General features: G+C 33.6%; 12 protein-coding genes and 1 pseudogene across 13 annotated transcripts; 11 read left to right on the top strand and 2 right to left on the bottom strand.

The window, feature by feature from the left end:
• The first annotated feature begins 24,012 nt into the window (after positions 1–24,012).
• Positions 24,013–25,536, top strand: LOC114746119 (uncharacterized). Its single transcript, XM_028934310.1, has 3 exons — positions 24,013–24,153; positions 24,227–24,331; positions 25,147–25,536. Exons 1-3 carry the CDS (start codon positions 24,013–24,015, stop codon positions 25,534–25,536), a joined length of 636 nt encoding a protein of 211 aa, XP_028790143.1.
• A 2,966-nt stretch (positions 25,537–28,502) lies between these two features.
• LOC114746209 (leghemoglobin-2-like) lies at positions 28,503–29,567 on the top strand. The gene is made up of 4 exons (XM_028934425.1): positions 28,503–28,600; positions 28,727–28,841; positions 29,173–29,289; positions 29,407–29,567. Exons 1-4 carry the CDS (start codon positions 28,503–28,505, stop codon positions 29,533–29,535), a joined length of 459 nt encoding a protein of 152 aa, XP_028790258.1. The 3' UTR covers positions 29,536–29,567.
• A 3,580-nt stretch (positions 29,568–33,147) lies between these two features.
• On the top strand, positions 33,148–34,833 carry LOC114746202 (non-symbiotic hemoglobin 2-like). The gene is made up of 4 exons (XM_028934413.1): positions 33,148–33,245; positions 33,409–33,523; positions 34,172–34,288; positions 34,705–34,833. Exons 1-4 carry the CDS (start codon positions 33,148–33,150, stop codon positions 34,831–34,833), a joined length of 459 nt encoding a protein of 152 aa, XP_028790246.1.
• A 2,798-nt stretch (positions 34,834–37,631) lies between these two features.
• Positions 37,632–47,758, bottom strand: LOC114746164 (UDP-rhamnose/UDP-galactose transporter 6-like). 2 transcript variants are annotated; one of them, XM_028934355.1, is made up of 7 exons: positions 47,747–47,758; positions 40,881–41,081; positions 39,892–40,132; positions 39,557–39,741; positions 39,281–39,481; positions 38,761–38,922; positions 37,632–38,296 (listed from the first exon to the last, which is right to left on the bottom strand). In XM_028934355.1, exons 3-7 carry the CDS (start codon positions 40,019–40,021, stop codon positions 38,009–38,011), a joined length of 966 nt encoding a protein of 321 aa, XP_028790188.1. In that variant the 5' UTR covers positions 40,022–40,132; positions 40,881–41,081; positions 47,747–47,758; the 3' UTR covers positions 37,632–38,008. The 2 variants fall into 2 exon arrangements, with proteins under 2 accessions (XP_028790188.1, XP_028790196.1); XM_028934363.1 differs by having other exon boundaries at positions 40,943–41,081.
• Positions 47,759–54,770: 7,012 nt separating this feature from the next.
• LOC114746111 (uncharacterized) lies at positions 54,771–55,958 on the top strand. The gene is made up of 3 exons (XM_028934302.1): positions 54,771–54,981; positions 55,267–55,490; positions 55,629–55,958. The coding sequence occupies exons 1-3, from the start codon at positions 54,771–54,773 to the stop codon at positions 55,956–55,958; spliced, it is 765 nt and encodes a 254-aa protein (XP_028790135.1).
• Positions 55,959–59,644: 3,686 nt separating this feature from the next.
• On the top strand, positions 59,645–60,136 carry LOC114746103 (uncharacterized). The gene is made up of 2 exons (XM_028934289.1): positions 59,645–59,744; positions 59,868–60,136. Exons 1-2 carry the CDS (start codon positions 59,645–59,647, stop codon positions 60,134–60,136), a joined length of 369 nt encoding a protein of 122 aa, XP_028790122.1.
• Positions 60,137–68,673: 8,537 nt separating this feature from the next.
• LOC114746195 (uncharacterized) lies at positions 68,674–72,696 on the top strand. The gene is made up of 3 exons (XM_028934398.1): positions 68,674–69,077; positions 71,337–71,417; positions 72,051–72,696. The coding sequence occupies exons 1-3, from the start codon at positions 68,919–68,921 to the stop codon at positions 72,417–72,419; spliced, it is 609 nt and encodes a 202-aa protein (XP_028790231.1). The 5' UTR covers positions 68,674–68,918; the 3' UTR covers positions 72,420–72,696.
• A 6,745-nt stretch (positions 72,697–79,441) lies between these two features.
• On the top strand, positions 79,442–79,972 carry LOC114746076 (uncharacterized). The gene has a single exon (XM_028934263.1). It carries the CDS (start codon positions 79,442–79,444, stop codon positions 79,970–79,972), a length of 531 nt encoding a protein of 176 aa, XP_028790096.1.
• Positions 79,973–81,919: 1,947 nt separating this feature from the next.
• LOC114746065 (uncharacterized) lies at positions 81,920–83,047 on the bottom strand. The gene is made up of 2 exons (XM_028934256.1): positions 82,868–83,047; positions 81,920–82,720 (listed from the first exon to the last, which is right to left on the bottom strand). Exons 1-2 carry the CDS (start codon positions 83,045–83,047, stop codon positions 81,920–81,922), a joined length of 981 nt encoding a protein of 326 aa, XP_028790089.1.
• Positions 83,048–91,790: 8,743 nt separating this feature from the next.
• Positions 91,791–93,161, top strand: LOC114746054 (uncharacterized). Its single transcript, XM_028934249.1, has one exon. It carries the CDS (start codon positions 91,791–91,793, stop codon positions 93,159–93,161), a length of 1,371 nt encoding a protein of 456 aa, XP_028790082.1.
• A 3,889-nt stretch (positions 93,162–97,050) lies between these two features.
• LOC114746002 (uncharacterized) lies at positions 97,051–106,000 on the top strand (annotated as a pseudogene).
• Positions 106,001–117,249: 11,249 nt separating this feature from the next.
• Positions 117,250–120,010, top strand: LOC114746188 (light-harvesting complex-like protein OHP2, chloroplastic). Its single transcript, XM_028934385.1, has 2 exons — positions 117,250–117,861; positions 119,624–120,010. Exons 1-2 carry the CDS (start codon positions 117,440–117,442, stop codon positions 119,736–119,738), a joined length of 537 nt encoding a protein of 178 aa, XP_028790218.1. The 5' UTR covers positions 117,250–117,439; the 3' UTR covers positions 119,739–120,010.
• Positions 120,011–126,799: 6,789 nt separating this feature from the next.
• Positions 126,800–130,901, top strand: LOC114746028 (probable serine/threonine-protein kinase At1g54610). Its single transcript, XM_028934216.1, has 7 exons — positions 126,800–127,207; positions 127,775–128,059; positions 128,144–128,461; positions 128,947–129,168; positions 129,639–129,733; positions 130,000–130,102; positions 130,450–130,901. The coding sequence occupies exons 1-7, from the start codon at positions 126,800–126,802 to the stop codon at positions 130,789–130,791; spliced, it is 1,773 nt and encodes a 590-aa protein (XP_028790049.1). The 3' UTR covers positions 130,792–130,901.
• Positions 130,902–134,425: the final 3,524 nt, after the last annotated feature.

The raw sequence follows: 134,425 nt of genomic DNA, 5'->3' as shown, positions 1-134,425 counted from the left end.
ATAAAAACAAATCCCAAACTATATGACATGTTATGGCTTTTCTTTGATTAATTCGAAGTTATATGAGGTTATTCTTATGTGAAACCTCATGTATGACCATATAAATGATTGTTTTAAGAATCCTTTTTCTCCTTTCCTCTTTCTAAGGAAGCCCCCAAGTTACTTCATATAGAGTACATCATCTAGTTTTCATTTAGAAAAATAGTATTTACATCCACTTGACATAATTTTAAACCTAAACTTGGATACTATAACCAAATCTAACCTTGTGGGGTTAAAACTCACAACAGGTGAATGTGTTTTGTCAATCTGCATCTTGTTGTATGTACCTTTCATTTACCAAGTGTGCCTTAGGATTATCAATTGATACTATCATCTTTTATTCAAGAACACATTTGTTCTAATTACCTTTGAGCTAGGTGTTTGATTAGATGATCTATTTTCTCAATTGGAATCAATTTCCTCTTGCATGGCATTCAACCTTTTCTTTAGCATGTCCTTTGAGAGCCTTTTGGATATTTCCTAGGCTTTAAATGTCATCTTTTGGATTGAAAATGAGAGTTGCCTCTTTCTTAAGGGTTTTGATCATTTTACTTTTTCATAATAAGGTTTATTACATAGGACTCTCTTTCTATGTTTGGGTGAGGTCTTCTAATATCTTGTTGTGATTATGACTCATCGTATCTTCTTGTAACATCATACCTTTTCTTACTTACCTCTTGTATCTTCTTGTTGTGAAAATAGCTCAATCCTCCCACTCAGATTAGTGACTTGAGGAATACTTGTTGGTTCCTCTTCACTATTATTCTCCTAAAAAGATTTAGTGTGAATAAAACTTTCTTTGCTAGAAAATTTGGTTCCTAAGAATGTTATGTCTCTTTGAGTTTGTCTTAGTCACTGAGATATTATCATTTTCACTAATGAAGACATACTCTTATTAGATGTTTGGAGTATTTGATGAAGATACATTATTTTATCTTGTAACTCTAGTTCTTTATGCTATGGAAAGAAGAGTTGGGTTTAGAGGAAAAGTCCTCTACCTATATAGATAAGAATGTGGGGCTGTCGAATTTCCTATAATCTAACTTTTTAGTCTCAAGCTTAATGTGGCAAACCATACTATTGAAGATCAAAATCTTTTATTATGAGTAAGGTTTAGTTTTATGTGCTCCCACTTACTAGGAGAAACTTTTTAACAGCATGTACTTGCTAGAGGTGGTAATACGGGCCAGCCCGAGACGGTGTGGGCCCAAAGTGATATAGGCTGAAGTAACCCGCACCTTGGCGGGCTGGCAAAAGCCGCCAAGGCGTTGGCAACCAACTCGCCAACCTGCCTCAATATTCTTTTTTTTAAAATAAAAACTATTATTATTAGTATGGATTGAGCTTAATTTGAAATGTTAAAAGTAGGCTTCGAATCTTGAATTTGAGTAGTGTGTTATAATAAAATAAAGTGAAGATTAATTTATAATTTAAGAAGATATTTTTAAAAAACTAATATATTTTTTATAAATAATTAATTTAACTAGTTTTCTTATTCAAAGTAATTTAGTTTTCTTATCCAAATTAATTAACTAGATATTTTATGTATAAATGTATAAGTATCACATGTTTATTTAATTTTATAAAGGCTTTTATAGTGACACAACAAATAAATGAAAAATAAAAGATGGACGATGATCTTCGTATAACTACACACAGAATCACAAATATATATAAAGTGCTTAATTACTTATGCAATGATATGAAAGAAGTAATGTTTAATTGTTAATGTAGAATTTGAGGGTCAAAATATTTTAACTATATTAGGAATTATATGGAAAAAAAAAGCGGGCCAGCCCGCCAACCCGCGGGCTCAAAACGGTGTGGGTTGGAATAGCCCGTACCTTGTCGAGCTGGCATATTGCCAACCAAAGCCTGCCCTTTTTGGTGGATTGGCGGGCAAGGCCTGCATATTACCAGCTCTACTTGCTATATATTAGAAAGAACATGTTCGTTTGGTATATTTTCCTAGTCTTCTTTGACATTTTACCTCATATAGTGCCTACTCAATATGTTGGTCTTATGAGTGTCAAAATTTGACTAAGTTCTTTATGACAAGAGTGTCAACAATTTTATTTTTCAAGGCCATCCTCATAGCCTTTGTTATATTACTTGGATTGGTATATTGTACTGTCAAACTTTGCACTAACTATGTTGATCCAAGTAATATTGTTCTTTCCTCTTTTAGGTAGCCATGAGCTCCTTATATCCTTTGAAATACTTCAGCTTTTTAGTTCTGAAGAATAGTGGTAAGACATCCTTGATGTCTTATTTCTTAGGAATAAAAGAGATTTTATAGTATCTCAAACCATTGGTAGCTAATGAGTGAAGCTCATTAGCTGAGTTTAGTTAAATGGACTTAGTTATAATAACTCAATCACATAGATGATTATGGATTAGGGTATACAATTTGTACTTGTTTAAGTAAGATAAAAATTAATTAGATGACAAATTCACTAGTTTTGTGTTCAGGAGTCAACTATGTTAGCTCCCATCCCACTCCCACTAGTTAGCTCATCACCTTTTTAACCATAATCTTACTTAAACACATCCCTTTTTGTAGATTTCTAGATATCACAGTTTAGAAACTCCCACTTAGTCAAAGTAATTATAAAAAAAAATAATAACCCAATATTTTATCATGATTTCATAAATGTTCAAAACAGATAGAATTTGTTTAATTCAACTCTAGAGTGGAAATTTAACTTAAAATTCAACCAAAAGAACATTCAAACATAAAAAATAGTGTCTCATTATTGTTTTATTAAGAGTGGAATTGACTTACCTATATCACATTGACCCACGTGCCAATTTTTCATGCCTTATCTCTTGTATTTAGTTCTTCTTGCAGCTTTATCTAGCATGTTGACATAAAACTTAATATCCACTTTATTAGATGTGTTTGCAGCATACCTTCCACTAATTTCTTTTGAGACGATTCGCTTACACCTCTTCTGATTATTTCACTTATCATAATACTTGTGAAAAGGGTTGATGTTCCTTTTCAATCTCGATTTTCTTCAATGTATTTGAAGGTTTGGAAGGATTTATTTACTTAATAAAATTTTCTTATTTAGGTTGCTCTAAAATTAATTATTTCTTATCTCTTAGAATTTTGAGTGTATTTTGTAAAATTTAGACACATCTAAAACACTTTTAATTATGAAAAACTTTTCAGTATGAATGTTAGCCTTTTATTTCATCTTAGAAATTCTCTTAAGCTATCTAAAACCAATTATGAATTTAAATTCAATTATGAAGGTTTTAGGTATTTTTTATGTGTAGAATGACTTTATTTTACTTTAAAATAGGTCCAAACTTACTTCAAATATAGGCCAATTACATATTAAAATGAAGCTCTTGAATTTATGAATTTTCTAGGGACAAACTACACCTCAATTGGAGGTCCTGTGCACCTACAAGTGCTTTTAGAAGGTTTTAAAACCAAAAATTCAAGAAAAATGGACAAAATATTTATTTTGACAATTAGACCTAAGGGTGGGACCCCACTTACCACTAAGGAGAATGAAAGAAAAACAAATTTTTTATTTTTATTTTTAAAAAACATGTTTTTGGCCAAAGTTTGATCGTTGACCGGTCACTAGTCAACTATTGACCACTAACTAGTTAATGTCAGCCTTTAATGACATCAATGTCTTCAACCTCTAGCGGGGTCACCCCAACCAAATTGGAGCTTCAACAAATCTGCTCCACCGACTAACTTTGAACAGCTCTATCTTTCTTGTTTTAGCTTCATTGTTCTTGATGTTGCTAGCATCATCTCTTCAGACTCTACATATTACTACCCTTGTAGTGCACAAAAAATCTAACTTTTAAAGACCCAAATTTAAGCTCCCATGGTCAAAGGTTTCATAATTCCATAGCAGCATTCGGTCATTTCTTTAGCTTTCCAGGAATTAACAATGCTTTTTTTTTTTTAATGTACTCAAATAGCTTCAAAACAAAAGAATGAGGGTCATGGCATATAATATCATATATGATTTTTCTTTAACTCATATCATACAAACACATGTATGTTTATATTTAAACAAAATAGCATGTTGCATAGTGAAAAAAATAAAAAAAGGTAAGATCTTGCTTACAAATAGCATATTATCATAGCCTCAAGATCAACGCGGCTTTGATGCCAATATTGAAAATATTAAATATAAAATAAAGGTGCACTGGGTTAGATCCATGTTCGGATCTGGGTCATTCCTCTAAAGCTCCACGACTTGATCTATCAATACTCACGCAGAGTTTAGAAAACTAGAGTGGCACAATAGAGCACCACACAAGAGAGAATATTAGAGAGAGAGAGAGAGAGAGGATAAGAGAAAGTAGGAAAACTCAACTTTGGGGTGAGTTGAACTGATGGATGGAAGCTTTTATTTATAGCTTTGGTTAGGGGTATTTTGGAAAGGTAAAATATCCACTAAGTCCATCAATTTGAATTTGAATTTGAGTATTCAAAGATCTCTTAATTGATAAGATTATGAATTTGAATTTAAATCCAAAATCAACCTTAATTAATTATAAATATATATCTCTAATATATATATTTAATCTATACAATATAAATTAATTTAACTTATATCATAACCGATTGGATTTGAGTCAAAATATCATAATCTTGGTTGAATATTTGATTGGAATATTCTCTTAATATCCAATCAAATAATTTGGCCCATGAAGGGTGTTACATCCCAAAAATTTTCACTTGGTTATAAGGGATTAAAAATTGGGATAAGGGTCAATGTAGGAATTAGATGGGGAGATAAAATAACTTTTAATGTGAAACCTCGATAAGGTCAAAGCTGGCATTTTCATAATTATCGGTCTATAAAAGGCAAAATAGGAAAATTTGAGAAAAATTCTAGAAAATTCTCAAAAAATGAGAAAAATATAAATTAGAAGTTTTGGAAACTTGGTTGAGGATCAAAAGGTGGAACTATGGTGAAAATAAATTATTACAAAATTTCCCGTAAATAGAGGTTTTTCAGAAAATTATTGGAAATTGAAGGAAAATAATTATTTTAAGTAGTTGGAGGCCTTAATAAATTTGAGAGAAGGATGGATAATTCATTTAAATATTTATTTGAATCTATAAAATTGGTTTTAGGCCTTAGAAATTCAGAAATTTATTTTAGGGAATTTATTTTCCCTCATATTTACCGATAAAGGCCTAATCGGAGAAAATTCAAAATATATACTTAGAGATGATGAGAAATTCTGAAAATTTCCATATCATATTCTCATATTAAAATGTAAATTATCATGGAGAGAAATAAATTTTTGGAGGTCCGTAAAAATTATGGAATGTTACTAGTGAATAGTAATCGATAAAGTTTCAAATTGGTTTGAGATAGTGATTTGGTTTGTGGGCCAGCTTTTTGGATCAGTCCAAACCATTTGTGAGACTCATGTTGAGCCCAATAAAGGCCCAATTTCGTGCAGCTTCCAGTTCCCACTATTTTTATTAAATAAAATATGAAATTAAGGGATAATTTTGTGGGAAAATATAGAGAAAAGGCACTTGTTCAAATCTGATCATTTTCAGCACTTGATGACTACCACATACACCCCTTGAGGTGTCCATTTTTGGCCAAATCAGGAGGGAGAGGGGCCGATGGATTTTTCTATAAATACCCCCTTAGAAAATACAAATAAATGTTGGAAAAATTGAAAAAATAAGGGGAAACTCTGTCACTATAGCTCCAGCCTAACTTCTTTGAAATTTTTGAGTGTTTTAGGCAAGGAATCATCCATCTTACACTGAGGAAACATTAAGGTATGTCTAAGCATTGTTATCCTTGAGTTTTACATTGATTGGATTAGGATTTTGGCTTGAAAATTTATGAGAAAATGATGTAAATTTTGGTCCATCCATGTGATGCTTAGGGAAGGATAGAAACCTTAATAATCAAGTGGAATAAGGAAGGTTAAGTGGTGTATGGATTGATTTTTGGATGAAATCAAAGTTAGGGTTTAAAGGGAGGAATTTCGGTCAGCACTGTTCATGCAGGAGCTGATTGTTTTGGCTTGATTTGATGATTCCAATGGCTTTAAACATGTTTTTGTGTAGGGATATGTTGTGTAAAGTGTTTAAAATCATTGGAATCAAAAATAGAATTTTTGAAAATATATAACCCTTATTCGGCCAGTCATTGTTCATGGGTAAGGAGTTTGAATTTCAAAAATCTGATTGTACCATTAGATTTCTCATGAAAAGCTGTGTAGGAATGGGTCATGAGGTTATTGATTTTAAAAGAGGAATCATATGGTTAAAAATCAAAGAAAAAGGGGGAATTATTGAGTTAAATTTTAAGGGTTGTATTTAAGTGTTTAGTGATTAATATGGCCTATGTTTATGCTTGGTTTAATAGGCATTGTGAGGAGGAACCAAGAGGAAGCTTTGTTCTTAGAGTAACCAATTGGACAAGTATTAAAAAGGTAGCTTTGAATTATAATTTGATTGTTTTTCTTACTTGTTTATTGTAATTTGTTGTTTGTTTGGATGGAGGAACTTGTGTTGTGGCATGGTTTTGTTGAATAACATTGGTTTATGCTTTGGCCTAATGCATTGAATTATGCCATTATGGAAGTGTTGATGTTCCTCTTTTAGCATGGTATTAAGCATGATTTTATGTGGTTGATTATGCCTTGAGGTATAATAACATGTCACATAATAACCTGCTTGATTTGCATGATAATTGTAATTCAAATGCTACTGAGATTTTCATGAAATCTCATTCTCCTATGTTAAATTATGTCTCATTTAGGAAGGGGCTCAACCATGGATTAAGGCAAGTAATTGGTGTTGGGATAGAAGAGTATTATGGAATTGATGTCATGATGCTATGTTATGTGATAATTTTAATAAACTTGATGCTAAGTTGTAACGAACATTGGATAATGATATGATGTAAATTATATGGTCATGACATGCCTTAGTATTGAAATTGAATGGTACAATGGCACAAGGTCAAGGACAAGGAAAAAGGCAATCAAAAATTAAAAGAAATAGAATTAGGGGATAGAAATTCCCTAAAGGAGCCTAAACTTGTGGTACATGAATTAATGAGCAATTGTTAGAATTTGCGTATAAAATTTTACAGGCTTATAGATCTTATTTTTAGCTTTAAATAAAATGGTGAACCATCAAATTTAGAATTTTGTGCTAAGAGTTATGCCCTTTCAAAGCTGGGCAAAAATACTAGAAATTTGAAAATTGATCATATGAACAGTGCATCTTATCAATTTTTTTTGGTGCTATTCTAGGTGGAATTGAGTCCAATGAATATTTTTTTCTATAGAACTCTTAGCAAGCTTCATGTCAAAATTGGAACCACCTCGTTTTGATTTTTTTAGAATTAGTTATGAATTTTTCAAAATCGGCCCAAATTTGGATGAACAGTGTACGGACAGAATTAAAGGTGAAATTTTGAAACTAAAATTTTTCATCTGGAAATGCTAGGAAATATGTTCTAATGGTTCCAATTAACATATAATAGGAGATAAAAGGAGGTGTGACAATGGGCGGATCCAAGCCCAAAAATTCAACAACTGGTTTACAAAGTTATCGGCATTTCCCATTATGGCAACCACTGTATATTATAAATTGATATATATATAATATTATATTATATAAGGATATTTTAGGAAGATTATGTCATGCTTGTTGTATTTGACTAATTTATCTAACTTTTTAAATTTATCTAAATTAGTTAATAGCTTTTGTAATAAGAATTAGATGGAGTATTAATTTATGCAATACATTATGTTATGCAATGCGGTACCAGACACGACAAAGTTTAGACTTTATCTTATCAAGCCTTATCATATAGGGTGTGCCAAACAGATTCTTATTTTGATATTATTCTAAACCTATTGGAAGTATGTGATATGAATGAAATATTGGTTGTGTGAATTTTTTTATTTATTTTATTATAAAATATTTAGTGAAGCAGGAAGCATGTTATGTTTGATTCTTGTAACTTGAACTTGTCATGGATCAATGTATATCTGTTAAATTGTATGGTTTGTACTGTAATGGGTTATGGAGAAATTTTTTTGGGGATGACTTGTTATGTGATGGTGATTCTTGTTAGTTTATGGGAGCCTCTATTACTAACCATAGTGATTGGTACTTTATTAAGTGCTTAGCACTATCCCTTATTTACTGGATGGATTTTGATAAGCTCTTGCATAAGACACCTCCTGAGCCTAGAACTAGGTCAGAGGTCATAGAGGGGACCTTTGGGCTTTTGATTTGAGTGGTATGACCTTTAACTGGGTTACTCAAAATGGAAGGCTTGGGTTCATGTTAAGGAGCCATAAGAAAGAGTAAAGTTGGTGAAAATTATATTGTTGTGTTTGGAAATATAATTGTGAACATGTATATTTATACCATATATTGTTACTACTTAACTAACTTATAGCCCTATATCATGCATGTTATAAATTAACTATGGTTTATTGGGACTTTGCTCCTCAACCCATAGTTACTTATTGTTTTCAAGCAAATGTTTTTGTGTCAATCGTGGGAAGAAGGAACTAGAGGCTTAAACATCTCCTTGCCTTTTTGTATGCCTCCTCGTTGATTAGTTTTTTGTACATTGAGATGTATATTGCCACTATTAGGCTATGCATACTTGGATACTCATATGATATTATGTTGTAGAACACTCTTGTATATGCATTGTTGGGATAGCGTTGTTACTTGGTTGAAAGCCATAGGCTTTGTTACATGTGACTTTTGTGATGTGGATTCACTTATGAAAACTACACATGGTTTATAGTGGAATAATTTCAAGAAACTATTGAGTAATGGCCATGTATCTTGTATCTTAATTTGTAGTCGACTTATGGTGGGATGGGTAATCTACCCATTATTTGATTGTACCCTAAGCCTCAATATATATGCAATGTTGTTGGGTTTGAAGTTGTTGGATATAGATTCATCAAAAAAAAAAAAAATTGTTGGATATAGCCAATATGTGATGATAAAAACTTCTATAATTATGGTAGCATTATTGTCATGGGTTTTACTCTTTTCTATCATGATTGGTTGTATAATTATGGATTATGCAAAGATTTTGTAAATTGTATAAAGTTGAATCCTTTTCTAATTTTGATAGTATTTGTTTATGTTGTTCCTTCAATTCTGTTATACCATGGTTAGCTTTTTTTTTTTTTAGTGCGTGGTTTAATTTTTTTTTATAACCATGATAGTTTTTCTAACTATTAAACTGTGTTTTTTTTTAAAAAAATCCTGCTTAATGTTTTCAAAGGAATAGGTATTTTTTTAATACTACGATAGACCTTCCAAAAGAGTTTTTCCTTTCTTTATATCATAGTCACGTGGTAAATGTTTTGAAAATGGTTAAATATTCAATGTAAGAGGAAGCATATTTGACATAGATTAAGAATTTTGTTGTAACACCTACTATAATTATACCAAAAGAGTTATTTAATTAGCTCTCAAACCACTAAGTCAGGTTTGATCCAGGGATAGAGAAATACTTTCATCAAAACTTCTCCAAAACATAGGGGTTGATCCTATATAGGGATGGAATTGTTTGAAAAATTTTAAATTTTCAAAACAATTTGCAAAATGACCTGTTCAATGGTTTAAACATCCAATTAATTTTTTAGCTCAAATATCAATGAGATACTTCAATATAAATAGTTAATATTGAAGTTACAGTAATAACCAAATCACACAGCCATCTAAGCTGATGGGACTTACCTACTAGCTACAAAAACCATCACTATCCACTTTGTAGAGGTATATACAGCCCATAAGTACCACTACCAAAAAACATTGAATCACTAATGGATTTACTGACAGAAGATGTTTCGTCCCAAAAATCTGTTGAAAATCTGTGGCAAATTCTGTCAGAAAAATCACTAACGGAATTTGCCACGAATTTCTGAAGGAAATTACTGACGAAATTTTTCTGTGGCTAATTTCGTCGGAAAAGGAATTTAGCCACGGAAATATTCCGTCAGGAATTTGTGGCAAATTCTATTGGAAAATTTTCCCACAAAAATTTTGACGGATTTATGACGGAAATTACCGACAAAATATTTGTCATGGCTAATTCCATCAGCAATATTATGTATTTGTTAATTTCTTTTCTCTAAGATACTATGTAATTAGAAATTTCATAACTTTATTCTTATAAAATGCTGTAATTCTATTTTTTTTTCATGAGATAAAATATTATTTTATGTAAGGAAGAAACCAACATAAATCTGGTAAAGGGACATAATGAAATCATGGAAGCATTGGTGAACCACACTAATTCAATCTATGCACTTGATTGACTTAAATATGAAAAAAAATTATTTCTTCACTTATTGGTTGATTATGACTATCTCAAATCAACTAAATATTATTGATCCTAATGTAGAAGAATAAATGAGAGAGACAAAATTGAATTTTACTAATATTTAAAGAACAGACATATGAAGAATATAATGAGTGCAAAGCAAAAGTTTATGTAGAATGGTTTATAACAATATTGCTAATATATTAGCATTGAGTTTGATAGAACTGTAACAAACAACAAAATTCTCCTACCAACTATTTAGCATGGTTATATTTTCAGGATTTGGATTCGAAACTTTAATTAAAGAGAGAATTAGAGAGAAGGACCAATAGAGATTGATATTTATAGAAAAGGATAACAAAAATTAAAAATATTTAAAGGGACCAAATATTCAAATATAAATTTAAAGATACTATACTGTTCTAATTCAAACCTCCTACATTTTCTTCTATATTTCCCCTTGCATTTTATTTTTAAAACTAATGAAAATTAATAAATTTAACTATATTAAACATAGTTTCTCTCAAAATTTACAACCTACATAAAATCAATTAAAAAAATGCAAACATTGTTCAGTCATGTAAACATTAAATTTTTTTTTTGCTTTTTAAAAAATAAAATTATTTAAGATCATCACAAACTTTAATTAAAGACAAAAATTATATAATTTTATTAAAATTTAGATTATTATTAATTCTTTATATAAGAAATATTTAAAATTTGCAAAGAAAATGATTTCTTCAAATTTCTTAACGTTACATGAATTTTTTTATTACATAATTAGGTGGCTTTTGTTAAATGATTTTGAGGAGGGGTCTTATAACATTATAATAAATTAACTGAATTCTTTAAAGGGAAAATTAGGAATAAATCCCTCATTAAAAATTTAACTGACAAATAGGACCTAAGATGATTGATTACACAAGGAAAGATTAGTTGTACACAAAGAAAGATAAGTTACACAAAGCAAAGATAATTTGCACAAAACATTATTTAGATGTGAGGAATTAGTTGCACATAAGAGAATTTCATTTGCACAAAGAGAAATTGAATTGCACATCGCATAAAGGAAGATCGTGGCACAGAAAAGAAGATACATTGCACATAAGGGAAGATAAGTTGCACAAAATCTTTAGGTCCCATTTGCTAATTAAATTTTCAATGGGAAATTTATCCCCAATTTTCTCTTCTTTAAATTTCTTAACATTACATGATATTTTTACTGAAAATCTGATATAAATTTCTTATTAAATAAAGAAAATAAATTATACAGGTTTTTTTTTGAATTTTTTAAAATGCTGCATATAGTAAATTAAATAATAATCTAAATTTTGATAAAAGTATATAACTTTTATTTTCAATTAAAATCTATGATGGTTTTAAGAAGAAAATTTTAAATTGTTTAAAAAAAAAGTAAAACTTTAATTTTATTTTTATGAATAAGCGATATTTGCATAATTTTTAAATTGATTTTTACGCAGGTTGCAAATTTTGAGCGAAATCAGGTTTAATTTAGTGAAATTTAGTAATTTGCATTAGTTTTAATAATAAAATGTAGGAGGGAATATGGGAAAAAAATATAGGAGGTTTGGGGATAAGGGCAATATGGTATTTTTAAATTTATATTTGAATATTTGCTCCTTTTAGATAATTTTAATTTTTATGATATTCTCTCATAAATATTACTGCTTATTGGTCCTTTTCTCTAATTCTCCCTTGATTAAAAAATTACAACTCCTATTAATTAAACAAACTGTTTAATGATTTGATTGTATATTACAGTAATTTACAGTAATAATCATTATAATGTGAGATATGTATAAATTTTAGGAAAAGTTAATTTAGAAGTCTTTATAGTTTTTCTCAATTTTGAATTGGGTCCCTGAACATTTTTTATATTTTTATTGGATCCTTTAACTTTCTACGGCTAGAACCATTGGTCCCTACCGTTAAATAAGTATTAATGTCGTTAAATACTTTTCGTAAGAAGCATTGAACGTCTTAAGCATCTTCTCCACTGACCAACTCGACTTTGTTTGGAACCTCTATTGCTTGACCCGCTTCTTGCCCAGGTGATACTCACATAGCGAGTCATCCACAAAAGTTTTCGAACAACACCACACTGATTGCACCTCAATCCGGTAGAACTTAATTAAAGTACATACACAAGAAAAAAAGAATGTTATTGATTTTCTTGGCAAATCACAAAAAGTTAAGAAACCCATATGAGATTTTAATATAGTTGCTCTTGGGTAACCAAAAGCAAGCTTAGGTCCCCTATATGGAGAACTCTCGTTATATGCATTTAATGATTCGATGAAAATTACAGAGATTCTGCGATCATATATTATAAAACTATATCTATATTGAAGATTCTGCGAAATCTATAATTGATTTTCAAAGGCATGGGGGATTGCAATAGTACTCTAGACCATTAGTGGTAGCCTTTGTTTTGCTAATGAGCACTTTTAGTCTACTCTGTTTTTTTATTACTAAAACAGGGGAAGTTTGAAAAGAATGGGTTGGTGAAATAGTATGCAAATGACATAATATTCTATTTTACTCTCAGATTCCTTTTGTTCAGATTCTCACTGCTTCGAAAGGGTGAAAAGGAAGAAGAAGTCGAAGAAGTCTGGGATGTCTTCCTTTAGAGCATCATCGGATTGAGGGAGAACGGAGAGTTATTGTCAAGAAACTCAAGGCGAAGAAGAATTGGTGAAGCTAATGTCCTATTGGATGACAATGGTGACAGTTTTTGGGCGGCTACGTTCTGGAGTGCGATGGCAACAGAGGTTCCAAACAAGGTCAAACTTGTCATTGGAGGAGATATTTCAGACGTTCAGTGCTTCTCAATAAAAGCATTTAACAGTGTTAATGTTTATTTAACGGCAAGGATCAACAGATCTAAGGTAAAAAAAAAAGCTCATAAACCTAATTCAAAATTGAAAAAAATTATAAGGATTTCTAAATTAATTTTTCCTAAATTTTAAGTATCATCTCTTGTAATTTATTTATGACAACATTATTTTCCTTTTTTAGTCCATATCTTTATGTAATTTGATGTTGTCAATGTTATATTATGTATATATATTTTATCTTTTTTTAAATGGATATGGATAATTTTTAAACTGAAAAATATCAAATTATTTCAAATTAGACTGAAAAAATTAAAATGATATTTAATAGATCATATAATAATATATTAATTTGAAAAGCTGATTCTTATTTTTCTTTTTTTAAAAATTAAATACAAATTAATATAAATCAAATTATTTCAACAAAATATATCAGCATTAATATCAAGTTGTCTAGATATTGATTAAAAAAAAAGAGCTGCCAAACACTATAATATTATTCTAAATATAATATAATTACTCTTGTGTGAAAAATAGTAAAACTTAAATTTAAAATTATCATTTATAAAAGCAAATTTTGACATATGATTTTTTTTGTGAAAAATCATTTCCCTCCAAAAATTTTGACCTTCCCTCCATTGAGCCCTAATCTCTCTCCTCTCTGCCTTCGCATACGCAAGCTGCTGCCCCCGGTTTTGCCTTCTCATATGTCACAAGAAAGCTTCCTCTTCTTCTAGCCGCCAGTGGCCTTGCATCACTCCTCTACTCTGGTGATCTTGTCTCTCACTTCACCTTTAAATCATCGTCTTTCCATCCTTCGTCTACCTCTGTTGCTTTCATCTGGCGTCGTCTCTCCATCGTTAGTCATTCAAAGCTTTCTTCTCTAGCTTCACACACAGCCACCACATCTCCTTTACGTCTTCGCTTCACCATCGTCATCTCCACTGTGCTTCACGAGCTTGTGTTCTTGCATGGGTCAATTGTGCATCCTGATGGTTTGAGCTTCTTCCTGAGCCATTTTTGGTTGTTGTGACTTGTCTTGTTAACACTCTGCTTCGTGGTTTTGCCTTCAAGTAAGGTTTCATTTTCCTGCTTTTAAGAATCAAAGCTGATACTTTATAATAATTCTGACAGGAATAATACTGTGAAAACTACATGTTTAATTTCTTGCACCTTTCATTGGACTACAATAGCGTGCTAACCACTAAGAAAATGGTATAAGAAACAGACCCATCTTGTTCAAAATGGTATAAGAATTTGGGCTTGGCTTTTCGTATATGCAGCGATCTTTTGCTTCATAATCTGTTGTTGATTTAGGCGAGATAACTGCTTCATATAATTAAAACTGCTTCATATAACTGCTTCCTCGAATGTTTTATTATGAATGCCCTGTTGACTCAACTCTCAACAAAGAAGTGAGTAATGATTAAAACGCTGAGTAATTTTGCATTATTCCCCAAGAAGACGAGGATATCACAGTGTATCTTACCTGAAAAGAATAGGCGTAAAGGGTTTTTTCCCCTTCTTGCTTTTTTGCTTTCAACAACCTTTGATTAACTAAGGTGCTATGTCAACTTTTTGTTCAAGGGGAAAAAACAGAAGAAGATAATAATTAAATGGTTCTTGTTCTAAATGTCCAATTTCTTTTGTCACGTGGAAATAATTAAATTGAACCAGCTTATGACCTAATACTGAGCCTTCCAAAGGATCCCTTAAGCCTGGCTTACTTAGAATTGCTTCATGATGTGGCCTTTACTCATACATAGATAACAAACTTAGAATGGTTTTTGTTGTAGTTACTTTTACACTGACTAGCTAAGAGCCTCTTACATTATTCGAAGTTGAAGAAATTGTGTGATATATAGTATTCATGGTTTATGATTAACACAACTTATTAAAGTTTTTATATTTCATATTGTTGTTAATAAATAATTTAAAAAATTGTCAACTGAGTGTTGCCGGGTATCCTTGGCTTTGTACTACCATGCATCCTCTTGTTTTTTGGGTAGATATATCAAGTATTTTGTACTCTCTCTCTCTCTCTCTCTCACACCCCCCCACACACACACACACTATCCCGGGGGGGATACTATTGTACTTGTGAAGCAGGGGTAAGCAAAGTCACGGAAAAGGGATCTAAAATTCTAAATCCAAGTCAAACAGGGCCTGTTTTCAAATGTTCAAGTGGAATACCGTTGACTCAACCTTTATTAGTAGTTAGCCCCTCTCTTCTTTGGTTCTGAAATTGAGGTTGTTTTTTTTTTTTTTGAAATTTCACAAAGAAGTTACTTACTTAAAGATTTTGAATCATGAGTTATAAAATTTAAATCTTACTTCCTTACTAGGTAGTCTTCCCCTTCTTTCTTGTGGCTTTGTTATTTTTCATTTCCTCCTGAAAATTTTTTGGGGTTGGTTTAGTTTATTTTTCCCTCTAACATCAATTAACATCATGTGTGTAGGAGGAGTTCCATGTAGTATTATTCAAGACAAACAAAAAAGAGAGTTTATTTTCTGATTGGGTATTCTCATATACTCTATTGGATTGTTGAAATTGGTAGGAGCAACACTCAAATCTATTGTGGTTTCAAAAATTGTACCTCGTGCCTTTTTAATTTTATGTGCATAAATCTATTATGTGCAATTGAAATGTTGTACTAAAATCTATAATGTAAATAATGTATCCTCTCTTGATTATCAATGAAGACTTGTGTGAAGACTATGCACTTTTTTTATAAGTTATAGTACTTTGTTCTTTCTATTATAGTTATTTTGATGCTTTGAAAGGTATGTGATTTTGAAAAAATTGATTTTATAATAGTTTCTCAAAATCAATATTGAATATTTTATTTATGGTTTTTGGTTTCCTAATCTTGCTTCTTCACTGGATCTATAATAATTTTGAATCTTGCTCTCTTTTACTATATTGGGTCGTTGAGAGTTGAGGACAAATTTTCAACTTTGCTGTTGCGGTGCTGCATGAGGGTGAGCAAGGACCTTTCCTTCCTCCTGTGGCCAGTGTTTCTCTTCTCACCACAACGTCCATCACTTTGACGTCATAAGTTATATATATGATTTAGAATAGTTCTCAACTCGTGCTTTTTAACAAATCACTGTATCTATAAACTCATGTTTTCTAAAAGACATTTTCTAGCTCTACAATATTAATCACACAACTTTAAAAGAAATATTTTTTTTCCATATTTGATCATGGTTTATTTGTGTAAATTTGATTATGGCTACTTGAAGGAAAATCCTTCTTTAATGGATTAGATTTTTGTCTACCAAATATTGATATTAGGATATATCCTACATAATTTATGAGAATTAATTATATTACCATGACATATATGATAAAGTTGTTTCAGATCACATTATTTTGATTGATTTTAAATAACTATAAATAATTTAAAGTACTAATATATTGCAAAATTTAAAAGGAAAGAATTATTCCAAAAAAATCAAGCTATGGTCTTATTCCCATGCATAAAGCTTGACATATCTTAATCTAATAATAAACATCATATGGATTAATAATGGATTTATATTTAGGTTGATAGTTTTGTTTTGCTTTATGTATAGTTTGTTCTAATTCTTACAATTCGCATAGGATTCGCCCCTTTTAGAATGGTTGTTCTAGAAAATCGAAGATGGATGTATAATAGAATCGATCCAAGTACTAAATGGGTTACAGCAGATTTTGAGCAAGGTGTGGAGCAGTTTCTTGTTTATGTATTTCAGTCACTTTATTTTCAAATATCAAGGGAGCTTGGGTGTTTGTGTAAAATGTAAATGTAGGTCATCTTTAAGTTTTGATGAGGTGAAGACACACCTTTATAAAAAAAGATTTATGTTGGACTATTATATATGGACTAGTCATGGTGAAAGACAAACAGAATATCCTTCACCCATTTGTCCAATGCCCAGCGGGTGGCCTACATGTTGAGTATGGTCCACTTGATAACCAACAAAGTCAATGAGACCGTGGTCATAGATGCAGTTGGGCCGAGCTTTTGAGATAACTATAACAATACAGTAGAACAGATGTCAAATCCTAATGCAAGAGCATTTTATGACTTGTTGCATGTTGCACAACAATCTTTGAGGGAAGTGTGCAAAAAAGAATCTCAATTTTTAGTAACTTTGCAATTATTAAGTATTAAAACAACAACTAACATGTCATAACAAATTTACAATTTAGTCTTCCAACTCATATGAAGGACACAACTAAAAGACACTCATATGCTTACAGACTTGTGCCAAACAAAGAAGTTATTATCAAAGCTAGGTCTTGATTATAAGAAGATTGATTGTTGTGTGAATGGGTGTATGTTGTATTACAAACCTGATGATAGTGCAACCCAATGTAAGTTTTGTTATGAAGTGAGATATTTGTCCCAAAAAACATCATGAAAGAAAAAAGCATATTACAAGGAAGCAATTGTGGTTCTTACCTCTTGTTCTTAGATTGCAAAGGATGTTTGCTTTTGAAAAAGTTACAAAAGAAATGAGATGGGACTATGAGAATCGTCAAGGTTCTAATGTCCTTTCTCACTCTTCTGATGGTCAAGCATGGAAGGTCTTAGATAGTACATATCCGGACTTTGCATATGATCTAAGAAATGTAAGGCTTGGGTTATGTGTTGATGGATTTACATTAATTGGGCGATCTGGGAAACAATATTCTTGTTGGCCTGTTATTATTACTCCATATAATCTACCACCTGAGATGTGTATGACATGAGAATACATGTTCTTGACATTGATCATTCTTGGTCCTAATAATCCTAAAGGAAAAATAGATGTGTATTTGCAACCTTTAATAGATGAATTAAAATTATTATGGGATGAGGGAGTGCCAACATGCGATGCTTTAGTGAAACAAAACTTTTGTATGCGTGTTGCATTTCTATGGACAATCAATGACTTTCCTGTATATGGTATGTTGTCTGGTTGGACAACAATGAGAAGATTATCATGTCTAATTTGTATGGAGAAGTCAAAGGTGTTCTATTAAAGCATGGATGAAAATTATCTTTCTTTGACTTTCATCGTCAATTCCTTCCCAATGATCATCAGTCCAGGAGAAATAAAATTTCTTTTTACAAGAACAGGGTTGAGAAGTCACTGCCTTTGCCCTGGTTAAGTGGATAGGTAGTTTGGGAAAGAGTACAAAATTTGTTAAAGGTCACTGAATATGAAAAAATTGTACCGATTGAAGGTTACAAGTACACTCATCATTGGATAAAACAAAGCATATTTTGGGAATTGCCATATTGGAAAAGTAACCTTATTCGACATAATCTTGATATCATGCACATTAAAAAATGTTTCTAACAATTTGTTTTACACTATGATGGAGACAAAGGGCAAAACAAAAGATAATACATAAGCTCGAATGGATGTGAATGAATATTGTCGACGAAAGGATGATGAACTTATTGAAAGAGGAGGAAAACTAGTAAAACCTATTGCAAAATATACATTGAATTTAGAACAAAAATGAATGATTTGTCAGTGGGTAAAAAATTTAAAGCTTCCTGATGGATATGTATCTAATCTTGCCAGATATGTGGACATGAAGGAAGCAAAATTGTATGGAATGAAAAGTCATGATTGTCATGCGTTCATGGAATACTTCCTTCTAATTACTTTTACCTGTTTGTCTGAAGTTGTTTTGAATCCTATAGTGGAGCTTAGTCAATTTTTCACACAACTTTTTTCCACTACTTTGATGATAGATCAATTAGAAATATCAGAGAAAATTATTATTTTGACATTATGCAAGTTAGAGAAAGTCTTTCCCCCTAGATTCGTTGACTCAATAGAGCATTTGTCTATCCACCTTCCTTATGAAGCTAAGGTTGGAGGACTTGTTCAATATCGATAGATGTATCCATTTGAAATGTAACTGTTCCTATTTTTTCAGTGATGCATGAAATATATGATAAGTTGAATAATTAATCTTAGTTCTCACTTTTCTATACATGGCTTTCTCTATACCTCGAAACAAAAGGTGAGGAATAAATCTCAAGTTGAGACATCTATATGTAAGGCTTACATAATTGAGGAGATAATAATGTTTTGCTGGCATTACTTTAAGCCAGGTGTTCCTCCAAGAATAACAGGACCTACAAGAAATGATGATGGTGGAAAATCAGATTTTCCAGCAATTTCTATATTTAACTATCGAGGAAGACCTTCTGGGGAATGTAACTCCCATTTCATGGAGCATGAAGAAGTCAAAGCTACCACAAGATATGTGTTAATGAATTGTGATGAGGTGCAACCTTATATGAAGTAAGTGATGTTAAAATAAATGAAACCTTATATAAAATATATGGACGAGTAACATATCACTTTTTATATACAATTTTTTTCATTCAAACATTAAAGGAAGAGAACTCTCAAATTATGAACAATGAGATAGACTCCCAAATCAATGACAGATTTTTAGCATGGTTTAAACATCACGTAAGTATTAAATTCTTTTACAACCTACAACAAACATTATTTGACATAGTATTGATTGTTAATATTATGTAGGTTCAAAACCCTACTAAAATATTGTGGATTTATTTTTGCATGACATTGCTTAAGGTTCAAAGAGAAGCATGAGAACATGACTTGTGTACTTTATTAATGGGTATAAGTTTCATATAGCTTCCTTAGCCCATCAAAAATCAATGATAAATAGTAGGGTGTGTATTAAGGGAACCGATTATGTAGAATCAGAATATGAATTTTATGACATTCTTCAAGAGATTATATCGATTGAATATATGGGTTGCCCTATGAAGAGATTAGTGTTATTTAAATGTGAGTGGTTTGATCCAATACCAAATCGTGGTACAAGGGTCTATCAACAATATGGGATTGTTGAAGTTCATGAATCACGAAGATACCACAAGTATGATCCATTTATTTTTGCCCAACAAGCAAAACAAGTGGACTACATACCTTATCCTTGTTGTTGTAAAGCTAATTGGTTAGTTGTTATTAATACTAAGGCATGTAGTATAATTGAGACTCTTACATCTGAAATAATTGCAAGAGTATTTCAAGTGGATGGACTAGAAGTTATACTACCACTAATTGTTCTTGATGATGATGAATTGAATAACCAAATAGTCTTTGAGGTTTGTTATGAAGAAGTAGATGTATCAACTGATAATATGATTTATAAAGAAGAAAAATAAGATGAAGAAGAGGAGGAGGAGGAGGATATAGCATATAGTAAGGAAGATTCTTATATGGCTGAAGATGATACACACATTATAGTGATATTCCATTCTTATTGAATTGCGTATGATTTTGATTGCATTGAATTTAATTGATTTACCTTATATTGAGATTTATTTTATGATTATTTATTATTACCAACTCAAGGTTCTTGAATATGTAGATGACAAGTCGTGGTTTAAAGCGTGATAGAGCAAACTTATCACGTCATCTCCAATTATAAATGAAGAATGTAGCAGACCCTTATTGTCACCTTCATTATCTCCAATGATGACTCAATCTGATAATAGACTCTCATTATCACCTCAAGCATCATCTCCTTAGATCTCATTTTCTGGAATTGAAAACTTACGTCCCCCTACTCCACAGGCCCCTCCTACTAGTTTTTTACGATTGGGTTATGATTTGTCAAATAGTCGAACATGGATATATCCTGAAAAGAAAACGCAAGTTGTTATCAAGGTTATATTATTTCACATCTTCATTTAGTTTATTAAAGCCATTCTAACAACATTTATAATAACTTTTTTTATGAAATTGTAATTAGGTTTAATTTTGTTGCTACTATACGAAATATTTTTCTTGTTATTCAAAAAAAATTTGACCATCCATGTTTTAGTTGGAAAGCAACACCCCTTAAGTTAAGTATAGTACAATGTGGTTTGATGAATGTGTAGTAAATCTTATATCCAATTATTTATGTTTTCAATTTTTTTCTCATTATGTTTACTTTATGTTTTTTTTGTTACTTATTTATGCAACAAAAATATAAATGGTTGCCACAGTATGATGATGCCATTAAGAAAATTTGGAAGACAAAGTGTATAGAAATTTTAAGAAATACAATGCATACTATCAGGCAAGACTTGTATCAAAAACAAGTTAGGGCTAAAAGAATTCCACGTCAAGTTGTCACATCTAGTAATATGACATTTAGGAATAAAAATATTCTTAAATATTTAAGGGCCAAAACGGATAAGGAGAAATAAAAGATTTATAGTAGAAAATAATTATTATAATGTTTTAAGTCAATTATGAAAAGTTTAACTAATTAAGAAAAATTGGTCCAGAATAATTATGGAAAAATATTTTCAAGTCTCAAAAAATTAAGAAAAATAAGGATAATGTTCTTTGAGAATTATATGAGGTTATATAATTGGTTTTATGATCAAATTATCCTTAGAGAAATTACAAAGGAATTTCAGGGTGATTTAGGCTAATTTAAGGTTTTTTATTTAAAAAATTCCAAATAAATTTTTGGAAGGAGAATAAAATTTTAAAAAAATTTCTATGAAGTCCTAAGGAATTATAAGAAATTATTGGATTAAAAAGAGACCCTTCGATATCCAAGATTTTTCCTAATTATTTGGAAAAGTGAAAAAATTAATAATGAGAAGAAAAATAGTTTTATTTTTTATTTAATTAATGAAAAATTGAGTTTGAGCTAAAGAGGGAATTTTGGGAAGAGAAAAATGAGGAGGATAATTTATGGATTTGATAAAAAATAATTACAAAGGTAAGAGTACTGTAATTATAAAAAAAATTAAATTTGGAGTAAAAGTGCACCGATAAAGTGAAGATTAGAGTATTGCACTTTACTTGGCCTATAAGTTGTCACTTGTCAAGCCCTTATTAAAGAGTAATTAAATTTTCTAAGTGTCAAGCCTCAAGTGGAGGAAAGTTTGACCTTTGAAAATTAATTACAATTGGATTTATTTAATTAAGAGAGAAGTTTCAAGACTAAATAAAGAGATGACACATGACATAACAATTAATTGTGGTAGTTGAGAGGTTGAGATATTTGTTGGAGCTTTTAATGAGCTCTTCCTACCCCATTTTTGCTGATTATGGTTTAGCCAAGAGAGAGCAAGAGAGGAAAAGAGTGATCTTGAAGTGCAACCAAGGAGAAAACAATCATCTTGGATCAAGTAAGTTTGGAGTTAAAGTTAGTAATTGATTTTATGTTATTCTTTGCTTGATTCTATTGAGTTTGATGGTTGAAATTTCTGGTTCTTCCTTTTTTTATTGTGTTGGCCGAAATGAGAATGAGAAGGGAGGGAAGTTTTGGTTGCTAGATATAGTTAGAACACTTTAAATCATGATAGTTTCAAGTGGTTTGGTGTTGTTTTTGAAATATTTCATGGTTGAACTTTTTAAGGGGTATGTTTCGGCCACTTCAAGAACCCTAACCTAAGATGAGATTTTCAGTGTTTTGATACTTCCATTGTGTTCAAAATGAAAAATAGTGTAAGAAAAATATAAAAAACAAAGGTTTGAAGCATTAAAACCAAAGTTGTAATTTTTAGATATTAAACCCTATTGATTCGGTTTGTCCAAAACTGGAAGAAGGAGTTTTCTTTTTTTAAATCCAAATATATTTTGGAATCTATATAAAAAAAATTATGTAGGAATGGGTCAAGAGAGAATTTTTAAGGTTAAGGAAACAAACTCTAAAATTTAAAGAATAAAGATGAAAGCTTTAAGGGGTTAAGAGTTACTTGAGCTATGTTGTAAAATTGTTATGTGAAATGGTTGGTAATCTTGCTGCCCTTTTTGTGATTTATCATGATTAAGGTTTGTTAATTGTGGAGAAAAGGAAGAAGGTCAAAGAATCAAAGAGCACTGGATTAAGGTAGTAAGATTTAGTTAACCTTAATGTTGAGTGTTGCATTGATTGCTATGCAATTTCATGTGTTATTATGTGGTTGAGCTAAATGATGATGATGATTGTGTAGCTATACTCCTTGTTTTAAGTGTCTTGGCTATTGTATGTTAGAGTGTTACATGTATGAGATAAAGTAGTTCCTTATTAATAGTAAAAGGTTGGAATGCTTGTAATTGATGCATGTTGATGTTTTGGTTGATTGATCTTGCTATTGGGATTTTATTGGAATCTCATCCCCCATATGTAACCTAACATTTTAGGGACTGAATCATCAAAAGGGAGACTGCAAATCCAAGGATAAATATGGTAATGAACCAAGAGGAAACAATTATATTTGGTTATGTATAAGTATGTATGGTTAGTGTTGTAATCCCTAAGTAGGACACCAACTTGGAGCCACCTTTTTATTAAGTTCCCAAATGAATTTCTTCATGAAATTTTATATGCTTAAATTTCACATCATGAGCTTCAAATCAATAGGTAGCACATTGAAAATGGCCAACTATACAATTTTTAATGATTTTTCAAAGTTAAGGTCCAGAATCTAAAAAAAGAGTTTTTACCAAAAGGATAGAGATGACTTCCACAAAAACCTGATACTTTTTCAAATAGAATTGTGTTCACAAGATTATTTTTTCTTAAAAGAGAATTTAAAGAGCTTTCTATATAATTTTTAATCACTCCATTTCGATTTTTCTAGATTAAGTTATGATTTTCGAAAGTGGACCAGAAAACTGGATTTTTACCACATGAACAGTAAAAATCTAAAAATCAGCATTTTTTGAATATTTTTGAGCTCAAGACTATTCAATGTGGTCTAAAATGTCTCAAAATAAATTCTGAACCATATTAGAAGTAAGGTGTAAGACAAGTAATGAATGAGTTAGAGAGAATATGGGCATCAGAAGATTATAAGGCCAAGCGCGAGATTGCTAAAGCCAATCGAGCCTCAACCACAGGAGGCACTCAACACAAAGGTGGGAGTATTCCTAATACTGAGCATAAGAGGGGGCTGGCAAGAATTTATTTTCAAATTAAATTATTATTTATTTAATGCATGTGTAATACATACTTGTAAATAATTTCAGGCTCTAGAGTTAGGAAGAAACCCTACTGTGTTTGAACTATTCAAGAGGATGCATTTAAATGATAAAACTAGAAAATTTGTAGATCAGCAAGTGGAATTAGCTCATGTGAGTATATGTTTCTAATGTTTGTCATATTGGATCTGAACTTGTGCTGACAGTCGGAGGCCTGAGTAGTTGCAGTGTGTGTCTTGTTGAATGTTAGTCACATTAAATCATTTGGATTGTGTTGATTGTCGAAAGCTAACTAGTGCTAGGCGAAAATCTATTGCTTCTGACTTGTTGGAAGTTATAGAACTTATACACATGCTATTCTCCAATCTACTTTGCTTTGTTGCTGAACTTGGGTTACATTTGCATACTGTTCAATTTAATAGAATTGGTAAATGTCATCATTTGCTATAGAAATTAGCGAATTATGGTATCCTTTCTTATTCTTAGTGCAATTTTATTTTTGAAAATTGGTTTTTCTAAATATCACTCTTATTCCTTTAGATTTAACTTGTTCTGGATTTATTTTTTTGAAGTTGGGATTAAGTTGAAAAGGATCTTGCCTTAAATATAAATAAAGAAAAAAAAGCACATGAGGCATTCATATTTTGCTGCACCAATTTGCTAGAAGAAAAATTCATAGTTTTAAATTGAATAGGTCCTAAAATTCATTACTAGATCAACATGTGTTCTGGGATAACCTTCAACATGTATCATGGCATCAGATTCATTTTTTTTCCCCTTCCATCATACAAAAGTGGGATATTTTCATTTCTTTTTTTTTATTTATTATGGTTTTGCTTAACATAACTACTAAATTTTTATTATGTCATGATGAATTATTTCTTTTTTTAGTGATGCATGATTGTGAATTCTTATTTAAATAAAACATACACTTATCTCATATACTCCTATTACCTTTTGTTTTATAGGATGAGTTCATAAGGAGAAAGGCAGAATTAAGTTTTGAAAGAGGCTCTCCAAGTGTGCAATCTAATCAGGAAGAATTTAATATATGGTTAGAGATTATAGGTGGCATAAACAAGAAGGGCCGCATCTATGGATTTGGATATGAGGCAAATGATGATATTTGTGCTCCTCAGGGATCTTCTCCTTCCATTAACAGCACTAGCATCAATCCTAATGTTGAAATTGAATTACATACGAGGATAACAGAGCTTACACAGGAGAATCAACAAATTAAACAAGACTATGAAGAGATGAAAGAAAATTACAGCAAAATCAAGTCTACATTGGAGGGAATGGGAATTAGATTATCAGAGCCATCTAGCAGCAATATAAATTTAGAAAATGACAGTTGAGGGTCATTATTATTAGACAATTTGGGTTATTATTTATGCCTTTTAGTTGTTGACATTTGACATTTCATGTATCTAGGATTTGTGAAAGACTACATATTTTTAATTACAATATGCTTGATTTTCAACAAATTCAATTGCCTTTTGCTTCCTCTTGATAAACTAAATAATTAATCGAAATAAAACAGTATAATATAAGAAAACCAATAAAAAACAGAATTACTGGTGCAACATGGGAAATTAGTCACATAATTACTCAAGGAATGATCAGCCACGGATTTTCCCACAGAATTTTCCGTGGCTGATCTACCATGGAATATTCTGTCACAAATCTGTCAAAAATTACTGACAGAATTTTTATCAAAAATCTGTTAGAAATTACTGACGGAATTTCGGATTCCATTGCAAACGAAATTAGTGACGAAAAAATTTCTCATAGAATGAATTGCATCAAAAATACCGTCAGTAATCTCGTTCCGTCACAAATCTGTTAGAAATTCTGTTAGTAATTTTGTATTCTATTACTAATTCTGTGAGTAATTGGGTTTTTTTTTTTTGTGTAGTGTACTTTACGGAATTGCATATAACCAAAATATAACTAAAACATCAAATAAGACTCGATCACCAACTTTTTTATTACTTTAGCTTTTAACCTACTACACTCCTTTGATAACTACTCCCTTGCCCTTAGAGCCTCTTGCCCTAGCTATGTGTCACAAAAGAAAAGGGTGAAATTCTAAGAATCTTAATGATAACGTCAGTCTATCATACAATTATACAAAGCTCATAAACACATATAAAATAAGCCATGTTAATAGCACTTGCAACCAGGCATAAATAGCAATGCTCAAACAACATAGGCTTTGTAAACAAATACAGTTAGCGTTACTCATGCATCACATGCTTTGTAATGCTCATGATCATGACAATTAAATCAGCACAAGAAAACATTACATACTCATAACTGAATACAGCTCTACAAGCTTAATGCAAAGCAAATTTCACATACTTTTACCTGAGTACAACTCTATAAGCTACCAATTGTTCAACATAGAACATAGCAACTCTATATTCATTAAAAAATTTAGGCACTGTGACACAAACAGACATGTAAAACCATTGTGTAGGTATATGAAAGGGTACAAGTCACTACCTAAAGTCCTTTCTTCCAATTTACCTTCTCCAAATTTGTTATTTACTTGCTTTCTTGGTGAGCCTGGGTAAATATTAAATACTCAATTAGAAAACACTATTGCATATAAACTTCTCCCCTTCGATCACCACTTCGCCAACAACATACTTTTCTCTGCCTCCCGCATTTTCTCAAAGTCTCTCTTTGATTTCCTCTCAATTTACAGATGAAGAATATAAGGGTGAGGGGTGAGGAAAGTACCATTTTGGCCTTCTACATTTTTTTGTTTTCATTTTCATCTGTTTTCTATTTTTCTGAAATTCTAAAATAAATACAGAATTTATTAATGCTTTATATGGATTTTCCTTCTCCATTAGCTACTTTGACCCATAAAATAATTTCTCTAAAAATTTGGGTCAAAAATCAACTCCCAACTATTTTTCTTGAATTTCCCAAGAAAGTAGGTCCTATATCCCCAAAATTATCTTTATAATTATGTGGACTGTATTTTGAGGGATTTAAATCTTAGAAATTTTTCCAAAATATTTTCTCAATCATGCCTTGATTAAATGCACAAAATTTGGGATATTACATATGTCATGTATACAAAATTTTCTTAAATTTTAGGCCAGTTACATAACTCCCCAACATTTTGAAATGTAAATTTAAACCCTTTTTAACTATTAACATTAAACCTCAAACGGCTACTTTTTTAAATGCCTATTAAAGCAAGTTCTTTAGTTCCACATGATTGGATGATACTATTATCTTCTTCATATATTATGTCAATTTTTTTTATTTTTTCCTTATATAAAAGATAATATTTTTAAAGTTCTAAACTAAAATGAGTTTATTTACTAATTTTTTTTTTTTTACAATCTTATTAAATTCATTAGACTTTTGGCAAAGCATCAAGCACTTCTAAATGAAATCTTAATGAATTTAGTAAGACTATAGAAAATCAGAAAAGAAATTAGTAAATAAACACATTTTAGTTTAAAAACAAAAAATACTATTTTTTATCCAAGTAGAAAAATATTACTAATGAAATAATATATAAAGACAATAGGATCATCTAATCATGTGAAAGTAATGGATTCATTTTGATAGGCATTGGATGGGGGAAAAAGTATTGCTGGCCCAAAAAAAAAAAAAGATAGGGGAAAAAGTACTAGTAAGGGGTTTAATGTTGAGCATTAAAACTTTAAGGAGCTTAAATTTAAATTTTGAAATATCTGTAAAATTATATGCAACTATCCTAAAGTTCCAAGGGATTATTTTTTGGATTTTAGCATAAAAGTAAATGGGAAGTGTTTTTCACAATACTTTATACTTTGGTAGTTTTGCGTATATTTTTTTAAAGATAGGGAGATTTTTTTAGTAAATGTTATACAAAATGGAAGTCGGTGTATTTTACCTTTTTTTATTTGATTTACCCACATATACATTGTTATTCCAAATCTTGACCAATGGATAATATACAAAGCCAATGTTTGCTCTTTGTTTGGTTGTTACTCTTAACTCGTATCAGCCCTGCTTTCAAAATCATCAATCCTCACATAAACAAGCCATTCGAATCCAAAGTTGTCACCTTTGAGAATATCATTTGGAAAATATCTTTTCATTCCCAAAGTTTGAACATTGCATGCTCTAAAAAGCCAATCTTGGCTCTTCAGGAGTCACTAATGCACACAAACGTCATTTTATTTAAAATATATTTTAAAATTTCTTTTCACAGCTTAGATTCACATCCTCTATATATAGAATTACTCTTCCAAACCAGCTATGTGTGCTTTGTGAATATCTACATATAACTAAAGCAAATTAAAGATCATCAATGTCTGGCTTCAGTGAGAAGGAAGAGGTTTTGGTCAAAAGCTCATGGGAGGATTTAAACAAAAATTTTCCCGAATATAGTTTTTATTTCTTCACCCAGTAATTCTTTACCGCCATTCACAAGTCCCTTTAATTTCTTTTGATTTACTCAATATTTCTCCTTGATCTACATATATTGTTCTTTTTCATCATTTTTTGTTTTTGTTTTGGTTTGTTTAAATATAGGTTAGTGCAATCTGCACCAGCGGTGAAAGACTTGTTCCCTTTTTTGAAGGGTTCAAGTGAAGTTCCTAAAAATAATCCTCAGCTAGAAGCCCAAGCCTTGAAGGTTTTTAAGCTGGTAAGTTCATAAAAATGTCAAATCATTCAAGTGAAGCAAAGTTCTTCTTGGTAGAGAGAAATTTACTTCTTTTTGTTGCTTATATGCTTTGTCACTGAGAAAACTTTTTTGAATTCCGCAATATATAAAGCAAGGAAAAAAATTATACTTCTTCCGGTCCTTCATATAAAACTCATTTTTTAGTGTACACTATAAAATGGGTCTTTACAAAATGGTTCTTGCATTTAGAACCAGATAAGTACAACTATATAAATTGAATTTTCAATATTGATGAGCAAGAACAAACCTCCTTAGCTAATTTAACACAATGTTTGTGATTTGGAAATTACAGACTTTTGACTCAGCAATTCAACTGAAAGAGAAGGGACAAGTGGTGATAGCAGATCCAACATTAAAGCAATTGAGTTCTGTACATGTCCAGAAAGGAGTCGCTGAGCCCCATTTTGAGGTAACACAAACCAGTTAGAAATATTACTCTTTGACACAAAATATAGTTGAAAATTTTTTTTGTTTGTTTGTTCTGTTAGCTCAATGAATTAAATGAAGGTGATTTGAATTTCATTAGGTGGTGAAAGAGGCACTGCTTAAAACAGTGAAGGAAGCAGCAGGAGCAAAATGGAGTGAGGATTTGAACAATGCATGGGTTAAAGCATATGATGGGGTGGCAGCTTTAATTAAGAAGGGAATGAAATAAATATAGTGTTTCACACAATCCTCAAATAAGCTTTCATCTTATATGCGTATACCTCTTCAACCTTATACAAAAAAAAAAAAAATTATAAGTTATTGTCCCTATTATATGTTATGTATGAGCTCTTATATGAGCCAAGTATGAGAAGAAAATATACGAGAAAGAAACGTATGTGATCTTTATTTATGTGTGATATATATACTTTGCAAAAAGAATAAATACTGGTATTTGATCAGTTTTATCCCTAAATTCTAGTGTAAAAGTTATATATTGCCGTTTTATTTGAGATGGATAGCAGTTTTTGACATAAATCAAGTTTGAATTCTGATTCTTTCAATTTTAAACTTCAAAAAGGTTATTATAAATCAGATATGACATAGAATTTGTCATAATTGTGAATTCTAATAATTAAAAGTTATCAAAATGATGGGAATTGAAAAGGATAGAAAATGATTCCGAGGTGATTTGAAGATTAATATTAGGGCTGAGCAATGGGCGGGCTGGGCTGACCCGAAGGTTAGCCCATAGCCCGCCCATTTATTCATAAATGGGCATGGGCTAACCCATAACCGGTAGTAGCCCATTTAGCCCATATTAAATGGGCTACGGGGCAGCCCGTTTGGGCTGACCGGGTTATGGGGTAACCCATTTATTTTTTTAAATTTTTTTCAGTATAATTATTTTATATATGTAACCTTATGAAGCTGTCAATAAATTTTGCATGCCAAATAGCAAATCAAATATGAATAACATTAACCATATTCAATCACACAACCTCACTTAGATTCGCAAACAATTAAAGTCTGATAAAATCATAAAAATAGTCACCAATCATAAAGTCTCATAAACTTTGAAAGTTCCAACTTTTACCTAAAGGATAAAATAAAACTTAGACAAGTATGAAGGTTTGATAAAATATGACTGAGAAACAATATCAATTAAATGAAGAATAAAAATATTTTAAAAAACTTAAAACTTAAATGGGGGGTATGGGTAGCCCAATACCTTGCCCATAGCCCAACCCGTTTAATGGGCTACCCCGCCCATTTAAGCCCGCCCGTTTATAATCTCTTATTTGGGCTAATTGGGCGGGCTTAAATGGGCAAAAAATTCATGGGTTATGGGCGGGCTAGCGGGTAATGGGTTTGTTGCTCACCCCTAATTAATATAGGGATTGCCAACTATTCTGTTTTAGGCAATGATTTTATTTTAATTCTAAATTTTTATCCTTTATTGTAACTTCATTTAATTTTCAAATTTTAGAATATTCTATCATTAATTCATAGAATTAGTTGAGACTTAAGACCTATAAATAGCATCTCAGCACATTTGCTTTATACACGCTTTTAATGAATTGAATTAACTATCATTTACTTTCTCAGTAAGTTCTTTATTCTCCGTAGCCCACTCTCTATTCACAATTTTAGAATAATTAAATAAAAATAATTAAATTAAATAAAATTAAAATAAAAAATTAATGCATAAAAAATACAATAAAATATACAAAGAAATTCGTCTCCCCCTGCATATTTTATAAGTTCTCTCGGGGGGGGGGGGGGGAACTTGTAATACTCATTTCTCTTCCACTTGACGGTTCAAATTTTAAGTATATATGCTTGATATGTTAATATGGCTACTTCAGTGCTAGCTAGCCGCGTAGATTTGATGTTCATTAACGATGGTGGATCCAATGCTAATCAATCAAGTGAACCTAAAGTTTTTACTGAAGGTCAATCAACAAGAAGCATTAAACATAAAGTAAAATCAACATGATCATATAATTAATTAGAATTATAAAGGAGAAATGAGTACTCAATCCATGTAAGGGTTCAAAATAATCACAAAATAAAGAATTTAGCTACATATGTTCAAAAGCCCTATGAGAATATAAACTAGCAAGTTCACAGAACATAGGAAAGGCAAGAAAGATGGAGGAGAAGAACCAAGACGAGAAACTTAAATCTATTCAAATCTTCAAGTAGTCCAAGCTCAATATCCACTTCAAGAACCAAACTCTTCATCGTCAAGCTCCAAAATGCTCCTAAAAAGTTCATAATGGAGGCCAAAGACAATGTGGAGCCTTAAATCCTATGAAACTCTCAATTTTTCTGACTTAGTGTTACCATACATTTTGTTGCCAATGATTGAGTTACAGCCGAACTGTCTTGTGCTGTGGCTCGCTGGTTTGCCTCTATTTGAATCTGGCTGCAGCCAAGATATAGCATGCATTGTATGTAGCTCATTTTGCGTCTGGAAAAATGAGTTCTTATATTTCAAATGATATGTTTTACCCATAGTTTAGCCTGAATTTGTTCATCTTTGACTTCCATAATGTGTTTGAATCAACTTTGATCCTCATATGCTTTCAAAGCATTTCCAACTGGCTTGAAACATTGAACCCTTTGACCAAAATATACCTTGCAAAAGGATAAACTCGATAAGCTTATAAATAATAAGGATTAAACCAAATTATGTACAATTCAACAATAATGTCAAGCCAAAAGCAACATGCGCATGTTGCTATCTTTGAGTATTCAAAATATGTACAAATCTATCCAAGAGCATAAAAATCAAGGAAAATATGCTGAAATAGCATGAAATTCTAGAGGTTAACAAATAGACAAAGAATGATATGATTATATGCATGCCAAATTGTGATTGCTTTTATTAGTTATTCTTTGTTTGTGCTTGGTAGTGCTGGCTCATTTCTTAGACATTTTTCAAGTAAAGGTTCAAGTAGAAAGCAAGGGAAAACATTAGAGGAGTGGGTTTAGAGGCTCTACTGTGCTCCTCTTGTTTGGTAAGTGTTTGCTTCACGTATATTTAATTTTGCTATGACTCTAAGATGTTTCATTTGGCTTGATTTTTAGCTACCGGATATAGATTAGGCTCTATAATATTAAGTTATGAGTTAAATTTTTATCTAGACTTTATAATTTGGTTCCAATCTTAAAATGGTTTTATTTTTGCCCGTTAAGTATGCATGTTTCTTTTAAACATAGGATACTTTTATAATTCTGTTTATCTTTCCTACCATTGTTTAATTTTGTTGATTGTGTTTCAAATTTTTCTACCATGGAAGATATATCTTTTGAGTTTGTTTTCTTTACCATGACAAATCTTCAAGTAATTAATTATGGAGGGAGCGTGTGGCAAGATTTATGTGCGTTTATTAAAAAGGGAAGGTTTGTGAATTTCACTCTTTCTAATTTGATTTACCCATAATATTCTTATTCCAAAGCATGACCATTGGATGATATCAAAAAGCCAATGTTTTCTCTTTTATTACTCTTAATTCATATTTACCTTGCTTTCAAATTCATTGGCCCTTAGATAATAAACTAAGTCTTCGCAGATAGAATTGTGACCTTTGAGAATATTATGTAGTGAACCAGCTTTTCATTCCCAAAGTTTGATAATTGCATGACCTAATTAGCTAATCTTGGCTTTCTAGCAGTCACTAATGCGCATAAATGCCATTCTATTTAAAAGATATTTTAAAATTTCTTTTCACATCTCTTTCAATTCACATCTTATATATAGAATTACTCTTCACCCTAAGTTATCTGTGTTTTGTGAATATCACATATAATTAAAGCAAATTAAAGATCATCAATGGCTGGCTTCGGTGAAAAGGAAGAGGCTTTGATCAAAAGCTCATGGGAGGATTTGACCAAAAATTTTCCTGAATACAGCTTTTATTTCTTCAGCCAGTAATTATTCTTTACTGCCATTCACAACTCCCTTCAATTATTTCTCCCAACCTCTAATTCCTTTTCACTTATTCTCTATTGGCCTATATGTATGTTCTTGTTTTGGTACAAACATATATACATATATTCTCTCTTTTATCAGCTTTTCTTGGGTCTAATATAGGCTAGTGCAAACTGCACCCGCGGTGAAAGACTTGTTCCCTTTCTTGAAAGGTTCAAGTGAAGTTCCCAAAAATAATCCTCAGCTAGAAGCCCAAGCCTTGAAGGTTTTTAAGTTGGTAAGCTCATACAAATGCCAAATCATTCAACTCAATCAAAGGTCTTCTTATCAATTTATTATAGGGTAAAATAGCATATAATACTCTCATTTTATTTTCCAGTAACATCCAAACGCTCTAATCTTATTTATGATGCATCCAGTATCCTAATATGATTTTTTTGGTGCATCTATCACACTTGATATTATTTTCCAATTACATCCAGCATTTTAATATTATTTGCGGTTTAACATAACATTAGGGTACTAGATGCATCGTAAAAGAAATTAGGATACGGGACATAACTGAAAGATAATAATAAGGTGTTAGATGCTAGTTTACTCTTTATTATATATAGCATGATCTGCAAGAAAAATTGAAAGAATAAACCATTCCTTATCCTTGTCCTTCGTAAATTTACTTCTGTTGATTGCTTAAATTATAAAAAGGAAGATACTTTGTCAATGAGAAAATTCTTTCGAATTGCCCCAATATATATATATATATATAAACCTGGAAAAAATAATACAATTATATATAAAATGAATTAATGGTATTAATCAAGAACAAACCTCCTAAGCTACTTTAACACTGTGTTTAGCTTTTCTCATAATGCCAAATATTACTATCATCATAAATGTGTGAATGCTTGTGATTTGGAAATTATAGACTTTTGAATCAGCAATTCAACTCAGAGAGAAAGGAGAGGTTATGATAGCAGATCCAACACTGAAGCAATTAAGCTCTGTTCATGTCCAGAAAGGAGTCATGGATGCCCATTTTGAGGTAACAGAAACCAATAAATTTAAACAAAATATAATTAAAAATTTCTCTCTCTGTTTTTTTTTAATAATAGTTAAGGTCCAATTCTGTCTCAGAAATTTTTTGCTTAGCTGTTTTGGGTATTGAAAAGCTTTTTTTTTTAAAAAAAAAAAAATCAGTATCACCTCAGAAGTGTTAAAGAGGATCAATATCGCCCTTAGCCATTAAAAATATAAACGGTTAATATTAATTTGTTAACTGTTAGGGTAATTTCACTCCTTTTCTAACACTTTCAATGTCATATTAATAAAAAAGAAAACCTTCCGAAAACCCATAACTCTTATGGAAAACCTTTGAGACAAAATTAAACTTTAACCTTTTTTTTTTTTTTGGGGTTTTGTAAGCTCTGACTGAAATTAAAGTGATTTGAATTACATTAGGTGGTGAAAGAGGCACTGTTAAAAACAGTAAAGGAAGCAGCAGGAGCAAAATGGAGTGAAGACCTGAACAATGCATGGGCCAAAGCATATGATGGGGTGGCAGCCTTAATCAAGAAGGGAATGAAATAAATAAATAGTGTTTCACACAATACTCAAATAAGCTTTAATTTCATCTTATGTATGCTATACCTCTTCAACTTTATGCCACAAAAAAAAATTATAATATATATTATCTGTGAATTCTTACAAGAGATACTTGTGAGAAAAAAACATATGTAATCTTTATATATGTGTAATACTTTGCAAAAATAATAAATATGAATGTCTCTACATTCTCGTGTAAAAGTTAGTATGTTCCTATATGTGAAGGGGCTGTTTAATTGGTTTATATAAATCAAATTTAGATTATAATTCTCACTTGTAAAAAAAAAAAAAGCTGGTTATAAATTAGATATATAACATAGTTGTGAATTTTCTATAGTTGTAAATTATAATAAGAAATTATAAAAGTACTTACATACATATATATAATTTTAATTGCCTTATATATTGTTAAGGTATTTGTTAGCGTAATTAGTTGGCAAACCTTAGCCCGAAAGTTCGAATCATAGGTTTGTTATCCTTCAAGGGTAAAGAAATTAAAACCCAACTATATACATGTTTTTTTTTAAATATAACTTATAATTTCATTAAAGTCTCTTGTGACTTGGATAACTTTTGCCTAATTCAATTGAGCAAACTAAAATCAAGTTCCTCACAAGATATTTTAGTTAAACTCTCCCTATTTTTAATTTCATTAAATTAAACTCCCCACTTCTTGCTGTATCTTGCATCCCACGGGATTTATTATGTTGTACTATCTCCGGTCCTAATTATAAGAGCCAGTTGACTAATTTGAGGAGATTAAGGAAGTAAGTTGAGTTAGTTATTTGTCCTAAATAGGTGTTGTCTTTCCTAAAATATCCTTGCTAATCAAGTGTATTGACTAGAATTATAATTATTAGAAGGACTATCTTGGAAAAAATTAAGTAAATATAAGAGACAAAGTGGGTTGGGGTCTTATATTTAGGATCAAAATAAAAATCAAATAGGATCTTATATTAAGGACTGGAGGCAGTGTCTCTCTTTTTATTTGCTAAGTACAAAAATTTTGCACTTCTTTAAATAGAGATTCAAACTTTGTTTCACTATATTGTGAGGGACTATCATTTTCCACTAAACCCAACTCTCATTATTTTTTTTTGGTTATTATTAAGGAATTGTCATTTGTTTAAAAAAAAAAAAAAGAAGACCTGCTCTGGTAAAAAATGGATCTACCCTTCATCATGGCCAGACCCATCCATTACAAGCTCATTGTGAAATCCAATTTTTAGATATAAATCAGGTATAAGTATACATAGTCTTTTAATTTTATATAAAATTTTAATTTAATCTCTTAATTTTAAAAAATAGATTTTTGATTCCTTAAATTCAAAATTGTTAGTCTTAAATGTTTTTTTAATAACAATTATAACTGTTTTGAATATGAACCACATTGAGAGTCTGTTTGGATTAGCGATTGAAAAAGTAGCTTATTATCAATTTGGCTTATGAAAAAGTAAAGTTGACTAAAAGCTAAATTGTATTTGAATTAAAGTTCAGAAAAATTAGTTTGAAAAAGTGAGATTGGTAAAAGATTGTTTGGATTATGGTTGAATAAAAATAAGTTTGATTGTAAAATGACCAAAATGGGTATGAGTTTTAATAAATAATGAAACATGACTGAAAAAATTAATTTCACATAATATAATGAAATTAAAATAATTTAATATGAAGAAGTCAAATTTAATGAGTGAATTAAATTTTAAAAATTTAGAGAAATCATAAAAAATATTTATAATAAAAAGCTTATTTTGATTTTAAATATAATACCTTAATCTATTTTGTCTCTTAAATTTATAATTTTTTTCTTAAAATATCTCTATTAGCTATATATAACTTGAGAGAAAACAAGACATATTTATTACAAATATGTAATTTAATTAATTTTTAATATTTATGATTATTTATTTATTGTTTATATTACTTTTTTTTTATAAAGTGTCAATTTTATTCAAAAAGTAAATGAAAATTTTACATGAATAAATCGGGCAATCACATTCTATTAATTTTATCATAAACTATCAGTCATTTTTATTGTGATATTTCATTCTCACATGGTGCGTGTTTTTACAACTTTACATTTTTTTATTAAGAAAGAATGCTAATAAAAATGTATCCTGGCATTTTGGCTGAACACCCAAGCCCTTCACGCACCTTGTTTTGTTCCGCTTCGGTCTCTCCAACACCAGTGACCTTAAAATTAGGGATGGCTGAACTCAGAGAAAAATAAAGTGTGACACATCACAACAGTAAATAAGCTCCAATTGCTGATCTAATAAGCCAGATCCAGTAACTTCTCCCACAACATAGGTTTGCCAGCTTAAATTAAATAGGCTCATTTTGGATTTAAGCCCAACAAATACCAAGCAATTTTCCAATCGGGCTTGTAACAAAAATAAACTACTTTTCAGCCCATAAAAGCCCTGCCAAACAGGCTCTAAATCTAAACCATCCATATTTGCCATAAAACTTCAAAATAAATAATATATTTAATCATTTGTTGTTTTTTCAATATTAATCAAATTTTCTGAATTGTTAAAATTAAATTTTAACAGTTTAATTTTTTACTTTTTAATATTATACCGATAATTCTATAAAATATTGATTGTCGGTTTCTCACTAAAAAGTTCAAATCAGAAAAAGAATTTTGTTTAATTATTTTTCCTTTTTCTACTTTTGAAAGTTATAGTGGAATTAATTATTTAATCACGTACAATAAACCAGAATACTAAAAATAATACAAAAGCAAATATGACAGAATCAGCGTAACAAAATCTGCACCTGCATGATAAATTCATATGCTTGAATTCATTCATGAATTGACAAAACTATTTCATGAGTTCCAAGTGGACAAAACCATCAGAACAGACTAAATTACAAAAATTGGTCAAGAAACAATGTAAATATATTCTTTTGATAATGAAGCAATGAGCATTTTGCAAGGAACCTAATCCTATGAGGATATATCCACTTGCCCCTCTTGATCTAGAACATGAAATTAAACTATAAGAATTACAAAATGAAGTTAAAATAATTAAAACCAATGGTTGGTTCAGTCTCAGATAATCAAAGTACTTTCCTAGAAAAATCGACCTTCGTGTATTCTCAGCTTTTAAAAAGAAAACTGACGAATTACCCACCAAATCCAGTGGATTTTATCAAACTATGTTCCTGTTTTGTTTGTAGGGAGGGAGTGACTTCGGCGCTCCTTTCCACCAGGCTTCGATGAGGCATTGCCATACCAAATCATTCCAGCCACAGCTATAACCATCCCCAGAACCACTTGTAGATTGAGACCCTCCTTCCCAAAGAAGATGAATCCCAAGACCAAAACAAGTATTGTCTTCATGTGACCCAGTACTTGAAAAGAAACAGCAGTAAATCTGCCTATGCAGATAAATTGACTGAGGTTGGTCCCAACTGCAATGCTACATGACAGAAATATGAACAACTGCCAAAAGGAATTGAGGTAGTTAGCGATCCCCTTTGTTGGGTAAGAAAGCGATTCTTTCTTTTGAGGGGGAAAAAAAACAATGTATACCATATCCTTGGAATTATTATTTGATACGCTTTAAACCATCTCTGTCTATTATTTTTAAAACAAGTGGGTTTGGATTCCATGTATCACATGAAACCCAAGAAACTCCTATAAGATTATATATGTAGATAGGAACACAAAAGTCATTTTTTTGTTATCAAAATCATTTTTTATTCATAGCCCATTGGTGAAAAATTAAAAAATTAAAGATTAATATTGAATAAAAAGGTCATGTCTCGTTTCATTTTCAAATATGTAAATATTCCATTGAGCTACAATGTAGGCAGTATGCACATAGCGAATGGTGAAAAGCCATGATCTCTTATGCTCAATTATTTATTAATAATATGCATATCTTACTGTGAAATATCACTTACCAAAGAGCCTATGTCATAGTTGTATCTATCAACTCTTTCGTTTGTCAACCAATAATCTAGAAAGGGGCCTAATAACAGTAGTGATCCAGCCTGTGCAGGAGCTGTGTGTCCCAATAGGCTGAATGAACTTAATGAATACTTCCGTTGAAGAAAGTGAACATACTGCACATGAAAGAGTTGAACGTCTATCAGTAAAAACAGTTAGAAAAAAATGTTATATATCAGAAGTAATTCAGATTTAGGCACCTTTAACACCAATTAACAGAGCAGGGATAACAGATTAAAAACAAAAATGCTATGATATATTGATATTGTGATGTGAAGAAACTACATTTATAGCGTTATAGGCAAAGACTTCTTTTGGGTCTAATGAAACAGTTATATCCAGAAAGATATCATATCAAACTTCATCCAGTTATTTGTCATTTATTATGTTTGAATGAGCCTGCATTCTACTCAATTCTGCCTCCTAGGTTTGAAGAGACGTGATATCCATCATGCAAAAGAATGTAGTACATACATATTGTTGCAGAGATGTGCTCCACACTGCTATAAAAGCAGCAATGAATCCTTTTGCGTTAACACTGACATCAGTAACAGTGCATACACCAACACCCAATAGTACAAGACCTATGCTCAGTTTTGTGTCTCTTGAGTAGCGCATCTTATCAAAAACAACTTCCAATAGGCAAGATACTGGGATCATACTCAACTTTGCAATCTGCCAATGGTTAAAAAGTCAACATAACTTCTGAAGCCATTAAGGAACCAGCGTTTAAAACTCAGGCCAACTCACTTGATAGAATCCAACTGAGTTCCACATTAGACTAACGTTCATTCCAACAATAGAGAAGTTAGCAAAGAGAACAAATTTCAGAAGTTCTGAGACAGGTAGATGAGAGGGTTGGATGTATCCCAGCCACTTGAGTATGGCGGTCATCAGAGTTGTAGTGACAAAGTGCAGACCAGTTAAAGTTGTAGCTGCAGGCAATGTAGGCAAGCAATATTTTAAAATAAAAAAAAAAAAAATCATAGTAAATTTACTATAGGAGCATGTTGATATATCAACAAATTAAAGGCAAACTTCGACCATAAACAGGGTGTTGTAAAGAAAGTTGAAAGAGAACTTACCAAAACTGAAGCCGTAAGTGGCCATCAAAGCTTTATTTACAATGATTATTCCAACAGAAGTGACAACATTGAACATCCATGCAGCTGCATCAACAGCTGCTTTCTTGTCAGCCTTGCTAGGTGGAGCCATCTTCTTATTGCCTTTCACGATTTACCAGTCGTATTTTCTAACAAAACTCCATAACATCCCATCCACTTTGTTATGATGTGCAAGAGTCAACCCACTAAGCAAAACTGCAGTCTAAAAAAGTACAAGACCATGAAATTTGAACAATAAATGAAGGTCATGATAAAAGCACTGTCAAGTGAAGATTAAAAAGGGAGGAGGGGGTGGGAATTAAGTAGTCAGGCATATACTCTCAAAGTATTGCTTTCCAATAAATTTACAGGTGGAGTGGATAGGATCATATCATTAAGGAACCGTGGACCTAATCTAAAATATGAAATACGCTATGAGCGACGGTATTTCCATATATGAAGCATTATACTGCAATCGCTAAAGTCTATTTCCATGCTTCTTTGAGATGCACCGGCCCCTAAGGTGATGCATTTTTATCTTTGGAGGACGCCAATCTCATAACAGGGCAATTCACTAGAATGACATGCCAACTACTGCAATTTGGAATTAACAAATAATGTCTTTAGCAGAGAAAAAAATCGGGAATCATGGAATGATCATGATAGGATGCAATGCAGCCATATATTCAGTTAAAACCGTTACAAAAACATACATTGAACTCCAATGTTTCGGGGGAAAATAGAACACAAATTCACATTCCAAAAACACGATCAACTCCAATATGAACCCCAATCACACTTTTTTTCGATATCCATCGACAAGAGATCCTAGAAGGGCTCTCAGATCCAGAAGGTAAGCAATGAGAAGTAGTTCAAAGGAAGGGATCCAGTTATGTATCTGATCCTATCAACTATGATTTATTTCCATATCGAAGTCATAGGATCCAATTCAAAACGCGACGAATCATTACCAATCTCTTGAGCGTTTCAAATATGCTGCAAATTGGGTATTGAGACAGAAGAAGATGCTTACCGTGAATAGAGGAGTCACCGTGCAATGCCGCCACGAGTTCAGTGGGAGTCCGGCCGTTCGGAGTCGACGGAGAGGAGGGAAGAGCGAGGAAGGAAAGATGGGCCTTTTGAGTTACCGTTTCTGAGCTTGAGTTGAGTTACTTGTGTGCTCTCAAGCCAGGCTCATCGAGAACCAAAGATGGATGAGTAGCAACATTTTGGGTCTGAACACTATTTAATGGGCTTATTTAAATGAGAGGATCCTGAACGACGTGGTATGCTTGCAACGTTAAGAGAACTCATTGATGAGAGGGGAGAGGAAAATAAAATCAGTGAGCTAAATTTAAAAAATTAAAGAAGTGGGATTAAAAACTTTCAATTAAATCTTAAAACCAAACTTGTTGTAAATAAAAGAAATACATGGGATTGAGATGAGAGAGATGGAGAATATATATATAAGAGAGAAATTGGAAGAGGCATAGGGAGTAATCTTTAATTAATTTTAAGCTTGCAATCACTTGATACATACACACTATTTGTAGGTCACAAGTCCTTAATATCTTTTCAAGAGTTGTAATAAGAATAAATCTACATAATTATAGGATATATAATGTAACATTTGAAAGTTATTAGTATTAATCATAAAAACTCCTAAGAAGTCATTCATGTTGTGGGTTATAGACTTTAAGTGAGGAACCCCAAAAGACAACTATTAGAAGGTTATAGATATCTACACTTAATATTGCAATATTTATAAGACTTTTTCTTGGATGTCCATAAACAAATAATTTGCCTCATTAAAACCGTATTAGGAAAAAAAAATCAATGGAACAAAAGTCTAGTGAAGGGAAAAGAGTACATAATATAGTGAAGCTTCATCATTAAAAACCTTAGCAGGAAAACCCTGTGGAACCAAACGTTGGTTAAAGAAAAAGTACAATATGATCATTATTCTCTCGAGTGAAAATATCACTTTTACTCCCCCTGATGATAGTATACTTTCATCATTTCATCTCAGTATAATATACTACTTTTTCTGATGGATTTTTCTAATGCTTTTGAGCATATATTCTTTTTTGCTGAACTATGCAGATGCATTGTCATCATACACTGTTTTTAAATATATTCCTCCAACATATCTTCTGGATATGTTCAGTTATCAAGGTATTTCCACTTGCCTTTTGTACTATGAAAAAACAAACAAAAAGTTATCTTGAAAATATCATGATATATATTGTATCCACATAATTAGTTTATTTTAAACAAAATGATCTTGTATAATGGTTTCGTAGAACTATCATATCAAATCTCAATCTCACTTTTCACTTGCATCTCTACAAAAACTTAGTCACAATATGCAGCACCAATAAAATATTTAAATATAATCATAGAACAAATATATAGGATTTTAAGTTCGTTAATTTAATATACTTTATCAATATATTTCATGGATAAAATCACCATAGCAAAATTATGGTTTAAAATCATTGTGGCATTCAATAACTTGATCTGGTAAAGTGAAACGTAAAATTTTTCATTCCCATTTTCTGAGTCAAAGATATATACTCATATTATTTTAATTGACATAACATTTCAGATATTGAATGATTTTCTTGTATATGCTTCTAGCATTTTAAATAATTCAAAATTTTTAATGTAAACTTCATACTTTAATGAGGCGCATGCATAGGCTATAACAATATTTAATAGACGCATATTTTGTTTTTCATATATTGCCGAACTAGTAATATATACGAAAATTATTGCAACCACCACAAAACAACATACCTCATTATAATCATCATCAGACCTCTATGAAATTTTTTTTATTGTAACACAGTGTTTATATATCATCACATAATAACTTTGTATTTCATATGCTCAGATTGCAGGTCCTCAATTTTCACATTTTGAAATAATATTTTCATTGCGTCTTTTTATTTTATTTTTTCTTTTGGCCAAATTTCTATCTACTTTATATGACATATCTACATATAAGATCCTCATTTTAATCATGTGATCTTATCATTAAAAATATTGTCGACAACTTTATCTTTTCGGTATTATTTTTTTGTGTGTCATAATTTATTAAGATTTCTTTATTACTCTTTAGGTATTTGAACTTCTTTTGGTTTTTTCTTCCAGTTAGTACTGATTCATACTACCATATATTTGAAGACCTATACTTGATGATAATAATAATGCATTCTATATGTTATCTTTTTCAGCTATTTAATTTCTTCCCTTCATATTGAGAAAACTTTGTCAAATGACAATCAAATAATCATGTAATATATGTCACACCTCTCTTTATAACCCCTTATACGTCAATTGAAACCATTATAACATGTTTCGCAGCGTTTCCAGATGAAAAATTTTAACTTTAAAATTTTACCCTTAATTCTGTCCATACATAATTCATCCGAAAATAGGCCAACTTTTCATAACTAATTCTAGAAAAATCAAAACAAGGTGGTTCTAATTTTCACACGAAACTTGCTAAGAGTTCTATAGATGAAAAATACTCATTAGACTCAATTCCATCTAGAAAAGCACCAGAAAAATTGATAAATTGCACTGTTTATTTGGTCAATTTTCTAATTTTCAGTATTTTTGTCCAATTTTGGAATAGTATAGCTTTTAGCACAAAACTCCAAATTTAATGGTTTACCGCTTGATTTAAAGATAAAAATGAGATCTATAAGCTTGTAAAATTTCATACCCAAATTTCAACAATTGCTCATTATTTAATGTGCCACAAATTTGGCCTCTTTTAGGGAGATTTTATCCCCTAATGCTACTTTCTTTAATTATCTCCCATTTTTCTCTTTTTTTTTTCCTACACTCTTTTGACATTGTACCGTTCAATATTCTAACATTTAGGCATGTCATACAAACATAATTTACATCACATATCATTCATAATCCATTACATTCTTAACATAAAGTTCATTAATACATTACACAACATAATATAATAGCATCAATTCCATAATGCTCCTCTATCCCAAAATCATTTTCTTGCCCTGCCGATGAATCATTTCCTATTTGAAACATAACTTAACATAGGGGAATGAGATTTCTATGAAATCTCAGTAGCATTTGAATTACAATTATCATGTAAATCAAGCAAGTTATCATGTGGTATGTTACCATACCTCAAGGCGTAATCAATCACATAAAATCATGCTTAATGCCATGCTAAAATAGGAACATCAACACTTCCACAATGGCATAATTCAATGTATTTGGCCAAAGTATAAACAAATGTTATTCAACCAATCCATGCCACAACACAAGTTTCTCCATCCAAGCAAACAACAAATCACATTAAACAAGCAAGATTAACAATTAAATTATAATTCGAAACTACCTTTTTAATACTTGTCCAATTGGTTACTTCAAGAGCAAGGCTTCCTCTTGGTTCCTTCTTACAATGCCTATTAAATCAAGTATAAACATAGGCTATATTAATCCCTAAACAACTTAAACACAATTCTTAAACTTTAACTCAATAATTCCTCCCTTTTTCTTTGATTTTTAACCATATGATTCCTCCTTTAGATCAATAACCTCATTGGTCAATCCTACACAATTTTTCATGAGGACTCCAATGGTGCAATCAGGTTTTTAAAATTCAAACTCCTCCCCCATGAACAATAACTAGCCGAATGGGGGGTTATAAGTTCTAAAAATTCTATTTTTGATTCCAATGATTTTAAATACTTTCCAACAACATATCTCTACACAAAAACATGTTTTAAAGCCATTGAAATCATTAAATCAAGCCAAAACAATCAACTCCTGCATGAACTTGGTTTGGCTGAACCTCTCCCCTATAACCTAACTTTGATTTTCTTTCAAAAACTCAACCATACACAACTTAATCTTTCTTATTCCACTTGATTATTAAGGTTTCTACCCTTCCCTAAGAATCACAAGGTCCAGCAAAATTTTGGCAGTATTTTCCTTAATTTTTCAAGCTAAAAACCTCAACCAAAATAGTGTAGAACTTAGAGATAAGGAGGCTCAGACATACCTTGATGTTCCCTTAATAAAAACTGAGTGATTCCTACCCAAAGCACTTAGAAATTTCAGTTGGTTGGTGTTGGAAGAAAAACGGCAGAACCTCCCCTTGTTTTTCTATTTTTCTAACATTTTTTTGTATTTTCCAAGAGGGTATTTATAGAAAAATTCCATCTGCCCTTACCCCTCTGTATTTGGATGAAATTAGACACTTCAATGGGTGTATGTGGCAGTCATCAAGTGTCTCAAACTTTTAGATCTCACCATGTGGCTTTTCTCTAGATTTTTCCACAAAATTCTCCCTTAATTTCACATTTTATTTAATAAAAATAGAGGGATCTAGAAGCTGCACAAAATTGAGCTCTTATTGGGCTCAATGTGGGCCCCACAAAAGGTTTGGGATGGTCTAAAAAGAAACCAAATTACTATCTCAAACCAATTTAAAACTTTATCGGTTATTATTCACTAGTAACCTTCCATAATTTTTTTCAAACCTCCAAAAATTCATTTATCTCCATAATAATTCACCTTTTAATATGAGAATATAATCTGGATATTTTCAAAATTTTTCACCACCTCTAGATATTTATTTTGAATTTTCTCCGATTAGGGCTTTATCGGTAAATCTGCGAGAAAATAAATTCCATAGAATTAATTCCTGAACTTCCAAGCCTAAAACCAATTTTATAAATTCAAATAAATATTTATATGAATTATCCATCTTTCTCCCAAATTTATTGAGGCCTCTAATTACTTAAAATAATTATTTTTCTATGATTTTCTAATATTTTTCTGAAAAATGTAACAATTTATTTCCACTGTAATTCTACCTTTCGAGCCTCAACCAAGTTTTCAAAACCTCTAATTCACTCTTTTCCCATTTTTGGGAATTTTATAGAATTTTTTTCAAATTTTTCTGTTTTGCCCTTCCTAAAACGATCATTGCGAAAATGTTAGCTCGAACCTTATCAAGGTTTTATATCAAAAGTTGTTTTATCTTCCCATCTACTTCCTACATTGATCATCATCCCAATTTTTAATCTTCTATAGCCAGGTAAAAATTCTTGGGATGTGACAATATAAGTCTCTTAAATTCATTTGTTTCATTTAGAAACATCCTTTCATTTTATTTAGAGACAAAAATGAGATTCTTCCCTAACATCATTCATCCCAAATTTCTTTAAATATCTATTTATATACATTGTAGTAGGCTAATAGTAAGAAATATTGCGCATTTAAACTTTCAAGATGGAAATATTTGGCTCCTAACCAAATTTATTGAGGCCTCTAATTACTTAAAATAATTATTTTCTATGATTTTCTAATATTTTTCTGAAAAATGTAACAATTTATTTCCACTGTAATTCTACCTTTCGAGCCTCAACCAAGTTTTCAAAACCTCTAATTCACTCTTTTCCCATTTTTGGGAATTTTATAGAATTTTTTTCAAATTTTTCTGTTTTGCCCTTCCTAAAACGATCATTGCGAAAATGTTAGCTCGAACCTTATCAAGGTTTTATATCAAAAGTTGTTTTATCTTCCCATCTACTTCCTACATTGATCATCATCCCAATTTTTAATCTTCTATAGCCAGGTAAAATTCTTGGGATGTGACAATATAAGTCTCTTAAATTCATTTGTTTCATTTAGAAACATCCTTTCATTTTATTTAGAGACAAAAATGAGATTCTCCCTAACATCATTCATCCCAAATTTCTTTAAATATCTATTTATATACATTGTAGTAGGCTAATAGTAAGAAATATTGCGCATTTAAACTTTCAAGATGGAAATATTTGGCTCCTAACCAAAAGCTAATTTTATTGGGAATTTTATTAGCTTAATGTGTATAAATGCTGTAAAATATCAAATCAAATATACCAATGCTAAAATGAAGATCTTGTTCTCAAAAGTATCGATCTAGCTACTCATGGAAGCTTTAATAAATTATTTTGCTAGATCATTCTGAAACCGAGCTTTTCACACATTTTACTAATAAAAATACAATGATCATTGAAAAGTTGAGATACAAACTCACTAGTGTTTGCCATAGAAATTTTCTAGATCATATTTTTCTGAAAATGTACACTCAACATATATCAATTAGTCTTGCAAACTTTAGGTTGCAATCTAACAATAACATATGTAACCATATTATAGATACATCTATCAAATTTATGGAATACTTGTATGGTTTACATGCTATCTGGAGGGGCCCATATACTGAATTTGATATATTTTCATAAATGTAGAGGTCTATTCCACATTATAACTAGTGATATCAACATAATCAATTTTTCTTCGAGAATAAGTAGCATATGAATTCTTGGATCATATGATATGTTGGCTATTCATGAAGAATCTTTTGATTCTTCAATGGATGTCAATACATAATCATAATAATTTGTCGATCAAACAAGTCACACCAATTATAAATCTAATTGGGTGAGTAAACTTTTAGTTTATTGTAACAAGTGATGATGTAGATCAATGAGTCATATTGTCTACCCATTAAAAAAATGTATTAGTTCTTCAGGAACTATATTAATATGTTTACACATAGTTCTTCAGGAACTATGTAATTTGAAAGAAATGAGGAGACAAATTCATTTTAATAACATCATAATACATAATAATAAATAGTTATGAGTATTATAGATTTAAATTGTAATATATATATATATATATATATATATGTTAGAATTACGGTTTTGATGATAACAAGTTAAGGAATCTGTGTTGATCAATCACTTGATCGATCAAAGGATTATCGATAACTTGATAGATAATATTTCTGTACAAACAAGTAACTAAGCAGAAACATTGATCGATAACTTGATAGATAATATATTGATCGATCAATTGATCGATTATTGTTAACTCAGTTATGTATAAAAGTCTGCAGAAAATTATCGATCAATTAATCGATAATCAAATGATCGAATAACTGTCAGATAATAGGACACAAGTCTGGTAAGGAATTATCGATCACATAATCGATAAATGGGTCATCAATGAAAAGACAGATAAATGGTAAAGCACTCTATTCACTTTTTGTTTTGTCTTAATCACCATTTATCGATCACTTTATCAATTAGTGATTTTTCAATAGCATGATCAAACACTACTTTATAACCCACTCAATATGTAGGTTGTTATCCTTGTGGCTTATCGATCACTTGATCGATTAGTGAATTATCGATCAAATGATCGATCATCGGTATCTTGTCTTTAAATTATAGTTTTTCGATCACCTGATCGATAATCCAATTATCGATAATGTGATCAATCACCCATTTACGTGTATGCTCTGTTTTTCACATAACTTGATCGATAAATCTGTTCCTTGTCTTTACAGGACTAAGTCTCTTTGTTCTATTTTATCGATCACTTGATCGATCATTCCTTAATCGATCATTTATTCGATAATTTACTTAGTCTGTGTTTTTACTGAATATATTTTTCTTTATCGTTTATCAATACGTTTATCTATCATCTATTTATCGATAAAGTGTTCGATCATTATTCCTTGAAAATCTATTTCCATATCACTTTGTTTACTGATAACCTAATCGATCAACAAGTGTTCAATCACTTGTTTAATCATGGACTGATTTCAGTAAAACTTCAATCAATTGCGATGATTCTCAAAATATAATGTCTATTTCATTTGAGCTTTTCTCAGCCTTCATGTATGTTTTAATTCTCTATTTAAAGAGTTTCAGAATCAAAAGAGACCTTGAGCTTCCTTTTCTTTGCATACCTTTATGAAGTCACCGTTTCCTTTTATCGATCACTTGAATAAATCAATGATCTATCACTTGATCGGTAAACATAGTTACCTGTGTCAAAAGTTCTCATTCTGAATAACCGATAACTTGATCGATCAACCAGTCATCAATCATTATTTCGATCAAGGAAGTTTAGTTATTGTTCCAATCATTATTTCGATCAAGGAAGTTCAGTTATCGTTCAAAACATTTAGCAACTGATTGATTCTATTTTAAACTATGAATATTCATCTTATCATTTGTTCGGTCTGATCGAAGTCTTACTCTGCAAAGAGAAACTTATTGAATTAAAATTGCAGATTATGAAGAAGAACTCAATGGCTCTCTAACGGTTGCTTAGTAGCCTGTAACCTACCATGTCAGAAGCATTAATGGTGAGAACCGTTACAATTGGGAAAACACGCAACCGAACTCTCAACGACTAGAAGCTCTTCCATCTAACAGTTATTAAACTACCTCAACTATAAAAGGCACGAAGAAGCATTAAATGAACAAATTGAATACGCGAGCTACCCTATGCTAATTATTTACTGTTACATTTAATACTCTGTTCTAGCATATACCAAGCTTCAGTGTTCATTTAATTACTCTGTGAGAGAGTTTGTATCTATCATCGTAAATCATGTTCTGTGTGAAACTCAAGAGTGTGGACTCTTGAGAGGGATTGTAACCTTACGGGTAGTAAGGGGGAGTGATTGACCGAATCAATTGCTATACTGCAGCACCAAGAGCCCGATTAATCTTGGAACATAATGGAATACTCAGAGGTGTTCTGAGGACTGGACGTAGGTCAAGTGGTTGAGACCAAACCAGTATAAATTCTGTATCCTCTTTCTTACTCATACTGTCTGTTTCCGTTAGCTTATTGTTTTAAATTCGCAATATTTTTATATCTCACCCAATTCACCCCCTTCTTGGGTGAAACTGCTACTAATAATATATATAAAGTTTATACATGCTGTAAATTTTGTTCAACCAATCAAAATCAGTATCAACTATTTATAATAAATTTTATTATAAAATTAAATAACTTTCTATTTTCTCAATTCAAATGTGACATAAATATATGATTTTTATTTTTCTCACAAATGTTACAAGACTAATTTAATTTAAATTATAAGATCAATAGTTCATTATTTTAAAAATTAATGATTAACATACCTCTTAACATTAGAATAGAGAATATAGATATCCAATTTTTTATGTTATTTCAAAATGTTCAAAACTTAAAGAATTAAATGATATTTGAATTAATCCAACATTCATAAAATTTTCTTAAAATTATAATTATCATTTGCACATGCTTGATTTCTTCTCATAAGCAAACTCATATAATTAAAAGGAACACAAAAAATAGAGGATCCTTCAAAATAAACTTTTTGAGAATAAAGTGTAAAATTGAATGTATTGTTAAAATTTCTCAACATTAATTAAGATATCATGTATCATTTATTTAATTTACAATACTTAAATATGTCATTTGGAAAAATACTTACATATCATATGAATAGTTTATTTTTCTTTCTCAACTGATTTCTATTTAGTTAAATTCAAAATAACTTCAAATACTAATAATAAAAGGAAAATCCACAAAAAAAGACCCCGAATATATGAAATCACTAAATGAGTTCCTAAATTAACTTAATTGCCTCAAGAAACCAAGTTTTGAATTGCATATATGAAATAATAGTGAAAATACGAAAATGCCCATCAGTAATCTGAAAAGAAAAGATGCAGAACTGCTTCCTCAAGGCAAGCCACAATCTCCTAAATCTTCTCCTACAAGATCCATAACAAACCTCCTTGTTGATTATTACATTGAAGAGTTGTTTAACAAACCTTCTTGGTGATCAATTTTATTTCATCTTGTGTTTGTGAGTTTATCGGAGGTGGAGACACCAGCGGCAACCTCAGATGTTTGAGTTTCTAAATCTGTTATTGTTTTCACCTTACTCTCACTAGCTTCCTATCTCTGTCCTAAAAAAAATATATTATCTAATACGGCTTATCCATCGCTACTCTCAACTACTTACAAAATCACAAGAAAAGAAGCCAATGCCTCTACTTTATCAAAAAAAAAAAAAGGCATTGGCTTATAAGCTATTCTAGAAGCAGATGCAAAACATGCTGTAAATTTGGCTTTTGAAACTATGACAAGTGCATCCGTTTTCTATTCTTTTAGTTGTAAGGCCATGATAACATCTATTTTTACTAATCACATAACCATTTGATGTCAATATTTGTAGTTAGAGGCATTCACTGAATTTTGTAAAAATTGGTTACTATCAAAGCACCTCTAATTTTTTGTTATTTGGCTTATTATTGTTATAACTTCACTTGATAGTGTTGTTACTACAAAATTGTTACTATGATGGCATCAACATGACATGAGGATATGGAAATATTGGTCTTTTGTTTATGGGCAAAACAATGTTAACATTTTGTATTTATCAGTTCTAAATGGTAACCATGTAGATCTATTTAATATTCTAAAGTTAAGAAGAAACTCAATTATAGACTTGTAATTTCGCTTATCAAACTTGTTATTTGGCTTACCACTCTTGTCATCTAGTTTACTACTCTTGTTATTTAGCAGCAAAATGTGAAAATAATGGCAACTTTACATAAAACTTAATTTCATGAGAAACTCAATCATAGAATTGTTATTTCGCTTACCATTCTTATCATTTGGCTCATTGCTCTTGTCATTTGGCAGTGAAATGTGAAAATAACAGCAAATTTTTATAAAACTTAACTAATTTCATGAGAAACCCAATCACAGAATTATTATTTCGCTCACTACTCTTGTCATTTGACTTATTGCTCTTGTCATTTGCAACCTCATCTAGTGTAACATCCTGAGTTTTAATAGTCCTTTAACCCTGTTTTTTGAGGATAATTGGTATTTAAACTTGAATCTTGGTGTCTAGTTTGGGATCAAAGTGGTTTGGAGGAGTAGGTGAACAAATCCCTTTCAGGATTTGTTCGCCGTGATGAAGTGAAACTTCATCACCACGAAGCAGAGAGTTTTGGGAGAGCTTCATTTCGGGAATAGGTTTTCGTCACGACTAAGTTGAGGGGGAGTCACAATGAAAGGTGTCAGGTGAGCAAGAGTTCCTCTCAGGAAAAAGTTATCGCCACGACAAAATCGATTTTTGGCCGCGACGAACTTGGGTCTCTCGGTTAGAAAATCCCTCTCGGGATTAGTGAGTCATGACCAATTACTAGGTTCGCCGCGACAAAAAGGTCGTGTCTTTAAATCCAGAGGAGGGGTCTGATATTCGAAAATTAGAAAATTTGAAGGAGGGGAGAGAGGCTCTGCTAGGATTTCGGTGTTTTGGTTTAGAGAAGGTGTTTCTAAGGGTCCAATACCTCAAGTAAGTGAATCTAACCTCTAATATGCTCTTTCTCTTGGGATTTTTGAGGATTTTATATAGGAATCCTAGGGTTATCTAGTTCTAATGAAATTAAGGTTTTTGACCGATTGTTTTGAGCTTAAATGATTGTTATGGGCTAGTCTAAGTATTTAACCAGTGTAGTTTTCTTGAATTTGGAGATTTGAAAGTTTTGAGAATTTAGGGTTTGTGAAAATGGAGGTTTATGATTGAGGATGATAATATAGTGATTGAAATTGAGTTTTGTGAATTGGGTTATGTTAAGGAAGGTTAACTTGGATGTTTAATCAGTTTAAAATGTTCGTAGGACTTGAATTTGTTCTAATTGGATGTTTGGGTGATGAATTTCTAGAGTGGGATTTGAGTTTTTGAATTCGATTGAGGTTTCGAAAGGGAAGCTAGGGTATTAATGGTCTCTTGTGGTTTTGGAGTGTTATTGTGATCACTTTTGGCCCTTGTGAGTTGGGTAGAGTTTTGGTTGAGGCTAGGAATTTTGAGTCCCCAAGTATTGTGTTGACCATTTTATTAGTTTGAAAGCTGATACATGGTGGTTATGTGTTTATGTGCTTGTGTAGACCTGTCGTGAGTATTTGTTGGTGCACGGGACATCGTGGTGTTTTTGTTATTCCTTGCTTAGGTGAGAGGTAACCACTTTCCAATCCTTTATACATGCTGTTATGGTACTATGAGTGGATTTATGTTTTGTGCGTCGAGTAATAACTAGTGTTCTAAATGTATTTTTTGTATATAAAAAAGGGAGAGTTGTCTTGTGGGGGTTTTTGTACAATACTGAATGTATTGGGAATTTTCTGAAAGATATGCCATTGATTGAAATTACTTGTGGAATGGTATATTTACTCTTCAGTAAAGATGTTTGAGCATGATGCATGTGTTGGGATTGGTGAGAGATTGCATTGTTACTACTATATGGTAAGGCCTCTATTAATGCATGATGGTTGGCTCTTTACGTCCCCCATAGTGAGGGATAGGCCCTTGTGGCTCCTTACATCCCCCATAGTGAGGGATAGGCTAGGTTCAACTCTTTGAAATCCCCCAAAGTAAGAGATATGTTGATGGGTTGCATCATTGCACTTGCATGGTTCTTTGTAGCTATCACTTATAGTTTCACATGTAACTGACCCCCACTTGACACCTCACGAGCACCTATTCATCTATACTCTGTATTGGAATGTTGGTTACTGGGACTTCTATGTCACCCGTGGTTATAATGTTTTCAGGTGAAGGTTCTAGGCATACGCCATCAAGAAGGGACACTGAGGCTTGAACTACTCGTAGCAGTAATGTCTCTGTGCTTGTGTAGATGTATTGATAGTTGTATATTGCCACACGTAGGGTTATTTTGGAAATGTTTTGATTACATGGCATTATTGTAAAATGGAGGAAGTCTTATCTCCATATTTGGTTGGCTGGAGGCCAATTCTAATGTTTTATGATACTTAGGTTTATGTTATTGAAAAACAAGTAGATGGGCTTATGTATGATATCGTTTGTTACCCGAGCTTGAAACTCGGAGGCCCAATGGAATGAACTGATTGATTGATGAATGAATGATCTTTGGTTGCATGCAATTTGTTTGGATTTCTACCCACAGTTTAACTGTCAGTTTTGAAAATGGTTTACAAGTTTTCTTTTCTACTATGGTAGCTTGTATAACAGTTTTCTTTTTCTACCATAGTAGTGGGTTATATGCTAAGTTCTTTATGTGTTGAGTGAAGGAGTTTTACAAATTGGTATCTCAGAGCCAGTCTTTTTCCTTACAATTTGTTTTTTTTCCTAGTAGAAATATACATACTTCATACATACCTTCCTGGTTGTTTTGTGTTTCCTTTCTTTTCTTTACTAATGAGGGTTTCATCCTTATTTAGGAAGAGGAAGGATGGTACGGACATGTCAAACAGACCCAGCCAGTAATAGGCCGCCTCAAGAGAATGAGGCCTTTTTGAAGCAAATGAGGGAGATGATGACGTCAGTGGTAGACGAGAGATTAATAAAGTTTAAAGAGGACTTCACGAGAAAGCAGCAAGAGTCAGTCAATCAGGAGGATTGAGGGAATGAGGTGATTATGGAGACACGAGGAGAAGGCAAAAGGGGGCTTAGAGGTGGTGACCAAGCTGGAGACATACCTCATAGGGAGGATTATCGAGAAGTTAGATAGGGAAGAGATACTTCTAGGGGAGTGATCTACCCTCCCCTACTAAATGACATCACCAAGGTATGGAGAGAGGTGCGCTGTCATGATCCTCCACAATTCAAGGGAAGTTTGGAACCGTCAGATGCAGAGAAATGGATTGAGCAGATGGAGACAATCTTTACTGCCGTCCCTTATCTTCCTTCGCTGATAGTGCAAGTAGCGGTCACTTACCTTGTAGAACAAGCGAGACACTGGTGGATTAGTGCAAGGGCCATAGATATATCTCAACTGAATTGGGATACCTTCAAACAGATGTTCTACGATCACTTCTTCCTGAAGGAGTTACGGATGGAAAAGCAGTTCTTGTTTTACTCCTTGAAGCACGTCAAGTTGTATGAGGATCAGTTTATTACAAGATTTATTGATTTGGCCAAGTATGTGCCGAGGCAGGCAGAAGATCACTATTTCTGGTTAGCTCAATAGTTGATGAATCGTGCAAGGCCAGAGTTGAAGCAACAATTGGCCCTGTTGGAGGTTAATACCTTTGAAGAGATATGTGTAAAGCTACGAGTTATAGCTAGAAGGACAAAAGAGGTGGTAGAGGTAAGGAGAGTTGAGAACCAAGCTAGAGTAGCCCGTTATCCTGTGCCTACTAGAGGAGTGGGAAAAGGAAGTCAATACAACTCTGGGAGCTCAGGTAGCTCAGGGAGGAATAGAAATTAAGGGCAGAATTAGAGGTCAAATGCTAAGAGGGGCTTTATGCAAAGGCTCTAGAACCCAAACAATCAAACTGGAGGGGGACAGGGCTCCCGTCAAGATTCATCAGTGACCACCCTGAATATTACGGGACTGTGCCCCAGATATAGGGGTAAGCATGCGGGGCAATACTGGGAGTGCTTTCGATGCCACCGATGGGGACATATTGCCAGAAACTGCCCAAAGAGCCAGCCAACACCTCTAGCTAACCATTCTATTATTTCAGGACGTGCTTATGCCATGACAAATGAAGAGGCTTCTGCATCCCCAAATTTGATTCGAGCTAACATCATACTTCAAGGACATGTTATTTCTACTTTATTTGACTCGGGTGCTACGCACTCCTTTATTTCGTTGGATTGTGCTCAGAAGTTGAGTTTGCCTATGGTTGAGCTACCATACAATTTGAGAGTATCTACTCTTGCATGGGTCATTATCATAACTGGAAGGGCATGTCTGAGGCTTGCACTTTGTTTTGAGAATCGAGATTCTACAATAGATTTGTTTTGTCTACCTCTGAAAGGTATTGACGTGATTTTTAGTATGAATTGGTTGATGGCTAATGGTGCAATTCTCGATTGTAAATAGAGGTTAGTGACTATTCGGGTAGGTGTATTATGTACTGAGTTGCTTGGTGGCCCAGTTCTTTTATCAGCTGCACAAGTGGATAAGGCGGTGAAGAAGGGGTGTCAGGCCTTCATTGTATTCTTCTCGATCAATAGGAGTGAAGCAGGTGGAATTGAGCAGATAGATGTGGTAAAGGAGTACCCAGAGGTGTTTCCAGATGAGGTTGCAGCACTACCTCCAGAGCAGGAAGTGGAATTCTCTATAGAATTGATTCTGGGAACTACCCTAATTTCAAAGGCTCAGTATAAAATGTCTCCTTCAGAATTGGTTGAATTGAAAAAAGCAGCTTGAGGAATTATTAGAAAAAGGATTCATCCAACCTAGTGTGTTGCCATGGGGATCACCGGTGTTGTTTGTGAGAAAGAAAGATGGTAGCTTGAGGCTGTGTATTGACTACCGACAATTAAACAAGATCACAATCAAGAACAAGTACCCGTTGCCTAGAATTGATGATTTGTTAGACCTTCTAATCGGAGCATCAGTTTTCTCTAAGATTGATCTGAGGTCAAGATACCATCAGCTAAGGGTACGAGCAGAGGACATCCTAAAAACAACCTTTTGAACTTGTTACTGACACTATGAGTTTTTGGTGATGCCTTTTGGACTCACAAATACTCCAGCCGTCTTTATGGACTACATGAATCGGATCTTCTGACCTTATTTGGACAGATTTGTGGTAGTCTTCATCGATGATATACTAATTTATTCTAAGAGCGAGGAAGAACGTCGAGAGCATCTCCACATCACACTACAAATTTTAAGGGACCATCAGTTGTATGCTAAACTGTCAAAGTGTGAGTTCTGGTTGAAAGAAGTGAAGTTCTTGGGTTACGTTGTATCTGCTTAGGGAATAGCAGTGGATCCTAACAAAGTGGACGCAGTACTAAAGTGGGAGGTTCCCAGATCAGTAACTGAGGTGTGGAGTTTTGTAGGATTAGCTAGTTACTATCGGAGATTCATTCAAGGCTTTTCTCAGATTGTCATGCCATTGACTAAGTTAACCAAAAAGGACCAACCGTTTGTTTGGACGGAGGAATGTGAAGCAACGTTCCAAGAGTTGTAGACCAGGTTACTATAGCTCTGGTGCTTACTCTTCCAACCCCCGAAGTACTGTATGTTCTTTACACTGATGCATCACTAAAAGGTTTGGGATGTGTGCTCATGCAAAACAATAAGGTAGTGGCTTACGCTTCTAGGCAGCTGATGTCACATCAAGCATTATGATAATTAGAAATAAGAAATATTCTCAAATTATTGAGGATTAAAAATAATAAGGAGAATTTTGGTGGAAAATAATTCTAGTAAATTTTCCAAGCCAACCATAGAAATTTGACTAATTAAGGAAAATTGGTCAAATTTAAATAAGGAAAAATATTTCCAAGCCTTGGAAAATTAAGGAAAAATGAGGATAATATCCTTTGAGTTATATGAAATTATAAAGTTGGTTTTATGACCAAATTACCCTTAGATAATTTATAAGAGAATTTAAGGGTGATTTAGGCTAATTGAGGGATTTTATTTGGAAAATTATAAATAAATATTTTAAGGGGAATAAAATTCTAAGAAAAATTCCTATGAGACCCCAAGGAATTATAAGGAATTATGGAATTAAATGAAGACCCTCAAGTATCCAAGATTTTTCCAAATAATGATGAAAAGTGGAAAAATCCCTAAAGAGAAGGAAATTAATTTCCCTTTTTAATGAAATTAATTTTGAGGCAAAGAGGGCAATTTGGGAAGATAAAAATGAGGAGATTAAATTAAGGATCTGACAGAAAATAACTACAGAGGCCAAGCTACTGTAATTATAGAAAAGAAGTCAAACTCAGAGCCAAATTACACTGATAAAGCAAGATTAGTGTCTTGGAAATCAAAGGGATCATATTGAGCCATGTATCAAGCTCTTGATGGAGAGGATTTGAACTTGCTAAGTGTCACTCCTCAAATGGAGAGGATTTTGACTTTGGTAATTAAATTCTTTTGGATTTTTGTTAATTAAGAAAGAGAAATCAAGATTAAGGGGGTAATGACACTTGGACTCTCATTAAAGATGGTGGTTGAGATATTTTGAACCACTAAACAAGCTCTTCTCTCCCCTATTTTCAGGTGTAAGTTTCGGCCAAGGAGGAAAGGGAGAGAAAAGAGAGAGCTTTGAGAGAAAAACAAGAGAGAGCTTGCATCTTTGGTCATACAATCAAGGTTTAAGGTGAGTTCTTGGCTCTAGATGTGTTCTTGCCTTGTTTTCTTTCTCTTTTATGGTTGAAAAATATGTCTCCTCTCTCTTTTGATGCTGGCTGAACTGAATATTTAGAGGGGAAGGGAGTTTTGTTCAGCACACTTGTTAAAACACAACAACACAAGCTAGTTCCTAGTGTTTGCAAGTGATTATAGGTTGTTTTAAAGCATTTTTCATGGTTGTTTCTTTGAGTATTATTTTCGGCCAAGCTATTGACTGAACCCTAGGATGAGTTTTTCAATGTTTTAAGGCTTCCATGATGCTTAAAATAAGAAATGGTGTAGGGTAAACCAAAAGGAACAAGTGTTGGAAGCTTTAAAGCAAAGTTGTGATTTTTGGTTCAAGTCCTCTAGTGGTTCGGTCAAAGGGTAGCTGAAAGAAGCAATTTTATTTTCCTAGATCTAAGCACATATTTGGAATCTACATGAAAAACCATGTAGGAATGGGTCAAGAAGCAATTTTTAAGGTTAAAGAGAAACAAGTCCAAAAATGGTGAACAAAGGAGGGAGCTTTATGGATCAAGAATCATTTTTTATTTATGTTCTTGCTTTTTCTTGGTTGGTTAATGATTCTTGCTTCCCTTTTTTATGGATTGCATTGTTAGGGTTTGATATTTATGAAGGAAAAGAGGAGAAGGAAAGAAAGCTAAAGCTTTTGGAGCAAGGTAGCAAGTTAAACCTAGCTACTAATACTAACTTAGCATTATTGATTATTGCATGATTAATTGCTATTATGTGGTTGGACTTTCTTGATTATAATGTGGCTGCTTTTGTAATTTCTTGCTTTGGCCTTTGCATGATTGATTTTGCCAAATGATAAGCATGCTAGTTCACTAATAGTAGTCAATATAATTGTGCATGTTGATGATGCTTGTTGGTGTTATAGTTGGTTAATTTGCTATTGGGATTTCAATGAAATCTCATTCCACAAATGTAACCTAACATTTTAGGGCCTAAATCCTCCAAAGGAAAGCTGCAGATTGAAGGCTAATTGTGGGGTTTAGCCACAAAAATTCATGAACTTATTTTGATTATGTACATATTATACTAACAGTGCTGTAAGCACACTGACCCTGTCTGGTTCACGCAACTTTTTGATTATGCTCCCAAATGTGTTTAGTCACGAAATTTGGCATGATGAAAGATAACATCCTGAGCTTCAAATTGATAGCTAATACGTTAAAAATGGCCCAGTAAACGATTTATAATGATTTTTCAAAGTTAAAGGTCAGAATCTGGAAAAAGGGTTTTTAGCAAATAGATAGATAGTGCTACATTTCCCAAAAACCTGACACTTTTTCATAAGGAATTGGACAATGAGATTATTTTTCCTTGAAAGAGGACTTAAAGATATTTAATTAGAATTTTGAACTACCCTAATTGGATTTTTGTGGAATAATTTATGAATTTTTGAAATTGGGCCAGAAAACTAGATTTTTACCCGATGAACAGTAAAAATCCGAAATTTAGCATTTTTATGGTAAAAAGTGAGCCCAAAACCATCCAATGTGGTCTAAAATGGTTTTGAAAATAACCTAAGTCAATATAATAGTAAGGTGTGACAGCTGAGGGCACATGAAGAAAACTACCCAACCCATGACTTGGAGCTAGTGACAGTAGTTTTTGTGCTAAAGATCTGGAGGTATTATCTGTATGGTTCCTAGTTTGAGGTCTTTAGCGACCATAAAAGTTTGAAATACTTGGTGGATCAGAAATAGTTGAACAACCGGCAACGTCGTTGGATGGAGTTCCTAAAGGACTATGATTTTGAGATTAAATATCGTCTTGGAAAGGCTAATGTGGTAGTGGATGCTCTAAGCAGAAAGGCGGTACATGTGTTCTGTATGAGTTTAAAAGAACAGTTCTTGCTTGAGGAATTATTGGAGATTCTAATGGTGCCATCGGGGCAGGCTACTCTATATGCAGTGTTCGGGGATTATGAATTCTATTAAGACTTACGAGCAGCTCAGCGGGATGATGATCACCTAGCAAGGATTCAAGTTGAATTAGAGAATGGCCCAGTGCAAGATTATGAGTTTGGAGATATGGGCATCCTGAGGTATAAGAATCGGATTTGTGTTCCCCATGATGAGGAGATTAAGGGAACTATCCTAAAGGAGGCTAACCGCAGCCATTACGTCATCCACCCTAGTGCCACCAAGATGTACCATGACTTGAGGCAGCAGTACTGGTGGCCTAACATAAAGAAGGAAGTGACTAACTTTGTACTCTGATGTTGACTTGTCAGAAAGTCAAGATAGAGCATCAAAGGGCTGGAGGTTTGCTGCAACGGTTAGAAATCCCTCAATGGAAATGGGACAGTATCTCCTTGGATTTCATAGTGGGTTTACCAAGGACACCCGAAGGTTATGACGCTACATGGGTGGTGGTGGACAGATTGACGAAATCTGCTCACTTTTTACCATATAAGGTCAATTATACCCTGGAGAGGATGGCCAAGCTGTACATGGATGAGATCGTCAGGCTCCATAGGGTTCCGTTGAGTATAGTTTTAGATTGAGATCTGTTTTTTACTTCTAACTTTTGGAAAGCAGTGAATGCGGCTTTGGGTACTAAGTTGAAGTTCAATACAGCATATCATCCCCAGACCGATGGACAGACCAAGCAAACAATTCAGACACTAGAGGATATGTTGAGGGCTTGTGTTATCGAATTCAAGGGGAGTTGGATTGATCACCTACCTTTGGCTAAATTTGCCTACAACAATAGTTACCACGCTAGTATCCAGATGGCCCCTTATGAAGCACTCTATAGCCAGAAGTGTCGATCGCCTCTCTGTTGGACAGAACTGAGTGAAAGAATGGTCTTGGGACCAGACTTAGAAAATGCCACCACGAAGAAGATTGAGGTCATCAAACAGAAGTTATTGATAGCCCAGAATCGACAAAAGAGTTATGCAGATAGGAAGAGGAGACCGTTGGAATTTTGTGAGGGTGACCATATGTTTTTTAGGGTTATGCCGACTACTGGCATTAGGAGGTCCATTAAAGAAAGGAAATTATCTCCGAGATTTCTTGGTCCCTTTGAGATTATAGAGAAAACTGGAGAAGTAGCTTATCAGATTGCCTTACCACTGCACTTATCCAATGTTCATGATGTGTTCCATGTGTCCCAACTTAAGAAATACCATCCCGATATGTCTCACATCCTAGAACCTGAAGAGGTGGAGTTACATGACAACCTAACTTACCAAGAAGAACTAGAAAGAATCCTTGGCGTAAAGGACAAACAGTTGAGGAATAAGGCCATTCGGTTAGAAAAAGTTTTCTGGAAGGGCATGAGTCCTGGTGATGCCACCTGGGAGACGGAGGAGAGGATGACGTGATTACCCTCTTTTGTTTTCTTAGTAAGTGTTTGGTGTGTGTTTGTGCTGTGTCTTGTGTGATTGCTTGAATTTTGGGGACAAAATTCCTTAATTGGGGAGAATTGTAATGTCCTGAGTTTTAATAGCCCTTTAACCCTAATTTTTGAGGATAATTGGTGTTTAAACTTGAATTTTAGTGTCTAGTTTGGGATCAAAGTGAGTTGGAGGAGCAGATGAACAAATCCCTTTCAGGATTTGTTTGCCGCGGTGAAGCAGAGAGTTTTAGGAGAGCTTCCTTTCAGGAATAGGTTTTTGTCGTGACTAAGTCAAGAGGGAGTCGTGACGAAAATGAGGGGTGATGATAAGATTGTTGTTGTTGTCTCCCAAACCCTTGTGATCTCCGATATGAGGAATAGGTGGTAGACTCAGGTGCTACAAGGCATATTTATGCGAATAAGGACATGGTCACCTTTTTTGAAGAAGGAAAAGATCATATTATTTGACTGATTCCCAAACCATGAAAGTTCAAGAAAAAGAAACAGTTGTCATAAAACTCACATCTGGGAAGACCTTAGCATTGAATGATGTTCTGTGCGTGCCTGATATAAGAGCTAATTCTGGTTTCTTTAGCTCTGTTAGAGAAAGCATGATAATCTAGGGTTATTTGTACTAAGCATTACTAAAATGAATGATAATACATCTTCTATTTACTTGCTTGTGTTTTATATTGATTATTTTGGTATGTGGCATACTAAATTAGAACATACAAGTAAATCTTATATAAAAAGGCTTTATCATCTTAGACTAATATCGGGAATTAAAAATAATGTTCTTAATAAGTATGAAGATGTATAGAAACAAAACAAATTAAAAAGTCTCATTTTTCTACTCAAAGAGAAACTGAGTTGTTATCCTTACTTAATATACACTGATTTAGGTGATCTAAAACTAACCAAGACTAGAGGTGGTAAAAGATATTATGTAACTGCTATTGATGATTTTTCAAGGTATACAAAATTATATTTGTTAAGGAGTAAAGATGAGGCCTTTGAAAAATTCTTTTTATATACAGTTGAAGTAGAAAATCAATTAGAATGAAAGATTCAACGAGTTAGATATGATAGAGGAAGTGAATTTTTACAATTAAATGACTTTTGTGAAAAAGAAAGAATTATTCATGAAGTAACCCCTCCGTATTCACAGGAATCAAATAGTGTTACAAAAAGAAAAAAAAACTTTAAAAGAGATTATGAAGGCTTTGTTTTTAAGCTCTGTTGTACTAGATAACCTTTATGATGAAGCCACTTATTGCCTACTTGTTCTTTTATAAAATAAAATACCTCATAGGAAAACAAATAAAACTCCTTATAAATTATGAAAAGGTTTTGCACATAGTCTTAATTATTTAAAAGTGTAGGGATGCCTTACAAAGGTTTTATTAGTTGACACTAAAAAGCGAAAAATAGGTTCTAAAACTACTAATTGTTTATTTATCAAATATGCTCAACAAAGTACAGCTTATTGTTTTATGGTTTTAAAAAGTAATGTCTTAGGTCAAAACACCATTATTGAAATTAAAAATGTAGAATTTTCTGAATATAATTTTTTTTTGGAAAGCTAAGCATATTCCTCAAGTTGTTAGAAATTCTTCTGAGCAAAATTCGAACAAAAACATAGTAGAAAGTTTATGGAGAAGTAAAAGGCAAAGATGAGAAACTTCTTTTAGAGATGATTTCTACAGTTATTTCGTACAAGATGAACCCATAGATTTTTATGAAGCAACCTCTTCTTCGGACGCATCTTTTTAGAAAGAAACAATTCAAGCAGAAATTGATTCTTTAAAACAAAACAAAACTTGGGTTTTAGTTAATTTTCCTCTAGGGACAAAACTAATTGGCTGTAAATGGATTTTTAGGAAAAAAATATTTTCCTAGTGGTTGTATCGATAAGTATAAAGCAAGGTTGGTAGCTAAAGATTTTACACAAAAAGAAAATATTGATTATTTTAATACTTTTCACTGGTGATGAGAATTTCTTCTATGAGAATTCTTATTACTTTAGCTTTGGTTTATAAGCTTTTTATCCACCAAATGGATGTTAAAATGACTTTTCTAAATAGTGATTTAGAAAAAAAGATTTATACGGTATAACCTAAATGGTGTGTTGTTCCTTGGTAAGAAAACAAAGTTTTTAACTTGTAAAATCTTTATATGGTTTGAAACAAGTACCTAAACAGTGGCATGAAAAATTGGATCAAGTCTTAATTAATAGTGGTTTTTCTACCATTGAAACAAGTGCCTAAACCATATGTCCATACCAAAATTGGGAACAATGATTATGTGATTATTTGTTTGTATGCAGATCACATGCTTATCTTTGGTACTAGCCTAGATATTATGTTTGAAACTAAACATTTCCTAACTTCTAATTTTGATATGAAAGACCTGGGTGAAGCAAAAGTAATTTTAGGTGTTAACATAATAAAAAATGAAAATGGCAATATACTGTCTCAAGAGCATAATGTTGAGAAAATTCTTAGAAAATTTAGATTTGATGATGATCCATTGAGTACTTCTTATGATTCTAGTGTGAATTTATTCAAAAATAAAGGAGAATTGGTTACTCAATCTAAATATGCACATGTGGGGGATTGTTGTGAATATAAGTGGGTGTGTCAAAAGTGAACTCTCACATTGCTCAAGAGAAAAGGAGGTTCAAGTATATATATACATACTATCTTATATTCTTAAGCTAGTGAATAGGCCTAGAGGAGAAGGAAGATCTTATGTGCATGACAATGACCCGCTAAAGGAAAATGAAGTTGAAAACAAGTGATTTCCCCCCTACACATGAGTTAAGACAGCACTGGACACCTTTAATATAAAAAAAAACTTTTGTAAAAATGAATTATTAAGTTATAGAGCTTATCAGAAAATCTTTGTTTTATCAATTTTAGTTTTTATTAGCCAAAGGTTACTGAATGTTAGAATTTTATTCCTTATTAATTGAGATTATCCCTTTATTAATCCTGTTCTTACCAAATGTCCAAAAATTCAATTTTGGGTGCCTCTAATATTCATAACCGAAAGGTGTAAATAGTGTTTATTATGCCAACATCTTAAACTGAAGATTTACTCGTGTTTATTGTCATAAGTGTGGTGCCCAATGTTCAAATGCTCCATGGCCTATATAAAGGGGTTTGGGACAGAGTGTTCAATGGAAAGTTCTTGAGCTTTCGAGCATTCATCTCTCATCTCTGATTTTCTCCTCTCATTTCTCTAATACTGGGTTATATTTGCATTTCTGATGTTCTAGCATCCTGTTTACTGCAGGAAGGATTCGTTTAATCTTGGAGAGTGCCGCATCTATATTTACCTATGGTGATAAAATGACTCTTGAGGACAATGTCTACAGGCACAACTCGAATTAATTTGTCATCTAGTTAGTTGAACAACTTACTCATGACCTTTATAATCGCTCAATTGAAAGTAACTTTTAACCATATCAAAACACAATGTTCTTCATGTAGGAATATGTAGTACTCTCAAGGCCAAGGGCTCACTAGCATAATTATAATGGGAGATGCTTATGGCCTAATTCGTGTAGTTATCTCATGAAGAGTTGTTCTAGCACCTTGGTTTTTACAAAGTGCCTGTGATTTTGATTTATATCCCCATAGATGGTGACCAATCAAAATCATAGTAGTCTTAATTCATTATTATTCCCAAAATAATAATTGACTAAGAACATTTAGAACAGTTTTTAAATTCTTCATGGATTCTTATCATGGAAAACGTGGAAAACAATATACTACCTCCAGTCCTAATTATAAGAGCTACTTGACTAATTTGAAGAGATTAAGGAAATAAGTTAAGTTAATTATTTGCAATAAATAGATGTTGTCTTTCCTAAAATATCCTTACTAATCAAGTTTATCGGCTAGAACTATCATTATTAGAGGAACTATTTTAGGAAAAAATGCATAAATATGAGAGACAAAGTGAATTGGGATCTTATAATTAGGACCAAAATAAAAGTCAAATAAGGTCTTATATTAAGGACCGGAGGTAGTAATAAATAAATATTTTTGATAAAACAGCTTTCATTAAATTAAATATAATGTTTACATCCAATTGATTGGCCTAGGGTACAATCTCCAACGGTAAATTCACTGATGAATATAAGTCAATTTTTGTATCATCTCTTGTAATGTAAATTAAAATTTGTAAATTTTCATATTGACACGTGTTATTTGCACACTTATAAACTTACCTGTGAAATTATGAACACTTGTTATATATATATATATATATATATTATTAGTTATTAAAATACATAGGCACATTTATAAATTTATTTATAAACTTGACCGAATAGATATAAATAATCTGACATAAGTTTTATCCTCATGCTAATATAGGATAAGATTGCACTACTTTTAAAATTAGGAGGAATATGGTGCCATTAAAAGCTTGAATATACCAATTGCGCCTCACTGAATACCCACGATGTTGAATTGCATTGCAACCTTTAATTTATTTGGTAAGAAGCCAAATCAGACTCTAAATGTTCCATCACGTTGGATTCTTGGCAAAGGTGTGAATATCTCTACTCCTTAATCATTATCAAACGCATTACTATAAGATATCCCTACCCCACCCTTCCACCATACCATACTCTCTGCCACACTTTATGACTTCCGAACCGTCCTTTTTGGCCTTTTTTTATACTTTTTAGGTTAATATAATTTTTAGTTCTGAAAATTTAATACAAAATTTGAAATAAATGTTTTTGATATTTTAAAATTTACAGTATGTATAACCGTTAGTTCCTGTAAGCTAAATATGATTTAATGACCAAGAGTATTAGTTTCAAATTTTAGAGATCAAAATGAGGTTAAACTTAAGATTGAATTTTTTTTTTTTCCCCTTTCACATGAGGAGATCAACCTCCTCCACCATATTCTGCCCACCACTTGGCATTGAAAAGTTCGAAGACGACAACATAATAAAAAATCATAGCAGAGCACCAAAAAGTTTATTTAACATATATGAGGCTTGTGCAACTGAAAAACGTTCAATTGATAAAAGAAAGGCACATAGTTTTTTTTATCTGCTTTGTTAGTTTGATGAGGTACTAAACTTATCATAGCTAAATTTATTTAATTTCATGCACGTAAGCATGATTTGTTAAGTAAGTTTGATGGATGGTGTTAAAGGATAGGAAAAACTTCGATTACATTATCAAGAGTTAAAACTTAATATGCGTTTTATGTTCGACAAATACTTTTGAGAAAGCTATTGGAACCATAAAAAGTGCAGAATAAGGTATCATTTCATCTTTCAAAATGGTTCTAAAAGATAATGTATTATATTATTTCACAATTATAATTTTTTCAGAGAACAGTGGGATTTAGACGTATTTTCATACAGTTAATGAATTAAAAAGAAATTTACCAAGTTAAATCTATCTAATTAAAATCAAATGTTGAATAATATTGTTAGAAGTATATCCACAAATTTTTAAAATGAAGCAAAATAAAACGGCTATTAATTTAACTAATGTTGACCATTTAACAAACATGTCAACTAAGAAATGGTACAAAAATGCATATGAAATATTCAAAATAGTACAAAAATATACATGAGATTTTCAAAGTAGGCCGTTGGACAAGAGTTGGTAATGAGTTAGCTTATAACTCACAATGTCATGAGTTTGAATCCTGCTATTGATATGAGAACATTGTTAATGAATGATTTATAAGTACCTCATGGTTTGATCTAATTCACCAAAACTTTTTTTAACCAAAAGAATAGGCCGTAGGAAACTTTATGTATATTTTTGTACCATTTTCTTGACCTATATATTTGTTAAATGATCAATATTAATTGGTTTAATGGTTGTGATATTTTTACAATACTTAAAAAAAACTTTATGTATACTTTTACACTAAAAAAAGTTTCATAATGTTAGATTTGCACCTCAACCCATCAAGCAAAACGATGGAATAAGTATAAAACCTTTTTACGTATGATTAGATTGTTATATTTGACCTAAAGTCAAGAAAAGCTAACCCGATTCTATAATCCAACAAATTCACTAAATAGGTGTTAAAATTGTTATCATGATTTCTCCATAATAAGTATAGAGCTATTTCCTTAAAAAAAAAAGGGAATATTGGGAAAAAATCCCATTACAAAAATTATTAGCAAGAAAAACCTAAATCAAAATACTAAACTCTACATGTAATGACACTTTGTAGGGTTGCTATAATTTTTTGTCTCTTAAGTTTACTCTCTTTTCAGTTTTGGTCTCTCAAATTTCAAATAATAAGTTTTGGTCCATCAAGTTTATTTTCATATAAAATATTAGTTCCTATAATTTAATAAAAACTCAGACTATTTTGCCTCTTGAGGGATCAAAACTTATGGTTTAAAACTTGAGAAACCAAAACCGTAGGTAAACTTGAGAGACTAAAAATTGTATTAATCATATTTTATATGTATAAAAGTTTATCAGGTTTTTATATTAATAAAATTTCTAATTTAGCACTTTTCACGATTCTCAAAAAGAAAAATTACAATTAGGTCTCAAGTAAGAGATTTAATTATTTTAAAATCTAGTTATAAGTGAAGAGTAAGCAGTAATAACTTTTAGAGTAGAAAATAACAACAGGTTAAGACTAAGCATTTATTATTGGGATTTTTTTGTAATTAATTTTTTTTAGACTTTTCCGTACTTTACTCTTCTGAAATTTTAGTGACTATCTTAGCTAGTTACACGTTTCACATACCCTTTTATTTTCATTTCTCTGTTTTGTCTTTTTTGGAAAGAGAAAGGCCCAAGCAGGCACTCACGTTATTAGTGAGAGAAACCTAAATCAAAATATTAATACTCTCTAGGCCCCAAAAAAAAAAAAAAAAACTAATGCTCTCTACGCAATGATATTTTATAAGGTTAACATGATTTTTAGTTTTTTAAGTTTATCATTTTTTTTTAATTTTAATCTCCTAAATTTCAAACTACATGTTTTGATTCCTTAAATTTATTTTCATCTAAAATATTAGTTCATATAATTTAATAAAAATTTAGATCATTTTGTAAGGTTAAAATTTATGGTTTAAAACTTGAGAGGCTAAAATTATGAATAAACTTGAAACACCAAAAGTTATATTAACATTCCTTTACATGTATAAAATTTATCAGGTTTATATATTAATAAAATTTTTAATTTTAACCTTTTATTTTCTATTTTGTCTTTTTGAAAAAGAGAAAGGCCCAAGCGCGCACTCAAGTCATTTCTCCGTAGCCTATCCCAATTCCCACCACTATACCGGCAACGCTCATCACAGTCCTTTAAACCAAACAAGATTCCACGCGTCTCCTACACTCCAATCCTTCTCCTACACCGCAGTTATCTTTTTCCTTCTCTCTGTCCGTTCGTTGGAGCCTTCAAAGCAATTATCACGTGGATCGCATGCCCTCCATAGTTACCATGTGGCCTCTTTCCTTCTGTGAAACTTTTCCCCGTAAAACTACAAAAGCCGCCCTCCTCTGGCCCTCCCTCTCCCCTCCATATCCCATAATCATCCCCTAATCTTGCTCCCTCCGATCGACGACGGGATTCGCGTTGGCGCCGCCGCAGTTCTTTGTGCCGATTCCCGTTCGAAGCCTCTTGTGATTTGTCAGCGATGGCCAAGAAGAGGAAGTCCACTACTTCAAGCCTTGACGAGGTGGATCGGACCATGTATGCGTCCTTTTGCAGTGCGGCGAATTCTCTGTCACAACTTTATACACAGGCTATGAACCACCAGAAGCTTTCGTTCCAGGCCGGGGAACGCCACGGCCTCGTAAGATCTCTTGCCTCCCTATACGAGTTGGTTTTCCTTTCTGCTCGAAAGCAAAGAAATTTGCTACTTCTGAATTTCAGATTTTAGCTGATGGGTTTTAATTGGTGATTCGATGCGTCGATACTACTTTCTGCCCCTAATCTTAACTATGGTTTTAGGTGTCCCTTACCCCTTCTCGATTGTTGATTATGAATGGACCTTTTGCCTTTGCTTGCTTTTTCGGATGACAATTACATCATCGTAAATGCACTGTATCTTTTGCAATGCCTTTGTGCTACAGAATTAATATGAATGGTCAGGATTTTTTCAATGTAAGGCTTGTGTTTTGCATTAACCCATACAGATTTCTGGTTAATGTCTTCAAAACTTAAGCGCCCTTGACGTTTTTTTTCCTTTTGCAATTCTTTTCCCTGGTTTTGGATGGTTGAAGTTGAACTGTACTTCTGCAAGAAAGATGGGTTCATTTTAAATTTATGGAATACTAGAAATGTTTTTGCTGCAAAAGGAAACAAAAAACACAGAATACTAGGAACGCTAAATTACTTTGACGTCCCAATTTACTTGACTACGAAAATTTTGAGAATTATCTGGACATTACAGTATAAATAACTTGTGTCATTTCATTAATTCAGTTGACAAAAGGTGCTTAGCTTAGCTGAAAACACTTGAGAGGTATTTTAATAGTTTGATTTCAGCACAAAATGAAGTGGAACTTTGTTTATAATATTGGATTCTACCTTGCTCGAATGGTGCAATAAGCATTTGCGGGATTGGTCTTATGCTTAATTAAAGATTTTACTGAGAAAATTTTTATGTGGCCTAAATTATACTTAGCATGAAGCTGCGAATATACATAAAATTAGCTCTATTATATTTTAGTGAAATGTTAAGAATTAAGCCGTTCAAAAAATAAAACATTAAATACATTAAGCTTTGAACCGAGCAAGCTTTCCAGTTGCTTTGACTTTTGACATCTTGTATTGAAGTATGCTTTTGTGATATATTCACTGTACCATTATAATTTTTTCATGGTGGAAAAACATCCCTGATATGCAGGTATCTAAAAGTATAGATTTTTTTTTTTTATAGTTGCTTAATACTTGTGTCTTGAGATATGTTACTGGAATATGTGTGATTTTGAAGCATGAAGATATCTGGAAATCAAAAATTTGAAGGTAATATCCTTTTGACTCGTGGGGCAGGGAGGTAGGAGGAAGATTTGACTTTGCTCAAAATGATTTAAGACAAGTGATATGAATAATAGACATGTCAACACTCAGTATATCCCAAGTGGGCTAGGGCATGATGATGGTGAAGTGAAAAACTAGCCGGCAAGTGTAATAGATAATTCATGAAGATTATGAGAAATTAACGCATCAACAATGCTAGTTTTCTTGGTTGGCATTTGTAATCCAGCTTCTGACTTCAAGGTTATGGACTACAATACTGAGTTGAAAATATTTGTTACCAGGTTTCTGCTTATCTATGTGAAACTAGGTTTATGACATTGGTATTTGGAAAAAAAGGGGAAGTGCGTAAATATCCCGGAAGTATCCACAAAGGAGCACCGAGTACCTGGAAGTTTTTTTGGCTTTTATATGCCCTGAAAGTTTTATTTTATAATATTTCTATCCTGAACCGTTATCTGCCATTAAATTTGACCGCTAAAGACACGGGTCAAACCACATAATTTAAAAGTCAAACTTAACGGTGGATAAGGACCAGGATATGTTTTATAAGAAAATAAACTTCCAAAGCATATAAGAGCCAAAACATACTTCCAGGTATTGGGTGCTCCTTCATGGATACTTCCAGGATATTTAAGTACTTTTTCCTTTTGGAAAAATATTGGACTGCTTGACCATGTCCTTGAAAAAGTAATGATTTTATGAAGAGGTTTTCATTCAAATTTCTGCATTATAGACTTTGAAAGGCATGATGCATCTTTGTTCCTTTTCTGCTTCTTTCTATTATGGGATATATCAATGCTTCAATATGACAGCTAGTTATTTAAAAAGTTTATGAAACTCTGCTTTGACATGCTTCAACCGGGAGCTGAGGGCTTCTGGCATACCCATTTGTGGAGGTCAACATTTTGGAAGCAACCCGTATCAATTTTCCTATCCTAACAAGCAACTTTTTCAAAATGTGGAAACAGCATAGGATGGACTGCTCATATTTAGCCTTAGCAACACTGACTTTGATATTCAAAACCTTATCTGGACATTGTGTTGATTTGGTTGTCCTATTGATTTTCAGGAAAAGCTTTATCAGTGGGTCAGGAGACAACAAGAAGGAGGATCAAGGGTTACAACAGTTGATATTGTCAACTACATTCAGGTTGGTTTGACTGCTCCCTTTTACTAATACCAATATTTTCCCATGTGATGTAATATTCTATTACTGGGTCATTGAAGAGGCCTTCACCAATTTAGATCCGCCCAAGATTGGAGTATGTTACTGCACGGGGAAATAGTTAAAAGACATTTAATTTGTAACATTGTTTGTTCTTATCACTGTCCATCAGATTTTGGTTGGAAAATTGGACATTTTCAACTAAAAGCATTATTGTTCGTGTGATATTGATCAACAAGTTATTCTATATCATCTACTGGTTGACTTGGTTATCTCTAATCTTTTCTGAAATCGGAACTTAATATCTTTTTGTGGGTATTTGAAATGATGAAATAGCCCAAGCTGAGGTTAGGTTTGAAATGAAGTTATAATCAGTAAAGAGAGGAAGAAAGGTTATAACAATTTTTTCCATGTGGGAAGTTTACTGGATTGACAATTCCAAGAAATTAGAGGTCAGTTTTGACTTGTAGCTTGTTTGTTCTAGATGCAATTTGAAAATTTTGCTTATAGCACTTGGTTTTACTAAAATAAAAAAGGAAAACAATGGGATTGTTACAACACTATTCTCTTATGCTGTTTCACGATCAAGTGTGTGATAGTTTTCTCCTATTGTTGTAGCATGAACTGGATTATTGTGGAGAGGAGCCATCTCTGTCTCCCAGAGCTCCCCTGCAACAGCATCAGTCTCAGACAGTTATGCATGTTAATAGTTCAGGTTTCCCAGTGACTTCAGGTTCTTCTGGCCAAACTATTCTGGGGCAGGGATGTGATAATCAATCAAAGAATTCCGTGTTTTCTAATGCTTTGTCAAGCCCTGTTCGTCGAAGTCTCCAGCACTATCAAATCGGCGAGGGAGGTTACTACCCTAGTGGTCTTTCCATGGCCAACGGAAACCGTAACAGTGAACCTGGCTTTCTGCATCAGCAAAACAGGGATTACACTGCTTTTAGTTCCAATGATTCTGCCATGGACATGCATGCTGACTAGTGTTTGCCAATACACAAATTCTTGTTTGACAAAGCCTCATGAAATACCTGCAGAAGAAGCGAATACCTATGCCATCCTAGTGTTTAGTTTGGGTCCGAAATGTTTTGTAAAGCTTTTTTCTTTTTTGATTTATAGCTTATAAGCTTTCTAATTTGTACCTTGGGGGTATCTTTCGCTACCTTAGACAGCTTTTTCAATGTAGGGAATGCTTCTGTCTCCAGTTGCCTGTGTAAATTTGCTCTTTCTGCAAATTTAATCTGCAAGATATAGCGGGTAATTCGCAGGACCAACCCGCTGGTAGTACACAAAACCAACCTGTCAACCCTTGGGTTGGCGAAATCGAAGCCTGTTGAGGCGGGTATTTAATATTTTCAGCCCATCCCACTTAATCCATGAGCCCCAATACATTTTTTATTTTTATTTTAATGAAAACGAAGTTTATGTGTTGTACTAATAAGGTGAAGATTTTTTAATGGAAGGAATTGGATTCTGTATTTGATTTCTCATTTTCTTTATTCATTTATCATTTTTATATTGATAAAGTAATTATGTAAAATAAATTATTTGGTTATATTTGCAAATTTTGAGGCTAATTTAATTATATAACTTCATGAAAATATACTTGAAACCTTGTATCTTTTTGTGCGCATTTTTTTTGGAATTAAAAGGGTAGGGATTATAAGTGAGATTGAATTTGCAAATAGTGATCTCCCATTTATTAAAAAAAGTTATTCATACGGATTACAAAATTATTAGTTCCTTGCGATTCGATTTGTTCAAATAGCCCGAGCCAAGGATATGTTTCAAATGAAGTTTATGATCACTAGGAGAGGAAGAAAGGTTACGACAATTTTTCCATCTGGAAAGCTTACGGGCTTGACCATTTCAAGAAATTGAAACGGTTAGTTTAGCCGAAGCTAGTGGGCTGCAGAGTTCTAGTCTCTCATGTTAGTTTTCGGAATTTCGTTTATTTTTAAAAGCTTAAATAAACATCTTATATTTTTTTAATAGTGACTTTTTTTTAAGATGAAAGTGATTTTTTTATTTTAAACAAAAACAAATGACCCCAAAACTTCAAGTGGATGCATCAGCATCACAAATTCACAACATCATGACTTGCTAGGGCTTTGGATTTCAAGAAGGGAGGAAATGTACAGGAACAAGAAAGGGGTAACGAATTAGGGGAAGTAAGGTATTTCTACTTGGAATATCCGTAGCTTTGTCTTGTGCATAGGTGAAGAAGATAATGTACAAAACATAACGCTGGTTTTACCAGCTTGTTCCATTAGAGAATCTTATGAAAATGTATTTGCATGCATATGGGAAGGTATATTGAGATGCTTAAGGATGAAGTCTGCATTAACCTTTGCATTCATGATCACATAAATAATTAAATGTAGATGTTTTATTAATTCTTATCATTATTTGGATATTAAATTAGGTAATTGACTAAGTATCCTGATTGTGGCATGTAGTTAGCTTAGGTCCAGTCTAAGTAGGTTTTTTTTTTTTTTTAACTTAGTCATTATTTAATAGTTACGCATAAAACTTCTTTGCTCCTCTTTAAAGGGTTTAATGAGCGGTGATGATTTTTCTCGATTGCTGTTACTATGCTTATTGCCCGTCAAAAGAAGTCCCTGCATATTGTTTTAAATTAATATTATTCTCTGATTACAACTCTCCTTCTTTGTTCATCTCTGAATTAAGAGTCATAGTGAGAGGTATTTATGTCAAGTCTTCTCTCCCTTGTGAGAATTCATATGTGCAATTATTAATTTATGTGTATATGATTTGTCTTACATGAAAGACACAACTAGATATGTAGTCTTTCTATTTTACCAGTGTTTCTGTTTTAATTTCTTCTAGCTCTTATTTTTCTACTCTTTCTAACAATTTTCTTTATCTTTCTTTGTATTTTTACATGCAAGACCTTTTATTTTATTGTTATTATAATTATTTTGCCTTTTTATTAAGAAAATGTAGTCATACAATTAATTTTTCTACTCCCTTTTATTTCAACTGTAAAAGTTAATTTAAAGGTTGGATTTAATCCTAGATATAGTATATTAATCTATTATATCTCTCATATTTATCATTTTTTCTAAACTAACATACTTAACTTATACTCCTTTAGTCTTATTTATAGGGCATTGAGAGAAATTTCTTTTATAGATATACAATTTTACCTTTTATTTATTATTATGTTGACTTTGTTTATATGAGGTATAATATATATTGAATAGGGATAAAGTTGGAAAGTTATTGAATTTTAAATCAGAATTAATGAAGTCTAAGATTTTTATTGGTTTGTATAAAACATATTAGAAGTGACTTATAAATAGGACCAAAAGAGTAAATTGATATATAATCTAATATTATATAGCGGTATTTAAAAGAGATTATGTCGCGTTTGTTATAATTAACTAATTTATTCAACTTCTTTAATTTAATTCAAAAAGTGGCTAGGATCAATTCCCAAAGGGTATGAGACAAAGAAATCCACTTTCTTCCTATTTTTTGGTTCTAGTTATTGATGTTCTTTCTCTTTGGCTACAACACCTGACTTAAAGGGTATAAGGCTCTCAAGAGGTGGACCTATCCTCTCACATTTTTTTTTTTTTTTTTTGAAGATGATGTTTCGATATTTATAAAAGTTGAGATAAATAATTGCTTGGTTTTGAAACAAATATTGAATACTTTTAGCGTGCCTCTGGTCAAAAAATCAACCTTGATAAATCCTGCATTTACTTTTCCTCTAATGCTTCTATTGATTTAAAAAATGAAATTCAAAATGTCTTAGAAATCAAAAGATCTGCTGAACCTGGTAAGTATCTCGGCCTTCCCCTTATTTAGGCTAGATCTAAAAATGCTGCTATAGTTTTTTTTAAAGATAAAATAAAAAAGAAGCTACGAGGATCGAAGTATAAACTCTTAACTTTTGCAGGTAAGGAGGTTTTAATAAAATCAGTTGCTAAGACTATTCCTGTCTATTTAATGCCAGGCTTTATGTTTCCAAAGGCAATATACAGGAAAATTGATAACATGATCTCTGACTTTTGGAGGGGATGCAATGAACAAAGTAGATGAAAAATTCATTGGGATAGCTGGCAATTCATGACAAATCCGACAAGTGCTGGAGGGTTGGGATTCAGAAGCCTCCATGCTTTCAACAAGGCCTTATTGGCAAAAATAGCTTGGAGGATTTTACAAAATCCAAATGAGCTGTGGTGTCCAATTCTGAAGTCAATCTACTTTCCCAGATTAAGCTTTATGGAAGCAAAGGTAGGTGGAAGAGCAACATGGTGCTGGTTAAGTATTCTACAAGGGAGAGAGCGTTTAAAAAAGAATCTTTTTTGGAAAATTGGATGGAGAAGTAATGTTAAAGGTTTTGGACAGAGATGGCTTTTGGAGGATCCTAATCATCAGATTAATGCATTGCCAATTACTGATGCTGAAAGATCTTTGAGAGTAGGGGAATCTGATCTCTAATGGCTTTGTGGGATTCGCAATCAATTTCCCATAAGTTAACTGACACTGGAAATATATGGATCAGAAGTACGAAGGTTTCAGAGATAAATGAGATAGAGACTCCTATCTGGGTATCTTGCAAGAATGGAGGTTATACGGTAGAATTAAGCTATGAATTTGCAAAACGTGAAGAGGAAAAACCAGTTTTGGTGCGACGTGGAAGTTCTTATAAAGTTTCTGTACAACTCTGGAATTCCGTTTGGAGACTACAGATTCCACCCAAAATAAAGCATTTCATCTGGAGGTTATTGAATGGGTCTATTGCAACTACGGAGGCACTTTTTAAGGGGAAGTGTGCTAGAGATATGATCTGTCCGATATGTCAAAATGATAATGAAACCATTGAACACCTCATTCTGCTTTGCCCGTGGTCTCATAGGTGCTGTTCTGGATGTTCGTTATCTCTAAATATTAATAGCAACCAGGTAGCTTGTATCAAGAGATGGCTAGAACAAATGTTTCTACATAATAAGGATATTGAGGACAAGGATCGATCTCTTATTACAGCCTTATGTTGGGATATTTGTAAAGCAAGGTGTGAATTTGTTTTTCAAGAAGCTCAAATAAGATCCAGTGAAAGTGGTCTCATCGCCATCTTTGCTAGCAAATGAGGTGTGGGCTGCTAAAAGCAGTGAAGATTTTCAGGTACAGAGGTGTGGTACCAGTCATATGTTAAGGGAGAAGGAGTTAATTTGGTTCTTTGAAAGTAAACTTTGATGGTGCTTTCAGTAAAAATCCTGCTTGCTCTGCAAGTTGGATTACTTGCAGGGGTCATAATGCCATCTTGGAAATGTGTGTAAGAAAACTGTGGCTACTTCTCCCTTTTACCTGCAGATTAATGCTTGTTACAAAACCATCTCATTTTCAGCAGATTTTGGATAATGATGCTATTAATGTAGTGAAAGTTCAATCCTTTGTAAATAATTCTAATGTTTCAAGCCCTATGGAAGTAGGATAAGTCCTTGTAGACTGTTTCTTTCATTAATAATTGTTTCTCTTGTTAAAAAGAAAAAAAAAACTCTTACATTAAGGGCTAAAGAACTATTTAATTTAAATTTAACTTTACATAACTAAATCACTTATCACTTAAATAGTTAATTACAAACACACTATACACAAAGCCTGGCCACATAATCTGACTTTCTCTCGAATTTATATATTATTATGCTAGATTACTAGACTAGATAATATGTAGGCGGCATCACCTGTAGAAAACTGTTAGTCCGAGTCACGTCCTGCGAATGCTGTCCTTAAGAGCTATTCTGCCACCACTGGCAAGTGAGGAAGCGGCACTTCCCAGGATTAAACGGACTCCTCCTGCAAGAACAGGGTGAACAGAATAGCAGAAGAGAAGATATAGACCCAGCGAGGCAAAGAGAATTCTAGAGGAGGGAGAAGAGATGCACGAAAGCTCAAGTGCGGGATGCTTGAACCTCATGCAAACTGTGCCTTATATAGGCCTCGGATCAAGAGACGTTGGGCCCTTAATTAACCACATTAATGGTGATTAAAACATCAATTACAAACGTTACAGCAATAAAACTGAGTAACGTATACGTTTTGAGCGTTACTAGTAATTAACTCAAACGTTACAGCAATAAAACTGAGTAGCGTATACGTTTTGAGCGTTACTAGTAATTAACTCAAATGTTACACAAATAAAAATCTGTTAAGCCATATTGATGGAGTTTAAAGAACCAAACGGTAGGCTTTCAAAAATCAAATGTAATAAAATCATGGTTCTTAGGTAGGCTTAAATCATTTCTGGATTTTCCAAAAAATCTCTGACTAAAAGGTGCCCAATTTGCCTTTAACTCACGCGCAGGGGGGGATTGCTGGATTTACACTGCGTTTGCCTCCAGTGGCCCATGCTTGTGCGCGCGAGATCCTCGTTCTCCTCTAGGCCCATTCACTAGCCCAAGAACACAAGCTTGTATTTATGGACTTGTGCCTTCACTCTCTTGAGCAATGTGGGACTTGTCCTTTTGACACACCCACACAATTTCCAACAATCCCCCACATGTGTCAAAAGGAATGCCATTTGCTGAGTTTCACAAATGGATATAACTGTTGTATCTAGTGGTCCTTTGGACTATGAACTAGACCTAGACCAGTAACACTTAGTACACAGAGATGTCAGTTGTCCTATGGACTATGAACTCACACCTCTTGGACGTATACTAGAGGTATTATCAGTCGGGTTATACCCCCACATTTCTGCTGTTAACGGCATTTTTGCACTTTAATACGGCCGTGCGCGTGCCTGGTGCATAACGAATGCTCTAGAGATTTCACCACGATCTCATAGGAGCGGTCCCACTCCACATTCATAGAGGTGATTTCATTAAGTGTATCTGCAATGAGCACACCGTCCCATAGGACTGTGAAATCATTAAGAGCTTCTGCTCAGCCTCACCAAAATGCATTCTAGCGCTTTCTTACACACCATAGGAAGGGACTAACTGTTTATTTAGTGCTAGCAGAACTAACAAGCGACTTGTTCTTACCTATTGAACCTTCTTCATGGGATCACCAGGCACAAAGGTTGGGTTGCCATCGCTGTTAATTTTGAATTGGCTTTAGTCCCATTCCCCTCAATGTTTCATAAATCCACTAGGTTCACTTCTGACCTCACATAATCGATTGAGATTACTCCATCTTTTAGCAGTTGCCTTATAATATTATGTCTCAATCGAATATGTCTGTTTTTACCATTGAAGGTTTTATTTTTACCCGTAGCTATCGCCGATTGGCTATCACAGTGTAGAGACACTGATGGTGTTGGTTTTTCACCTATTGGAATGTTTACTAAGAAGTTTTTCAACCACTCAGCCTCAGACCCAGCCAACTCCATTGCAATAAACTCAGAATCGCTCGAGGATTTGGTTAGTATAGTTTGTTTGGCTGACTTCCATGTTATTGCACCACCACTGAGATTAAAAATATAGCCACTAGTGGATTTTGTCTCATTTGAGTCTGAAACCCAGCTAGCATCACTGTATCCTTCTAATACAGCAGGAAATCCACTATATAGTATACCATAATTCATGGTACCTCTCAAGTAACTCAATACCCTCAACAAAGCCTCCTAATGCTTACTGTTTGGGCAGTGAGTGTATCTGCTCAACCTACACACAACATAAGCTATGTCTGGCCTGGTATAGTTCATTAAATGCAACAGACTCCCAATGATCTGTGCATATCTAGATTAAGCAACTAGATCTCTTTCATGTTTTGTTGAATGCATATTGGAATCATAAAGAGTGCTAACAGGAGAAACATCATAGTGTTCGAACTTTCTCAAGATTTTCTCAACATAGTGCTCTTGAGAAAGTAGGATACCACATTTATTCCTTATGATTTTAACGCCCAATATAACCTTTGCTTCACCCAAATCTTTCATATCAAAATTTGAAGCAAGAAAACATTTTGTCTCACACACAACATTCATGCTAGTACCGTGTGTTGCAGAAGCTCATGGAGTGACACGATGTATGATACAAGCAGCAAAGTGCCCTTTGAACAGGAGGAAATCTTCCAGACTCAATGACGATATTCCAGAAGAAGACGCCATTAGTGTTTATGTAGACAGGGCCTTTTCCAGAAGAACCCAGGTAGCCGGATGTGGCGGAGTGTTGAGCAGGGGCAACGGTGCAACTATAGAATCCTTTTTATGCCGCATAGAGGGAAGAGATAGCCTCACTGCTGAGATCTGGGGATGCATTTGGGGACTCAGGCGAGCCTGGGACAATGGCTTTCGTATGGTTAGACTCCTTACAGACTGTACCGAGCTGATCTCCCTATGTAACTCAGAAGACGTGCACCTTCATGAAGATGAAAGTTTGATCAGGGAACTGCAAAGCTACTTGCGACGTGATTGGACTGTCCAGCTGAGATACATTAATCGAAATGAAAATAAGGTGGCGGACCTGCTAGCAAAAGAAGCTCTCTCCATGGGCTTTGGTCTACAAATTCTCTCCAACGAGAGCACGGGACATCTGCTCCTTGAGAGGGGCACCCTTTAGTTTTTTGTAATTTTCTCTTAGTTTTTTCTCCTTTCCCTCTTTATCAAAAAAAAAAAATTCATGCTAGTACCAAAAATAAGCATGTCACCCACATATAAGCAAATAATCACACAATCACCATTTACAAGTTTTGTATAGACACAACGTTCTACCTCAACAGTAGAGAAGCCACCACTCAACAAAACTTGGTCTAGCTTTTCATGCCATTGTTTAGGCGCTTGTTTCAAACCATATAAAGAATTAACAAGTTTGCAAACTTTATTTTCTTGCCCAGGAACTATGCACCCCTCAGGTTGGGTCATGTAAATTTCTTCTTCTAAATCACCATTTAAAAAGGCTGTTTTAACATCCATTTGGTGAATAAAAAGCTTGTGAATCGAAGCTAAAGCAATCAGAATTCTAACAGAAGAGATCCTAGTCACAAGAGAAAATGTATCAAAATAGTCAACGTTTTCTTTTTGTGTAAAACCTTTGGCTATCAATCTAACCTTGTATTTGTCAATTGACCCATCTGGAAAATATTTTTTCCTGAAAACCCATTTGCACCCAATAGGTTTCGCTCCTGGGGGCAAGTCAACCAAAACCCATGTTTTATTTTGATTTAAAGAATCTATTTCAGCTTTGATAGCTTCTTTCCAAAACTGAGAATCTGGAGAAGAAATTGCTTCATGAAAATTTTTTGGTTCGCCTTGTAATAGGTATAAAAGTCATCTCCAAAAAAGGTTTCTTTTCTTTGCCTTTTACTTCTCCTTAAATTCTCACTCAAACCATCATTTGAAGTTTTTTCAAAGGAAGAATTTTCAATTCTTTTAGGGACATGTTCAATTTTCAAAGGAAATATATTCTCAAAAAATTCTGCATCTTTTGTTTCAACAATTGTATTGTGATCCAAAAAATCGCTTTTCAAAACCAAAAAACGATAAGCAGCACTTTGTTGAGCATAACCAATAAACATGCAATCAGAAGTTTTCAAACCTATTTTTCTCTTTTTAGAATCAAGTAATAAGACTTTTGCAAGACACCCCCACACTTTTAAGTATTTAAGATTAGGCACAAATCCTTTCCACATCTCATAGCGTGTCTTTTTAGTTTTCTTATGAGGTATTCTGTTTTGCAAAAAACAAGCAGATAACAAGGCCTCTCCCCACAAGTTATTGGGTGCAACAGAAATCACAAGCATAGCATTCATCATTTCTTTTAAAGTTCTATTTTTTCTTTCTGCAACACCATTAGACTTAGGTGAATAAGGAGGAGTTACTTCATAGATTATTCCTTCTTTTTCACAAAACTCATTTAAAGCTAAATATTCCCCTCCTCTATCTGACCTAACTCTTTTAATTCTTTTATTAAGTTGATTTTCTACTTCTGCTTTATACAAAAGAAACTTTTCAAACGCTTCATCTTTATTCCTCAACAAATATACCTTAGTGTATCTAGAAAAGTCATCTATAAAGGTAATATAGTATCTTTTCCCTCCTCTAGTTTCAACCTGTTTTAAATCTCCTAAATCAGTGTGAATTAAGGACAGTAGTTCAGTTTCTCTTTGTGTAGAAAAATGTGTCCTCTTTATTAATTTAGTCTTCGCACATACTTCACATTTGTTTTCAGTATCACTTTTTAGCTCATAAATTAGCCCAAGGTTCTGCAATCTTTTAATATATGATTTATTAACATGTCCTAATCTAGCATGCCACAAATCAAGAGAGTCAATCAAGTAAGCAGAAGAAGATGCATTTTCATTAATTTCAGCAACACTCAAGACAAATAGACCCTGATTACAATATCCCTTCCTAATGAGAACATTATTCTTAGTCATGACAACTTTGTCAGACTCAAAGGACACTCTAACCCCAGCTTTCCTAAGTAGCACCACAGAGACTAAGTTTGCCCTAACATCTGGGACATACAGCACATCATTTAGCGCTAGGGTTTTTCCTAATGTGAGTTTCAGTACCACTTTTCCCTTTCCCTGAACCTTGGTAGTTCGGGAGTTAGCGAGGTAGATGTGGTCTTTCCCTTCTCAAAGGAGGTAAACATCTCTTTATTTGCACAGATGTGCTTAGTGGCTCTTGAGTCCACTACCCATTTCTTCACATCAGTCACAATAAGGGCTTGAGAGACCACTGCAGCTATGACTTCATCATCACTGCCATTATCTCCTTCTACCAAATTCACATTTGGCTTAGGAGGATTATCAACCTTTTGAGTAGCCCTTTTCCTGCATTGCGCTGCATAGTGCCCTAGCTTTCCATAGACAAAACAATTGCCTTTCTTTTTGAATTGGGGGTTAGAGTCCTTGGATTTGTAGTCATATTTCTTATTCTTATTATTTTTGTTTTTGGGATCATACCTCTTGGAGCGCGGTTTCGATTCCACCAAGTTTGCTTTGGCAACTATTTCTTTTCCCTTTACGGCTTGTATGGCCTTTCTGTTTATGTCTTCAATTATTATGTGGGTAATAAGATCTGATAGGGACAGCTGCTTCTGTTTGTGCTTTAACTGCTGTTTGTAGTCACTCCACGTTTCTGGCAGCTTCTCGATCAGTATGCCAGCTACGAACTCATCTGGCAGGTTAATCTTCTCAGCACGCAGCTCCTCCAACAACTTGTGGTACTCGTTGATTTGCAGCTTGATGTCTTTCTCTTCGGTCATCTCCCATTTGTAGAAGTTCCCCACCACAAATTTCTGCTTACCAGCATCCTCAGCAGTGTACTTAAGGATAAGAGACTCCCATATCTTATGTGCTTCCTTATAGACACAATACACAACAAACAGGTCGTTAGATAAAGTACTGATGAGAGTGTGTCTACAAACCTTATTAGCATGTGTCCAAATATCTTTATGGGTTTGATCAGCATCTGGGGCTGGTTCAGACTAAGTAAGAGCAGCAGCCACTCCATGCATATCAAGGACGGAGTAAATTCGCTCCTGCCACAGCCTGAAGTTCCTTCTGTCAAATGTTTCTATTTTAGACGTATCGGGGAACGGCCTAGGAATAGGTACTGCTGCTGGGACAATAGTGACTGGGACAGCATCATTGTCATTCTGACCAGCAGCGTTGCGAGGTTGCTCCATGATGTAAAATACTCTCTCCGTTCCTTATTATAAGAGACAAATAACCAAATTACGTTGATAAAAAAAACAGTTAAAATTAGTTGAGAACAATTAATATATAAAAAGTATAATGTTTTTTTCCAACAATGCCCCCATTAATAAGGAGAGAGAGTATGAGAGAGAATAATTAAATTATTAAAAGAAAGAGAAGTGGGAGGGAGAGGGAATATGAGTTGGAGACAAAATAAATAGGGGTAAAATAGGGAACCAATACCAAAAAATATAGACAACTTTTAAGTGTCTCTTATATATGGGAACATGCCATAAGCATCAATGTCTCTTATAATAAGGAACGGAGGGAGTAGCTCTTAAGATTGTAGGTGACAGCACCTGCAGAAAACTATTAGTCTGAGTCACGTCCTGCGAATGCTGTCCTTAAGAGCTATTCTGCCACCACCGGCAAGTGAGGAAGCAGCACTTCCCAAGATTAAACGGACTCCTCCTGCAAGAACAGGGTGAACAGAATAGCAAAAGAGAAGATATAGATCCAGCGAGGCAAAAAGAATTCTAGAGGAGGGAGAAGAGATGCACGAAAGCTCAAGTACAGGATGCTTGAACCTCATGCAAACTGTGCCTTATATAGGCCTCGAATCAAGAGACGTTGGGCCCTTAATTAACCACGTTAATGGTGATTAAAACATCGGTTACAAACGTTACAGCAATAAAACTGAGTAACGTATACGTTTTGAGCGTTACTGGTAATTAACTCAAACGTTACAGCAATAAAACTGAGTAGCATATACGTTTTGAGCGTTACTAGTAATTAACTTAAACATTACACAAATAAAAATCCGTTAAGCCATATTGATGGAGTTTAAAGAACCAAACGGTAGGCTTTCAAAAATCAAATGTAATAAAATCATGGTTCTTAGGTAGGCTTAAATCATTTCTGGATTTTCCAAAATGCCTCTGACTAAAAGGTGCCCAATTTGCCTTTAACTCACGCGCAGGGGGGATTGTCGGATTTGCACTGCGTTTGCCTCCAGCGGCCCATGCTTGTGCGCGCGAGATCCTCGTTCTCCTCTAGGCCCATTCACTAGCCCAAGAACACAAGCTTGTATTTATGGACTTGTGCTTTCACTCTCTTGAGCAATGTGGGACTTGTCCTTTTGACACACCCACACAATTTCCAACATAATAGATTAGGAAAATTGAAAGGTTATATTTTGATATTATATATTTTCAAATCCCAGAAGGGGATGTGAGATTTATCATCTATTTGCAGAGGAAATATCATTCCCATTATTAATCATCATGAATGTATCCTCCTAAATCCCTTGAATTTGCATGCTTATTGGGCCAAGTAATATGCTTACTTCTCTACTTTCTCAGCTTCTTTGCATAGATCCCTCTCTAGTAGTAAGCCCATTCATCAGATTGCCAAAGAGACCAATTTAATACTCTTAAATAATAAATTTTTGACAAATGTGGGAAAAAAAGTATTGTAAATCCATATGATATACTGCTAAAAATCACTATAAGTGTAGTTAATTCTATATTGAGTGTAGTAAATGTTCTTAAGCTAGATCATTTATCCTTCATTTTAATAAGTGCAAGATAGGGAAAAAATGTTGTAAATTCCTACAGTAAATTGGTGAAAATTACAAGTGTAGTCAATTCCTATTTAAATATACTCTTCTAGTTCTTAATGTAAGGCTTAATGAACTAATTCAAGCAGATTAATCATGCTAGTTAAATTAATTAATATGATATATTTTTTTCTCTAAAACACTCTAAATATTTTTCTTAATTCTCTCATTTTCTCTCCTACTTGATTATTGTTAGAAGAATATTAATAGGATTAATTTGAAAAAAAATTAATAAATATATGACATGTGTCTTACATGTAGTACTAATATCAACTCTCTAATTATGTCATAAATTAAAGATTGAAAGAGTAGTATCCTTAAGCTAAACTCTTCACCATTCATTATATTTAATTTTTTTTATACTCTTCTGGTCCCATTTATATGTCAAAGAGAGAAGATTTTTTTGGTCTTATTTATAGGATATCGAGAGAAATTTTTTGTATGGATATATAATTTCACCATTCATTTATTATCGTGTTGACTTTATTTATATGAGGTATAATATATATTAAATAGGAATAAAGTTGGAAAGTTGTTGAATTTTAAATAAGAGTTAATAAAGTTTAAAAATTTTTTTGGCTTATATAAAACATATTGAAAGTGATTTATAAATAGAACTAGAGAAATAATTTTTTATCAAAACAGTTTGGTAGTGCAATACTCAATAGTTATAAATTTTTTTGGGATTCAAGAGGTGGTGGGGAGTTAAGGCGGAGGCTAGCCATTAGGGGTGAGTATTTGGTTTTTCAGTTCAGTTATCGGTGATAACTGAATTAACCAAATAACCGAATAAAACAAATTTTAAACACTGAACCAAAATTGATAACCAAACTAACCGAAACCGAATTAACCGAATTATTTCGGTTCGGTTAACTGATTAACCGAAATAATTTTAAATTAATAATAATAATAATAATAAAACACAATTACAATCATTAATTAATAAATATTTCATCATTTAATGTGATTTATTACAATAATATTTATTATAACCATATTTATTGAATATATATATTTAAAGAGTTCACATAAACCCATATATATTTATTATAATAATATTTATTAAATATAAATATATAATATATTCATTTTGGTTTTTTCAGTTATAACTGATTTTTTTTACTAATCGAACCGAACACCGAAACCAAATTATGACAAAAATAAAAAATGAATATGTAACCGAAAACTGAAATAACCGAACCGAAAAACCGAAATTAAATTCGGTTCGGTTCGGTTCGGTTTTCGGTTACGGTTCGGTTTTGCTCACTCCTACTAGCCATTAGCCATTGGGGAGCTCCCTTGGGTCAAAAAAAACAAAAAACCATTGGGGAGTCGCAAGTCCTCGACAAGATGGCTGGTTGATGTAATTCTTTTTTCCTCCCCTCAAGGGAGAGGCATTTTCATCTGTTTGGCTAAGTACTAAAATCCCAGTTAGGTATTTCAACGAATTGGAATTATTGCCTTGGTTATTAATATAAGAATTATTTAGAAATTTAATTATAAAATTTTTATTTACTTTGTTTCTAATATTTATTTATTTTGTCTCTAAGTAATTTCTATAATACTTGCACAAATTAAAAAGCTTAAAGGATAGTGTCAATATATATAATTAATAGAAGTATTTTAAGAAAAGTAATACTCTTCTAATCCTTAATATAGGACCTGATTGTTAAGTTAATTTTGATCCTAAATATAAGATCTATTTCTCATATTTATTAATTTTTTCTAAATTACCTCTATAGATACTTCTTCAACCATAATCAAATAAGTAAATAATAGAGGATATTAAGAAAGATAATTATGGTGTTTTAGGAAAAACATGTCATATTTGTTATAATTAACTAATTTACTTAACCTCTTTAATCTAATCAAATTAGTTAAATATGTCTTATATTAAGGAACAGATGAGTATTTATTTATTATAAATAATGTATTTAACTAAACTTTTTAACATGCACAGATTAGTTATTTAGCAAAAGTATGTAAATTTAGCACTTGTTTTGATAATTTAAAGTTCTTCTTCCAACATTTTCTCTTATTATTTTCTTCCAATTTGTCTGAAAGGAAATTGATGGGACGACACCGTATTGACTTTTCGACTACGCAATCATTGATCCAACAAGCATGGCCTTTAGGTATGGTCCCAACTCCCACGTAATCATCATTTGAACCCACAAAGAGGGTTTTCACATTGGAACTTCCCCCCTTTCATTTTCCAATCTATTTTCAGGGCCCACTCCTCTTTGTTGTTGCTGTCCTCGACAATTTGTTTTGGTCGGTTTCAATTCAATTATTGATCTTAATTGACGCTAACTCTATTTAACTGAATTTTTAATTGAGAAAATCTCTCAAAAAATACTTTTAAATTTCAAAATTTCAAATTAATCTTATTTATTATACTTTAATAATAATTGATTATACTTAAAAAACAAATGACAACATATTTTTATAGTGATTTCTTTTTTTTTAAGAGAATTTTTCTTTTTAATTTTCATATTATAATTATTAACATTACTTATAGTTTATTTCCTTGTATTTAAATTTTTCTTATTATCATCATCTACATCAAAGAAAATTAACCTATAAATCTTTATAATTTACCTCAATTTTAAGTAAGATTCCCTGTAATTTATTTTACTTAATTTGGATCCTTATTATTGACAAAAAATTTTCATCTATAGGCTTTTCGAATATCCATAACAAATCAAGTTATAAGAACCTGATTCAAACAAAATAATCTACAAGAATATGATTCAAAGTTGAGGTCAACTATAAGCATTTATATAGCCAAAAAAAAAAAACACTATAACCATTACGAATTAATTTTTCACTACTACTACTACTACTATTATTATTATTATTATTGAGTAAAATATTCTTATTACCTTATAGTTTGTATCAATTACACAGACGTCCTTTTTATTTTAAAAACATACAGTTTAATCCCATCAAAATATTCTAAACAAAATTCTGAAATATTCTTCTCAAATGAAATTTATTTTATTTTATTTACCATTTTATCCCTCATTCCAATAAATTCCTAAATTACATTTTTACAGTTACATAAATTTCATTTAGTTAAGACAAATATAAAAGACCTAATTAAAATTTTAACTAATATTTTCAATAAATATATATACTTGATTAAATATGTTTATAAACTTTTGTAACAAAAATGTGTTTAAAAGTTTTGAATTATAAATTTAAATAATTTATATCATTTAAATTTTATGATAAACAAATACTATGTATTTGAAATATGTTTTTACAATTTCAAAAAAATCAAAGTAAATAACTTTAATGAATGTAATAAAAAATTAAAATTATAAAATTTTATGATTTAAATCAAAATTAGTAAATTTTATAACATTAGGAATTTTAAAAATATGTGTATTAAAATTATTTTTTGATTTTATAAAAAATATTTTGAAAAATATAAAGGTCTAAATAATTATTATGTTAAAGATGAGCATTTTGGTCAAAAAGTAATTTAAAGTCAAATTTAACAGTTAATTAACGGTTTGGATAGATGGAAATGGAATCTTAAACATAGAAGGGCTATCTGTGTAACATAATTTTTAATTTTAAAGGAGGTTTATATGTATATATATGTAAAATGAAAGGAATTTTTTTATAATTGAGATAAAATAGAATGGTGATTGGTGTATTTTACTCCATTAGAGTAATAGTAGTAGTTGTTGATATTTTTTTTCTGGGTAAGCTAGTTGTTGATATTCTTGTTTGGCATGAATTCCTTTTTTTTATTGTTAAGGTAAATAGGGATGAAAATAAGCCACACAAGGCCAAGTTTTGGTCAAATAGGCTTAAGCCTGTAATGAGAGTTTAAAGTCTGATCTTGAGCCTGAGTCTGAGCCTCTGTGTGTGTGTGTGTACGTGTGTGTGTGCGTGCGTGCGTGCGTGCGTGTGTTTTTAGCTCAACCTTGAGCTTTTGAAAAGCCTTGCAGGCCTGAAATGTTTTTAAAGATCTACTTACAATGTAGGTCTTTTAAAAGATCTCACATTTTCTAGTTTTGAAGGTTGTAAATAAGCTTTGAGCCTACTAAGTGCCTATTTGTTTTAGTGTTTCCATGGACAAAAAGTAGCTTATTGGGTCAAAATGCGCGATAGAGCAGATTGAAAGAAGCTGGAAGTGTTTGTTATGGCTTAAAAACAATTTAGCTTCTGAATAAAAAGCCACTATAAGTCATAAGCTAAAATTTAGAGCTTATCACTTTTAAGAAGTAGAGAGAGAAGATGAAAAAAGTTGGGTCCCACTCTTTAAAATAATTTATCTTAAATTACATTATACTATCTTACTTATATTCAAACTTAGACTTATCTTTTTTCAAGTACAAAATATAACTAATTTGTAAATATTAAAAAAATTAATTTAATTAATTATATGTAATAAATGGATATTATTTTTTATAAAATACTCCCACAAATCGTGTGCATTAACATGTGTAATCACTTACGGGCAAAATAGATAAATATTGAAAACAAAATGAATTAAGATTTTATATTTATAATCAAACATGACACCTTTTCTGTAGAAGCTAAAAATGGTAATATAGTTGGCGAATATGATCAGGCTGAAACTAGTCAACCATCGTCTTCAAATATTATATCACAATTTTCATCGCATATGAATCGCATCCATGATGCAATCAGATACCAAATTATCTATAGTTTATTAGTTAATTAATTATGTAATATTATTTCATTTCACCTCGTCACAATACAATGAATTGGAGTTCAAAACATTTTTATCTATTCAAATTATGTTTTGCTTTATATTTGCAATATTTTTTTATTTCTCTGATGTTTTTAAATTTAATTCACTTATTAAATTTCACTTCTTCATATTAGATTAATTTAAATTCATTATATTATCTTTTTTTTTTTTCATGTTTCACTTTATATTTAAAATATTTTTTATGATTTCTCTAAAATTTTAAAATTTAATTTACTCAGTAAATTTGACTTCTTCATATTAAGTTATTTTAATTTCGTTGTATTATGTGAAATTATTTTTTTTTATCATGTTTCATTATTTATTAAAACTCATACATATTTTGGTTATTTTATAACCAAACTTACTTTTATTCAACTATAATCCAGACAACCTTTTATTAATCTCACTTTTGCAAACTAGCTTTTCTAAACTCAAACCCAAACACAATCAACTTATTCAATTTAGTTTTTACTAACTTCAATTTTTCATCAGCTACTTTTCTAATAAGCTACTTTTCCAATCGTTGATCCGAACGGATTCTAAATCTACACAAATGTAGGCTTTTGATACACTTAAAAACCTACATATATTAAAGGTAATCGCCATGGAGGAAACCCCTCTTGCTGTGGCCGTCTCAAAGGAGGAGGCCGACGTTCTGGCTCGTAATCGCAAGAAGGTGAGGATGGGTAATACGGTGCTTGTCACTGATCGCTCGGCAGTCCCTAGGGTAGAGGATTGGATGACTGATGAGAATGTGGTTAACCCCGAGATTGCGGATCTGCCACGGCAGTCGTATAAGGAAGCTTGTGCGAGAAACACTTTGGCCAAGGACCCTGTAGAGGATGAGGACTGGTGGACTGGGGATGGATGGAAATCACGTCTGAGAGTGGAACAAACGGAGAAGGGTCCTAATGTTATTATCCTACCGGAGTACCAGAAGCAACTGGCTTCAAAGTGGGCAACGTCGTTGTTCGTTCGCTTGCTGGGCCGTATGGTCCGCGAGGACTACCTTGGAAATAAGTTGCAACAGTTATGGGGTCGTCACGGTGAAGTAGAAACCTTGGAGATAGGATCTGGTTTCTTTCTTGTTCGTCTGAGTAACGAACAGGACTACGAATTCGCTCTTACAGAGGGTCCTTGGATGATTTTTGACCACTACCTCGCTATCCAACCTTGGCAACCAGACTTTGATCCAGATGCAAGTGAGGTCACGAAGATTGCTGCTTGGATCAGAATTCCAAAGTTTCCAGTAGACTACTATGAACCGGGTATCTTGCATGTCGTGGGAAGCCAAATAGGAAGAGTCCTCAAGGTGGATAGAAACACCCTCTGACACGTTAAGGGACGCTTTGCTCGTATATGTGTTGAACTGGATCTTACAGTGCCGCTTCTGCCGTCGATCCTCATCAATGGGAAGGAGAAGAAAGTCGTATATGAGGGGTTACACTCCATATGTTTTAGTTGCGGCAGATACGGACATGATTCTGATCACTGCACCAGTCATTCTCAGAAGCCACCAACTTCATCGGAAGGGACAGAGTCAAACTCTACACTGGGCAATGAGGGAGTTACACCAGCGTTAAAGAATCCTCAGGAGACGAACTTCGGCGACTGGATGGTAGCCCCACGGCGGAGACGGCCCCAACGGCCCCAACAGGCAGTAGGTGAGGATCATGGGCGTGATTCACGACGTGAATATCGCGGAAAATCAAAAGAGATTAATGGTGGTTCACGGTTTACGGTGCTAACTGACAATATCGGAGAAGATTCTGGTCAGTTGGAAAAGAGCAATCCGGAGCAGGATTTGGACCGAGATTCTCGCAATAGTAGTATCTTTAAGGAGTCGGAGGTTAAAAGGCACTACAAAATCCGTAATATTGGCAATGAGCTGGAATGGCAAAAAAAGAAGAAGCTGGGAGTACAAAAAAGCGGGCTCAAAACCGTGGGTGTGGGCCGAAGAAATTCAGTAGTTAGCCCAATGGAAGCCTACATGTCTATTAAAAATAAGATGGATCAACAGGGCCCTCCTAATCAGGCCTCCACCAGTCAGATATCGAATGTTGAGGCCCCCCATCATAGCAAGCAGTCTGACATGAACATTTCAATGGAGAATAAATATACAGATCACCGGATTGTAGCACTCAACGAACCCCCACGAGACTATGTTCTTCCAACTTCGTCTATCTTGGCTATTAAGAGTGCTGCTTCGAATCCGATAGACCCAGGCGCTGTGGAGGGACCGGTTATTTTCATACACTCAAACCCACTTGTTGATGATAACGACGTGGAGATGCTTGTGGGTGGAGAAACTTCACGCACGACTGCCGAGTTGTAGGACACCCTCTGTCGGACTTGTTCCCCTTCTATCTTACTTGTTATAATGAATCTGATGATCTGGAATTCTCGAGGTGCAGGTGGGCCCTCATTTCGTCGCCTTCTTCAGGACTTGAAACTGAGATATAAATTGACGTGCTTGGCTCTCATGGAACCTAGACAAGCAGGGGATAGAGCTGAATTAATAGCCCAGAAGCTTGGGTGGTCCAATATGTACGTGGTGGAAGCAAGGGGTTTTAGTGGTGGCATATGGCTTTTTTGGGAAGATAAAATACACTTCTCTGTATTATCAGCAGGAGAGCAGTTCGTGCATGGCCTGGTGAAAGACGGCAGTAATGAGGATTGGTTTCTTACATTAGTATATGGGCACCCAAATGCCATCCTCCGCAGAGGTCTCTGGGAGTCACTCTCCTCTATTCAAAGGTCCATGAATGGCAAATGGGTAGTGGGAGGGGATTTTAATGCGGTTCCTCACCGTGATGACCGCTCTGGGCTTCGCACAGGCATGAACGGTAGAGTAGAGAGACAATTCCAAGATTGGATCACTGCTAGCAGCTTGCTTGATATTGGGTTTTCCGGACCTCACTTTACTTGGGGGAGAGGGTCAAGCCAGAGTAGAATAGATAGAATTCTTGTCAATGACTTATGGACTGAATGTTTCCCGGATGCTTCGGTTATCCACCTTCCAAAGTTCAAATCGGATCACTGCCCACTTTTACTCAGAACTAAGAAAGTTGCCTCGGTCTCACCCAATGAGCGGCCCTTTCGCTTTTTTGCCCCTTGGGTCCTTCACGAGGAGTTTGGGAACTTTGTTAAAGACAATTGGGCAATGAAGGGGGACTGGAACTCAGACGTCCATGACTTCAAGGCTGCTTTATCTCGGTGGAATGTACAGGTCTTCGGACATGTTCAACGCACCAAAGGAAAACTTTATAGAAGATTAGAAGGCCTTTCGCGCAAATCTGCCTTGTCTGGTTTACCCGAAAACTTAGAAAGGATTCAGAAGGAACTTTGGTATGAGTTGGAGAAAATACTCTCGAAGGAAGAATTAATGTGGCAGCAATACTCTCGAGCACAATGGTTTCTGCAGGGTGATCGCAATTCACGTTATTTCCACATAAGAGCGACCAGCAGGCGAAAACGGAACCGTATAGAGGCCTTGAGACTAGAATCAGGCATTTGGTCCTACGACCTCAAGGAAATCATGGATATGGGATGTCATTTTTTCAAGGCGTTATACACAGAGAATGGAGAAGGGTCACCGTCTCTTGAGTTTGGGATGAAATATCCAACTATAGATGCTGTGCATATTAATACCTTGGGGAAAGAGGTGGAGGATACAGAAGTCAAGCGAGCTCTTTTTGATATGGGCCCACTGAAGTCCCCTGGGCCCGATGGCCTAAATCCTCTCTTCTAACAAAGTCAATGGGATACGGTAGGAGGAGATGTTGTCCATCTGGTGAAGCGAATATTTCTAGAACCGAGTCTTGTACGAGAAATTAATGGTACCCACATTGTGTTGATTCCTAAAGTAGATCATCCTGAGACAATACGAGATTTCCGGCCAATCAGCTTATGTAATGTAATTTACAAGCTTGTAACGAAGGTTATTTCCAACAGATTGAAGCCTATCATGCCTCTAGTGGTGGCTCCAAATCAGTGTAGCTTCGTGAGCGGAAGACAAAGCTCTGATAACATTATTCTCGCTCAGGAAATCATCCACTCTATGCGCACCATGAAGAAAAAACAGGGATTTATGGCCATAAAAATTGATCTTGAGAAGGCTTATGACAGAGTTCGCTGGTCATTTATTTTTGACTGCTTGAAGGAGCTGAATTTCCCAGAGAACTTGAACCGGGTTATACAGGAATGCGTCTCTTCTTCTTATATGAGAATTCTTTGTAATGGGTCTACTACTGAAGAGTTTAGCCCGTCTCGCGGAGTTAGGCAAGGGGATCCTTTATCCCCATACCTCTTTGTCCTCGTCATTGAAAGATTGGGCCATCTTATTCAAACTGCAATTCACGATGGAGACTGGCAACCTTTTAGACTTAGCAAGAAAGGTACTCCTGTATCTCATTTATTTTTTGCTGATGATTTAATTCTGTTTGCAAGAGCAGATATGGAGCAAGCAGGAGTCATTAAGGCCATTCTTGATGATTTTTGTGAGATCTCTGGACAAAAAATCAATGCAGCTAAATCTAGGATTTTTTTCTCCAACAACGTCAACCATACACGGCGCACGGAGATCAGTGACTTTTTGAACTTTTCACCTTCATCTGATCTAGGAAAATATCTGGGTATGCCCATTCTACACAAGAAGGTATCTACAGCAACTTATAAATTCATCCTTGACAAGATGGATGCTCGGTTATCGAGTTGGAAGGCCAATACATTATCTCTAGCAGGGAGACATACGTTAGTATCGTCGGTGGTAGCCACTATCCCCACCTATGCGATGCAAACAACTCCCCTGCCAAGCGCTACTTGCACAGCAATTGACAAACGTTGCAGAAAGTTCCTATGGGGCTCCAATACTACAGCACGGAAAATTCACCTTGTGTCTTGGGACACCATTTGCAACAGGAAGGAAGATGGTGGACTGGGTTTAAAGCAAGCAAAATTAACGAACAGAGCGTATATGATGAAGTTGGGGTGGGGACTGTTATCTCGTAATGACTCACTTTGGGTGAAGTTCTTAAAGGAGAAATACAAGACTGGAAATGATCTAATTCCCAACGTAGAAAAACGTAGGTTGGAGTCAAGAACGTGGAAGGGCATTCGGTCTTGCTGGCAAGAAGTTAAAAATGGACTGGCTTGGAGGGTGATGAATGGTCGTCGCATTCTCTTTTGGAAGGACCTCTGGTTACCCCATTTGGACGCCCTCGAAGGCTATGCTATAGATACTCTCCCACAAGAGGCTCTAACCTAGAAGGTGAGTGACTGCGTTACGGCTTCAGGGACCTGGGATTGGCCGAAGTTTGCCCATTTATTGCCTCAGAATGTCCTTCAGGCTATACATGGCATGCACGTTACCTCCGCTGGACGTGATGACTACCCCGTTTGGCGCTGGTCTTCCTCTGGGGCTTTTTCTTTGAAGACAGCCTATAACCAAATTGCTGGGAGGAAGGTCACCATTAACAACACCCTCTGCAAACATATATGGAAGCTACGTGTTCCACAAAGGTGTCGAGTCTTCCTGTGGTTATGCGCCCAGGGAAGGTTGTTCACTAATCTGTCAAGATCCAAGCTAGGACTACATCCCACTGGGGAATGCGACTTGTGTGAAGGCAAGCAAGAGACTGTTTTACATGTTCTTCGTGACTGTTAGCAGAGCATGCAAGTCTGGCAAGCTATCTTGCCCCATGAATGGAGAAGTAAATTCTTTGCTGGTTCTGATCTTTCGGCTTGGCTCACGTGGTGCACTTGTAGCTACTTCCAAGTTCACGGGTATGACTTCAGGCTCTGGTTTCCTATAGTTTGTCGGAACTTATGGCTGAGTAGGAATGGTCGAATCTTCAGTGATTTACGTTGGAGTGTCGAGACTCTTATTGCACGAACCCAGGCTTGCCTATCTTGGGGCAACCAGAACCCGCTACAGCAACGATCGGGGATGTATTTGCAGCCCATCTGGAAACCACCACCTTTAGATATGGTGAAGATTAACGTGGATGGTTCTCGTCACTTAGACTCTAGCCTTTGCACCTGTGGGGGCGTCTTCCGTGACCATAATGGCACTTTTATGAAAGGCTTCATGTATAAGGTTGGTCGGGGCTCAATCATCACAGCGGAGGCTTGGGGTCTTTTGTGGGCTCTGAAGCTTGCATGGGACAGCAACTTGCGTCACTTGATCGTTGAGTGTGACTGCACCGAGCTAGTATCCCTTGTTCATTCTCATATTCCCGCAGAACACCCGGACCACAGCGTCCTGACTGAAATCCAACAGATGATGAGTCGAAACTGGGAGGTTGAAGTGGCTGTTTGCTCGCGAGACTCGAACACGGTAGCAGATGCTTTGGCTGCACAAGCACGCCATATGGGGGTTGATTTTGCTACGTTTTGTAGTCCCCTTGATCCCATACGAGACATTCTTCAGCGAGAAGCTATCCAGGGTCAGGCTTTAGTGGGTGCTGTTATGTAGTAGTTCTTTTTCCTTTTCCATCAAAAAAAAAAAACCTACATATATTTATATGTATTAATAAAATAATTTTAAAAGATTATTCAGGCCAGGTCTATAGGCTTTTAGAGGAGGCTTTAAATTTAAAAGCGTAGCTTTTAACCAGGCTAAGTCATATTCGGCCCTTGATAGACCATAGTCTATTTTAATCCCCCAGGTGGAGATGAAAACTTCACTAAACTTTCCGCTGAAATGGAAATTAAGAAGTAACATTAAGATGATTAGAAAGTATGAATTATGAAGTAAGAAAACAGAGAAGGACTACCTTAAAATTATGAGGGTGACCCAACAAAATTGTATGATTTGGTCAGCGAAAAAGGACATTACATCCCCATTACTCTATGGTTACGTTTGGTAGGGAGCATTGAAAATGAGGGATTGAGATTGATATTACAATTGAAAAAATCTATTAAGAGAGTGTTTAGTATAAGAAATTGTTTGATATATGGGATTAGCCAAAGCCATGTATGTGGGATTAGAGAATACCATGGGGGGAAGTGGTATTCTCCAATCCCACCTTTATGAGTTTGTCTAATCCCATATGACAAACAATTACTCATGCTAAGTATTATTTTAATGATTTTTTTCAATTGCAATCCCAATCTCAATCCCTCATTTTCAATGCTTCATACCAAACGGGACCTATGAGATAACTTTTTTTTTAACTATTTATTTGCATTTTATTATGATATTTTTATATATAAAGTATAAAAATCAATTATAATCAATCTATATACATTTCGAATATTTAAATTAATAATTTAATTTTTAGAGTTTTAGACACATTTAATTTTAAAACATTAAGAATGATATCATAATGTAATAATCATATGCCAACAAATTATCAATCTTAGTATCATTTAAATTCAGTAAAACATATTAAATATGTGTTAAATAAACAATAAAAAAACGATAAAGGATAATGAGAATGGAGTATAAAATTTCTGCATCCGATCAAAAAAAAAAAAAAACAAAACAAAACAAAAGAAAAAGAAAAAAATGGAGTCCCATCGCTATCATGCGCCAATGGTCACTATCCGTATCTTCCTGATAATTATTTATTTTTTGCACATCTAAAATTTTTTTTCTTTTCAAGTTTTAATTCGTCTTTAATTCCTCGCCGATTTATTCCTCCAGCTGGCCATCGGAGATGCGGTAGCTCTGGGCTCTGCGCGCCACTGTGGTTGCCGGAGGCCTGCCCTGTTGATTTTGCAACGCCACCAGGTACTGCAAGTTCCATTTTACTTTGATCTGTAATTTCCATTTGTTTTCCCCGGGAAAGTGATGGAAACCGACACTATGAATCTTGCTTTACTGAGTTATTTGCTTGAGGGTGTCAGTGTAGAAAGGTAGAAACCTCATTGTCAAAGAATTGGTCTTAATTGTGCTCAGGTGTAGTAACTGAATATTCGGGGTTCCATCTTTGTGCTTTCGATTGTTTTTCTCCTGCATTTGTGATGAACAGCTATACTCCAACGGCATCATCTTTTTTTTTTTTTTTTTGGTTATTCTTATTCTTCTTTAAGTCAACAGTCTTCCGATTTATGTTGGCATATGGAGTTGGAAATTTCAAGAATTGTATGCTACCCTTTGTGTGGGTGGAGTTGCCTAGACATAGAGATCTTCTTTTGCTATTCGCTCAACTCTTTTTTCAGGCCCAGGGGAAAAACTAGTCTGTAGACTGTAGTGTCTACTTGATATCTTTGCAACTCTTCCCCCCCCCCCCCCTTGTTTTCTCATGTGTAAGATTCCAGAAATTAGTTGATTTTTTTATGCTGTTGCCCAACTTTTTGTTTGTTTGTTTGATTTTTTTTTTTATATATTTTATATTTTCGAGTTATGTTATGCGTATCCATTGGATTGTTTAGAAAACTTCTGCGATAGTACATGAAAGTGGCTACGAGTACTGATTGAGCTAATATTTTTTCTGAAACTTGTTCTTTACAACCTACAACCTTAACTTTGTCCCAGCAAAGACATTTTGAGCAGTTTTGATGATATTTCTGAGCGAAAGCAATTTTTTTGATCTATTTTCAGCTATCTAACCTTCCATGCCATGAAATTTTGACATGATTTTGGAAAACCAGGAGACCGCGGGCGTGTGAAATCCTGTGTGCTCATGCTTGTCTTGTGGCTTTTAAGTCTGTAACTTCCTATGTATGTCCTTTTGCTATATTTGGCGTAACTTTACAGTGTTGGATTTTTTAAATTGAGAATATTCACCATTTCTTTGTAATTCAATGTGAATAAAGAGACTTGAAAGATATGGTAAGAGATATAATAAAAATATATAAATGGTAACAAACAAAAATATTTTGACTCTACCGTAACCGAAAGTCATGCTGATCTCAATTTTGGACGGAAGGTTTGAGCTTCAGTTCTTCTGTGGGCAGGCAGCCATATAAATAAATTATTTTCTGGTGTGCCGATGAGCAGAACTGATGCTATTGGCAGTAGAAGGAGGAGGATTCTTCTCTGCTTCAGCTTCAGGATATAGTAAGGGCCTGACCCTTCTTCTCTTGGGTCAGAGGAGTGAGGACAAACCCATGAGAGTTTCACCGTTGAACCAGTACCAGTTGGTAGACAAAGAAACTGACCCTGAGCTCCAGCTGGCTTCTGCCAAGAATCGTCTTTACCAGGGGTGCGCCTCATTTGTTTGCTTTGGTCGCACTTCTGGAGGTCTTGACACTAAATCTCCTCTTAAAGTGGGTCCTGCCCAACAGCATGATGTTTCACTTGGGCTGCAGAGTTCTGACAAGGGAGAGGATCGGGTTCCTACTCTTCATCTTGATGATGGCACTGATACAACAATTGTTCTTAAAAGTAGCCTAAAAAAGCCACCAAATAATAAACCGGTTCCTGATGAAGTGGTTAATGAGCAGGATGGACAAGGTGGGAAGGGTAGTGGCCCTCCTTGTCCAATGGAGAGGAAGGTTCAGTGGACCGATGCTTATGGGAGTGAGCTGGTTGATATACGAGAATTTGAACCCAGGTACTTTATCTTCTGATTTCTATACATTCTTTTGTAAAGGGAGATTTGTCCCAGTTATTTTGCAGGGCAAACAAACATTTTTTGTTTTTTTGGAAATTCACTTTCCTTTTGCATTTGTTAAGTTTTCTTTTGCTTTTTCTTGGGCTAATGACATCCAATGAATCACAGGAATCTATGAAATCTCTTTCCTGTCTTTCTTTCTTTCTTGTTCTGTTAATCTGTTTTAAATGAAATCTGGTTTAAATGCGAAGCATTTATTATCATTTAATGACATATTAAGCTTGTCGCACTTCAAATATGAGGCTTAATTGAGTTAGACAGATTTACAATTTTGTTGGACAAAATTTCATTTGTGCACAGAACAAGTGCATATGTAGCTTCTCTTCTGAAGCTCTTGTGTCCACCTTGGAAATGTAAATAAATAAAAATCCCAAGCCCTGGGTTCAAATTCGCCGAGAAAAGTGAATAGATTAATATAAGCCCAAATGATATTGCAAGTATGTGAATATCCCATAAATTTAAATGTTGATTGTGCTTCAAGATTTTCACTTAGATTCCAAGCTGTAAGCGTTTCATGAATTTCTCATTATATGTACTAATAAGTTTGATGGGGACTATTCTTGATTCTTGATGCTAGTTAAAAGCTTGGTAGAGCCTAATCAGCTATTCATGCTTCTCATTATTGCCCATGCTGCACATGAGAATAGTGTGACTATAGTCAAGACTGAAATTTACTTAATCTTTGACATGGTAATTCTTGTCTCATGATAAGTTTGGAAGTATGAGGCTCCAAGCCCATGTCTTGTACTCTCACCAATTTAAACTATTTTTGATGGACACCCATTTAGGGTGTGGGGAATCCTCCCACCAAAAACTAAGGTGCCGTTAGGTTCACTGGAATTGTAACTCATGAATAGGAAGGAAAAGGAATTGGAAAATGCATTTTAGTCTGTTTGGTTTGGATCATTTTGTTTCCTCAAGAAGCCAATTCCATCAAAATCATGGAAAATAGCTTCCCACCATCACCCTTTGGAAAATATGGATTTACCTAGAAAGCCAATTTTTATGACCATAGTACCCCTTGGCTTTTGTCAAATTTCCAAGACCCATTCGGATCTCTCTTTTGGTCCTTCCTCCATCACCGGTGAGTTCAAACTTTGAAGATCAATGTCTCCCTACATATCTCTCTTTCCGCCTTTTAGTTTGAAGATCTTTAACCAACGGTGTTTGAAGCTCTCAACATGAAGATCACACTCTCCCTCCAAATCTCTCCTTCCCTAGCGAGTTCAAAGATCATTCTCTCCCTCCAGATCTCTCCTTTTGAGTTCAAAGATCTCCCACCAATGGCATTTGAGGCTATCAATGCGTCCTTCCTTGCTGATCATTACTTGTTCAAGCACCACACCATATTGGTGGGAAAGAACTGCTCATTTAACCACTGCACCCAAAAAAAAAAAGGAAAAAGAAAATAATGAAAGGAGAGATCTGGTAGGTTCACTATCTTCTGTTGTGCGCATCGGAGAAGATGAAATGGTGCTTATAGATCTGTTGTTGGATGGGGTCTTTTTTTCCAATGGAAATTGTATTTTTTTGTTCAGGACATTTTGGTCTTTCTCTTCTTAACCTTCCGTTCCATTGAAATATTTTTTCCAACATACTGAACAAAAGTCATAGCAGGATTCCATTCAAATTTTCAATACCAAATGTACTTTTGAAAGCCATTTTTATTCTCTTTCTTGTTCCAATTCCCCTTCCAATTTCATTTCCATCAAAATGCTTCCATTGAACCAAACGTGACCTAGGTATTGACACAAGAATTAACTCATTTTATTATGCCATAGAGCATTTCATACCACTCAATATAGGACTTAGGCATACTAATTAGCCCCTCTTGGAGGCTTGATGTCTTGAGAATTATAGTCTGCAACACTGCATTTTGGCTTCCTTGCTTCATGGACTCCTTCATAGGTAGATCTTTTTGGAACTATTGACCACTACCTTTGATACCAACTGATAGACAAGACGCCCAAGTGAGGGAAGCCCTCCTCCAAAAACTAGCTATAAGACGGGAGATCCAATCTACTTTTGACATGTGGTAAATTGGTAATAGTATTAGTAGGGGCAAGAAGGTAAATGGGAAATGGGTAGTGGACTAGCGGTCTATAAATAGGATGTTAGAAATTATACTGGGGGTTGATTGAATACATATTTTACTGTTTACTCTCTGCTCTCTCTTCTCTCTGTTTACCTTTAACAAAGGTATCAGAGCCTTTTGTCCGGTCTATGGCGCCACCGCCGGACATTCGATCCTCTGCATGCATTGATGATTTGGAGCATCGACTTGAGCTCCAGCAAGTCTCCCTTGATGCTATTCACTCATGCTTGGACCAACATGCTCTGGCTATCAATGATCTGAAATTATCGACAAGTAGGTTGGATGAATATCTCCAAGTTATTCTTGCTCAAATCTCCTATGTCTCATCAGATCCGGTCACTGACTTAGGCGAAGGGGGATCTACCTCTATTCTGCTCATTGAATCAGATGAGAAAAATGGAGATGAAGTTAGGAACAATTCGAATCTGTATGAAATCGTTGCAACCGAAAACAAAATAGCCAACGATGATGATATGAACAACTTGACCAATGAGAACCAGGACACGGAAGCTGGTGCAGAAACAATGGTGGAGTTGAAGGCCAACGCAAAAGTTGAGAGAGTTGAAGAAGTTACTGTGATTTCGAAATGCACACTTTCTGTCGATGACAAGCTGAAGGATCTCAACAACGAGAAATTAGACGAAGCTATGAAGGAATCATCTCAACATGACAATGTAGCTGCAGTCGTGAATGGAAAGACTCAAATCGGTGAGGCTAAAGCAAATCAAGTAATACGTGGGAATGACAAGAAGATGGGAACAACAACAACAACAACAACAACAACAAGAAGCCTTATCCCACTAGGTGGACAAGAAGATGGGAACAGATCAACAAATGAAAGAACCAGCACCTCTGCTTAGTTGCGGGAGTGATGATGGATTCCGGCATTATGGGATGCTCTACCTTCATCAACGATTCTTCCTAGCGAAACAGTTACTATACCTTCGATGCTATTGGGCTTTACACAAGAGGGCACGCCCATCCTTCTCTGTTCCCAAGACGTCACAAATGTCTTCTCTGTTTGCTGCTCGAACTACTAATTTTGGGACCTCTAGGTCTTCTTCCATTTTGGGACCAAAGTTCGGCCCCCTTCCACAGTCACTTGGGGATGAGTCCAAGTTGCAAGCCCTTATAGCTCCTTCTGTTTTTTTTCCGTTGCCTGCGAACACCTCTGTGTCTGTGTCTTCTATGAACACATCTGTTGAAGGCCACTAAGCAGATTCCATTCATTACAGAGGTCAAAACCTTGAGTCCAGGCCACTGCATAACTGATGCGTTTCATTACCGTGCTGTCACACCATTATTGTTGTCCAGCACTGCTGCTGACGAGAAGTTTTTCGTAGGAGGAATGGAGAACACACTGGCCGACCTATGCATCAACGACCCTATGCGAACTCCAATGCATTCGCTGGAGCTGTTTGCGTTATTCATCAAGTGGAGGGATTATGATCGAACGGCTGGAAGTGAGTTGTTGATCGATGAAGTCAGAGATCAGCTCAGCAAAGACGGAGATGGTTTTACATTCTGGGTGGGTAGGGCTGGTGCTGAAATCGGGTTGAACCCAAACACTAAAGGGATTAATGTGATGCTGGCTTTTGTTGGATTTACGGGGAGTAAAGAAACAGGCCTGTTGGGGCGTCTTTGGGGTGGGACGTCCGTTTCCTTGCCGGTCTTATTGAACCCGAAAATCTTTACCCAAGCCAAAGAGCTTTGTTATTCGCCTTTCGAGTTTTTCGCTTCCATCTCAAATGTGATGTGGTGCGGCAGTTTACTGCAGGTAGAGCCAAAAATTATAGCGATTGAAGCAAAGGAACTTTTTGTTTCTGAGGAATTCTTTGCTTCTATCAAAATTGGGGAAGGTGTGTCTGTGGCTTTGTGCTTGACCATGGCTGTTGCAACTGCAGCTTTTATCATAACATTGGGCCTGATCTTCTTAGCCTTTGTTCTTGTCATTAATCTCATCACCGTGGCAACGTGTTATGTCAATAGGATTGTGACAGAATTGTTATGGCTGGAAGTTGTATGGATTTTTGGTTTGTATGCAACAGTTAAGGGCCGATCATTTACTGATAGTGAAACCTTTCGTATGATGGGTAAGGAGCGTGCACTTGTCACCCGCAATCATGGCTCAACATTTTGGTTGCCTTGGAAGCACTCTAGCTGTGACTGGGGGAAAAAAATGCTGCTGGCAATTGGTTGGGAAAGGTGGTTTACTGACGATGGTCTCGTTCACCAATTATGGGCTTCTACTCGTTTGGTTTTAGCATCAAGTGCAACAATGGAATTGGGATTTGAAGGAAAGCTGCAACAAGTTTGGGTTTTCATGTCCTTTTGTTTTTGTTTCTCCTTCCAGTCTTAGCAACTTATGATCTTAAAAAAAAAAAAAAAAAAGTGCTTTACCCCACTTACATGTTTTAATTTCCACTTTTATACTGATCCTTGAGGACAAGGATCTTTTGTTGGGGGGGAGTATATTGACATGTGGTAAATTGGTTATAGTATTAGTAGGGGCAAGAAGGTAAATGGGAAATGGGTAGTGGACTAGTGGTCTATAAATAGGATGTTAGAAATTATACCGGGGGTTGATTGAATACATATTTTACTGTTTACTCTCTGCTCTCTCTCTTCTCTCTCTGTTTACCTTAACAACTTTACTTGTAGAACATCCCATACTACTCAACTATAAGACGGGACTCCTTCATAGGTAGATCTTTTTGGAACTACTGACCACTACCTTTGATACCAACTGATAGACAAGACGCCCAAGTGAGGGAAGCCCTCCTCCAAAAACTAGCTATAAGACGGGAGATCCAATCCACTTTACTTGTAGAACATCCCATACTACTCAACTAGGATTTAGGCACTCCATATTACATTAGTCTATTATTGGTGAATATTAGGCATTCCATACTGCTCAACACTTTATCAAACAATAGTATGGTAGGTCCTTATATGCTAAGTAAAGCTAGTATAGGGCTGAGGGAAACATATGTTTTTGGTGAAAATTGATCCCTTGCTTTCCCTCCAGTCCTCCATTTGTTTATTTTTCCTTAGAAAGTCATTCGGCTCTTATCTCATTCATTGGATTCATGCTTTAGTTTTTCCTTTTATGCATTATCATAGACTTGTAATCTTAATAGAATAAGATTCAAATTATTCTCATTGATGCAATCAATTAGTTTCACAAAGAATGAAAATATTGTGCTTGATTAATGAAACTTAAATGAAATAAGGTAGATTTTATACATTACTCCCTCCGTTCTTTATTATAAGAGACAAATAACCAAATTACGTTAATAAAAAAAACAGTTAAAATTAGTTGAGAACAATTAATGTGTAAAAAGTATAATATTTTTCCAACAATGCCCCCATTAATAAGGAGAGAGAGTATGAAGAGAACAATTAATTATTAAAAGAAAGAAAAGTGGGAGGGAGAGAGAGTATGAGTTGGAGGCAAAAATAAATTGGGGTAAAATAGGAAATCAATACAAAAAAATAGAGACAACTTTTAAGTGTCTCTTATATATGGGAACATGCCATAAGCATCAAATGTCTCTTATAATAAGGAACGGATGAAGTAACATTTATGCATACAAGTGAGTTTGAGTGTTGTAAAGGTGCAGGGAGGGAGTGATAAAACAACAACAACAATAAAGTCTTATCCCGTTTGGTGGGGATCGGTTATATAGATCGTACAATGCCATTGCGCTTTATTAACAGCCAAATCTTTAGATTTGTTGATAGAAAGATCTCATTTAATAACTTCATAAAAAGAACACTTTGGCCTTCCTCTATCCTTTTTACAGGATTCCATCATGTTTAATCAACCCTCTTCACCAGCACATCCAAATGCCTTCTTTAAATGTGACCAAACCATATCAAACAATTTTCTATCATTTTCTCTTCAGTAGAAGCCACTCCAACTTTTCTGCACATATGTCTATCACGAATCTTATCTTTTCTTGTATGACTATACATCCACCTCAACATCTTCATCTTGGCTATCCCACCTAGTATCATTCGTGGCCCCACCAAGTGTGAAGGGACTGATAGTAATTGTTATTGTATATGGGTGGTTTGGTGCAGAGTACTGTTTGCTGTTAAAAATATATGATGCTAATCGATTTCATCTCTCCCCATTAGATGCAGTGGGCTCGTGGGTGTAATTATGGTGATTAAGATTGTCTATTAAGAAATCTGACCCTTTCGTGTTTGGAAGTTTTTCTTTCCATTTTTGATCAACTTCTGGTTAAGCCATTAAGAGGGTCTTGGAGGGAGTAGGAATGAATAGTTTAATGGCAATATGCCCTTTTCAATTCTTCTGTCAATTAGAGCATTGCTTAATTATTCTATTGTAAACTTTTATTCTTGGAGCTCTTGTGGGATTAAAGTTTTCCTCCTGGCTTTGCTATGATATTTATGCAGGGTTAAAGGCCTGTTATGTTTTGATGTTCTTTCCTTTATTTTGCTGCGCTTTTTTTAACAGCAATTATAAGGGGATGCCTTATCCTCAGCTGTTTTACTTCTTCCTATTTTTCTTGCAGCGAAGCAGATGAATCAGATGATGAATTTGAGATTGGGAATGATAAAACGTGTTCGTGTGCGATTATGTAAATTGGCTTTTGATTAAAGAATGATTTTGGATTCCATGACGCGCCAGATGATTCACTGATGACCTATCTCACTATTCAGCTCAAGGCAAAAGGAGGAAATGTTATTGAATCTAAACGAGATGGCCTAGAAGGGAATTACCTGATTCTTCATTTGTGTCTATAATTTCTTGCTGCGGCTTTCAATTTTGTTCCTCTGCTTCACATTAATTTGTTGTATAAATCTTGTACTGTGTGACTTGTGCTCATTAATTCACCATAATTCATGCAAATTCTATGCTGTTCTCATTTTTAGACGGATCAATAGTTTTTTCCCCTCTAATGTGCCTATCTCTGAATGGGTCAGATTTGAGTATTTTTGGGTCCAATTAGAGGTAGTTTTCCCAGATATTTTTTCTGCATTTACACTTGTTTAAGCTTGAGAATTCGTGTTTCAGCAGTTAAAGCTCCTTCCACTATGACTAATGTCTATTGGTAAAAGCTCAACAGAATTATAGTTTTTTTGTTCAGATGATATTTCAGAGGAAGTTGAGGAAAATGTAAGATTTCGTGAAGCTTAATTGCTTCTTAATGACAACTTAGCAATATATCTGAAGCCTCTTGTGCCTTGAATATTTGCAACCCAATCTTCTCTCCTATATTCAACCTTTAACTATAGATAAGGAGATGGAGTTTGAATGTAGATGCTGCATGGAACCAAAGGCATAAGGATAATGACTTGCTGTATTAATTTAATTAGAACAAGTTTCAATCACAATTTGGCTCCTTTTGAAAGGGGGAAAAAAATCACAATGTGATCATAGTCTGACCGAGAACCATGAATTGGTGCTTGATTAATTTAATGGTATGACTATGGATTCTATTTTTATTACTCTAATAATAAGTTTAAAATTAAACTTAAAAAGGGGTTTAAATTTAAAAAAAAAAAGGAGGAGGATCCCTTACTATATCCTGAATTAGGAATTCCAAAAAAAATATGATGTTATGTACAAATTCAGTAACGTCAAAACATATTAAAATGTTGTTGCTAAATTTGATTTGGAATTTAGTAATTTAAAATTTTTTTTTGCAGGATTCTCCCAATAAAAAATAAAGAAAAAAAGGGCACAAAGCTCAAGATGAGGTTGACATATAGCCTTATGAAGAATTAACCACTTAAATCACTGAGCATGCAATCTATGTATACTCCATCTGCATCAATTTTACTAGAAGTTACAATAATCATATCTTATAAATAATACGGATTGCTTCAAAGTTAGCGTGTCATCCTTCTTGCCAAAAACTGCTTGGTGGACTAATAGAACAATTTTTTTTAACCTAAGGAAAATTTTTTTATAACATGGAAAAAGATACAAAATACCACAAAAAACAAGAAGACCCAAAAACATGCCCAAAAACCATGTAAAATAAGGGACCCAAGCCTAGCCTGTGTCCTGTGGACTGAAAAGAGCAATGAACGATTTCTATATGCTATGATTTGAGAGATGGTAATAGAGAGTGGTTATCTAAGGACTAACTTCAATAAAGCACAGAGAGGACGTTACCTTGAACCCCTTTGCAAGCTTACAATAGTAATGGTGACTGCATTATCATGAGAGGTATGTTTGATTGCTTTTTTGTATGTTTGATTATATTATTTAGGTTTCTCAAAAAATATAAGCCTAGCCTATTAGGCTAAATAGGCCTTTAAAAATGCCTGAGTCTGTTTCTATTTTAAAACAGGTTAGGTCATAAGCTCTTGACAGGTTGTTTGGTTTGTTTTCACCCTTGACAGCATTTTATTATAGTAGCAGGAAAGTAGCAAAGGGAACTGTATTGAACCAAATCGGGCCATACTCTTTAGGGTCAATGCTGGAAAACTTGTAGCAGCTCCAAACAGCCCTCCTATCATAGGAAGAGGAGAAAACACTTGGAAGTTAAGAAAAGCTTCATTCACAAAGCACATCATTGCAGACATAATAGAGCTGGTAATACGGGTTGGACCTCTGCTAGCCTGCTAAAAAAAAAAGGCAATGCCAGCCCACCAAGGTGCAGGCTACTCCAGCTTACACCGCTTTTGGTTTGCTTCGCTGTGGGCTAGCCCACTTTTTTTTTTTTGGGTTTACTTTTTCATGAAATTTCCAATATATTACATAATATAGTTAGAGGATTTTAACCCTCAAATTCCACATGGACATTGCCTCATTCATATCATTGCATATGTAATTAAGCACTTTATATATGTGTATAGTTATATAAAAAGCATCATCCATCTTTTATTTTTTTTATCTAGTTGTGGTTACTATACACACCTTTATAAGATTAAATAAACATGTGATGCTTATATATACACACATGTAAAAGATTTACTTAATTAATTTGGATAAGAAAAATGATTAAATTAATTATTTATAAAAAACATGTGTTAGTTTTTCTAAAATATCTCTTTAAATTATAAATTAATTCTCACATTATTTTATTAGAACCCACTACTCAAGTTCAAGATTCCAATTCTAATTTCAACATTTCAAACTAAGCCCAACCCATACAAATAATAATAATTTTTTTTAAAAAAATAGGTGGGCTCTTGGCAACCTGTTAAGGTGCATGCTATTTCAATGCCCCATCAGTGTGGCCTGGTTCGTATCTGTACTGCCAGCCCATTTTATCAGCTCTAAGACATAAACCAACTATCATCGTAACCAAAATTAATCTAGAAAGGCAAGGTTACTGGGTAGACAAAACAACATACAAATGAGAAACAAATAAAATACCCTTTTAAAAACAAATCTTAAAACATAGCAAGGACAAACAAGACACTAGAATACGCTGCTAGAGAGCCCCCAATCCCAGCAACTCCAAGTAATTGGACTTGTGGTTGATGAGTGGTTGTGAAGTAACCACTAAGGTCTTGTTTGGCATGAAGTACTGAAAGTGAGAGGTAAGGAGTGGGGTTGTAATTGAGAACACACTACAAGAAAATGTTACGTTAGCAGCAGAACATTTCTAGCGGTTCAAATAAACCGCTAGAAGGGTCAGAATTTCTAGCGGTTATAACCTAACTGCTACAAATTAGCGACGCTTTGACCATTTAGACGGTGGGGCCCGCACATTTCTAGCGGTTATAACCTAACCGCTAGAAATTCACAGCTAGAACCTTTCCTGGGTTTTGGCGGGAACTTGGCGCCAAAATTGTAGCGTTTATTTTCTAGCGGTTCAGGCCAACAAACCGCTAGAGTATGAGAATTTCTAGTGGTTTCCACTTAAACAACTAGAAAATATTTAATTTCCCGAGGAGATTTATATGACCGTTGCACTTTCTAGCGGTTTTAGATACCGCTAGAAAAGGTGTAAATTCCCAAGGTGCCCTAAATGCGGTGTGTAACCGTTAGCAATTTGTAGTGGTTTTGTTGAGAACCGCTAAAATTTTCTAGCGGTTATTCCTAGAACCGCTAGAAATGCGCGGCCTATATATACCCCCTTTCACTTTCACTTCTTCAGTCGTTCAGGAAGCGAAGCTCTGCTGAATTTTCTCCACAAAATATATCCGAGTTCTGATTCAGTTGCAGATCCTTATTTTCAAGTAGAAGTAGTAATTTATTTATAAATAATTTTTATTTTTATGTTTTATTTAATTTATTATATTTTGGCTTATAAATAATTTTTCTTTTTATTTTATTTATAAATACTTACTATTTGTTGTTATTAGGATGAGTTGTCGGCCAGGGAAGGAGCCAGTTGATCCTGAGAGAGCTGGACCTAGTGAGGATCGTCATGATGCTGGTGAGCCATTCCCCAGCATTCATGACTACGATCTCAGCGAGGAGGATATCATCAGCTTTATGGAGCAGGATGATATCGAGCGGACTGAGGAGACTCATTTTACTGGGGATGAACAACCCTATACTGATGCTGATGCTGCTGACGAAGAGGAGGAGGAGGAGGAGCAGGTTTAGGGGAATGAGAATCCCCAGACTGCATAGCGTCCTGCTCCCAAACAACAGGCAGGTTTTAAAGTGGAATTTGTGGGTAAGTATTTATTTAAATTTTTTAAATTTGATAAGTATTTAATTTATATAGAAATTGTATTAATTCATTGATATATAATTTATTTCTTAATTAAATTTTGCAGACTCTAAGAGGAACAGGTCCTATAGGAGGTTGACAGCCAGAGAGCTGTCTATGATGACGAGCGGACGAGTGGTTGTGCCACTCAATGAGTTGGGCCAACCGACGAAGAAAGGTGGCCAGTTGTACAACAAGTACGTGCACCTCCTTGATCAGCAATGGAAGCTGTTCCCCATCTACGTGCAGGACTGGAAGAAGATCACCTCAGAGAAAAAGCAGCAAGGTTGGGAAATGATGAAGGTAATATAAAATTGTTATTTATAATTTTTTAATTTAAATAAATGATTATATATATTTTTTCAAATAATTTAATTGTTTGATTATAATTTTTTATTTATTTAATTTGTTTGTTATTTATAATATTTTTAAAAGTAGTTAAATGAATATATATATTTTTTATTTAAATTATTTTATTATTTGAAAATAATTTGCTGTTGATTTCATTAATTTATTACTTGTAATAATTTTAAATTTAGTTGAGTAAAAATATTTTTTCATTTAAATTACTTAATTGTTTAATTATTATTTGTTATTGATATAATTTATATTTTATTTATAATATTTTTAAATTAGTTAAAAACTAAATATTTTTATTGAAATTGCCTAATTGTTTGTTTATAATTTGTTATTTAGTTAATTTATTATTTTAATCATAAAGTAAATTTATTCTGGAGGAGGAGTTGAGGGCTAACACGACCAAGAGGCTTGGGATGGCATGGAAGAACAGGAGGGCCGACTTGCGGAGGGAGAAGAAAGGTGACGGGACGAGGCCCCTATAGGAGATACTGGCAGATGTACTTGGTGGAGTCCTGGAGCAAGAATGGTCCAATTACGTCTATTTTAGGATGACGACTGACCAGATAGTATGATAATATTGTATTAATTATAATTTATTTATTTTTTGTTCGACTTGACTAATTTAATTTAATCTTTTTACATTTTGCTTCAGGCTCTTTCTAGGAGAAATGCTGGGAGCGTCAGGCATCAGACGATACGTCATAAGGCTGGATCCAGGAGCTTTGCGATCACTTATGACGAGATTGTGAGTACTTGAAATAAATTTATTAAATATGTATATGTATTTAATTTGTAACTAATTATTTCTTTCATTTCATTTACAGAGGGAAAAGATACGGCGGGAGCGGGGATACACGGCCACTTATGACGAGATGTGGCTGATGGTGTATAGATCTCGAGACGGACGTGCGTCGGATGAGGTTGAGGAGATAGCGGTAAGTAATAAATTAAATATTAATATAATATCACACTGTAAATATCATTTTATTATAATTAACTTCTTTACATTAATTTTGGTAGGCATGGATGATTCAAGTCGATACCGAGTTACGTGAGTCTCAAGAGTCTGCCTTGGATCCCACCGCCTCACTTTTAGCGGGTCGTGGCCGGCTGCAGCACCCTGGTCGAGTTAGCAGGCTTGGACTTGGACCTACACCGACTAGGTTGCCCCACTCAAGTGGCGCTGGCCCTTCATATACTGCCAGGAGCTCTCAGGCAAGTGCGAGAGCGAAGCGGCCGGGTTCCTCATCCTCATGTTCTTATGCAACAATTACTTCCATTGGCCTTGAAAAACACACTTCCTTCTGATGTATCAGTGGTTCTGGTAGAATTATGTTCATTTTTCAAGAAGTTGTGTGCGAAGGTCTTGATAGCAGAAGAGCTTGATTAGCTGCAAAATAAAATTATTCTTACATTTTGTCACTTGGAGATGATATTTCTTCCATCATTCTTTACTGTTATGATTCACTTGACTGTTCACCTTGTTCGAGAAGCAAAGGTTGCTAGCCCAATTCACTATCGATGGATGTATCCTATAGAGAGGTACTAGATTATCTTTTATTCCCGTCTCTTTAAATTTCACATTGTTCTTTCATTTACTCGTAATTATTAATGCAATTTTAACTTACAGGTACTTGGGAAAATTAAAATCATGTGTTAGGAATAAGGCATGGCCTGAGGGGTCAATAGCAGAAGGTTATTCCGGAGATGAGGTCCTAACTTTCTATTCAAGGTACTTTGATGACGTGGAGACATCTTTTAATTGCCCGCGTCGTGTAGATGATTCTCCTCCTAGTCCTTCCACGTTAACTTTATTTCCTCCTGTTGGGAAACCAGTTGGAGGATATGAATTCTTCAGACTCACTCCTACAGAGAAACTCCAGGCACACAGACACGTTTTGATAAATTGCAGCCAAGTTGAACCCTTCATGCAGTAAGTATATCATATAAGCTCACTAGCTTTTACACTTTATATTTGTTTCTCACTGACTCTTCTAACAAATTACACTTTACTGTAGTGAGTTTAGGAATTACCTCAGGCGTCAGCTACGGGGGCGTGCACGTTCTGCTGACATTGATAAAAGAGTCCACAAAGAGTTTTCTAGTTGGTTTACACGTCGAATACTTAATGACAACAGCCCATACACAGATGAATCCAAAGCTCTTTCTCTCGGTCCGTTAGACCATGCACGAAGGTTTACTGCGTATAATGTCAACGGTTTCAAATTCTGTACGGTAGGACGTGATCAGGGATTGCTCACACAAAACTCTGGAGTTTGCGGGACATTCGGAACGAGATGTTATGCTAGCAGCAGTGATGGCGATATGCACTTTGGAGGCGTCACTTATTATGGAAAGCTAATTGACATTATTGAGTTGAGTTACCAGCTTTTCACCGTGACACTGTTCAAGTGCTCCTGGGCAAATACGACAACTTCACGGGGACTCGCTACTGACCATTTGGGCATCACCTCAGTTAATTTCTCTAGACTTATTCATACGGGGGCATCTGAAGATGATGAGCCATATATCCTTGCTTCTGAGGCACACCAGGTTTACTATGTCGAGGACGAGAAACATAAAGACTGGAATATGGTCGTTCACCTCAAGCCACGGGATCTTTATGATATGGGTGATGGTGACATTATTTACAACAGTGAACCCTTCCAACCCTCGAATCTTGAAGACTTCTTTCCTCAAGGAGATGATAATTTTGCCAATTATCGGGTATACGTCTTTTCTTAAATTATTTAAATAATTAACTACTAATTACAAATTTTTTCTAAATACATTATAATTCTAACAAATTTTTTTAAAATGTGTCCTTTTAGGCCGGATGATGATGGAGAATAGCAGCATCCAAAATTTTTATTATTAAAAAAATTTTCCGTCCATAAATACATATGCATAAATTAAAATTGGTACAGCTTTTTAAAAAATAAAAAATAAAAAATTTGTAGCAGTTATATAACCGCTACAAATTATAACCGCTACAAAATACTAGCTGTTATGTGTACGCTAGAAAATGACTAACAGCTACAAAATGCAATAAAACGCTACAAAAAAATTGCTACAAATGTGTCGCTGATCTCTATAAATATCATATCTTCTCTACATGCATTTACTCCATCTCTTTTCTTTCCTCTCCTATTATTCTTCATAATTCTCTCTTTTTTTTCTTACTATCTCATATGGTGGTTTCTTTATCTTTACTGTGTGGTAAGTGAATTTTATTTTATAAGTCATTGTATCTTTTATTTGTTTTTACTTAAAATTTACTAACATATTTATTTCTCCTTTTCTTTCAGATTTTTCTTCTTCACACTTGTCATGCCCTCCTCAGCTGATTCAAATACTCCTCAACCTAACACTATAGGTTCAATATTACAAACTATCTCATCTTCAATTCAACTATCTTATTAAATATTCAATTCAATTATCTTATTAAATTAAATTCACTTCTTTTGACACACTCATAATTTAATTACATATTGTTTATTACAAAATTTAAATATATAAAATGTAATACATAACTAATTATACAAATTAACAAAAATTCTTCAACATAATCTATTTAATAGTTTTTAAAATTATAATATTATATTTTCTAATAATGAAAAACCACAATTTTTTTTTCTGGCACGGAAAACATTTCTAGCGGTTCAAAACCGCTACAAATATTTCGTGAAATTTAAATTTTGTGCAAAAATTTCTAGCGGTTCAAACCGCTAGAAAATTTTTTGGCGCCATTGCAAACATTTAATTGCCTGAAAAATTTGATTTCCCCGAATTTCTAGCTGTTCTTGAACCGCTAGAAATGTTGGCGCCCTAATGAAAATTTTTAATTCCCGGCAAAATGAGATTTGGTTCAGAATTTTCTAGCAGTTATAAAACCGCTAGAATTGTTTTTCCTTTTCAGCATTTTCTAGCGGTTGGTTAACCGCTAGAAATTGTCTAGCATTTTGACCATACTGTGTAGCGGTTGCCATAACCTCTAAAATTTTTTTCTTGCGCCTGGTTTTCTAGCAGTTTTGTTAACCGCTACAAATGTTATTTGTTGCGGTTAAAACTGCTAGAAATGTCTCACTTTAACCGCTACAATTGACATATTTTTTTGTAATGACACTCATTAAAAATGTTTATTATAAGAAATTGTTTGTTATTTAGGATTGAGCAAACGCATATATGAGGAATTGGGGGATGATAGGGAAGGTAGTATTCTTCTATCTCATTTACATGGGTTTCCCATCCCTCATATTAAATATTTTTTTGATGAGTTTTCTCAATTCTAATATCAATCTTTACCTCTTATTCTCAATGCTTCATATCAAATGAGGACTAAGGTTCTTTATAGCATCTTCCAAAGGACCTCTTAAATTAAGATTTGCATCATTTTGAAGCGAGGATCCTTGCATTGTCTTCATAATTAATCCTCCTTCAACAAACTGAAATTGCAAAGGAAAGCCCCAAATCTCTGAATGCTTCTCTTTCATTGCCTTCGGACTAGAGATTATGTTGTTATTTGCCTTCAGACGCACAAGGAGCCTGCTAACTCTTAGCATTGGGATAAGAGAGTTTTTAGCGATCTCCTTCTCCGTTGCCATCTCCTGCGTTGTCTCTACCCATCCCCAGTCATTAAGGCCCCAGTCACTTGCACCTAAACAAGCCTCAGGCGTCATCATTCTCTTCTTGAATAGATGGCAAAGAAAGGATAACCAAGAAACATCAATCCATCAACCTTTTGCCATTTTAATCCCTCTTCCTTTAATTACAATAAACATCAAGCGTGTGGATGCAACCTTATCTGTGTGCTTGTTTATTTTCAAGGCCGAACAGGGGCCTCGCAGAGGCAGCGACATGTCCATTTGGTTGTGTTGGGGGTGAGGACTCCATGCACCTGATTAGGATTGTTCAAATGCTTTTCATTGATGGAAGTCAGTAGTTGCTCCAGAGCTTTGGCCAACCTTCTGATCATTCCACAGTTTGGAGTGGGTCAAATTGAATTTTAGTACCAAGTAGGTTAATCATATATACCAAGAATATTCAGTGGCCGATCCTATTTGGCTACATTGATCTGTGGGATATTTGGCTATCTCGTTGTGATGATATATTTGACTCTAGAGAAATTGGGAGTAATAGAAACACACATCACAATCTATTCCCTATTTTACTAACAAAAAATAAAAAAAGATTTCCAGCAATAACTTTTAGCCTCGATAAACCACTACTGAAAGTCAACTTTTAGTACTAACTCTAGAAGGCCACTATTGAAAGTATACTTTTCAATAATGACAAAAAAGTCGTTGTTGAAACTATTTCCTTTGGCGGTGACAAAAAAAATCGCCGCTGAGGGCCTCGTGTTCAGCGGTGACAAAAACTGTCTCTAAAGGTCTTTAAAGTGCATATATTTAGTCATAGACTAGATGGCGGCTGGCAGGGCTTGACGTGTTAGTTAGCCGATGATAACGAATTGGATTGTAATCTTGTATTTATGATCAAACCAACTTTTCAACTAGCTTTTATATTAAAAATTGAAGTTGGTATTTTATATATAATTGAAGGCTTATAAATAAAGATACCAATTCAATTTATAAGGTACTTGTGACTCATTTTCGTATATTAAAAACTAATAGTTAAGTCATTAAATATGTGTTAAATTAATAAAAAATTTTAAACTTGTCCTTATTAAAATTTTTATCTCTCTTTAAATTTATAAATCATTCTCATTTCTCTCATTAAATAGGAATAAAATTAGAAAATAATTATTAATAATTCTTCAAGTGAGCATATTTAGAACAAAATATTTTTTCTGCCGGTAACTTGTAATTAGAGCAGCATGTCTCAAGCTCTTTTTTTTTTTTTGACAAAAACAAATGATTTATTTTGAGATAATTCTTATTTGAATTTGGTAGGGCCGAATGGGCAATAGCCACGAAAACTGTAAAAGAAAACCTTACCTCCTTGTATGCAAAAGTGTGTGGTTTGACCTCTAAAAAATTAATTTAATGTAAATTAATTTAATTAAATATTAAAATAATTATGAATTTTATCTATAACCCGAATCAAACTCTACAAGTGAATTAGAAGCTTACCATATATTTCTCCAGATCTTCTCTAACTGATTATATTTGCGTTAGTTTTGATATATATATATATATATATATATATATATAGCGTAAAGATAGGGACAAACACCCAATTTCGTCAAGTAGTTATGTAACATTTGTATTTAATTAGAATAATCTCAAAAACTCTAACAAAAAAATAAAATAAAAATAATCTCAAAAACACGTCATTGAGTGAAACCCGAATTGATAATTAAACTAGTCAAGATAAAAGTTTAACTGCGTGATTTAACCGAACTGATCCTTAAACTTTGGAACAAACCAAGCACATGACTCATTTACTATTCATCCGGTCTTAAATATAAGACCCTTATACACATTAGTATAAGGGTCTTATATTTAGGATTGGAGAAGTAATTTATTACTTTGACTCAATTTGAGTTCCAATCCCATGAATTTTTTTTTTAATAAGAAACTGGATAACACACTAAACAGTTACGAAAATAAAAAAAGTTTTTTAGTCACCTTCATCAAGCTCTATCTCTTGATTTAGGGGGTATTTGAGTAAGAATAAAATCATGATTTCAGAAATACTTTTACAGTATACGAAGTAAATATATAGAGGAATTTGTTTTGATTTGTGAAAAAGTGTTTCTGAAAAAATTGAGAGGTGGTAGTTGATCAAATAGACACCAACTAACCTCTAACATATGAAAAAATTTAGCTAATCTATCAGTAAAAGTGAGTTCATCTCTGCTTACATGACAAAGCTTCACTTGGCCAACCTTATAAATAAAAAGTCTAATATCTTCTGTTATGTCCCTAAAAGGGTAATTATACCCTTTAAAATGACACTAATTGCTTCAATACGATCACAAAAAATGTGAATTTTTTTTTTGAACCTTTTTTGCCAACACAAATTGAGTCCGTTAAAATGCATGCTGTTCTTAATTTTTTTAATAAATTAAAAAATCTGTATTCGCACAAGTTATGGGATCTTCTGAACCATGAACACCCATATAAGACTCTATGGTTGGTGGTGATCTTTCTGAGTGTCATCATGTCCTTAGAGAAACGACATGCTAAGGAACTCTGAACTGGAGCCACCTTCCACTGCAAAACTTGGTCCCTCCTTATCCACATGTACGCCACTTCTCTGATTTAGGTAAGTCACGTCCAAATCCACAAACCACCACACAACAATCTTGACACAAAAAGACTGAAGATAGAACAAATTTTGAGGGATAGATTATAGATAGATATTGGAAATCTCCATCAGGCAAAGTAGAAAAATGTCTGTGGCTTCTTCAATTCCATGCATCAAAATCTCTCCTTGTTCTTCCTCACCCTCCTCTTGCACGTCTTCATCAACTTCATCCTTTTCTCTCAGATTTTCTTCTTCCAAGCCTTTTTGTGTCACTATAAGGAGTTCTCAGACTGAAGGTCCTCTCAGAAGACCAGTGGCTCAACCCCAGAAACCCACCCCTCCTTCTTCAACTTCACCGCCTTCACCGCCGTCTCCCCCGTCAACCAACGTGACTCCGCCGCCCAAGGCAGCTGCTATTGTCGGGGGTGACAAGAATGTTATTACGTTGGAGTTTCAGAGGCAAAAGGCCAAGGAGTTGCAGGATTACTTCAAGCAGAAGAAGCTTGAAGAAGCAGACCGAGGGCCTCTGTTTGGTTTCATTGGGAAGAATGAGATTACCAATGGCAGGTAAGTTGGGAGTGAAACAGATTTATGTGGGCTCATGTTAATTGCTTGATTTGTGTTGGCGCTACTGGTAAATTGTCACCAACTGTTTGATTTAATGACCAGGTTAATGTGATTTACGTCAGAATAATAGATTATAGATAAATCTTAAGCTGACCCAATTAGAGTTCCAGTTCATAGGTATAGTTGTGCTAATGCAACACAACACTTCAAAATATATTTGAAAAGTCATGTAACGTCCAATTTAATATTTGTGGTCGGTGCTTCTTTTAAGTTTTAATGATGCTGAACAATTGATAGGGTTATTCCTCTGCCAATTTCGTTACATTGTGTTGTTTCCCCTCGTTCAAGACTTTGATTAAATGAGTTAAATAATAGTAGCAGCTTTCAATGTGGTACATTTGATCTGTAGATTATGATGAAATTGAAAATGTAGATAATCTTATGGTAGCTCATATAAGATGATCATTTAGCAAAATTTCCAGGAATTTTGGTCACTGTGGTGCCTGATTTACATTAATTCAGTTTAATGGTTCATGGAAGTTATAGCTGAGTTTCTTGTGATCATTCCATCCCTTAATTGCAATTTGGAAACTGGAATGGCCTTTTATTAGATGGTGATCAAGGTAATATGGCGTGCCTAGTCTCATTATGAATAGGTAGACCATTTTCTAGATTAAGTGTATTTGTTCTTCCACTCCACTGACTAACTTTTGGGATAAAGTCTCTCGTCCAACTTGGATGGTAGTTTCAGTTTTCATGTTAAGATGGGCAAGCATGACTCGTTTGCATATTCCGATGGAAACTGAGTCATATGGGCCTTTCTCATTAGGCAAACAAATTATCTGGTATGTATCTGAGGCAGGAGAGTCAGTCAAATTATAGTGCCGAAATCCATTTTATCACTGTGTTTTATTGCCAAGTACCAGGAGATTATAGGAAACGAGATTTGTTCTCTTGAAAGCCTTCAGATTCTCTTTATGAATTCAATTTCATGTCTCAATTGTGGAGCTTCTGCAGACTGATTCAAAAGAAACTTTAAAATTCACTTAATTCATGGTCTTGTTTAATAGGAGTTGTTGGATTCCTCGTGTGAATTGCCTTAGAGCCCTCATTGTCCTTGCCCCGTTTACCTCCATATCATTTCTTCAACTTCCAGAGTTGATTTGCATATCTCGTTAACGTTTTTCTCATATCAATGTGAAGAAGAAATCTTCAGCATAGACTCTACAGAATTCATAAATGAAAGATAGAATACCAAAATTTACATGGTGACCATCAGTTTGCTGGCACTCATTTGCATAATTGTTGTAAATTTTGATTAATAAAACACTCCAGTGTAGAATTAATGGTATTCTTTCTACTCTTTTACCTTGATCCAGCTTATCAATGCTAATATCATAATCTAACTGTCTTTACTTACTCTCTTTCTTCAAAAGTTTGGCCAAAGAGGCCTGAATGATATTGTGGACTTCACTTTAATGATACTGTAAAAGAGTCTGATCTCAATCTATTAGAAAGAGAAAGGTTTTATCAAATTTTGCAGCATTCTTTTCAGCAGCAATGATGGTACTTCAGTTAATACCTTATATTCCGATCTTAACCTCTCCCCGAATAATTATCTTCTCATCTTCATAGGTTCAATAATTTGGACTCTGTTAAGATTATGCCGTTAATTTCCGTTCTTCTCATTTTCTTCTGGAAGTTACAACTATTTATGTTACTCGTCCATTTAGAATTTGTAAATGGGATTTCATTGTTACAGATGGGCCATGTTTGGTTTTGCTGTTGGAATGCTGACAGAGTATGCAACAGGCTCAGACTTCGTTGATCAAGTAAAGATACTTCTATCAAATTTTGGGATTATAGATTTGGAATGAAGTAAATTTGTTTCTTGGACTTGCTCTACAAAAGATAGGCAGACCAAAATGATCATAAAGAGAACCTAAGCATGCCACGAAAACTTTGAAGTGGGGTTCTCTTCTTATTTTCTTACATGTTATGATTGCTTTGGTCTGCAAATCTTCTGTAGATCTCGTTTACCTGTTAATTTATTTGGAATGAATACTTTAATAGTAAATGCTGTCCATAGTTCAGGTACCCCTCCTTTCTGTAAAGAACACTGATTTCTTTCATCTTCTTTCTTCTCTAATTGCACGTGTACGTGTTCCTTTTTTTCCTCGCCATAGTATTTTGCTTCGTGCTTGTTTGAAATGATGGTATGAACTTTCAAAAGTAGCTTTTTAATCAGAATTTATAGAAGGGATTTTAAGCTTTAGGGGCAAATTTGCACCAGATGTTTTCACGGAGGAGCATTAGGTGTCCAAGAGTTTTTTTTTAGATGCAAATTTGTCTTGTGAGTTTAAAATCGTAGCAATTTTACCTCTCATCGTTAAAAATGTTAACAATCAACATTACTATTTTAACAGTCAATATTAGTTTTTTAACGGTATTGGGTAAAATTGTTATGATTTTAAGCTTTTAGGCAAATTTGCACCCGAAAAGAATTTCTAGATACCCAACACTTCTTAGTGAAAACTTTCAGAGTAAATTTGTACTTTAATCCTTTACAAAATACGAGGCAAGTTTGTGAGGAGAGTCTTATCTAAGTTTATGTGAATGTGCTTATAAATGCTTATACTACTTCCGGTCTTAATTATAAGAGCTAGTTGACTAATTTGAGGAGATTGAGGAAGTAAGTTGAGTTAGTTATTTATCCTAAATAGGTATTATTTTTCCTAAAATATCCTTGCTAATCAAGTGTATTGACTAGAACTATTATTATTATAAGGGCTACTTTGGAAAAAAATGTATAAATATAAGAGACAAAGTAAATTGGGGTCTTATATTTAGGACTAAAACAAAAGTCAAACAGGGTCTTATATTAAGGACTGGAGGTAGTATTAAGCAACTCTAAACATGCACGAAGTACTGAGATCATGATTTCCCTTGCTATATTTTGCTGGTTAAAACTAAGCACATGTTTGGGTTCATATTAAAAGCCACCAAAATGCTTCTTCTGCTTTTACATATAGGAAACAGGATCTAGATAATTAATTTAGATGGATTAAAGATATGGCGGCTAATGCATAACTTGCACTACCTGCAAAAACAAAGATCCACTAATCTTCGAGGTCCACGGCAAGTAGTTCATGCTTATCAGTTCGGCATGTGATTTTCGTATTCAGTATTAATCACTTGCATCTTTCCAAGCATTCAATGAAATTATGATAAAGGGCATAATCAAAATACATTGAGCTTGATTATTTCTTCTGGAGTCCTTAGCATGCGAGGTCAATGCAGATTTTGTAAATACATATTATTCAATCACAATTGATTTGATCAGATTCAACAATTAAGCTGTAATCGATATTTTGATCGCCGTCCATTCTTTTTTCCCTCCTTAGTTCTTCCTCACGTTGTCTGTTGACTTTTAGTCATTAGACTTTGTACATTTTAATTTTTAAGCTATAATATTCCCACTTTTCTCTTATCTAATTGTCTTTAACTTTTTTTGGGGTAAATATTATCCAGTTACCCCGCATGATGGGACAATGTTTTGTTGATGTTATTGTTGTTGTAGATATTATCCAATTGATTTTAAATACCACCTTTTAAGTGTGAGTAACAGATGCAAGAATAAAAAGAGATCTCATAAATGTCACTAGCATTTTAACTAGTAATGTTAAAATAATAAGAATGAAAAGAGTGCTTCTTCAGAGATGAGTTTGAATGTCAATAAACATAATAAAAAATTAATCTTATTAGGTTGATTATATTATTATTATTTTTTTAAATGTCAAAGCTTTTAATTTTAAAACTCTGCATAATCTTCGTTGAGCATCTTTTTCTTGAGCACAAGGAGCATACTCCCACCAAATGGATCCTAGTCTCTCCTAAGAGTAAATGGTAGGTTCCTCCCAACTAAGCATGTGTTTGGATTGGTGTTTTCATGATAAAACGCTGGTTTGAGAGTGGCTTAAAGACTATGGGTTGTTTGGGTGGGCTTTTATCCCAGCCAACTTTTAGGAAAAAAGTTGGGGATATGTTTGGGTTAGTCTTGGGCAAAATTGATTTATAGCCGAACTGACTTTTGTAACTGAAATTAGATTAAAAGTCAGTTAGTGTAATGCGATTTATGTTTGGATATGTGCTTTTAAAAAGTCAGTTGAAAAAGTTGAAAGTTATTTGCATGATTAATAAAAAAGTTAGTTCAATTGTAAAATGATTAAAAAGGATATAGACTTTATTAGATAGTAGTATTTGAAACTTTATATTTTTAATGTGATAATTGTTTAAAAAAATACTTAAATTATTATGATAAAATAAAAATAGTTTATTTGTGAAATTATAAAATATTTATTTATTTTGTTCTCAAGTAATCCCTGTAATGATTATACATATTAAGGAGTTTTTATTAATGGATAGTTTTAATACACATGATTAACAAAAATATTTTAGATAAGACAACATCAATTTATTACAAATAAGTAAATTAATTAATTTTATTAATATCTTTAAATTAGTTATCAAACTCTTATATTAAGAATATGTAGTACTCCTCCGGTCCTTAATATAGGACCCAATTGTTGAGTTAGTTTTAGTCCTAAATATAAGACCCATTTTTCATATTTATTAATTTTTTTTTAAATCACCTTTATGGATACTCTTTCAACCATAATCAAGTAAAAGAAAGAGAAAGGGTATTAAGAAAGATGAGTATGGTATTTTAGGAAAAACGTGTCACATTTCTTATAATTAACTAACTTACCTAACTTCCTTAATCTAATCAAATTAGTTAAATGGGTCTTATATTAAGGACCAGAGGAGTATCAAATTATTGGGTTTGTTAGGGGTAATTTTGTCTTTTTCAATTACTATCTTTTCTCTCTCCATGTTTGTAACGGCAAAAGCTCAAAAAATTAGCTTCAGCGTTAGGTATCTTTTTATCCAAAAGTTTATTTGCAAAAATGCTCACCCAAACATCTGTTTGAGCATTTATCTGCTAGTAACATTGGTTTGTGTCATTCCAATGCACGTTTTCTGTTGAAAACGCTGATTCAAACATGCGCTAGATGTGTTGAGAAGCTAAAATTTTTAGCCTTTGTTGTTGGTAAGAAGGGTTAATGTGGAGAGATAAAATAAATAGGTCCTATCTTGATCCGATAACTTGATTTTGTAAAAGAAAAATTAACTAATAAAATTTAATTAATTTAATTTATTATTTTTCTAAACTTTATCAAATTGTATACATATAATATATTACTTTTGTTTCTTAATATAAGACCCTAATAGAATAATTTGAATAGATTAGAAAAGTTAAATAAATTACTTAATTATAATATATGTTATATAATCTCTTTAAAATATTTATATATATATACTTAATATTTTCAAATTAGTTAATTGAGTCTTATTTAAAAGCTCATGTCTTTTTTATTCATTCTATATCTAAACTTACTTTTTTATTATCCATCTAGATAAGTTTTAATTTTTCAAACTAATTTTTTTATAAACATCAGTTCAACCGTAAATTACATTATATTAACTAACTTTTACTCAAACTCAATTTCATAGAAGTCAAATGAAATGAAAGTCAATTTTGCCATCATTAATTCAAACATACCTTAAGTTGCCATATAAATAGGAGTTGAGATTTAAATCATCAGGCACTTGTTTGGCCCCTTTATTTAGTTGGAGGGAAATAAAGCTGAGGAAAGGGAAGATTCTAATGAATTTGTTCAACCCCACATGCCTACGGTTCTTTTTTTTTTTTTTTTTTCAAGAACAAATTTATTAAAATCCCTGCTCTGCAGGCTTATGGTATGCTTGTGTTGTTCTCAGGCTTCACCTAAGCACCATGGTCTCGTTTGGTACAAAGTATTGAAAATGAGAGATAAAAATTACGATTGGGATTGAAAAACCTTGTTAAAAAAATATTTAGTATGAAATATTTCTTCTTACATGGGATTAGACAAACTTATGTGTGTGAGATTGGAGAATACTATAGTAGAATATGATATTTTCCAGTCCCACCTCAATGGGCTCTAATCCTATGTAACAAATAAATACTCATACTAAATACTTTTTTAGTGAACTTCTTTATTATAATCTCAATCCATATCTCTCATTTTCAATGCTTCGTACCAAACAGGACCAATGGATGTAGATGTAGTGAAGTATCTGGTCATCATATGAAAGTCAATTTCACAAAAGTCAAATGAAATGAAAGTCAGTTTTGCCATCATTAATTCAAACATACCTTAAGTTGCCATATAAATGGGAGTTGAGATTTAAATCATCAGGCACTTGTTTGACCCCTTTATTTAGTTGGAGGGAAATAAAGAAAGGGAAGATTCTAATGAATTTGTTCAACCCCGCATACCTACGTTTTTTTTTTTTCAGAACAAATTTATTAAAATCCCTGCTCTACAAGGTTATGGTATGCTTTTGTTGTTCTCAGGCTTCACCTAAACACCATGGTTCCGTTTGGTACAAAATATTAAAAATAAGAGATAGAAATTGAAATTGGGATTGAAAAACCTTGTTAAAAGAATATTTAGTATGAGATATTTCTTCTTACATGGGATTAGACAAACTTATGTGTGTGGGATTGGAGAATATTATGGTGGAATATGATATTCTCCAGTCCCACCTCAATGGGTTTATCTAATCCTATGTAACAAATAATTACTCATGTTAAATACTTTTTTAGTAATTTTTTTTAATTATAATCTCAGTCCATATCTCTTATTTTCAATACTTCATACCAAATGGGACCAATGGACGTAGATGTAGTGAATTATCTGGCCATACTGCTATTTCGTGGTGGCATTTTCTATTGGGTCTTACATATTTGGCTTTTTAGTTGACTGCTCCGCCATGAACTCAAGTCAAGTCAAGTTTTGCACGGTGAAAGAATACCAGAGCTATGGCTAATTTCTCAGCAGTTGACGTTTGTTTTAGCTTTCAATCAAACTCAATTAACTTTAATGTCTTTTCTTTTCTTTTCTTGTGTGTACATATTTGATTGGGTCTTCTCACTCTAGCTGTGTAACATTTTGTTGGTTAAATAAACTTGTGATTTTATCCACACAAAAAAAAGAAGAAACTGAGCTGGTTTTCATTAATAAATTTTATCCCTCTTCCCAACTAATTTTATTATGAATGATTTGTTGGTTGTTTGACTAGATATGGATATTGCATTATCTGATGAAAAAGCATTTTTTTTAAAAATCAAATCATAAAATTTTCTAAAATATCCTTAAAATTTTAATTACTTTGAATTACATATCATCAACTACATCCTTGAAATCTTGTAATATCATATTATATTCAATTAATAACATTTGTATAATATGTTGATTAAGATTTGAATATATTAAATTAAATGGAGAGAATTATAATTAAATGGGATTTCAATTGGAAGCGCAAATGAAAAAATTAATTACTAATTTTATATTTTATATTTGAATAATATCTTAATTGAGATTTAATATATTAGATTAAATAGGGAGCATCATTATTCAATGGGATTTCAATTGGAGATTCAAATAAATAAATTAATAATTAGTTTTGAATTTGAATATCTTAATTAGTATTTGAATATGTTGAATTAAATGGAGAGTACCATTATTAAATGGGATTTCATGTGGATCTATAATGAAATGCTATTAAATATTAATATTTTAAAAATAAAACACATGATTATGTGTGATTGGAGAACTTGATATAATTAATACTCCTCCGGTCCTTAATATAGGACCCAATTGGTGAGTTGGTTTTGGTCCTAAATATAAGACCCATTTATTATATTTATCAATTTTCTCTAAATTACCCTTATGGATACTCCTTCAACTATAACCAAGTAGAAGAAGAAGATGATGTATTAAGAAAGATGATTATGGTATTTTAGGAAAAACATATCACATTTTTTATAATTAACTAACTTACCTAACTTCCTTAATCTAATCAAATTAGTTAAATGGGTCTTATATTAAGGACCGGAGGAGTATAAGAAACTTGATGTAAGTATTGTTCAATTTTAAATATAATCAAATATACTAGTCTGTTCATCGCAGAGAAATTTCTAGTTATCATTATCATTATAATTGTTTAGCTAGACAGATTATCAATATATTTTTTATAATTAAAATTTGAATTTGAAAAATTACTAAAATGTTAAATTATTTTCTTATAAAATTTGGTGGTTTCAATCTTGAAAAATAATTTTAATTGTAAATATTTCATTAGAGTTAATACAAATTTTAGCTCTTCGAGTTTATTTTCATTTTAGTTTTGATCTCTCAAATTTCAAACCATAGGTTTTGGTCCCTTAATTTTTTTTTTGTTTTAAAATATTGATCCCTATAATTCAATAAAAATTTGAACTATTTTACTTTTTGAGAGACCAAAACTTATAATTTGAAACTTGAACAACTAAAATCAAAATAAGAACAAATTGAAAGGACTAAAGATTATACTCTTAATCTAATTTTTAGACGTAATTTGGGTGGAAGACAGTCACGTGAATGCAACGTGATCGGGCTCGCCATGTGGTGCCGCCAAGAGGATCGATCGAGTTCGAGAGTGACGTCTCGAGCTGGAAGTTAAAAATCGCTCTCATTGCTCCTTCGTCCCTTGTTGAAGCCATCAAGGCTCAACATTTGGCTCCCAATGCATTATTCTGAATCTTGGAACGGCGCAGTCACAATCCCTCTCTCTATCACACTCTTCTATCCCAACGGAGATAGCGAGAATTTTTCTTTAGAAAGCCATAAAGGTCCAATGCCGGCCATGGACGGCCAAAATCTCTCATATAATTCTACCACCATTTTCTTTCTACATTGCCTAAGTACACTTTTGCCTGATTTAGTGTGTTCCACCAATTATTCTGAACAATTCAAATGTCATCACTGTGAGACTCAAATCATAGAAGACTATGGGCTCTCACCAGGTTAAGCCATCTAGGCCCTTGGAGAGGTTCGGATTACAAAATGGGTATGTTGGAGATGGTGACTTTGTTGCTCATAGAGGATCAACGGGGCAGAAATTTGATCGTACGGAGTATGGCCGGGAAAACCTGTGCGAACCAAGGAGGCACAAGGTCGAATCTGGTACTGGCAATGGTGACAGGAAGGCTGGTGCAGAAAGAGTTAGAGATAAGACGAAATTGTATGACAAAGAGGGGAGGAAGAATGCTGTCCGTAATCATTTGAAGGTATCAAGGAAGTCTTTTGAAGATGAGATGGTTGATGGATGGCCCAAATGGCTAGTTGATAACGTTCCAAGGGAAGTATTGGCTGGCTTGACTCCCAAGAGTGCTGAATCGTACATTATGATTAATAAGGTAACATTTATTCCCCCTGAGTTCTGTTCTAGTCTATTTAGCCTGGGTTTGTTATGGTTAGAATGTTGGATTGTAGAAAATGCTATTTGTAAAGAATGCTTTTAGGATGGATTCCTTGAAAAATGAAGTGATAACGCCTCGAGCATTCTACTCTTAATGCCCATAGGACTAACCTCTGCTTTGTGATCAATTTTAAAGGTACATTGAAGCAGTCTTCATAACGTGCTAATGGAGTACCCGTCCAGTGACATTTAGCCAATTTTCAGCTTGAATCGTCAACAGTTTCGAACTTTAGTATATTTGAATTGAGATTATAAGTTGTAACAATGAGGTTTCAATCCAGTGATTTATTTGCTGAAATTGAAACGAGGTGCAACCAGATACTTGTATTATTGGTGTTATGGATTTTCAAAGGCTTACCAGTTTTAGTTTTTATAAAACGTTTAAATATGTCGTAGTTTAATATGCTTTATTCCCACGATCGCAGCAGCTAAGACAGGTTAATTGACAATGTTTGATGAGAGTCAACCAGTTGCTCTAACTCATAATACATATTATGTTTTGCAGGTAGGGCAGGGAACTTATAGCAATGTTTATAAAGCTCGAGATCGAAACACTGGAGAATTAGTGGCCCTCAAGAAGGTGCGCCTTGACACATCGAAGCCTGAATGCATTAAATTCATGGCAAGAGAAATTATGATATTACGGAGATTGGATCATCCCAATGTAGTAAAACTCAAAGGATTGGCCACTTCACGAATGCATTATAGTCTTTATCTTGTTTTTGACTTCATGCAATCAGATTTGGCTAGAATAGTTTCCCGTCCTGAAGAGAGATTAACTGAACCGCAGGTTACAAGTTTCTCTTGGATGGCTTTGACATTTTAGCATTTGGTTTGCTAGTGTTTCCCTGATTATCTGAAATAATTATTGCAGGTCAAGGCCTATATGCATCAATTGCTTTCAGGTTTGCAGCACTGTCATGACCGGGGAATTTTGCATAGAGACATTAAGGGGTCAAACCTTTTGATTGATAAAAGTGGGATGCTTAAGATTGCTGATTTTGGGCTCGCCAATTATTATAATCCCGACCATGACCAGCCTCTCACAAGCAGGGTTGTGACACTATGGTACAGAGCTCCAGAACTCTTATTAGGTGCCACAGATTATGGAGTTGGTATTGATTTATGGAGTGCTGGATGCCTCCTGGCAGAAATGTTTACTGGAGTTCCGATTATGCCTGGTAGAACAGAGGTGATAACGCCCAGACAATGGCAGTATCCAAAGTTTCAGTGTCTTTGACAATGATGCCTTTTGTCCTTGAAGGATTAAAAAATTTTCAATTTGGTCCTCAAAAGTGTCCCTCTCAATTTTGCCCTTTACTATTTTTTTTATCTTCCTCCAATCACTTTTGTTGTTTAATAAACAGGGCCACTTCATCAGTTTGACGACCACGTTTAGGCTAGGTGCCTGGGTCAGTGAGTCAATTAATTGTGTTACATTGGTTAACAGAGGAAGTTGAATTGATTTGGAGAAAACTAATGGGGGACAAAATGAGAGGCTTATAGGACCAAGTTAAGAAATGAATTATCTTCCCAGGACAAAAAATATATTTTACCCTCTTCTAATAACTCATCTCTGCTTTTTGGTTTCTGCTCCGTGTGTGCGCCTTTCTCCCTCCCCCCCTTCTTTTTAGTTGCCAACTTATCTTGTCCTATGTAAACACTCTCTACATTCAGGTGGAGCAACTTCATAGAATTTTTATGCTATGTGGTACACCATCAGAGGGTTATTGGAAAAAATTCAAAGTTGCTGGGACTTTTAGGCCTCCAAAGTCTTATAGACCCTGCCTTGTAGAGACTTTCAAAGATCTCCCATCATCTTCTTTGGGTCTATTATGTACTCTGCTTGCCTTGGATCCTGCTTACCGTGGAACTGCCTCTAAAGCTCTCCAAAATCGAGTGAGTCATGTGTAGAATGATGAATACTGATTCAAGCTTTGCAATTGCAATTTGCTGGTATATGAATCGGCATATCAAAGTCTCATATTGTTATGAGGCAGTGTTTATGTCCTTAAACTGAGCTTATCTATATTAGAATGTTTTATAATTTTTTATGTAGTAGTTTGTCCCCTTTAAGAAAAAGCCTAATTTTAAGTGTCATAGTTTTCTCTGGTAAATATTCTGGCTGAGAGGCTTTGAAGTATTGGCCTATATTTGAGCCAATCAAGTTTGCAGGGTGGAATTTTCTCTTCTCCATCATATTATACTTTTCAAATAGGTCATTCACCTCCCTGATTCAGTTTTTTTGGTTTACAATTAATTATTATTTATCTAGTTCTCATTCCAATGGATTTTTTTTGACACATGTATACATATTTGAATATCCTCTTGTGAGTATGAATCTCTTAATAACAATATTTTGCCTGCAGTTTTTCTATACAAGTCCTTTGGCATGTGACCTCTCTGGTCTTCCTGTGATCTGCAATGAAGATAAGGAGCAAGATCAAGCCGATGAACAAATCAAGTAAGTTGCTTGAGGAAGGCTTTAGTGTTTTCCATTAGGTTCAATAATTATAGGGTTCTGAAATATGTCCATGCTATTGGAATCTGTTGTTCAATATATGATGTTAAATGATAGTAGTAATATAATTTCACTTCAAAAATGAATGATAATCTTATTCTAATCCTATTTCCAAATTTGAATAAAAAACCTGAAACAATCTTTATGAAGTTTTTTTTCTTTCTTGATAACGATTTAATAGCATCTGATTGATTTGCCAATGTTTACAGGCGCATGAATTCTAAAATTAGACGTTCGCGTACGTTACTTGAGCGTCGCAGAAAGAGCCTGGCACCTGAAAAGCCAGCAGAACCCACTATATCTTCTAAAGAGGTAGGATTAAACTTTGAGCTAAAAGAAACTCCCTTATCTCTTTATGACACAAATTTGGATCCAAGACAAGCTGACCACTAATAGATGGTGGCTAATAATTAAGTCCCCATGTGATGCTTGACCGGATTAGTTCATACTGAGACTCGAACTCATCACTGGAGAGAGACTGCTAGATTGATTGAAGCTTTCCTTTGAACTGATATTGGTTCTTACATTGGGTTCCCTGCATTTTTGCTCATCCACTATAAACCACTGACGCATCAGAACCATGAACACTCATTTTATATCTATGTCCATGCTTTCTAAAGTTATCTGCATACTGAAAATGTATTGAAATCTAATTTCAGGAATTGAGAAGGAATGCCAATATATACGTCCCACATGAAGAACCGGGTAGCACAACCACAAATCCTACTGAGGCAAATGATTCTTCACCTATCTTCTCTCCAAATGTGTCCTCAGATCAAAAGCTGCTCCCCAAAAGCCATCGTGATGATAATGGAAGTGAAAACATTGATAAATTTCCTCCTTTACCTAAGTTGAGATCAAATGCAGCTAGGGAAGAAGATACTATGTACAGATTTCACCCCGTCCGCAGGTCTTCATCCACCAGGGATTTCAGAATCTCAAGACAAAGGGACCGCTTACTTCTTGAAACAGATGATCAGACTGCCATTTATGATATGTAAGCTCACAACAATATTTTTTACCTCCCGTTTTATGTGTCCTTGAATTTCCCTTATATGATCTTTTCAGCAACTCTTTACTGGTTCTGTATCTCTTGTAAGAAGCAAAAGGTTGTTCCCTCACATTGTATTTGTTCATTTATAAGACTAATATGAAAAATGAATATAAACTCTTCTTCTTGAATGTTGACCACAGTGAATGGCTCCATGATATTTAGTGTCGGCGTAGTACTAAGACTGCAAACAGTACGTTTTGCTTGGCTTGGGTAAACGCAGCTGAGAACACATGCGATTCCCTTCATTTTCTTGAGCATCAAATAAATTTTTTTTTTTTTTATGCTTTTCAATAAACTTTTGACTAATTTAAGTTCTGTATACTGTCATGTTTTTTATGCTAACGTGTGATAATTTTATCGAATAAAAAGCTTTTTGGGTACATTTTAAAAATGGAAAAATGAGGATCAGCTTGAATGAAAAACTAGTAAAGTCAACCTTGTGGAAGAGCTGAGTTGTGAGATTTCATGTTTGTCTTTGAAACAATGTAGTGCTTCGGACACTTCATGCAACTATATATAGTTTTCGTTATGATGTTGATGGAAACTTGGGTAATATGGTTTCACAATAAGTATTATTAATACTCAATTATTTATTTAAATTATGTTAGTTCCTTCACATCAATAGCTAATTTTGGGGAGTGGTTTTCTCATCCAACTTAAATACCCATTGATTCGTATCAGAGCTCAAGTTTGACAATTATACTGGTAGCTTTTTCCCTTCTCCATCTCTCTTGAATACCAATCCAACTTTTCTGTGTTTGAAATTCCTAAAATAATTAATGTTGCCTCAAACATGGCATCTTGTGGAGTAAATAAATAAAAATATCAGCTCAACAGACAAATAGAAATCGCCACAAAATGGCATAAACAGGAACGTATTTGACTCCACTCACAGGAAGAGATCAAACGACAAAAGAACAGAACAGATAATTGCCCACTATTAATGCCATACTCAGGTCGTTATAGTTGTCCTTTCTTTAAACAAGACATGCGGTGTGGTGGGATATCATATCACTCTCCATAATGGTCTTGTCTCAATCTTAGCACTCATGAATTATTGAAGCTTTATTTTTTGAGTTTCAGTATCAATATTTTAGGGAAGTCGTCATGTCAACTTGACACCTAGAAGTTAGATAATTAATTTACGTAGAGTATAAAGTAGTTAAATTAGTGATTTGTAATGAAAATTATTTAAATTAAGTTTTTTTTATATCAATTATGTTAAGTTATCTAATCATGCATGAACATATTCTATTTTTGAAACGTAATCATTTAATTATTATGAATAAACATGAAAAAAAAAGATACAAGGTAATGTATGTTTGGAGAACTTGATATAATTAATATAATAGAATTGACATAAGTATTGTCTGATTTGCAATTTGTTTATTATCATTGGTTTCTTGTTATTGTTTTTTTTTCCCATTAAAAGAATAAGTACTAACAACTTGAAATAACAAGAAAACTAAACGCAGAAGCATTAACCTTGTTGACTACTTGTAATCACAGTACTAACCCAATTTGTTGGGTTAGTCAAAAGTTTTGATCGACCTGGTCAAAAGTTTTGCACTTGTTAAATGTGTTGAACTTTTTTTCCCCTTTTTCTTGCAAATAGATTTTATATTATTTTTCCAGCTGAGCTTCAAATGACGTTTTGAGTTTTAAAAAAGTTAGCAATATGTCATATTTATACTTTAGTAATTCTGTTTTATTGAATTATGTATTTTTTATATGTGAATGTTTCATATATTTACTTGTAGATTAATGTCTTTTTTTTATTTAAATATTACTCTTTTCAAAGTTTATATATAAATATTTTATATTTGTCAGTTAAATTGTACTATCTCTAGTCCTAATTATAAGACCTCATTTGAAGATTGTAAATTAGGTTTGATAGTTAAGACGGAAAATAGTACTCCTCCGGTCCTAATTATAAGACCCAATTGACTTATTTGAGGAGATTAAGGAAGTAAGTTAAGTTGGTTATTTATAATAAATAAGTGTTGTCATTCCTAAAATATCCTTGCTAATTAAGTATATTGGCTAAAACTATCATTATTAGAGGGATTATCTTGGAAAAAAATGCATAAATATAAGAGACAAAATGGATTGGGTCTTATAATTAGGACCAAATAAAAAGTCAAATTGGGTCTTATAATAAGGACCGGAGGAGTATTATTTTAATCATAATTGAGTTGACTCTGGTTCAATTATGGTTAGACTATTGACCTATGAACCAATGTCCTAACCAATTTGATAATCAACATGAGTACATGACCCATATAAGAACATTTCAATTTAATTTATCAACAAGACCTAAATGATTTCTAATTCTCCTTATTAACAACTAGTTTGAATGAGTATGCGTTGTATAGTTGATTTAAGTGGTCTACAATTTTTTTATCAAATACTTTTCTTATATTAAATATAAGACTCATTTTGTAGTGTAAATGAGTTTTATATTTAGGACCGAAGGAGTAAAAAAAAATCATTCTTAATATAACTGAATTGCTTGAATTAATTAAATACCGAAGTTCACTTTAGAAAACTATATTTTTTTCAACTTCAGAGACCATGAGCTGTGTTGTATAGGTGATGACATGTATAATACGAAAAATATTTAGGTTAAATTCCTTATATCTATTATATTACTCTATAAGTTTTCAAACACACATGACATGTATATATATATTTTTTAAAACTTATTATTTATTTATAAACTCACATTAAAAAAATACTTCCTCCGGTCCTAAATATAAGATTTATTTTATAGTGTAATTTACACTATAAAATAGGTCTTATATTTAAGACCGGAAGAGTAGAACATATAGCTATATATGATTGAAATACCTGATATAATAGATATAAATAATTTGATGTAAGTATTGTCCTTAAAAATTCATTGTGAATCAAAAGATAAATGATAACAAGCAAGAAAACCAAGAGAAAAAAGTCGTGAAGCAAAAAGAACAAAGAGCCAGAATCCAAAACATAATTAGATCATCAATTAAGAAAAACTTTTGCAGATCCGTGAAACAAATCTTCATGTTTACGAGTATCAATGGTGTGGACCAAAATACACACACACACACACACACACATATATATTTTCAAATACTAACATGATGAAGTGAAAAGGAAAACATGAGCCTGGTTTAATACCTTTTCCGTTGTGTATTTCTATAATTTTAGAATTTTTTGTAAAATTAATTGTTTAATGGAAATACAGCAAAATTGTAGCCATTTTATATATTATGTTTTTTAATTTTTGCTCTGACCTTTCAAATTCTACACTCGACTTCTCCGATAATTTTCGCACGTTTTGGCTGTATGATACATGGGAAAAGTTTTTGTTAAACTAGCGTTTAAATTATTATACGTCAAAACTCCTTGTCTTGTCGCTCTCCGACGAAAACCCATTTTAAAATTTGAATAAAAAAATGTATTGAAATATACATTTATAATTAAAGCAAATCTCTCTATTAATTCTTACACTGAAGATAAAAGAAAATCAACTTATATATATATTTATATGATATTAAGGGGGAAAAATTAGAGGGCCATGGCTTGCGAGTATAGTC

The sequence above is a fragment of the Neltuma alba genome, unplaced genomic scaffold (assembly GCF_004799145.2).
Source record: "Neltuma alba isolate B1F8T4 unplaced genomic scaffold, ASM479914v2 tig00000799_pilon, whole genome shotgun sequence".
Taxonomy (NCBI): domain Eukaryota; kingdom Viridiplantae; phylum Streptophyta; class Magnoliopsida; order Fabales; family Fabaceae; genus Neltuma; species Neltuma alba.
This window is presented reverse-complemented; position numbering and strand designations above follow the sequence as displayed.

Excerpts from the sequence above, each read along its gene's own strand:
- LOC114746119 (XM_028934310.1), top strand. The coding sequence starts at position 24,013 with ATGAATGAGTTAGAGAGAATATGGGCATCAGAAGATTATAAGGCCAAG. Across the intron at positions 24,154-24,226 it reads CTGAGCATAAGAGGGGGCTG|GCTCTAGAGTTAGGAAGAAA; the intron begins GCAAGAATTTAT and ends AAATAATTTCAG. Across the intron at positions 24,332-25,146 it reads AGCAAGTGGAATTAGCTCAT|GATGAGTTCATAAGGAGAAA; the intron begins GTGAGTATATGT and ends TTTGTTTTATAG.
- LOC114746054 (XM_028934249.1), top strand. The coding sequence starts at position 91,791 with ATGAATCTGATGATCTGGAATTCTCGAGGTGCAGGTGGGCCCTCATTT.
- LOC114746076 (XM_028934263.1), top strand. The coding sequence starts at position 79,442 with ATGATACAAGCAGCAAAGTGCCCTTTGAACAGGAGGAAATCTTCCAGA.
- LOC114746164 (XM_028934355.1), bottom strand. The coding sequence starts at position 40,021 with ATGGCTCCACCTAGCAAGGCTGACAAGAAAGCAGCTGTTGATGCAGCT. Across the intron at positions 39,742-39,891 it reads CACTTACGGCTTCAGTTTTG|CTACAACTTTAACTGGTCTG; the intron begins GTAAGTTCTCTT and ends CATTGCCTGCAG. Across the intron at positions 39,482-39,556 it reads ACTCAGTTGGATTCTATCAA|ATTGCAAAGTTGAGTATGAT; the intron begins GTGAGTTGGCCT and ends AACCATTGGCAG.
- LOC114746065 (XM_028934256.1), bottom strand. The coding sequence starts at position 83,047 with ATGGAGCAACCTCGCAACGCTGCTGGTCAGAATGACAATGATGCTGTC. Across the intron at positions 82,721-82,867 it reads CCGTCCTTGATATGCATGGA|GAAGCACATAAGATATGGGA; the intron begins GTGGCTGCTGCT and ends TGTGTCTATAAG.
- LOC114746188 (XM_028934385.1), top strand. The coding sequence starts at position 117,440 with ATGTCTGTGGCTTCTTCAATTCCATGCATCAAAATCTCTCCTTGTTCT. Across the intron at positions 117,862-119,623 it reads AATGAGATTACCAATGGCAG|ATGGGCCATGTTTGGTTTTG; the intron begins GTAAGTTGGGAG and ends TCATTGTTACAG.
- LOC114746028 (XM_028934216.1), top strand. The coding sequence starts at position 126,800 with ATGGGCTCTCACCAGGTTAAGCCATCTAGGCCCTTGGAGAGGTTCGGA. Across the intron at positions 128,060-128,143 it reads AGAGATTAACTGAACCGCAG|GTCAAGGCCTATATGCATCA; the intron begins GTTACAAGTTTC and ends TAATTATTGCAG. Across the intron at positions 129,734-129,999 it reads CAAGCCGATGAACAAATCAA|GCGCATGAATTCTAAAATTA; the intron begins GTAAGTTGCTTG and ends CAATGTTTACAG.
- LOC114746209 (XM_028934425.1), top strand. The coding sequence starts at position 28,503 with ATGTCTGGCTTCAGTGAGAAGGAAGAGGTTTTGGTCAAAAGCTCATGG. Across the intron at positions 28,601-28,726 it reads AGTTTTTATTTCTTCACCCA|GTTAGTGCAATCTGCACCAG; the intron begins GTAATTCTTTAC and ends GTTTAAATATAG. Across the intron at positions 28,842-29,172 it reads CCTTGAAGGTTTTTAAGCTG|ACTTTTGACTCAGCAATTCA; the intron begins GTAAGTTCATAA and ends TGGAAATTACAG.
- LOC114746103 (XM_028934289.1), top strand. The coding sequence starts at position 59,645 with ATGGAGTTCCTAAAGGACTATGATTTTGAGATTAAATATCGTCTTGGA. Across the intron at positions 59,745-59,867 it reads AAAGGCGGTACATGTGTTCT|CTCAGCGGGATGATGATCAC; the intron begins GTATGAGTTTAA and ends ACTTACGAGCAG.
- LOC114746195 (XM_028934398.1), top strand. The coding sequence starts at position 68,919 with ATGGCCAAGAAGAGGAAGTCCACTACTTCAAGCCTTGACGAGGTGGAT. Across the intron at positions 69,078-71,336 it reads CCGGGGAACGCCACGGCCTC|GAAAAGCTTTATCAGTGGGT; the intron begins GTAAGATCTCTT and ends ATTGATTTTCAG. Across the intron at positions 71,418-72,050 it reads ATATTGTCAACTACATTCAG|CATGAACTGGATTATTGTGG; the intron begins GTTGGTTTGACT and ends CTATTGTTGTAG.
- LOC114746111 (XM_028934302.1), top strand. The coding sequence starts at position 54,771 with ATGAATCGTGCAAGGCCAGAGTTGAAGCAACAATTGGCCCTGTTGGAG. Across the intron at positions 54,982-55,266 it reads ATACAACTCTGGGAGCTCAG|GACGTGCTTATGCCATGACA; the intron begins GTAGCTCAGGGA and ends CTATTATTTCAG. Across the intron at positions 55,491-55,628 it reads TCATTATCATAACTGGAAGG|AGGTTAGTGACTATTCGGGT; the intron begins GCATGTCTGAGG and ends GATTGTAAATAG.
- LOC114746202 (XM_028934413.1), top strand. The coding sequence starts at position 33,148 with ATGGCTGGCTTCGGTGAAAAGGAAGAGGCTTTGATCAAAAGCTCATGG. Across the intron at positions 33,246-33,408 it reads AGCTTTTATTTCTTCAGCCA|GCTAGTGCAAACTGCACCCG; the intron begins GTAATTATTCTT and ends GGTCTAATATAG. Across the intron at positions 34,289-34,704 it reads TCATGGATGCCCATTTTGAG|GTGGTGAAAGAGGCACTGTT; the intron begins GTAACAGAAACC and ends GAATTACATTAG.